The sequence below is a fragment of the Dasypus novemcinctus genome, chromosome 15, assembly GCF_030445035.2.
Source record: "Dasypus novemcinctus isolate mDasNov1 chromosome 15, mDasNov1.1.hap2, whole genome shotgun sequence".
Classification (NCBI taxonomy): Eukaryota; Metazoa; Chordata; class Mammalia; order Cingulata; family Dasypodidae; genus Dasypus; species Dasypus novemcinctus.
The window spans coordinates 62,134,287-62,261,658 of NC_080687.1; the positions used below are offsets into that span (position 1 = coordinate 62,134,287).

The window sequence follows — 127,372 nt, forward strand, 5'->3', positions numbered from 1 at the left end:
ATTTTTTTTTTCCTGCCCTGACTGGATGCCATTTCTCTAGACAAGGGTTCAGCAAACCACAACCCATAGTCCAAGCCTTGCTTGCTGCCTCTTATTGTAACTAGTTTTATTTGTATTCACTTTACAGTGGCATTGTTGAGCAGTTGTGCCAGAGACCATATGGCCCACAAATATCGACTAGCTGATCTTTTACAGAAAAAGTTTGCCATCCCTGCTCTCAGCTAATATGGCATCATGTGCACCCCTTTATTCTAGTATCCTCCAAACTGTATTGTTATAACTTGTTTACTTGTCCCACCAGTTGCATGGTGGGTTCTTGACAGTTAAGGACCACAGCTCTAAAAATTCCCATCCTATATTTGACACAGAAGTGCTACTCAATGAATATAACTTATTTTAAGCAGGAGGAATGAGAATTTGCAGACTTTAAGTAAAACACCTTAGCATAGCATGAAATAAAGCATGACATCAACTATACCAGTAGCAGTTGTACTCTTCCTCTCCATACTTTTATTTTTTCAGCCAGTTTCATTTAAGAATATCCTTGATGAAACAGTAAAGGTCATTAATTTTATTAAATATCAACTCTCAAGTACACAACTTTTAAATATTCCGTAATATACTATGCATGAAGCCCTTCTGATGGTTTGCTAGTGAGAATGGGCTTGGGCATGAAATACAAGGTATGAAATACAAGCTGAAGTAGCTTCTTTTTTTTAAGATTTATTTATTTATTTATTTAATCCCCCCCGCCCTCCCCTGGTTGTCTGTTCTGGTGTCTCTTTGCTGCGTCTTGTTTCTTTGTCCGCTTCTGTTGTCGTCAGCAGCATGGGAAGTGTGGGTGGTGCCATTCCTGGGCAGGCTGCACTTTCTTTCGCGCTGGGCGGCTCTCCTTACGGGGTGCATTCCTTGCACGTGGGGCTCCCCTATGCGGGGGACACCCCTGTGTGGCACGGCACTCCTTGCGCGCATCAGCACTGCGCATGGCCAGCTCCACACGGGTCAAGGAGGCCCGGGGTTTGAACCGCGGACCTCCCATGTGGTAGACGGACGCCCTAACTACTGGGCCAAGTCCGTTTCCCAGTAGCTTCTTTTTTGTTGTTTTATGAAGAATTGTTTTTATCTGAGTGAAGGAGTAACAAACTATAGTTGTTCAAACTTAAGTCCTTGGCAGATATGTTTTCTGAAAGTGAATTAAGTGACCATCTCTTGTCAATGAAAACAACTGGCAGTATTTTTGCTAATAGTTATATTCAAGCTTTCAAGAGAAAATTCCATTTTGGAAAACTTGTATCTGCGACTGTGAGTGTGACTGTTTTTTTTGTTTTTGTTTTTTGTTTTGTTGTTGTTGTTGTTTTAATTAGGAAGTACAGGGGATTGAACCCAGGACCTGGTACATAGGAAGCAGGTGCTCAACCCGAGTTACACCTGCTCCCTGAGAGCTTCTTAACACTTTTCTGATGAGATAGATGGTGATGTTAAGGAATTTTTTTCCTTCTGATATTGCATCATTTAATGTATCAACATTGGAAAGATCTGTTATTCAGTGAGCCAATATTTTCCAAACGATAATACAAAATTTTGCTTGGGTAGAAGATCAATTCAAAATACAAAATAGATGAATGGATTTTATTGTAAGAGAATACAAAAGCTCATGGATGAAGTTCCAATGTCCACATTCTAACCTTTGAGAAGCTACCACTTATTTAGTTTTTTGGTGCAGTATCAAAGAAGAATATCCTCCGTTATTGGAAAAAGATTAAAATATTCCTCCCTTTTCTAATAACATATTTGTATGAGGCTGGATTTTCTGTATATATGTCACTAAAACAGCATTTTGCAATATAGTAAATGCAGAAGCAGATAAGTGCATCTGCTTTATGTCAGGTATTAAATAGATTTTCAAAACTGTAGAACTGCTGCTCTTATTCATTTTTTAAGAAAAGTTATTTTTCTTTACAATGTTATATATATGAATATGTGATGGCTTTATTTTTGTTAATTTTAAATGAATTAATAATCTTAAAATTGTTTTAATTTCTAATGCTCAAAGATCGACAGATATTTAAAAATGCTCTCTGGGCACCTAATAATTTTTAAGGGTATAAGGGGATCTTGAGACCCCTGGATCCCCAATTTAAAACTAGGTTAGTTGCTCAAAATTCCCCAATTGCTATGAACTGTAGAACCAATACTGAGAAGGATAAGAGTAAACCAGCCTAAGCATTTCTCTCTTATGTTATTAATTTTAGCTACAGAAGTCACTTAATAGAGGCATTCCATGGACAGTTAAGAAAGTAGTAGATTGTCACTAGCTCCAGAAAGCTAAAAGCTTTCCCTGGAATACTTGTAGCAACTGAAGCACATGTTCTAGCCTACTGAAAATGCAAAAGAGCAAGACAATAACTAGGACAGTATGGTGAATACTTGGCTTTAAACATTCTTTCTGTAAAAGTTTATTTTGACCCTTTTCACAAAGATGGCCCCAAAAGCAAAGAAAGAAGCTCTTGCCCCTCCCAAAATTGGAGCCAAAACAAAGGCTTTTCTGGCAGCTTAAGACATGCTTCTCAGAAGACAGCTTCTCAGAAGAGTACCCCCAAAAGAAACAAGCTTGAGCACTATGCCCTCAAGTTCCCCCTGACCACTGGGGCAGCCAGTGGTCTTCAGAAGACTGAAGACAACAACATACTTGTGTTCATTTGTAGATATCAAGGCTAAAAGCACCAGATCAATCAGGCTGTGAAGAAGCTCTATGACATTGACATGGCCAAGGTCAACACCCTGATGGAAGAAGGTATATGTTCGGCTGGCTGCTGACTATGATGCTTTTTGGCTGTTGCCAACCAAATTGGGATCATCTAAACTGAGTCCAGCTGGCTTAATATAAGTTTGACCACTGTAGCAGTTTGATATGGTTATGAATTCCAAAAACAAATATTGGATTATGCTTGTAATCTGATCTGTACCTGGGCATGATTCAGTTAAAAGGCATTGCAAAGAACAGATTTGAAGGCTTCTGATGTTGGAGTTTTGATGTTGAAGTTTGATGCTGAAGACTTAAGCTGGAGCCCTGGGAAGTAAGCACACAGAGGAAAGAGAAGCTAGCCCCAGGAAGGAAGGAACCTTGAACCCAGAGAAAATCAAGCCCTAGGAATGTAGGAACCCAGGAAACCTGAACCCTTGCAGACATTGGCAGCCATCTTGCTCCAAATAGACTTTGATGATGGAAGTAACTTATGCTTTATGGCCTGGTATCTGTAAGCTCCTACCCCAAATAAATACCCTTTATAAAAACCAACCAGTTTCTGGTATTTTGCATCAGCACCCCTTTGGCTAATACAATCATTTTTTAAATTTATTTTGCTCACGAGCCAGTTTCCAAAGTTCTTAAAATAAAATTGGTAGGAGAGTGGATATAGATCAGTGGTTGAGAGCCCGCTTCCCATGTGAGGTCCCAGGTTCTATCCTCAGTACCTCCTTAAAAATAATAATAAATAAAACTGTTACTTATGTTCTATTGAGTACTTCATATGTACCTGATTATCAAGCCACACTAGAATGTAGCTATAAGAGCAAATATTTTTATTGTATTGAAATAAAGAAATATTTAAGGCATTTAGTTTATAATAGAAATCAATTCCTCATAAGACTCCATCTTGTAAATAATAACCAGTGAAATATCATGCTTTGGTATCAATGGTGAAAAACCATGATCAGTGATAACATTTCCATTAACTGTGTACTCTTATCAAAAGAGTGTGTATGTCTATAGTGGAGAGGGTAGGTAGATGTCTGACTCCAAATACTTAGTATTTGGGGCATAAAAAAGAAAAGTTCTATTCTCGGAAAAATGGCTTTTTACTGCTTAAGCCCTAAAGGAAAAGTTCAGTCACAGTTCTTTTGTCACATTGTACCACAAGCAGTTACATATTCAGTCAGCAATGCAACTTCTCAGCAGACAGGTTTTACTGCATTTTTAAAGCGTAGTCTAATTTATAACCTTTGCATGTGCTTCAAGTCTTTAATGTTTGGGATACAAATAAAGCCTCAAGCAAGTTCTTTTCATCTCATCATCACAGAACATGTTTGGGATACAGAGATCTTATCCTTTAGCTCTTACAGGACAGCTATTAAATATGACTCTATTTACTTTAATACCATCAATACTGCATTTTGATAAAGGGCATAGTTTAGAATTAAATAATCTTGTGTGTTATTAATAACATATTGAAATTTAGGATTTATTCTTGACCACTTGGAGTCTTAAATAATTCAATTTATACTCATATCTATCTTATAGATTACAAATTTCATTATATATTCCTAATTTTAAATAATTTACTTTGCAAAATAGCTTTTCATATAGGTTGTGTATATTTAATGCCTTTAAACCAAGAGTTCCCAATCAAACTATCAGAGAATCAGGAATTGCTCATAAACAACCTTTGTTGTCTATATATTGACATATAATGTCCACGTGTGGACTGAGGAAATGTCATATTTAGGACCCTCACCAATCAAGTAGGTCAAACACCAGAGGGTTGAGAACCACAAATGTAGCTAAACAAAGAAATCAAGAGAAAGATTTAGAATTACTTTTATTCAAAATCAAAACCAAGTAAGAATATACATGAAACTAAGGCATGGTGGATTGGTCTGATCTACTGGCACCATTGGCACCAAGAAAATAAATACCCTGAATGAGGCTGAATCACCTACTTCACAATTATAAATACACTTTAAAGAGGTCATATTTTGCAATCAGAAGCAGCAAAGGAAATGACAAAACTTATTTTCTGCTATCAAAAAAATAAGTATATCCTGCACTGTTTTTATTAGTAATTTTGTTGAGAGCACAAAAGAACTTATTTTAAAATCTTTGAGAATCTTAAAAGATAGAAACACTAACAAACTTTATGTATGTGTGGTATATGTGTACATATCCCTTTAGATTATCTTTAAAAAATCTTTCACGATGACTATACATTTTTCAAAGTGGTTTACTTTTAACTACCTAAGATTTAGAAGATAGACAAAATTTTAACCAGTTATATGCCCTTACAAGTTTGTGTGTGTGTATATTTATGTGTTTATGTGTACACACATATATATTTATGTGTATATGTAAGCTTATCCTAAAAGACATACATTTCTATAAATAGAAAAGTTCTAAAAAGTGATGAAAATATGCCTCTTTGCAATTTCCTATAAACACCTACATAGGAATATAAGCCTATAGATGCTTCCTTTGAAAGGTATGGTAGTAGATAATAATCTCTCTTACACTATATTATTTTCATTAAGTGAAATAAACAGATTTATATTATACAAATCCAATTATAAAGCTTACCTAATAAGCACTGTATACTAATGAAAGATGGAAAAAAATAAATTTAAATTTGATTTTTTTGTTTATACACTTTTTATAAACAAAGATGGTTTTAAGTTATTAAAGACATTCACACAGAATACAGATAACTTGTTTTAGTCATAAATTAACATGGAAAATATAAGAAGTTAAATCTTATAGAGTTCATAAAAGCTCCTGTTTTAATAATTTAAACCATTGCACCCAGTGAAAGATGTTAACTAGTTAAATTCCAAAAGTTCACTAAGCAGATATATAAAATTCCAGCTCTCAGTTCAATTCCACTTCCCCCACATGTATCATGGTCATAAAAGCAGTAAACAGAAATGACCTACAACTTGATCAGACTTTAGTATCTCTCTACTACAAATTTCCATACAAAGTTAAACATTAATCTTCTCTACAAAGTTTTAAGAAAGTGACTAAAAGTATTGTAAGAAAGAGTTGAGAAAAGACTAAAATTCTAGACACATAGCTAAGAAGGAAGAAGCAGGAAATTTCTTAAGTTGTATGTTCCACAAGGGAGTATCTCCCTGAGGTATGTTCAAAAGAATGCTAGTGAGAAATGTTGCTCCACAAAAAAAATTAGGAAGTGTTACTTATAATACATAGAATTTTAAACGGGCTCTGAAAAGTTCTTCAATGCTCCCCACCCAAAATATCTGTAATTTTTTTAAAGTTTAACTTTAACCTATTGCTTTTCAAAAGATATTGGACCTCAAAACTTTTCTTGCCCACTAACAGTCTATAAAGATAGTATTCCCTACTGCAAACTTTGAGACAGTCTATAAAGATTGTATTCCCTACTGTAAACTTTGAGAAACTACATAAGTTCTTGGTAATATGCCATTGCTTTGGCATCTATTATAAAATGATATAGTAAGAGAAATCGAGCAAAGAATAGGCAGAAAACTGTTTAGAAATATTTACAATTTAAAGATAGCATACTGAATTCAATACAAAATGCAAACGATGTAACAAGAGTAGAACACTTGATAGTTATGGCATGACAACAAAGCATTTTCTACATACAGTTTATGGAATTATTTCATATTATTTCTGTCTCTTCACCCAGTCCCTTCTCACTATCTAAAGATGGTAATTTTAAATATCTTCCAAAGCTATGTTCCTCAATAAGTCTTTTTTCTCTAATCCAGTACATTCCAAACTTAGGGTACATATGAATCACCTGGGGATCTTATTAAAAAGGCAGGTTCTGATTTAGTAGGTCTGGGTTGGGGTTGTCTAAAATTATTCATTCCTAACAAGCTTCTAGGTAACACTGAGGCAAACACTTTGAATAACAAAGACCTAATCCAGTCTACAAGCCACTGCCATATTATTTTTTCTAAAATACCATTTCTTTCATGTTATCTCCTTAGGAATCTACACTAAGTGAATCATGTATAAATTTATCTATCTGGTCTTTCTCCTAGCTGCTTTCCCATACCCAACCCTGGTTTATTTTGTTTGGTTTTAGGTAAAATGTTTACATTGTGAAGAACATATTTTAAATATCCAATTCAGTGAGTTTTGATAAATGTATATACCCAGAGAAACACCACTCCCCAAAAAAGATATAGACCATTGTCATCACACCAACCCTATGTTTTGTCACAACTCTATATATGCCTTTCCACCTTTCCAGTCTTCCACCTAACCTATAACACTCAAAATACACCCCAAATTCACTCACATTGTTCCATCTAAATTACTACTTTTAAGACCCAGCCATCAGTATTTATTGGGAATTGAATTATGTTCTCCACAAAAGACAGGTTTAAATCTAATCCGCATTCCTGTGATATGAAGCCATTTGTAAATAGGATCTTTGAAGATGCTGTTATTAACGTGTGGTCTCACTTATGACTAGGCTGTTGGAAGATCCTATTTTGGATGAGGCCAAACTGAATCTGGGCGTGCCTTAATCCCTATGACTCAAGGCCTTAAAAGGAGAAATTTAGATGCAGTTCAGACAGAAGTCAGAGAGGAGACAGAGATCACCATGTGATGGAGGTCTGGCATCACCAGAATGCCACTGACCCCAGGGGAAAGCATGGACTTGCCAACTCTTCATTTCTGACTTCTTGCCTTCAAAATCATGAGACAATAAATTCTTGTTAACCAACCAATTTTGTCGTATTTATCATAGTAGCCCAATGCAGTGGGCTCCCTGCAGTTCTCTCTATCTCTATTCTTGCCCCACCCCAATAATCCACAGAATAGCCAGAGTAATCTCTGAAAATCATAAATCAAAACAGGTCACTCCTCTGCTTAAAACCATCCAGTGTCTCGCCGTTACACTCGCAATAAATCCAAATACCTTTTCTTGTGTCGATAAGCCCCTATTTCTCTGACATATCTTGCTACTTTCCCCATTACTCTCTATGTTCTGGTCACACTAGCCTTCTCTCTGTTCCTCCAACCAAGGTAGTTTTCTCTACCTTAGGGACTCTTAATTATTCCTTCTGCTATTCTCCACCACCTCTATATGATCAGCTACTTTTTGTCATTCAGATCTCAACTTCAACGTCACCTCCTTACAGAAGCCTACTCTGACCATACAATCTAAAGTATCCACCCTGTCTTTCTCTAAAACAAATCCTACTTTAATTGTCTATATAGCATCAATCATTGTTATGTATAATTTCTATGTTTATTTGTCTCTTCTCACAAGAACATAAGCTCCAAAATTATGGAGCTTGTCTATAGTGTTCACTGCTGCAACTCCAGCACCTAGAACAGTGTACAGCTCATTAAAGTAGATGCCCAATAAATGTCTGTTAAATAAATGCTGATATAAAAACATAACATATATTCTTCCTGTGCAGATGGAATTTGTGCTTATATCCCAATACCTGATCTCCCATTAAAGACAATAACAAAGTTATTCCTAGTCATCAAACAAGATAAATCATTCACAAGAAAGAAAAAGAAGAAAACAACTACAGCTTTAACTTGGGGCAAAAGGAATATAAATCACAGATTAAGTCAAAGTTTAATTCACATAAATTTTAATCAGTCAGGTTAATGAAAATATCAAAAATTTTTAGTGTATGGCAGCAGAGAGTTAACTTTTGTTGCAAATAATACAGTATTTGGTGTTTCCATTATTGACAAGCTATGCTGCAGAAAGAGCAATCGCATTAAATCTTAATTCATCAGGGTCACGTTCCATAAACTTCTTGCAAACTTCTATGGCATCCTATAGGGAAAAAAACATGTATAATTTTTCAGTTTATCCTCATGTGTTTTACTTACAAATGACAAATAAGCATTTCATCTTTTTCTAATTCTTACCAATTTTATACAGAAGACTTTTTTTTTCAAATGAAAAATAATTTAGAGAGAAATAGATGAGTGACTGGTGGCCTAGAAGCATAAGAAATACTAAGCATTGTTTCATATAAAGCATCAATTTTAACTTGAAAATTATGTATTTCATTGGTTCTAAGCTACACAATTTTTCATATTTTAAAATATTTCTAAAATCAGGATCATCTTGCATTCGATATGGTACCTTGGATTCAGTAAAACATGGGATATAATGAACAATTTTTTCAATACTGTATAGCAAATGAATTTGGTATCCCTAAAGAGGCCTGGCTTTTGTCCAGTCTCCAGAGACTAACTTCTAAAACTTCGGAATTTCCCATGATAAGGAATGCTTTTTGTTGTTCGAGGTGGGCTGAGGACCATACCTAATAGTTCATATGCTAAGGAGGTGACAAGGCAGGATCAACCACACTTGTAGCATTAGGGTGCTAGGCTGGCCATATCAGAAAGACCAACCAGGTCTTTCTAAACCAGGTGATCAGGGGTTTGGGGCTTTGAATAAGGTCATGTCAGCCCAACCTCTCAACCTCTGAGGTAGGAGGGCTGGAGACTGAGTTCAACCACAAGGGCATAGATTCCATCAATAATGGCTACCTAATGAAACCCCATATAAACTCAAGACACTTGATGTTCCAGAGAGCTTCCATTTATAATACTTAATCTGGGCCAAGATTTTCTTACCTCTAATAAAGTTTCATCAGTAGTTTCTCCATGGTTAATTGGAAATGGTTTCCGTCCATCTGTGGAAACAGACAAACAGTTGAATGATTAGCTGTTTGTATGGGATAAATATACTTACAACTTCTATTTTCCTCTTCCCAGAGTTAGGCAAGTGAATTTAAAATGTTTGTAAAAAAAACAGAACCTAAAATATTTTAAAATGCTACCTATGGAATTTTTTATATTAAAAGTTATTAGAACTTTGCATCCATGTTTAAAAGATTAGATTATCTTTCTGAACAGAATTTATTAGAAATAAATATTGGCTTTAATTTCTTCAAAAGAAAAAGCAAAATTAGTAAGATTTGGTTTTTAAAAAGATACCACTCATTTTTTACCCTCAGAAATTTCTTTTAAAAGCTAAATTACAAGGCTTAAAAGTAAGAGTGAAAATGTTTACACCAACAGAAGGGAGCTGCAAGGATTATTTATTACTACTAGTAATTATATAATACCAACATAACAGCATTGAGCAGCAATCTAAATAACCTAGAATTATTTTGTTGACCACCAAATATAATTAACCAAAATTAAAATGACTTGAATAAACTAATATTTTTTCAATACTATGAAAAAATGAAAAAGCCAGAATTACATAAACACATGCTAACCTAAAGTTAATTGATTCTCTACATTCAAATGTATAATCTCAAATGCCTGATAAGCAGCACTTCATCAGAAACAAATTCAATTTCCATAAAACATAACTTCTTCCATAATGCCATGGTTTCTAAACATAATAAGAACTTTTGAATCAATATGTATATATATTGATAGACAAAGACTGGTAGATACTACTTTTAAAGAAAAATATGAGTAAAAATTAACAGTCAGAATATGTCTCCATGGTAAAAATATCTACATGCTAAACTGACAGTGATTTCTAAAAATTGTACCATCAGAATAAAGAAATATATCCTAAAGAAATATATCCTCAATTACAGTGCCTGGGTCTTAATTTCTAATGCTTGCAAGACCCATAAAGAAAATATTCTTTTAGGGAAAACGGACTTGTCCCCGTGGTTAGGGCGTCCGTCTACCACATGGGAGGCCCGCGGTTCAAACCCCGGGCCTCCTTGACCCGTGTGGAGCTGGCCCATGTGCAGTACTGATGCACGCAAAGAGTGCCCTGCCACGCAGGGGTGTCCCCTGCGTAGGGGAGCCCCACACGCAAGGAGTGCGCCCGTAAGGAGAGCCGCCCAGCATGAAAGAAAGTGCAGCCTGCCCAGGAATGGCGCCACCCACACTTCCTGTGCCGCAAAGAAATAAGGCGCAGCAAATAGACACAGAGAACAGACAACCGGTGGGGGGGTGGGGGGGATTAAATAAATAAATAAATAAGTCTTAAAAAAAAAAAGAAGATATTCTTTTATACCCAAATATTATGCAGGAATATTATACAGTCCATATTTCTATGAACATATTATTTTTCTAAACTACAATGTATATTTCTCAGTCATACATTTTAAAACATCCCCATACAGTATCCTTTTGTAGTAGATGCTCATTCCTCAGGGTTTTATTTATTCTGCATTTATAATAACCAATTATATTCATCATGTGCCTTATTTTGTACTGAATTCTTATATAAATCAAGAGTATAAATAATGTAGATTTTTACCTTCTTAACCAAATTCTAAAAATTTAATATATATTTTTTTCTGATTCCTATCATTAACTTTTTTATATCACTCATTAGATTCTGGTAGGCTAATAAAGAATCTATCATGAGTTTCCTTCATAAGTAGCTGTTGTTTAAAATAATATATAAAATATCTCAATAAAACTGCTTAATAAATAAATAATTTTACAAGAATAGGCAGAAACAGCGGTTATGTACAGCAGGGGAAACAGATTAACAGGTAATTTTGTTTTTTTGTCTTTTCATTATTATTATTGAAATAATGAAAATGTTCTAATAATGATTCAAGTGTTGAACACACAACTATGTGATTATACCAAATACCACTGATTGTACACTTTGGGTGAATTATATGCTTTATTAATATGTATCAATAAAATTGATTTGTTTAAAAATATATCTAATCTCAAGCAACATTATTACAGACATAACATTATTAGGCAGTCAATCTTGAAATGGTAAAAGGATCTAAACAAAATTAAGCTGTATGCTATTTGGTCCTAACAGCAGTTTAGAGCAAAGATGAATTGAGTAGGTATGATTTTATTGTTATTCTAATCCATGGGTTGGCTAACTACAGCACACAGACTGCATCACTCCTTCAGCCTATTTTTGTACCACCCTTAACAGAAAAAAAATTTTGCAAAAAGAGTAAGACCTGCAGATTGTTCTTATTCCAACAGCCACTACGACAAAAACATCAGTTTAAAAGAACTACAAAATTAAGTAAATGCATCTTCTGGAGAAGAATTCATGAAGCTCAGAGAGAGTTACACCTACAGAGGCAGTAAGTACTGCACCTTGTCCTAGATCATGACCCTGCAACCTAGTCATGATGGGCTGGACCATTTAAAGGCTGAACAGGAAAGATCGGAGCTTATGAAGTAGCCTGGCTCTTTGACAGTAATTAAGCAATTCATTCAGAGCTTGTCTTTTAGATAGTTTCATCACAAAACCCCAGGGAAAGCCAAAGGTAGCAGAGTTGTACAAAAGCCAAGAAATAAGACAAATAAAGCCTCTGTCAGCTTTTTGATACAGACAGCCAACAAACAAGTATCATCAACATATGAGCCAGTCTATAACATGAATGGTGGACTTTACAAAAGAGACCATAAAGAAATAAAAACAACAACAAGAGTTATTGATACTTCCCTTAGAAGCATAAAAGTCTGCATCCATGAAAAAAGAAAATGCTATTTTTAATGCTTTAAAATTTCAGAAAATAAGAGACATCTTGAAAGTTAAAAATATGATTGCTGAATTAAGAACTTGAAATTGGTTTGAATACAGTTAAAGAAAAATCCCAGAGAGAAAAGCAGAGTAATGAAAAATAGAAGAGAAAAGATAAGAAGTTCAACATCTAAATAGCAGTGCCAAAAGTGAGAATAAAGGAAAACAGAAAAGAGATCCAAAGAAAGATACAGATGAAGGAAAATCCCAAGATGACAAAAGTGAACCAGCTTAGAGCCTAGATTGGGACAGACAAGAAGGTACTGAGAGAAGTATCTCCAAGAAGATGAAGTTAACAGAATGCCAGATATTCCAACGTATTGAGAGGAGATTCAGATGAATGGAAAAAAATCTAGGAAAGAGTTAGTGTTAAGTGTGAACAGATAAATAACCATACAAATTCCAAACAGCAAAACAAGTCAATTACTAACTATGGAGACGTAAAAAAGCTAAAAATAAATAAATAATTATGATTAAACTGAGAGTAATATTTCTGTGATCATAAAACTATAAACAACTATAATAACATTCAGAAAACAGGAAAAAGGAAAGCATGTATGGTTGTGATTGGGAGGAAGAGGTGAGCTAAGAGTATAGCAAAAAGTGGCTAAATCTGGATCTGCTATTGTGAGAAGTGAAGAGAAAATACTTAGACAATATCTACCTCCAGTGATGATGGGCCAGTTGGTACTGGACTAGGCTTCCCACTATTAACAGCTGGAAAACTGAACAAGATACATGAAACAGCTGTTTTTAGATGTTGGGTAACAGACAGCCCAGGACCTTACAAAACCTTACATTAGCATCTGCTTTCTGCTTGGAGGCATTTACCAGACCTCCATGCAAAAAAGCAAACCAAAAGGGAGTACTACAGTCTCAATGAGCTGAGGAAACAGAGAACAGAGTTCAAGGAGACTGAAGCAGCTGGAGTTTGCAGGGCAAAATACCAGAAAGAAGACAGCTATTACATGCATTGGAGAACTGTTGCTCTTTGTCAGGAGTAGTAGGATTAGCAAGCCACATGGGAGCTGGGAGCACTGTCTAGGACTGAGCTTTGTGGCTGTGAGTTTGTTTAAATAATAGGAAGGGAATTGGAAGTGGCTCGAGCAATTGCGTTCCTGCCTACCACATGGGATGTCCATGGTTCGGTTCATGGTGCCTCCAAAAGAAGATAGCAAGCTGGTGTGGCAAGCTGACACAACAAGATGATACAACAAGAGACACAAGAAGAAAAACATGAGAGACACAACAAAAGCAGGGAGCAGAGGTTCCTGGTGCCTCCTATGGAGGATGAGCAAGACAACGAGCTGATGTGACAGGCAGGCAGGCAGTGAGCTGATGCAAAAAGATGATGCAACAAGAGACACAAAAAGAAAAGCATAATGAGGACACAACAGAGCATGGAATGGAGATGGTTCAAGCAATTAGGCACCTCCTCCCTACATCGGAGGTCCTGGGTTAAGTTCCTGGTGCTTCCTAAAGAAACAAGGAAGATAAACAGAAACAGCAAGTGGGGTGGAGAGAAGTAAATAAATAAAAATAAATATTTAAATAGTAGAACAGGTAAATAAGAAAATGAAATCATACCATAGTCCATGTAGGAGAGTGTCCACTGTTCTGAGGAAGTACATACTGAAGTATTAAAGGATAACGGGGTGTCGAGTCTGCAACTTATTTTTAAATGGTTCAAAATTATTATTTGGGTAATATGGATAAGGGGTATATGGGAGCTCTGTATACTATATCTTTTTTTTTTTTTAAGATTTATTTATTTATTTCTCTCCCCTTCCCCCGCTAGTTGTCTGCTCTCTGTGTCCATTCACTGTGTTCTTCTGTGACTGCTTCTATCCTTATCAGCGGCACCAGGAATCTGTGTTTCCTTTTGTTGTGTCATCTTGCTGTGTCAGCTCTCTGTGTGTGCAGCACCATTCTTGGGCAGGCTGCACTTTCTTCCACGCTGGGCGGCTCTCCTTACGGTGCACACTCCTTGCACGTGGGGCTCCTCTACGCGGACGGCATTCCTTGCGCACATCAGCACTGCACATGGGCCAGCTCCACACAGGTCAAGGAGGCCCAAGGTTTGAACCGCGGACCTCCCACGTGGTAGGTGGACACCCTATCCCAAGTCTGCTTCCCTCTGTATACTATTTCTGCAACTTTTAAGACAATTTAAAATTATTTCAAACTAAAATTTTTAAAGTATTCCTGTTATTTTAGGTAGACTATAATTCATTAGTTAACAGCTTTTTAATCTGATTTATCAGTTAGTTCTGAATTTACCTCCAAACCTGTTGCTCTAATTTATCTTTTTTTTTAAGATTAATTTATTTTTCATTTATTTCTCTCCTTTCCCCCCCACCCCCCCACCCACAGTTGTCTGCTCTCTGTGTCCATTCGCTGTGTGTTCTTCTGTGACGGCTTCTATCCTTATCAGCAGCACCGGGAATCTGTGTTTCTTTTCGTTGCATCATCTTGTGTCAGGTCCTCGTGTGTGCGGCGCCATTCTTGGGCAGGCTGCACTTTCTTTTGCACTGGGGGCTCTCCTTACAGGGCTCACTCCTTGCGTGTGGGGCTCCCCTATGCGGGGGACACCCCTGCGTGGCACGGCACTCCTTGTGTGCATCAGCACTACACATGGGCCAGCTCCACATGGGTCAAAGAGGCCTGGGGTTTGAACCGCAGACCTCCCATGTGGTAGGCAGACGCCCTATCCATTGGGCCAAGTCCACTTCCCTGCTCTAATTTATCTTAAGGATTAATTAAGTCTATTTTAAAATACGTTTTTCTCTCCTACATGTCAGGAACTACATGAAGCACTAAAGAAAAGGAAGGGGTGATAACAGAAAAATGATTAACTCAGTTCCTTCCATCAGTTAACCTTGTAGTCTGGTAGGAAATATTAAAAATTATTATTGTTTGTTAAATAATTGCCCTGTAGAAATTAATTTGTACCATGTCTACCAATCCATAAAGCCTTATTTTTTTAAAAAATGAGTTTGCTTTGAAATAATTTTTTCTTAAAAATCATATCCTCTTTTCTTAATTACTGTTTTCTACTTTACCACCTCAATATTCCTCTTGTTCAATATTCCCTTTGAATTATTCTAGGAATCTACATCAGGGTCACTGTCAGTTTCCCACACAATGAACAAGCAACTGCCCACTTTCATTTGTCCTATAACTATCCCTGTTCTCTGTAACATTTCAAAGGTTATAGCTATTCTTTAGAACTCTGAAATTCTTTAAACTCTTTTATAGATCTAATCCCAATAGGGCTCTAATTCTGTACCAGGAATACTGATCATTCTTCTTGCTAAAGTATATATAAACCAAATAAGACCTTACCAGTTCTGCCTTTCTTTTCTGATGATCTTACTTCAAACTAATTTTAAATCTTTTTGTGTTCATCATTACATTTCCAAAAGAGAACAATTCTTCATATATAATATACTTCTATAACATTCTTTTCATTTCAGTTTGATTACTACTCAAATCATTCTACTATTGTAAGCTATCCTTAGTGTTGTACATTTCTATAAATACCATGTTCTTTCCTTTTCTTATCCCCTTTAAAAAAGCCATTTCTTTTTATTTAAGTATCTGAATCTGCTGCCATAGTCCAATCATATAATCCACCTAAATTTTATGGGTCACATTTATAGTCGCAAGCTGAGTTCTTTCAGTATTCTTCTGCCTTTACAGAAGTTAAGGAAAATGAAAGTGGCATGTTAATGTATAGAAAGAAAAAGAGGAAAGAGAACTAAAAATCATGTTATCTAGAATTATTGAAAAGGACCCCTTTCCTGCTTATTTATTTGGTCTTTTATAACCCAATAAGGTCTCAGGGGAAAGACAAGAAGGACTCATAATAAGTACTGCATACCAATTATGAAAGAAATGTAAGAAGTTTTTTCTATCTGAATAAATCAGTTAAAATTATGTGGAATTCCTCCAATACTCCCTGAAATGTTCCACCTGCTGCTAAATTAAAAAAAAAAAAAAGTGTAGGCAGAAGCCAAAATACCAAGTAATTAATCATGAGTACTCTGACACATGCCTTAGGACTCTTGTTAGGAAATATGGGCTCCTGTAATGTCTTAAAAAATCAGATAGAATACATGGGGACATTATAAAAGCCTGAAAACCAGAGATACTCATTATTGAATACAAAAACTAACCAATATGAATATTAAGCTATATTTTAAACTCGTTTCAGAATCAAGCTGGTTCATCCAGATGTTAATGATAACTAACTCAGTAATTTAGTAAATCCTGCTGCAGTGATTCACAGGAGCTTGCTATAGTGGTTTTTACTTTCCTGTTTTCCTAGAATGCAAAGGTGGTATACAAAATTCTAGAATTATAAGATGCTTGAATATCACAAAAATTTTATTGTTCCTAGTAAAAAAAAATATTAAAAGGAAAAACTGTCATTATGCCAACTCAATTTTATATGGCAACCAATTAATTTAACACAATGAATAGCAAGAGCCCTGTTTATCACAGATACAGACGTTCCCATTTACCCTTTCTCTCCCCAGGATAAATTAAAATAGTTCTTACCTAATTCATAGAGATGCCCATCTACATGAACTAATGCAATAAAATGAAGATCTACTTTTTCATCTATATTTGGTGCCTGGAACAGGAGGGAAAAATACACATTATACATGTTAGTAGTCACACAAATCAATCAAGTACATAATAAACTTCTACAAATAAAATCAAATGACAGAACACTTATCCAATATAATGCAAGGCTTAATCTTTGACACAGTAGACAAAGAGTGACCATGCCTATGTTTTCAATCAGCAAGGAAAACACTGACTAAAGGCACACCATTTTTTTTGTGGTCTCAACTGATCTAAAAACCAAAACTCTTGTTTACACCTTGGAAGCCCCAGCACCAAGCACAACACCTGGCTCATAGTAGATGCATAATGCATACTTCTTGAATAAATGAATCAATGAAATGACTTGTTAATTTTTCAATTTGCAATAAGAAACTTAAGACATTTAATAAATAGAAAAAATAAAGAAACTCCTTTCAAGTTAAATTTTAAGACATTAAGAAATTGAGTTGTTCCCTTAATGACTTGAAATTTGACCACTTCATATCTAAATAATGGAATATAAATACCTTAGTGCATCTTTATTCATTCTAAATCCAAAAAGTTAAAAAAAAATGGATAGATGCAGGAAAATAGTCCAAAAAAATCAGAGGGTAAAATAAAGAACAAGAAAGGAAGTATAATGCACTATAACCTATGATTTTTTTTCCCTTGCTTTCTTTGACTCATAATGAACAACATGAAATTAAAATTATACCTAAGTTTCCATGGCTTACCAAATTCAATTTGCATGGGCAAGTTTTCTACATTTGTTTGACATTCAAATCAGTTAAACAGTCAATACAGGATTAACTGGTGCTTCCTATAATATGCTATAAATACTTAGTTAACACTAATATATAAAAACTATATATCACATCAAAATGGTTTGAAATGAAATACAATCACTGATAAAGGCAGGTAGAACACAAATTTTAGAGGTAAAGTTTTAAAAGCAAACATAAATCAAATTATATTTCATATTACTTAACATCTTTCCAGGACTGTCAATAGTACTTAAACTAAAAATTTTATACTTTTCACCTTCAAATAATTATAAAACTTTAAGCAGTTGTAATATGAAGTTTTCTAACTCAGAAATTGAAAGATATGTAATAAATGTTCCTATCTTGGATTTACAGAATGCATCTTCTAAAATATTTATAGATATAGTGATTCATCTAATTTCACATTATTCTTTCAAGATTATTTCCCTCAAATTATGAATGGAAAAAACTTAGTACAAATTGATTTGGCAAATCACTTCTTCTAAACTTCAACCTAGAACTAAATAATCCCAAAGTTGCTAGGAATCAAGGTTATCTAGTCCTACTGTTGCTCTAATATTAGTCTCCCCATCTTAACAGGGAATGGTCACAAGGTTTTGAGAGAGCCCATTCTATCTCTGGAATGTTTTGTTTCAGTTATCCCTCATACTGAGGCTAAAGTGTCTCCCTATATTTTCCATCATCTAAGAAAAAGTCTAATCTCTCTTGAATATGATATTCCCTCAAAAGCTTAAAGACAGTGGTAAGGAAGCAGACTTGGCCCAGTGGTTAGGGCATCCGTCTACAACATGGGAGGTCCGTGGTTCAAACCCCAGGCCTCCTGACCCGTGTGCAGCTGGCCCATGTGCAGTGCTGATGCGCGCAAGGTGTGCCCTGACACGCAGGGGTGTCCCCCGCATAGGGGAGTCCCATGCGCAAGGAGTGCAAGGAAAGCCGCCCAGCGCGAAAGAAAGTGCAGCCTGCCCAGAAATGGTGCCGCCCACATGGAGAGCTGACACAACAAGATGACGCAACAAAAAGAAACACAGATTCCCGTGCCGCTGACAACAACAGAAGCAGACAAACAAGACGACGCAGCAAATAGACACAGAGAACAGACAACTGGGCAGGGGGGGAAGGGGAGAGAAATAAAGAAATCTTTAAACATAAATAAATAAATAAAGACAGTGGTAATTGCCTGGATGAATTTTTGCTGCATGCCCACTGGTTATTTCTCATGACCTGATTTTGAGTTCCCTCACTTTCCTGATCCAAGGATCAAGGAATATTAATACTCAATCCTATATCTCATTTTACTAATGAACAGAAGAGAATCCAATTTTTCAAGGCCAACTTAGATAACTCTACAAAGTATAAATTCAATTCTATAACAAAAATGCTAGAAAGAATTCCTTGTTCACATAGGAGAAGGTCTTGTTTTACTCATTCTAAAAAATTCTCCACCAGGATACCAAGCATTTTAGATCTCTTGAGCGTTTGTTTCCATAAATTAAAATCTGCTTTAAAGATTTCCTAAGAAATGGAGTTATCTTGTAGCTTCTATTTTTCAATTTTGCCAGAAAGACAACTATGCTATAACTTATAGTATAATTGGAGTCTGAAAACCTGATCATACATCCCAAATCCTATGAGCTTCAAGTTTTTTATTGGTTTTGAGGTTTAAATGAGATGTGTGAAAGCAGTTTATAAACTGTAAATTGCTATATGAACATTATATATTATCACAATATTTATATCACATCATCACAAATGTGAACAATTACTACAACTAGTGACTCAAAATTATGAGTTATAGTACCTTGTATCTGAAAGTGCATACTAAAAATACAAACTCTTAAGACAGCATAGGGGAGTGGATGTGGCTCAAGTGGTTGAGTGCCCACTTCCCACATGGAAGGTCCCGGGTTCGGTTCCCGGTGCCTCCTAAAAACAAAAACAAACAACAAACAAAACAAACGAAAAAACCAACTCAGGGGAGCCAATGTGGCTCATTGGTTAAGCACCAGCTTCCCACATAAGAGGTCTCAGGGTTCAGTCCCTGGCCCTGGTCCCTAAAAAGACAGCATAAAATGACTTCAAACTATTATAAAAGATAAGTAAAGCTCAAGACCTCTAAGCTTCCATGAAACCTCAGTACCTATTAAGAACCTTCTAAGTTAGCCTGCGAGTCTAAAATCTGCAGTTACTCAAATACTTAAAATTCACTCCACTAAGAATAATAACAACAAATAAAAAGCAAATTCCAGTGTGTCTTATATTTCAAAAAATGACGGACAAATAACTATACAAAAGGCAAGAAAAAAACAAAACCAGAGGCTACAACTCTGCCTCCAAATATTTCTATTAGAGAAGTTGTGAAGCCTCCATTTTTATGTATTACGTTTTACAAAGTTCCTAATTTATAATAATGCATTTCTTAGTTATCTCAAAGAATAAAAAGGTGATACAACATATAGATTAGACAGGAATTAATTCAATAATAAATACTAATTTTACATTATAAAACAAAATACAATTTAAATTTAATTTATAATTGTATGATAATATGTCAGGCACTGATCTAAGTGTTTTATACATATTGACCAATTAATCCTCATATAAACCCTATAAGGTAGGTAAATAAGGTTATAATTATTTTACTCTCAAGAAAACCCAGCCACAGAGGCATTAAGTAACTTGCTGTAGGTCACACCGTTAGCAACAGATTGAATCTGATTTCAAGCTCAGATTGTGTGGTTTGGGATCCCATGTTCCTAGACACTATGCTATGAAAATATCTGAGGCTACATAGCAACGGAATAATAAGAGTAAAGACCAAATTATATAAACATGTAAAACTGGAAATGCCAAATTTTATGATGTGCTTATTTATATTTAGAATTTTTTCAAGTTAAAAAGGAATTTATTCATGTATAGAATAAAATCAATTATGCTCAGATCAAAATTTACAAAATTAGGGTTTTTTACTCTAATGCTCTAAATCACCTTCTATTCCCCACTGTGCCCAAATGTGTACAGTACAGTAGGGTGGCAATAAATATCAAATGGATGAATGAAAAAAAAAGACAAATGCATGTTGTGACCTAATGAAGGTAATGAAATAAAGAGAGAGAGAGACATCAGTCTTTTGCTACTCAGCACAAATGGAAGCTATTTTGATGACCATATTGATATTTGGTAGAAGCAGATGCTTAAAGAAAACTGCCAAGACTTCACAGTTTGAGCATAGTTTTAGAAGTTTAAATAATGGGAAGGAAAGAATGTTTGACACCAACTAATAATAATTTTTTTCAATCATTAAATATATGCATAATCAGACAATCTGGCTTCAAAAGTCATGATGATATATAAGAATATCAAGTTCCTTATAAATGTATGGCACAAACAAAAGTTTTCAGGAATAATATTTCTAGGTAGGCTCTGTCAAATCACAGTGATTGCCTTTAACATTCTACAACATCAGAATGACAGGAGCTGTGCTTATTTCATTCTGCTGTTTATTTAAATTATGAAAATTAGAATTCTGTCATCAGCCTCAACATCTAAGATAATTAGCAAGATTATATGAACAAATGTACTTTTTAATAGTTTGCTGATATTACTAATCTAAGAAAGAAAAATCATAATATATGTGGGATGTCTACAGCAATTCACAAGGAGAAAATCTTCACCTCCTACTTGGAAAAGATCTTTAGAAACTGAATAGGCAGGGAAGATTGGATCAAGATTAAACCAAGTACCTGAGCCACCTCAGGGAATAAAACAGCTAAGATGAAACACCCTACACCATGAAGGATTTAGATTGAGGATAGAATAAGTAAAGTGACCCCAGAGCATGGCAAGAGACTAAAGTCATGTTCAGAAACATGAAAAAAAATAAATAAATAAACAGATGACAAAGAACTCAGAAGTTACAAAGCATTTGTTGACCTGAGCCAACTAAATGAAATCAGAAAGATAAAGTATAAGAGAATACATATTCATTTTAATAACTGACAGAAACTTAAACATTATCATGAATGTTGATCAGTACTCTTCAAAAGGCAGGCACCCTTATGTTGGCAGCATATGGAGTGGAAAGATGGATGTGCACCAAGGGATTGGTGAAAGTTAAGCTAGACTGCAAAGCATGAGGTATGCTTGCAATCTTTTGGGGGAGAAAAAGCTAATGGTGAAGTGAACCAAGAGAAAAGCACTTTGAAGACAGAAGAAGTTTAAGGGGGAAAATGGACTGCCCTTGTCACTGGAAGAAGAGATGGAAGATTGACTACACTTACAACAGAATGGAGACCCAAAGATGGTAGGCGTAAGAAGGGTCGCCAGCGACGAAGACGGAGAGATGGACTGGTAGCCTTTGCAGGGCCTACATGGTTACGTTTGACCCAGGGCAGGGACGCATGGTGACACAATGATGAGGCCTTCGTTCTGCAGTGGCTAGAATGAGGCTGTGATGAGGATGGCGAGGAGGACTACATAATTGAAAAAGAGAACATTTTACTTAGACCACGTTACTGGGTGATCATTTATTTTTAAAAGCAACGTATGGTCACACTTGTATTCATATGGTCTAGCACTTTTAATCAACCATAATCTAGTAAAGGATTGTATATGAACATCAGTTAAAAGGGGATAAGTGGTAATAGATAACGAAGGTATCAGCTTGTATGTCATAGCTCTGTAAGTGCACATGTGAAATATTCATATACCTTCATTTGTACAGAGCGGACTCATGGAATTGAGTATTTAAAGTCACTAAAATGGAATTATCACATTAAATTGTTTAAATAATGTAACACAAAAAAAACATGTTACACATACAAAACACAGACTCATGAGTAGAAGAAAACTACACGGTGATAAGGCATAGTAAAATGAATTCCTTAGGAGTAATAAACTCTAAGGAAAAAAACTTTAAGATATAAGCAGAACTGAAATGAACCACTTTAAAGCTGATGACCTGCATACACAATTCTCTTGCTCAGGCTGATAAGTAAACTAGAAACTATCATGGCCTATTATTTGGTAAACAACATTATTAGGTAGAATACATTAAATGCTTTACATTTATTTCCCATTAACGCTTGAGGTTAAGTACTATAATTACTCATATTTTACAAATGAAAAGTCAGAACCCAAAGAGGTGAAGTAACTTAACCAAGATCATCTACTAGCAAATGGTAGGGGTGGGATTCAAACCCAGGCTATCTGGTTCTAGAGTCCAAAGATCTTAATCTCTAAGCTGTACAGTCTGAGTAAGAGAAAGATTTTAATGCTCAAACCACTTAGACCAGGCTCTTATGAAGAAATTAGTAATTCTCTTATGGTTATATATTTTTGGAATTACATTTTCAAACACAATTGTACCATAAAGGCCAGGTCTGGCCTAAGAGTTTTCTATAAAATACATATAATTATAATAACTTATTAATGGTAATCCAAATGATAATTTTATAATTGTCCCCTCCAATAACTAACACCAATATGTGAAATAAATGAAAATTTTAAAGCAATATGGCAAAATTATAACCACTATAACCATGGTGAAAAGAAGTATAAATAGTGACATAATTCCTTGCTTAGTAATAATAGATAACAGTAACCATGATTTCTTAAGAAAATGAGAAACTTTGTCCTGAATGATTTCTCAGAGTCTTTTAACCCTGAAAATCTATGCTGCTTCTTAATACTTTTGGTCTACTAGTACTTTTGGCCTATATAAACAATACACTGATCTAAAATTAGTTACCATTTTTATGGGGAATTTAAAAATAGGCTTATAAACTCTTTTGCTGCTTACAATAAAAATCAGGTCAATCAGAAATAAAGAATCCAATACGTGGATTCTATTATGGGAACAGAGATGGAAAGAATAAAAATGTCTGCTCTCATAGATATAACCTAATCAGAATTTTGTCACATTCAATTTGAAGATAAATAAGGAGGGGAGAAAGAAATAGAGGAAAGTGAGGCAGAGGGGAGGAAGGGGTAACTAAGAGTAGTAGAGGAAACAGAAACTTTCTAAGAATCTAAGGAGGGAGCTAATACTAAGAAGTATTAGCATTAAAATGTCATACAGTGAAAGAATATGTAAGGTTTGGACAGGCAAAATGGGAAGGGTATCCCTGGCAAAAAGTTCAGTGTAATAACAAAAAAAAAAAAGGAACAAGTAGGACATGTTCAGAGAACTAGACTGTCAAGGTCTAGGATTTGAGATTTGATTCTATTTACCTTCACATTTCATTTCTTTGTGTAGTTCCAAGTTTCTATCAAGTATACTGCTCTGCATGAAGAAAATTCCTTTACATTTCTTATAGTACAGGCCAACTGGTAATGAATCCTCTCAAAGTCTATTTCTCCCTTATTTTTGAAAGATCTTTTTGTTCCATTGACTTCTTTCAGGAATTAAAAAAATATTCCTATTGTCTTCTGGATTGTATGATTTCTGATGAGAAGTCTGTTTAAATCTTCCCTGTGTTCCTCGTTATCTAATATGTCTTTATCCTTTGGCTGCCTTGAATATTTTCTATTTATCTTTAGTTTTCATCAGTTTAAATATATCGAGATGTGTATGTGTGTGTGTGTGCGTATGTATGTTTTGCAGTGTGGGAATACTGATCCTACCTGGTGTTCTCTGAGCATCTTGAACCTGTGGTTTGATGTCTTTAATTATTTTTGGAAAATAGTTACCCATTAGCTCTTCAAATATTTTTTCTGCCTCATTCCCCACCTTCCCCTTCTTCTGGGATCCGTATTCATGTATTAGGTCAGGTGAATTTGCCCCACAGCTCTTGGATGTCTTTGGGGTTTTTAAATTTTTTTAATTTTTTTCTTTATATGGGTCAGTTTGGGTAGTTTCTAACGACTTATCTTCAAGTTCACTGATCCTTCCTCAGCTTGATCGAGTCTCTTGGTAAAACTGCTAGTAGGATTCTTCATCTCTAGTACCATGTTTTTCATTACTAGCCTTTCCATTTGATTCTTATAGTCTCCATTTGTCTCTTGATATTCCCCACCTATTGGTGCATTTTCCACTTTAGCCTTTAACATACTAATCATAGTTATTTTAAATTCTCTGTCTGATATTTCCAATATCTGGATCATATCTGGGTCTGATTCTGTTGATTGCTTTGTCTCTTGACCTTGTTTTGTTTTCATTGCGGCTGTGTCTTATAATTTTGGGTTAAAAGCCTAATATCTCATGTACATACATAGATGCTGAGATAAAGAGTATTCAGGCCTGGGAATGAGCATGCCTTTTCTGCTAGGCCTTTAGTGTGCAGGTTTGAGTTGATCTAGTCAAGGCTTTTTTGTTTTTTTAAAAAAGATTTATTCATTTCTCTCCCCTTCCCCCCCTCCCCACCCTGGTTGTCTGTTCTCTGTGTCTATTTGCTGCATCTTCTTCGTCCGCTTCTGTTGTCAGCAGCACAGGAATCTATTTCTTTTTGTTGCATGATCTTGCTGTGTCAGCTCTCCGTGTGTGCAGTGCTACTCCTGGGCAGGCTGCACTTTCTTTCGCGCTGGGCAGCTCTCCTTATGGGGTGCACTCCTTGTGCGTGGGGCTCCCGTATGCGGAGGATACCCCTGCATGGCACCGCACTCCTTGCACGCATCAGCACTGCGCATGGGCCAGCTCCACATGGGTCAAGGAGGCCCAGGGTTTGAACCGCGGGTCTCCCATGGGGTAGATGGACGCCCTAACCACTGGGCCAAGTCCCCCGCCCTAGTCAAAGCTTGAACTGTTTAGGTTTTGTTGTTGTTATGGTTACCGTCAGCAAGCCACCAGTTTAAAAGTCATTTATCATTTTCTTACACTTACAATGGAAGGTGAATTGCCGGCTGTTTTTTTTTCCTTTTTTCCTTTTTTTTCTTTTTTTTTTGCTTTAATGCTCTATTCACCTATAGCTTTAGGCTTTTGCTCAGAATCTGTGCTCCACAGATGGTTTCTTTCCATGATTTTATCACCTTTTCTTTTAAACTTTTTATTGTACAAAAGTACAACTGAAAATTTCCCATTTTAACTACTTTCTGGTGTAGTATTCAGTGATATTAAGCAATATTGTCCTTCTAACACCATTATCATCCATTACTAAACTTCATCATCTCAAACAGAAATTCTGTACCCATTAAGCAATAACTCCCTCATTCCCCTCACTCCCTGGCCCCTGGTAATCTTTAATCTACTTTCTGTGTCCACAGATTTACATATTATAGTATTTCATATAAGTGTGATTACACAACATTTGGCTTTTTGATTCTGGCTTATTTCATTCAACATGATGTCCTCAAGTTTCATCCATGTTATAGAATGTATCAGAACTTCATTGTTTTCATGATGAATAATATATATATAATTTTTATATATATATAATTTTGTTTATCCATTCATTTTTTGATAGAAACTTAAGTTGCTTCCACATTTTAGCTATTGTGAATAATGCTGCTATGAACCCTGGTGTATAAATACCTGTTTGAATCCTTGCTTTCAACATTTTTAACCCCACACTCTTGACACTTTTCTCCCTGATGCTTGCTAACCTAATGGTGGGGGATGTGGAAGCATTCTTTGTTGGTCTGGTTCACCTCAGTCATACACAGGCCCTATCTCCCTCCTTGCCAAGAAAGTGGCTTTCTCAGTGATCCTTCCTTCCTCCAAAGGTAGGAGGCCTCTACAAGGACAGTTTCCTGCCCCTCTCCCGAGGGAGTGGCTTTTTTCTGTTCCCATCCCCCAGGAATGGTTCCAATGTTTTTAGGCTTTGTTCTATAGGGGAGAAGGATCCAGGTGGACCTTTGTGCCTTTCCCACAGCAGCTGCTGCTCCCTTCCTGCTTTGTTTCCTAATTTTTTAATGAGTACCCAATGAGGTATATGGAGAATGGATGTTGAGTTCCCCTTTTCAGGTGGTATATTAGTCAAAAGGGATGCTGATACAAAATACCAGAAATTTGTTGGTCTTTGTAAAGGGCATTTATTTGGGGTAGGAATTTACAGTACCAGGACATAAGCATGAGTTACTTTCCTCACCAAAGTCTATTTTCACATGTTGGAACAAGATGGCTGTTGACATCTGCAAGGGTTCAGGTTTCCTGGGTTCCTCTCTTCCAGGGTCTTGCTTCTCTTTCCCCTGTGAGTTTACTTCCTGGGGCTCCAGCTTAAGGCTTCAGCATCAAACTCCAACATCAAAATTCCAATATCAAAAACCCTAACCCTGTCCTTTGCCATGCCTTTTATCTGTGAGTCCCCAACCACCAAGGGGCGGGGACTCAACACCCTAATAACGCAGCCCAATCAAAGCCCTAATCATAACTTAATCAGCCCAGGTACAGACCAGATTACAAACATAATCCAATATCTATTTTTGGAATTCATATCCATATCAAACTGCTCCAGGTGGCTTACAAGGACTTTATATTCTCATCTAGCCTATACTTGATCTTCATCAATTTATTAAAATGTTTATCTATTCTGTTGGTTATTTACAAAAGGTATCATACTCTACATCCTTCTTTTTTTCATTACTCATATATTGTGACATCTATCCACCTCAGTAAGTTATGTATCTACATATTTTTTCATGGCAACATATTATTCCTTAAATAGATGTATTATCAAAATGTTATTGCACCTTTTGTTTGTTTCTAGTTTTCTACATTTATATACAATGCTTTGGTGAACATGTCACACAAATAACTTTATAAGTTAATTAGTAAACAATAATAATAGCTAACATTGAGTATTTACTACTACAGACTAGATATTCTCAAATAAGGTGGCTTAATTTATAACATCCTCACAATAATCTCATAAGATATGTAATTATGATTATTCCTAAAGACAAATAAATTGATGCATAAAGGGGGCAAGTTTAAACCAAGCTATTCACCAAATGCAATGAATGTCTCATGATGACTGAAGAGGTTGTTGTTATGGGGGGAGGAGTGGGGTGAGGGGGATGGGGGATATATGGGGGCCTCATATTTTTTTAATGTAACATTAAAAAAACAAATAATGACAAAAAAATTAAAACGAAAAAGAAAAAAAAAATTGAACCAAGGTAATTTCTCTACAAAGCACACATACCTTTGTGCTATAATTGTTGCCCAAACATTATCAGTTTATCTCAGGGTGATTTCAGCCCATTTACATTTTCCAACATAAACTTATATAACAGGTAGAAATGAAAGTAGAAAGGATGATCTGTTATAGCTGATGGAAAAGTTTGGGTAATGGATGTTGTGAATATAACAATACCACTGAACTATACATTTGAAATTGGTTAAAATTGGGAAATTCTGAGTTGTATGTATGAGGAAGAAAGGAGGGAGGAAGGGAAGACTCAAAATACAGTCTATCGAGTGAGTTCCAAATATCAAGGATCCAGGCCTGTGTGTACGTGTTTCTTTTCGACTAATGTTCTACAATATTAAAAATAGGAGGGTATATTACTATAGCTCTTTTACTTATAACTACACTGTTTTACTGCAAGTTTTACTTGTAACTACAATGCAGGTAAATCATCTTATCCATTATCTTACTGCGCCAATGCCAGTAAAGTAAGTATTCTTTTAATAAGTAAATGAATAAGTTGCTCTGTTACGTATTAGCACCAATGATTCTAAATTTTCATTCTAGTAATATTAATTTCTATCTTCTAATGCTAAATGAACACAATATATTCATATTATCTCAAATTGTACAAATTTGAATATAATTTAATTCATGGTATAGATATAGCATTTTACAGCATATATATTTTTTCAAGTCTAATAAAAGTTTTTATCATAATTCAGGAAGAATGACTTTTGAGCAATTTTATTTTAAGAAATGAAAGGAATTTGATATGAAGCATGCTATTATGGAATCTTAAAATTCCTAGCCATTATTTTTAGAATGACAAGTTTTAAAGACATATATACCTACTTTTAAATCCTTGTAAGATTAGCCATCAATGCAATTGCTTAAGTAACCTAAATAAATTTAGCCCTGTTTCCAAAGATACCAGTTTAAACTGTGAGCTGAATCTTGAGACTACATAGCCAGTTTTTTACATTGTCTTCCATACTCTTTGCAAGAAAAGATAAAATACCTAGTTTATTCTTCAGTCTTTCAGAAGAGTCTGAATAAAAATCTCACTTTCTCAACTCGTATTTTGGGCCTGGTAAAGGAGTTCAAAATCACTAACAATTATTTATATCATTAAAACTATCAGGCGGTGGACTTGGCCCAGTGGTTAGGGCATCCTTCTACCACATGGGAGGTCCGCGGTTCAAACCCCGGGCCTTTTTGACCCGTGTGGAGCTGGCCCCTGTGCAGTGCTGATGTGTGCAAGGAGTGCCATGCCGTGCAAGGGTGTCCCCCGCGTAGGGAAGCCCCATGCGCAAGGAGAGCCGCCCAGCGCGAAAGAAAGTGCAGCCTGCCCAGGAATGGCGCAGCACACACAAAGAGCTGACACAGCAAGATGACACAACAAAAAGAAACACAGATTCCTGTCCTGCTGACAACAACAGAAGCGGATGAAGAAGACACAGCAAATAGACACAGAGAACAGACAACCAGGGTGGGGGGGGAAGGGGAGAGAAATAAATAAATAAATAAATATTTGGGAAAAAAAAAAAACGAAAAAAAATATCAGTGACATCAGTGTTTGCCAGGATATTAACAGTGAACTTGGGGGAATGGTCTTGGCCCGGTGGTTAGGGCGTCCGTCTACCACATGGGAGGTCCTCGGTTCAAACCCCGGGCCTCCCTGACCCGTGTGCAGCTGGCCCATGCGCAGTGCTGATGCGCGCAAGGAGTGCCCTGCCACACAGGGGTGTCCTCCGCGTGGGGGAGCTCCACGTGCAAGGAGTGCACCCCGTAAGGAGAGCCGCCTAGCGCGAAAGAAAGTGCAGCCTGCCCAGGAATGGTGCCGCCCACACAGAGAGCTAACACAACAAGATGATGCAACAAAAAGAGACACAGATTCCTGTGCCGCTAACAACAGAGGCGGACAAAGAAACAAGACGCAGTAAATAGACACAGAGAACAGACAACCAGGGTGGGGGGGAGAGGGGAGAGAAATAAATAAAAAAATCTTTAAAAACAAACAAAACAGTGAACTTGCACTCCCCTACTGTGTGTCTATTCCAACAGTATAATTTAACTTCAAATACACCATTCAACATGTAATGTATACTTTCTTCTTCATTATAGTTCCAAAAACCTAAAATATACTTTTCAGAAACCCCAGCAAGTTTTAAAAGATTAAATGTCTTTCTCTTCAGATAGAACTACAAGGAATATAATGATTCTTACATTCTTGCATGAAGGAATTTGGTGTGGACATTCATTTTAAGAGAGTTTTATTAAGCATTCTGATTTTCACTTAAATCTTCTCAATTAAAAATAGAGGGAACCAGATGTGGCTCAACATCTTGGGCACCTGCCTATCACACGGGAGGTCCCAGTGCCTCCTAAAAGAAGATTAAGCAGATGCTACCTTCTGCCGCAAGGAGCTTAGACATGGCCTCCTGCCAGGAAGAGCTAGACTCCTCCCCCGCCGCAATAAGCAGATGCCACAAGCCAGCAGATGCCACGGCCTATGGGGAGCAGATGTGGCTCAGACTGTTGGGCACTCCCCCCTCATGTGGGAGGTTCTGGGTTTGGTTCCCGGTGCCTCCTGGAGAAGGCAAGCAAACAATGAGCAGACAGACAAAAGAACAATCTGGGGGAGTGAGAGATAAATTTAAAAAATAAAAGTAAATAAAATAAATCTTAAAAAAAAAAAGGCACTGAGAAATCCTGGTGGATACAGTCCTTAGCATCATGACAGTGTGTTTTTTGTTTTGTTTTTTACTATTCAGAAGTAGGAGGAATTAGTTGATGTTTCCAAATTGATTCTAAATGGACTTCTGCAAATTTCAGAGTAAATTTCAGTACAGTCCATTGCATTATACTAAAATTAAGCCCCACATTTAAAATAGAGAGCAAATCAGAGTCATGCAAAAGGTGGAAACTCGCCTACAAAATACCCATATTCAGTTAGCCTAGTGAAAATAAAATATGGGCTCAATATCAAAATACCACTATAAATACCATGAAAAATCTGGATAATGGCAAATTATATTTTGTTCACATAGTAAATCAAGATGTCTACAAGTTTTAAAGATATTCTTGACTTTTTACCCCTACTAGTTTAACCACCGTGTTTTCTCACTTCTGTTTACAATTGCCCATGTTAAAAATCTCTACTAATATGATCTATAACTGTATGTTACATTCCAAACTTACCATTATTAAGCTAGTCAAACTAACTCAAAAAAAGTTCTTGCTTATTACAAATGAAAAAAATTAAAATCCATTGTCCTCTGTTCTAGAAAGTGTGCTTTAAAATAAAACAAACAGAAACACCTCAGCAAACCCAAAGATAACCCCATCTATTTGTGTTGCTGAAGTCACTTATAGATAGAAGAGTTACAGCTAGTAAGATCTGGAGGGGTAAACTGGTGAACTTAGTCAATGAATTTTCCTTTAAAATCAGTAAAGTTTAATTACTCCATTTCCAAAAGAGGGAAGGAGGGAGGGAGGAAGGAAGGAGAAATAGTATTTTGATCCACTTTAGGACAAAACACTGGTTAATCTAAGAAAAAAAAGTAAAGTATAGATAAGACAGAGTGGCCACTACATTCTTTACCCTTCCAACAACTACTTTTATCCATTTATACATCATTTATTTTTTCATGATATTAGCTAAAGAGGAGGAAAAGATTATGCTCATGGAGAAACAGTGTCAGTGCTTGAAAATAGGGGAAGAAAAAGAAACATTTCAATGTTTTTCCCAGTATGACCAATCCTATGTACTTCCTCCTTCAAACTCAGCTCTCCCATTCAACCCCACACATACTCCTAAAACATGCCTCTAATCAGAGAATAGACGAAAGAAGAAAAAAAAAAGGTGTGTGTGTGGAGGGGAGATACAGAGATAAAAATTTAAGGAGCTAGGTTACAGAGTATTTCTTAATTTTAAGAACGACATAAAATGAAATTGCCCAAAAAAGATTTATGTTGCTTCCTTCCAAAGTTCCTTTAAAGGGGGGGAAATAAGAAGCAAAATAAATACCTAAAGAATAGAAATAAATATGTGACCATTTTAATTTATGTGTGTATACATTGTTTCTCACTTACTGGAATGCTGTCTGCTCTTACCTTGTAATTCTAGCATGAGCAAAATAACTAAAAGCTATACTTCACAATAAAATGAAGCCATGCAAACTATACTTGTGCATCTAATAAAGATGAAACTTTCAACTATTTTCCCCAATTGATGCTCTGTACTGGTCAGGCCAAAGGATTTTCTTAAAAGAAAAAAAAAAAATACACACACACGAATGATTTATCTTTACTTATGTGTATATTTATGTAGACACACTTGAAATCAGAATTAACACACTGCCTAACCAATGGTCAAATAAACCTTATAAAGGTCAACAACACTAACCAAAATAGATTACATACTTGATTGTAAATTAATTACATTTCTTGATTTAAATTCATTCCATAAAATTTTATTAAAGACCATTGAATGACTGTTAGTAATAAAATATATTATTTTTCGATCAAACAAGTAAAAATTTTAAAATAGAACTCAACAATGAAAAGGGCTGTTTTGAAGCCACTATCTCCACCAAAGTAAAAGATTCTTGAATATACAACCTATGCCTCATTCATCTTTGTATATGCAGCTTCTAGCATAAGGTCTGGCATAGTAGGTGCTCAGACAGGTTGCTTGGTTGATCAAATGGAAGAAAGACAATTTTGCATTATGTAACAAAAACCTTAAAATGTTCATCCCTTTAACTCAGTGATTTCAACTAAAAGGAACCATCTCAAAAAAAGGACCTGAAATGAATACTTAAACAAAGATATTCAATGAAGTTATATTTTTAGCTTGAAATTAGAAAATATAAACATCAAAAGTTAAGGAAAGGGAAGCAGATGTGGCTCAATTAATAGAGCATCCGCCTACCATATAGGAGGTCAATAGGGTTCAATACCCAGGGTCTCCTGACCCATGTGGTAAGCTGGCCCATGTGCAGTGCTGCCACACACAAGGAGTGCTGCGCCACGCAGGGGTGGCCCCCACATAGGGGTGCCCCATGCGTAAGGTGTGCGACCACAAGGAGAGCCGCCCTGTGCAAAAAAAGCTCAGCCTGCCCAGGAGTGACACCGCACACATGGAGAGCTAACCAGGAAGATGACACAACAAAAAGAGATACAGATTCCCAGAGCAACCTGACGAGAATGCAAGGGGACACAGAAGAACACACAGCGAATGGACACAGAGAGCAGACAACAGGGGAGGGGAAGGAGAGAGAGAAAAAAAAATCTAAAAAAAAAAAGTTAAGGAAACTGGTACAGTAAATTATAGTTTATTCATATGGTGGTATATAGCCATGACGTATTATTTATGAAGGGGTTTTGATGAAATGAGAAAATGCTTATTATTGGTTGCAACAAGAAGAAAATCAAAGGAAACAGAAAAAAAACCTCTCTTCATCACTGATAATTTAATTTCCCCATTCTTTCCTCATATCCCAATTTGCTCTTTGATCTTTCCAATCTTAAGTGAAAAATGAGAGCAAGAACTTTCAGTCCAGGTTAATGGAGCATAAGTAAGGCAAGACAATCATGTTATGGTGGGATGGGAAAAAACACACCAGTAAATAAACAATTATTCTATAACAGGAGACAGCAAACTAGAGCCTATCTTATTAATAGATTACTACTGAGTTGTGTGGCTCAACTTAACGATTTCTTATTTAGTGTGAATCTCTGCATGCAATAAGGCTTCTACCTCCTTCATTCCCCTGAGGAGTACCAGTAATGTCAGCTAGAATTGCCATCCCTAGTACAATGTTTATACTGTTACTACTGGCTCCCCTTCCTCTATCACTCCTTTAACATCAAACATCCAGAGATTTACTCTTGGTCCACCACTATTCTCCTTCTATGGAATGCTCCAAGTTCTAACTAATACTCAGATATAAAAGACTCCAGATACCTCCTCTGAGTTTGGACTCCTATAAACAACTGTAAATAGGAACCATACAGATGACCCAATAAAATCACCTTAAACTCAGTGTGCGGAAAACTAAACACACCATCTTTGGTGACTCCCAGTTGCCTGTAAAATCCAAACCCTCCCTTGACCTAGTGTCATCCCATTACTTCAGCTTCATCCTCTGCCATTCACATTCATTTTTCTGAATAGTAGATGCCATTATCCCCATTCTAAAATGAGGGATATAAGCTAGTAAGTAGTGAAATCAGAATATATAAACATTGAGTCTGGGCTCCTTAACCTTTTTTTTTTTTTTCCAATTTCTTCAGCATATGTAGTTTAAAAAAAAAACAAAACAATTTTATTCACACACCATACAATCTATCCAAAATGTGCAATTAATGGCTTTCAATACAACCTCCTTATCTTTTTACTATGTAGTTTCTCACACATACCTAGTACATAACAGGAACTTTCCTGGGGATTCAATGATAAACATGAAAAAGAATACCTATGCCCCCTTGGAATTTATATTCTAGTTAGGAAGAAAAATAAATTTTAAAAAAGAAAAAAAAAACTTATTACAGATGATTAGAAAATGACAAGAAAAAAATGAACAATTTTTATTATAGAAAATAACAGATATGAACCTACTTAATAGTGATGAAAGAAGGTCTCTCTGAAAAATAACTTTTAAGATGAGACCTGAACGATGAGGTATCAGCTATGCAAAGAGGTGGAGTAGGAAGAGTAATGGGTCATTAGCACGAATGTGGGAAAGATCGAGATGTATTGCTGGAACTGACAAAAACCTGTGTACTAGACTAAAGAGAATGATGGAGATAATATGTCAAAGATGCTTAAGCCCATAAATGTTAGATGAACCTAAAATGGGATGATCATAAAAACAGTCCCTGGTACAGAAGTTGAAAGCTGAATGACACTGGGTTTGGAAATGTATAGATATAGTGTTTGGTTCTCTCAGTGTCTGGGAGTTTTTATAATACTAACATATAGTGATTAGAGGTCACTATAGTCTACCCTGGAATACACAGAACAGTCCCACACAACAAAGAGTTGAATCCTGCCCAAAATGTTAATAGCACCCTATTAAGGAACACTGGCTAAAGGGTATGCTTTGTTTACCCCACAAATACAGAAACTAAGATTTAGCCTTCTTTTGTAGTTCTTAAAACATTAAGGATAGTTCTGAGCTAAATCTAGCAAACGAATAAACACATATTGTACTTATGTGCAAGGAGCTATGCTGGATACTTTGGAGCATTCCCAAATAAGTCAAACACCAATCCTAGGCCTAAGAGCTTAACAGTATAGTAAAGGAGATACAATACAACATTCCATCATTATCTAAAGCATTATCAATTATAAGATGCATCATATTATACACCATTAAGAGGGAATAATAACAAGTAAAAAAACTATGTCACCAATTGTAAGAGATATCCTAATTTGAGAGATGTTAAAATGTAAAAAAAAAAATTAAGTTAATGAAAATAATATGAAAATAAATATCTAAAATGCAATTAGTAGTAAGACTCATTGAAGAGTTCATAGAATGGATAAATAATTAGGTCTAGTTATCAGAGAATGTTTCATGTAGAGGTAGTCCTTTAAGTCAAGACTTAAAGGACAAGTAGTAGTAGGAAATGCAGAGATTGCAAGAAGGAATATTTTAAAACAGGGAATGTAAGACATAAAGCATAGCAATAATAAAATGAAGGCTGGCTAGAGAGTAATATTTAAAGAGAAACACTTTTCAAAAGTTAGACAGGGATTTGGAAAATTATAATGCAGTTAAGCTAAAGAGGCCAAAATTTATTGCATATGCAAGGAGAATGGTTCTCAACATACTTGCATCTCAATACATATTTGGAGCTATAATATAAACCAATAAAATGACTCACTCTTGCCATGTTCTCAACTGTGAGAGATGTACTAAGGAGCAGAAGAGATTAATTCTTGTGGGAGCATACTTTGAAAACGCTCTCCAGAAAAACATAATCTATCTCCACTCCACTTTTGAGAATCATTACTATATGCACTAGAGAACCCCTAGAGAAATTTGAGTAGCCATACGATTTGGGTTACATTTAAAAAATGGTTATCCAGCAGAACTGTATAAAAATGAATGAGAATTAGGACCAAGAATAACGTCTGAGAATCTACATAAAAAGCTGATCTTCCAGGAAAGAAGTTACATAAATTTGGAACATTCCTTCACTATTAGGGGAACCATGAAATGGTACAACCTCTGTGGAAAATGATCTGGAGATTCCTCAGGAAACTAAATAAAGAATTGCCAGATGATCCAGCAATCCTGCTACTAGGAATATATTCAGAAGAACTGAAAGCAAGGATGCAAACATATATTTACACACCGATGTTCACAGCAGCATTATTCACAATTGCTAAAAGATGGAAACAACCTAAGTGTCTGTCACTGGAGTATTACTCAGCTGTAAGAAGAAGTCAATTGGGAAGCACAGGACAACATGGAGGAACACTAAAGATATAATGATGAATGAAATAAGCCAAAGGATGAACATTGTATGGTTTCACTGATATGAACTAAATACAATGAGTAGACTTATGGAATTGGACTATGAAGTGTAGGCTGGTGGGGAGATGGAATGTGGGATGAGGAGAGGGACAAGACACTAGATAGATGAAGAATGTTTAAATGTAAATATGTGATAATGTTGGACTTGATGGTAACATAATGGGAATATAACAAACATTGTTGATTTTTGGATAAGGCTATGGCTGAAACAAGTAGTCTAGGAAGATTAACGTTAGCTAGAGGACAGCTGGGAGATAATTTTGGGACTGTATAACAATGATTTTGGAAGTAGATAAGGACTGTGCTTAATAATGTAAATACAAGAATGTTCCTCTACAACATGTTGTTAAGAATGTGGTTACATGGGGAAACTATTACTAACATAATATATAGTTAAGAAAAACATTGTAATGTTTTTATAGCAAAACTAAAGTTGTACTATATTAATTCTAAAGGTTATAAAAAGATAATGAGTTTTGAGTTTGTGAGATTCGTATAAAATTAGTGATAATGGGGGAAAGAGATAGTGGAACTATTCAAGAAACAGGAAATATAAAGGAAAGAAAAGTGTAGGACATAAGATAAAAAGCTCAAATAAGGACAAGTATATTCCAAAATACTGATGGGTCATCCAGATGATGTCTAACTGGCATCCAAGATTGGAAAGAATGAGGACACTTAGATCTGGAAAAAGAGATGTGACCATTACTAAAAAGAGGTAGTTAAAGCCAAAATGTGCATGTGACTCCAAAAAGAGGACAAAAGATGGTATTCCAAAGATAAATATATTTTTTAAGTGAACATGTGTTAGAGTATTTAAACACTTCATTACAAATAATTGTTTTCATGTCTTATAATAAGCTCATGCTGATGATCATCATCATTGCTAATTTTATCACTATGATTTTACAAACTAAAAAGCAAAATAGAGTGAAGTTAAAGAGCAGGCTCAGGATCTTATAAAGCAACATAGAAAAAAATGGGCACATACTAGTTTCCAATTTGGTGTTAAAGCCAGTTAGGTCATTTTCATGTGTGTCTCTGTGTGTATATAAACTTAGCCAAAAAGCAATAGTCTATACCACTGAAAGCATCATCTGAGGCAACCAAGAAGATATGTTACAGTTACAGGGAAAATGCATGTGCTGATTCCTAAATGGTTTTAGAATAAGCATTCACAGTCATCATGCAGTTATTTCATAGTATCAAAGTATGTGAGTTTAAATACTTAAGATCAATAATTTTAAGATCAGATTTGTTTTTTCCAAGATTTTTGAAGAATAAAGATAATATCGTCTTTGTACGTGATGAAGTGTGGTTCCAGGTCAAACCTGGGATAAGAAAGAAGAAAATCTGTAATTTTCTGTTGTAAAACACAAATGGCTTTAATTAAATTCTATTTTTGAATAAAATACTATCCAACAAACCTCCCCCATGAGTAGGGGAGGGAGGGTTGGAAGAAAAAAAGAAAGGAAAGAAGAAATGGAAAGAGGGAAGGAGGAAACCGAACTGAATGAAAAAAGAGGAGAAAGGGGAAGAAAGTAACCCAGACTAAGAATTAGCTAATGGAGTAAAGAAGGTGATGATCATCACATTGCCCAATAACAGATTTGAGCAAAGAGAATGCTGTAGTTTTTGGTGGAAGCTGGGTGTGATGATGCCTCTTCAAATTCATACGAACTACCTACTTATAGCGCAGGTACTTTTCTCAAAACACTTGGAAGTCAAAGGAATGTGATAGCAAAGATGCAGGCCACTGTTTTGCTAAAGCAAACAAAACATAATCTGCAATCTGTCTACATTAACAGATAAACTGATACGGCAGGTATCAAAGTGACATGTTTTTTAAAAACATGTTCTTGTGCTATTTTAGGACTACTTTTGTCTAGGCAAATTCGCTCAAAGGGAAAAAAAATCCAAGTAATTTTCTAAAACTACATTCATACAATAACACTGTTGTTAAATTTACACATAGCAAGAAAAGTTTTAAAAAAATATGAAATACCTCAGTCTGACCTTCATGGGCACTGGACTCATGAGTAACTCGAATAGCCTGTAATAAGAGTACAAAGTATTTAAGGAAAATTCACTTATATCCAACTTCTTAAATGAAAAACAAACAAACAGCAAAGCCAAATTTTAACATCTAAAGCCTTATTAAGAAAAATAAATTGGGGGAAATGAAGAACAGTTTAAAACTAGATATTTAAAAATATCTGAGTAACCAAATAAACGGTTGTACTTTCCAACCCACAAATCTCCTATCACAAATTTAGGATATGAAAAGCTGGTTATTTGTTATTTACAGGCCTAAGTTGTAGTCATAACATATTTAATTGCTAGAATCAACACTTAACACTTTATTCAATCAAGACTAGAATAAAGTGGGCATATTACAGATGGAGACTGTATAAGCTTATCTCATCTGTCTCTTCATGTTACATGCTCCTCTGCAGCATTTTGCTTAATCATGCAGCTTCAGTAGGCAGTTTAGAAATGTGGAGCAAAAAGCATGCGATTATCAGAAGCTAGAGAATTTGGTTTCTTGAATTTAAAAAAATGCTTTTATAATATCCACTATTAGCAAGGCTGCAGAGAAATGGGCACACTAGTAAATAATAGGTAAAAGTTCAACTTTTATGAATGACAATTTGGCAATATGCATCAAAGTCTTAATGATGAAATTTTTTAAAATAGCAAAAAGAGGAAAATATTACAGTTTTGACAATTTATTGGTTAAGTAAAACACTATTCAATGGAAAGCTTTGCAGCCATTAAATGATGATGTCAGTATATACTTACTTAAGGCATGTAATATGTTTATGAAAAAGTAAATGAAAAAGCAAGTTATAAAACAGTATTACAGTGTGATCAAAATTCTGGCCAAAAATTTATGTATATACATATACACTCCCTATAAAAAATACTAATGGTAGCTACCTCTCATTGGTGGAATTACAAATAATTTTTATGCTGTTTATCTTAATTTCATGTAAAATAATGGTATTTTATAAAATCTGTGGGTTTGGTTTTGAAAGTAAAAATAATTTAAAATAATCATGAGTATATTGGAATGCTAAAACAAACATGATCAAATCACTTACTTTATTGGGAACAAAGACATTGTTCTAGCCAAATAATCTGTATAACATACTGCCATTAATTTCAAAGAATTTACAATCTACTTAATAATGTTAATAAAAGGGGGAAAAAAACCTTCTAAAGAAAAAGAGAATTCAAAGATAAAAAATCTTAATAACCATTTTAAAACAATTCTATGAGGTTGTATAATTATTTATTTAAAACTAGATTATGTGGTCTGTGACTTTACACATTCAAAAAAACCTTTAACACTGATAAAATAGCTAGAGTAGGGTCTAATGTCTACATTTGAACCTTTTGTTTTTCCATTCACCTTCAGCCTTTTCCAAATCCCCAGTGAAAGACACATAGGATATTATCAGGCAGATATTTACTACAGAGCAGGAATGGTAAGGAATACTCAGGCATAAGATGTTTTATGAATGTGTAAATCAAACTGCTTTTATTCTCTTATTCAGCTCTGGAATGTAGAAAAGATGTGGCACTTTGTCAACATTTACAGATATTTCAGATAAAATTACCTGAAAGGTATAAAAAGGCTCTTTTAAGAGATAAAACAGAATATATAATTGCTCAAAACTACAATTTCAAGACAAACATGCAAATAGAATCTACAATCCCACAAAACTTTGCCCCATATATGAGATCAAGACAGAATGAAGGTACTGACATCATAGTTCTCCAGGTATCTGGCTCTTTCTTCAGGGCTCATTGACAGAGATTCTTCTAGGAATTTTTTCAAGGTTGAACCTGATTCTGAAGATATTAAAGAAGACAAAATTGAAAACATTATAACACTTGATACCTCAAACAGATTGATACATGACAATGCTTAAAGCATGCTAACTATTTTTTAGGTAAAATCCTTTCATTGGTAGGTTGGGAATTATAATAAAAGATAAGGGTTTAATACAAACCTAATTTAAGTTATCATATAAACATCTTGTAAAGACCACAAAAAACTTTAAAGATTTGTGGTAATTATACCTCATATTTTGAAAATTAAAAAAAAAAACAAAACAGCAAAAAAGAGAAGTAACAATAGGTAACAATAGGGCAGAAGACAATGTACAATCAGTTTGTAAAAAAAAATTGAATCATGGGTAACTTACATGGCTTAAGTGATTTGTCTGCTAAACTATGGTTTATCAACAACATGAAAGAATGGGAAAGATTAATATTTCTTCTAACAGTAAACATATTCCCATTATAAAAAAAAAAAGGGAAATGCTTTATTTTCTACTTTGAAAGAATTAGAGCATCCCCTATTGCTCAATGAAATTAACTTATAGCTTAGAGAGAAAAATAGTAGTAATGAAAAATTATTTACCAAAGTGCATCTTATCTTTATTGTTAGCAATAGCATGGATCAGTCCAATTGTTCCACAGGCATTGCTGATTGTTTGCTTCATGAAATATACTGATGAGGTAACATCCTGTCCCTGAGATTTTATTTTTTCCTCTTCTTCTGTTCTGAAGACTTCATACTATCAAAACAAAACAAAACAAAACAATCCATATGTGAAAAATAACATATTGAAAAAGACTCAAATGGTTTGTAAAGAAGAAATACAAACGACTAATTGTATTTTTTTTAAAAAAGGTTTAAAGCCAAAGAATTAATTTGTCATGTACCAAACAGACAAAGATTGAAACAAGAGCAATAATACCCAGTGATAGTAAAGGTATGGGTGAAAAGAGATTATTCTATGCTATTATTAAAAGTATACATTTGGGCTCTCTCTACCCCAAGGAGCCTGCACCAAATCTTGGTGTGTATTTACGTCCTTCTCTCCCATTTCTCAGCAAGCTCTGTTCTTTCGCCCATTTCCCAAATAAATTATTTTTATTGGCCTAACTGAAAAAAAAAAAAAAAGTATACATTGTACAACCTTTCTACAGGATGTACAGCAATATGTATTAACATTTTAAACATTTGTATCTTCCAACCAGAAATTTTCTTCATGTTAGTTTGGGTGATGAGATAAGCTTAAAAATAAACACCAATATCTAAGAATATAAAGTGGAAAAATTCCAAATGGCCATCAATGGAGATTTGTTTAACTTATTATGGCACATTTAACAGAATACTGAAAAGCATTTAAAAAGGATAAAGTTGATTCATATGTTCTGACTTACAAATCCATCCATGATTATAAAGTGGTTAGAGGTTAGTAAATATTAATAGGATTCCCACTTGTGTTTTTAAAATATTTACTTTATAGATGCATTTAAAAGTCTGAAAGTGTACAGAGGTTATCTCCTAGGGCAAGAGATTAGTAGAGGTCTTTCACCTTCTATTTTTTACATTTCTCTTTTATCATTGACAAAAGTATTTTTCCTTTTTAAAAATCATACTATATTTATAACATTCCACTATATTTATAATCAAACTATATTCATAATAAATATTCACCATTATCTATAATAACTGGTTGCAAAAGCAATATGGTATAATATCAAAAGTGTGAGCTCTACAGCTCACTGCTTGGGCCCACTTCCTAGCTCTTCCATTATTAGCTGTGTTACTTTATAAAGTCATTTAATATCTCTGTGCCTCAGTTTGCTAATTGTAAAAGAACAGGTTAAAAATAATAAAGGAGTTTTAAAAAATGAGTGAGGAGAAGCAGGAGAAGGACAGTGAGGGGAAAGTCAAATGATGATTTTATTGTTTTCCTAAAATTTTCAGATTTCAATAAAGCAGGGGTTGGCAAACTATAGCCGGGGAGCCAAATCTGGCCTGTTTTTATAAGTAAAATCTTATTTATATATTGTTTATAACTATCTTCATGCTTCAAGATGATAATTAAGAAACTGCTTTCTAACAATAAATCTATCTATGCTTTATAAAGTGACTTTTATGCCTGTGCTTCTAAATCAAATTTTAAGTAACATTCCCAGAACAGATCAGCCTTAATTTATTCATATAACTTCATATGATAAAAATTGTAGAAAGGTCCACTATAGTAAGGGCTTATGCTGAAATGTTTATACAGTTTAGTTTGTTGTTGTTTAATATCAACAGTCCTTGTTGACAAGGCAAAATGATGTTTGACAACTTCTCAAATTTAATGTTTAGGGAAAAAGAATTCTAAAATGATTAAAAGCAAATATAAGGAAGAAAAGGAAAATCAATTATGACAGAGCAAAGAAAGAAAAATGCTGGGGACAAGTAGCATAAATATCAGAGAGAATAAATTGATATCCTTTTCAACTATGGACTTACTGGTTTGTAAGCACTACTATGAAACACACATTTAAAAACTCTATAATTAAATTTATTTAAAGGATAATGAGGTATCCATGACAGTACCTTTGCTATTAGCATACTCAAATCATTCACAACTACATATTCAGTTTCTAAATTAGAATATAAAAGATGGAAACATTTTGTATCTCCTAAAACATTCACTAAATATCCTTTATGTGACTTTGTAATATGTCACTTATGAGCTTATGGGATTTGTCACTTACGGGATTTATCAAATTACAAGAGGCATCAAAAAGTGTCACTTTCCACTTAAATTCTTTTCTTTATATAAGTACATACATACTTAAAGAACTATGTTCTTCTTAGCTATAGGCATGAGCCTTTTTAATACTGATAACCTACTAAATGAATGAGATCAAATCCAATTAAAAAACAATGATTTGAGTAATTTCCATAAACTTGCATGTGTCATACCAACTAAGAAAATCTAGCTTAAAGTTGCTGATTTTTTTCAGATCTATATTGCTCCTAAAAATTGGAGACCTGTGAGATAGTTATGTACTGCCTTATTTTAGTAATCAAAAAAGGTAAAATACTAGAATAAGAGAGCGTAGACGTAACTCTTCCACAAATTAGCTATGCAACTTTTGAATATTCAGAACCTCATCAATAAAATTAGGAGTTTGGTCTAATACTGGATAATCGCTAAAACATTTCTAACTCTAAAATTCTATGAATATTGTAAACAGCAAATATGAAGAAATATGTCATCTTTTATTAAATAATTTGTCTTGTTGAACCCTTAAATAGAAGATTTTCAATGTTACTTATTTTGAACTGAGGCTAACTAGTTGTAGGATGTTTTAGGAATTGAACCCAGGACCTCATACATAGGAAACAGGTGCTCAACCACTGAGCTACACCCACTCCCCAATGACACTTGATTTTTTTGTTTGTTTTGTTTTTGTTTTTAGGAGGCACTGGGGATCAAACCTGGGACCTCGTACATGGGAAACAGGAGCTCAACCACTTGTGCTACATCTACTCCCAGGCTAATTAGTTTTTGCACAAAGAAAATGACCCCTGAGTTAGGGTTAAGTAAAGCCTATTTCTTAATTTATACGAGATGTGGCTCCATTAAATCCTGAAGAATATGACAATCTGAGCATGTATATACCAAGTCATCATTACCTAATTTCTCACATCTTCCCAAACATTACCTACTTCATTTTAATTGTATTAATGGTCAGTTTCCTTTAATGACCCCCACCTCTCTGAAGGGGCAGTTAGGCAACTAGGCAATGGCAAGAAATGTTCATTTAAAGATCTTGTCCTGATTGAAGGCTTTGACCAAATGCTGAAAATCTCCTCCCAGGAAAAGTTCTCTTGGATCAGTATCTGGGTCTCCTCACTGGAAGGATGCAGTTTCCACCATGTCACCTCATGGCCCATCTGCCAACTGGACTAACAGAAAGGTAAGCTCCTGGTCTAGGAAGACTCACACTCCAGAAATGGAGCTGCTAATGTTGGTTCAAAAGAGGATGATGCTGGCAAAGGCATTTTTCGTCAGCTTGTCCAATCGCTGGAACATTCCAGTGATGAGGTTGTAGCTCCTGAAAGACTGGGTGGACTCTTCAGGGAAGTGGTACTCAGAAGACGACAGGGGCCAGCCATCCTTATCAAAGTGTTCCCAGAAATATGTCAGCACCACAGAAAGTGTATCCTCTTTGGAGTACTTACGCTTAAGTTCATCCAATGCAAAGGTACTCTTGGACAGGTGACAAAGGGGACTACTCACATTCATCCATTTCCTCTTCAGAGGTAGTCACCTTTTTCCTCTTCTTTCTGCTCAGTCTAGGGCTTCTGTCTCTCTTCTCATGGTCCTTTCTCTTTCCATGGGCTGTCCTTCTTAGGCTGGCTCTCTGCAAACTTTTTATCATCAAACAAGACCATCTTCTCACAGAGTTTTACCATCTTCTCACAGAATTTTACCTTCCCCAAATAGCCTGAAATAGGGACTGGTTAATGCAGGTGAGGAACCAGTAACTGGTATTGTAGAAGGCCTGGCAGAAAGAAGACTCTAGGACCTGTTTGTAGAGTCACAACAGGTTGCAGACAATGGTGATGTCAGCCAGTGTCATGTGTTGGCCCACAAGAAAAGTCCTCATCTTCAAGTGAGCATCCAGCAGCCCCCAGAATTTGCCTCACCTCCTCCTTCACATTCTCTGTGGCCTGCTTGTTGTGGTATATGATGTCCACGGTAGGAAACACCTAGTACTGGCCAGCAGGACTGTGTTATTGGCAGCAAAGTTCACCCACTGCATCACCAGGGTTGCTGCTCCTGGAGTACTTCCCCACAGCAACTCAGTGATCAATGCTAGGCAATGGCATTGCTTTCAAACATAGAGAATCCATCATTACTGTCACATGCTAGAAAATTACCAGCAGGAAATTTGCAGAGAAATTCAGGAGTACAGTTAGTTTAGTCAAAGTGGAAGTGGAAGTGGAGTGGTACAGAGAGACCTGAGGCCCACTGTTGTGGGCAGCAATGATACGTGTACAGGGTCCCAGTCACCATGGTGATTCCATAGAGAAAGGAAAACTATTTCATTTTTTACAACTACTAACTTTACCCTATTGTATCTAAGTTTACAAATAAAAATCAGAAAGATATAGACTCAAAAGTGATTTTTAAAATGAACTTAAAAATTCTGGCTCTGCTATATGTATATACATGATATCATTCTAAAAGTAAGGCTGAAACATAAGGAGGCTTGAATTTAATTTCTGAGATCCAAAATAGCTATTTATAATCCCCATTGCCTCCTAAATGTGCCAATTAAACCGTATTTAAGTTTAGTGATTCCCATCCATATCAGCTTTTTGTCTGAAAATAATAAAACTCATGTCATGTTTCCCCTGCCTCCTTAAAACAAGCAAAGGAGATTTTTTTTTTTACATATTAAAGAATACTTACATTCTTTAATCATTTTACGTACATAAAATTTGAATAGATCCTTAGGCATATATTTTCTAAAACACACTTAACATTGTTCTTGATCTTAACATTTCTATAGTATATAATTTATACATTAAAACACAGTTGACCACTGAATTGTGGTTAAAATGGCGTATATGTTACCACAATTTAAAAAACAACACAGATGAGGCAAATTAACCATATTTTAAAAATGAAAACTACCCAAGATTAAAAAGACTACAGGACTTCAATGGCAATCTATAAACTTGAATCTAGATATCTCTTTAATAAAACTAGATTTGAAGATTCCCCCCACTCCTACATTGTCTGATTTTATGCAAGATGGGAACCATTGTCCTAAAAGGACAGTGTGTTTTTAATTCAACAATAAAAGAGAACTTTGCATTTATCAGCAACTTTATACGTTACTTAAGAACAACTACCTTTTCTGTAATAGGGAAGAGAAGTAACACTGCACAGACTGGTCTTGGAACCATGCTAAGTAGTTCAGGATCCATTCCATATACATCAACAAATTGCCAGTTAGGATGTAGTCCTAATTGTTTGAGAAACTGGTAAAGAAAAAAAAAGTATAATGTTAACTGGTAAAAGAAAAACCAATATGACATTAGGGAAATAATCAACAAATATGTACCATTCATTAAATACATGAAAAGGGACACAAAGTACAAATATTACTGATGCTCAGTAATAATGAAATAATGCAGGTTTTCCATGAACAGGGTGGGAAGACACAGCAATTTATTTATATCAAGCAACACTTGAAATATATAAAACGTTAGGCAGGACCTCCTTTTTAAAAAACCCATTACTGTTGGATTAAATCTATAAAGCCAGGCAGGATACCAACAAATACATATAAAGTTGGCTTGGTTAATATGTTAAGTTCATTTTCCAGCACTTGATTTTTAAGGAGATGCATCTAAGTTCTAGTAAATAAAGGATTATTTTAGCAGAACACCAATATAGTTTATCCTGCTTGCCAAATATGTTATCTGGGATGGATAGATAGAGAGAAATAGATAGATAATATAGATCAATCAATAGATGACAGCTAGATATCAAGAATTATATCAATGAGCAAAGAGGGCATAAAGCCAAAAAAGTCCTAGTAACTTATGTAAACACCAGAAAATGCTTGATACAGGAAGTAAATAATGGGCTTCTCAACTTCTACCACACAATGAAACCCACTTGACTTCTGTACTGCTCTAAAATCTGGCAAAACAACAGTAACAAAAGATTAATGATTTTTTGAAATTCTATGACTTCACAGAAGAATAGAATGTCAGAGCTTAATCTACCACATACAGAAAAAAAAAATAAGAATGCTGCTAATTTCACAATAAATTCTTAATAAATGTTTCTTCTAAATGAAGTTGATTTAGAAAAAAGCATATCACAAAATATTTTAGATGGCAAGAAAAAAAAAAGGAAGCATGAATCATTAGAAATGTACCACTATATCTTACACCTCAAGAATATTTATATTATCTAATGATCTTAAATTATCTGAAATTTAAAAATAAAAATAGATGCCTTACGTATTTCTCCCTAAAGAACAATTGCATCACGTATACTTAGATTGTCAAATGAGGTCTTTCAAAACCAATGGAGACTATGCCATGTTACATAAACAGTTTTATTCATCTCACACACAGTTGGGGTTCTATAAGACAAGACCTCCCTGTTTAGAGAGCTACTCTCCAAATCCCTCCACTTCTCTCCCAGTAAAAGGGGCTCAAATTAGTGATAAAATCATTGGTCAAAAATAAGGTCTTGGATTTATTTTAATTTTCTTTTAGATTTTTAAATAAGAAATTCACTGAATTAAAAACCTCTCATGATAGCCAGAAATAGCAGCTATGTACAGCAGGGAAAGCAGAGAGATTGAGAGGTGAAGCATTTCCTTGTTTGTTGCCTGTTGTCTGTTTATTATCATTATTATTGAAATAATAAAAATGCTCTAATAATAACTGAAGTGATTATAACACTTCATTATGTGATTATAACAAATACCACTGTCTGCACACTTTGGATGAATTGTATGCTTTATTAATATGTATCAATAAAACTGATTTGTTATTTAAAAAAAAAAAAACCTCTCTTGGCAGAATATGCTCAACATAATTATTTTCTTTTCTTTCTTTCTTTATTTCTCTCCCTTCCCCCGCCCCCCCCAATCCCCCCCCAAGTTATCTGCTCTCAGTGTCCATTCGCTGTGTGTTCTTCTGTGACTGTTTCTATCCTTATCAGTGGCACCGGGAATCTGTGTTTCTTTTTGTTACATCATCTTGGTGTGTCAGCTCTTCGTGTGTGCGGCACCATTCCTGGGCAGGCTGCACTTTCTTTCATGCTGGGCGGCTCTCCTTACAGGGTGCACTCCTTGCGCATGGGGCTCCCTACGCGGGGGACACCCTTGCGCAGCAGGGCACTCCTTGCACGCATCAGCACTGTGCATGGGCCTCCACATGGGTCAAGGAGGCCCGGGGTTTGAACCGTGGACCTCCCGTGTAGTAGGCAGATGCCCTTATCCATTGGGCCAAGTCCACTTCCCAACATAATTATTTTCAAATTCATTTCATTCCTGTATTAAGTTACATGCCCTATAACAGTCTGGGGTCCTGAAGATGAATGGACTCCTCTGAACTATATCCACTCTTAATTTGATTCCTATTCATAACAGTTAAGATTTATAAAGTTCACCAAAGCACTCCAAACTACTTCCCTTTCCCTTTCCCACTTCCTCTAAAATTGTTAGTTTCTGCCCTTCTTTATATTTAGTTCTTTTTAGAAATCAAAGAGGGTTAAATTGAACCTTTTTGACAAGAAAGAAACTGTCTTATCTTTTTAATTCCATTGCCTGGCATTGTATCTGGCAAGCCTGCAAGGACCCTGCAGTAATAGTTGTTGTACTGAACTAAATATTATTAATATATCTCCATTTTAGATCATTTAGCCATCTGTATATGTACATATGTCAAGTAGGCCTTGTTTATAGTGAATATTTAATGTATATATTTGTGGGTTTTGTGACAGGTTAAAGAAAAATCCATAATCTAAAACCTAGGATTCATGGGAAGCAGATTTGGCTCAACTGATAGGGCATCAGCCTACCACATGGGAGGTCCAGGGTTCAAACCCAGGGCTTCCTGACCCATGTGATGAGCTGGCCTATGCACAGTGCTGATGCGTGCAAGGAGTGCTGTGCCAGGCAGGAGTGTCCCCCGCATAGGGGAGCCCCATGTGCAAGGAGTGTGCCCCATAAGGAGAGCTGCCCCACGAGAAAAAAAGTGCAGCCTCCCCAGGAGTGGTGCCACACACACGGAGAACTGATGCAGCAAGATAATGCAACAAAGAGAGACACAGATTCCCAGTGCCACTGACAAGAATACAAGCAGGGAAGCAGACTTGGCCCAATGGATAGGACGTCCGCCTACCACATGGGAGGTCAGCGGTTCAAACCCCAGGCCTCCTTGATCCATGCGGAGCTGGCCCATGCGCAGCACTGATGCGTGCAAGGAGTGCCCTGTCACGCAGGGGTGTTCCCTGTGCAGGGGAGTCCCACGTGCAAGGAGTGTGCCCCGTAAGGAGAGCTGCCCAGTGCAAAAGAAAGTGCAGCCTGCCCAAGAATGGCACTGCACACAAGGAGAGCTGACACAAGATGATGCAACAAAAAAGAAACACAGATTCCTGGTGCCATTGATAAGGACAGAAGCAGTCATTGAAGAACACACAGCGAATGGACACAGAGAGCAGACAACTGCAGTAGGGGAAGGGGAGAGAAATAAATAAAAAATAAAATATAAAAAAAAATACAAGCAGACACAGAAGAACACACAGTAAATGGACACAGAGAGCAGACAATGGGGTGGGGGAGGGAAGAGAGAAATAAATCTTTAAGAAAAAAACAAAATCATACGACTGTACAAAACAAATAGGGAACCCAATGTAAACCATGGACTAGAGTTAACAGTACAATTCTAAAAAAAAATAAAAACCTAGGATTCATTTAATCAATTCCCAATACCATCTACAGAGATCTAACAGCTCTAAAAAGACATACCTTCAAGGAAAAGCATCATATACCCTAAGTTACTACGAAGTAAAGGGCCCTCATTGTACATTACCAAAGTTAACAAGTATAAAAAGTACCAAGATCCAAAGGCATCAATGAGACTGATTACTATCAAACTGAAGATACAATGACTGACTAAACAGTAAAAGTTTTAACCAGAATCACACGTTTTCCTAACTCTTTACTCTTACCACCAATCAAAAGAAACAGATAAAATAATTTAAACTCAATCCACAGCTATTAAATATATTCTCTGACCCCAGACTGCTCTAAGGCAGACCTATGCTGGAAGTCTTCATATGAATAAAAAGAACAGTATCTGCCTCTAGAAGTAGGAAAAGGGTAGGGAAGAGGGACTTCAACTTTTACCTCTCTTTTTTTTTTTTAATTGTGAAGATGTCCTACTTTTATATATATATATTTTAAAGAATTGTGTTGAAAATTATCATTTGCAAGTGGAGAAAGAATAGTAGGAAATTTTCTAAAATGTTAATAGTGTGGATGGCATCAATCCAACTTTTTATTCTACAATATTTTAATGGATTACGTTTACAATAGTCATATGTAATTTGTAAGTTATAAATTTAGAGAACTGATACACTTTTTTTATTTAAATTTCTAAAACTGGAGGTAAACTCGACACGAAACTCGAGTTTATACCAAAAAAATCTCTCCAGACAACTCAAAAAGAAAATTATTCTATGTATGCATTTGCAAAGATCTTTATACATTTAACTAGAGGAATCCCATTTGCATCAAGCAAGCTAAAGGGTTTTAAAATCTTCTAATACCAGTCTTCTGTTTTTTCTAATTTATACACTGGGTAATAAAGTAACATAAAAAATTCTGACAGCTAGGATCTCTAATTTATTCACAATCAACATTACCTCTAAAATTTTAGACAATCAAGAAAAATAATGAAGAAATTAGAATATACAGCCATAAAAGATCCTTAGCTTATCATTTTTATTCTATGGTCCAATGGTAAATTGTTCCATTTGATAAAGAATATTTAAAATTGTTTATACATATTTTGAGAAAACTATGAGTCAGAAACCATGCTAGAAGCTTTAATATACTTCACCTCATTTAATCTTTATTGCAAATGGCAAGGTAGTTTTTATCATATCCTTATTACCAATGAGAAATTGAATTTGGAAGGTTGAGTGATTTTTCAAGGTCACAACACTAGAACTCACATGCAAAGGCTAGATGCTGTGGCACCTCTGACTTTTGCAGCCTCATCTCTCATCACTTGGAGTATTGTTTTCTTACCTTGCTCTCCAAATTTTGTCACAATTAACTGGTCCATTTCTTCTCTCCAGGTTTTTGTACACAAGCCAGACTCTCCATATGAAAAAATGTTAGCCCCTACTAGGGACTGAACCACGTACTTCACAAAAGGCATGTTCAGATTCTAACCTCTGATCCTGTAGGTGTGAACCTAGTTGTAAACTGGGCCTTTGAAAATGTTCTTAGTTAAGGGTTTTCTAATGGAAGGAGGGTGGGCCTTCATCCAATATAGCCAAAGTCCTTAAAAGCAAAGGAATTTGGACACAGAAAGGAAGCCATGGGGAACAGCCAGAAGCTGGAACTTAATAGAACCCAGAAGGAAAAAGACTAGATGCTGCCATGTGCATTGCCATGACAGAAAAAGCCAAAGACCTAAGGATCGCTGGCAGCCAACACCACAGTTTTCAGGAAGAAAGCATCACCTTGCTGGTGCCTTGACTCTGGACTTCTCCTTGCCTCAAAACCATGAGTCAGTCAGTGAATTCCCATTGTTTAAGCCAAACCACAGTATAGTATTTGTTATAGCAGCCAGAAAACTAAAACAGCCCCTGCACCTAACACCTAATTAACTTTTCCTCATTCTTTAGAAAACAATATTTAAAAAAAAAAAAAAGTATTTTATCCAAAAAAAGGAAAATGTGTTTTTCTTTCAAAGTATTATGAAGCCACTTTGTCTTTAATGGCTTGCTCAAGACAGTCACATATTCTGCCTTATGACTAATTTATTAATAACTTGAATTACAAAATCAAAATTATACTTATTGAATAATTGCTTGATATCACTACTAGTAAAAGTAAGCTAATAGTTATTACTTGATGCAAAACTAGGAGAATAGTTAAATGAGAAAATGTAAAGCCTGGAAACTAGCAAAATGAATTTTAATAGACTTAAAAAAATAAAACAAAAATTAAATTAAATTAATGGGAAAAGACTGACATTTTATGTGGGTATTAAAAAAAAGAATGAGTGTCAGAATGGGAGAAAACTTGGAAATCATATATCTGGTAGGGGTTTACTATCAAGAATACATAAAGAAGGAGTAGATGTAGCTCAGTGGTTGAGTGCCAGCTTCCCATGTACAAGGGCTTCCCTGGTACCTCCTAAAAAAAAAAAAACTACATAAAGAACTCTTATAAATCAACAACAACAAAAAAATTTAAAAATAGGCAAAGGACTTGAATAGACAGTTCTATAAAGAAGATATACAAATGACCAATAAGCACATAAAAAGAAGCTCAATATCCTTAGCCATTAGGGAAATGAAACTTAAAATCACAATGATGCTTCTTTTTAATTCAATGAGGAGTATAATTCAAAACAAGTTAGTAATAGCCCACTGTACTCAATACGGATTATTAAATGTGGAATATGGTATCAGTTTGGTAGTCAAATTTTATGAAACACAATAACAAACAGAAGCAGAAGCAAAGGAAGGTGACCAAAAATGATAATGTTTAAAAGACATCACAGCTGGAGAACCTGGTCATGGGCAGAAAGGACTTAAACTTAGGCTCACTGTCCCTAGATAATTTGCAGTAGCATCATGGAAGAGCAAATAGATTTACTCTATATGATTTCAATGGGAGGACTTACAGATAACTGGAAAAAGTCACAGGAAAGCAGATTTTATGTCAAAAATAAATAAATATAATTCTCACAATACTATATAGAATAATACAAATCAAACCACCTTTCAAGATAAAATACTGCTCATTGAAATATTCAAAGTATTCATGACCACTTAAAAGACAATTTTGAGAGAGGATTTTCTGGAACAGGAAAAGCAGTTGGATAAAATCTATTCATTTTTTTCATTCAATAAATAGGTGAGAGCCCTCTATTGGCCCAGCATCATTCTTGGTACTGCAAACAATGTCCCTGATTGCATGGAACTTGTCCCTGATTGCATGGAACTTACATTCTGGTGGTTGGAAAACACTAAATAAACACATGATAAACAAGTAAATACATAAACAAATGAGAATATTCCATAGGGTAATAAATACCATTAAGGAAATAAAACAAGACACGAAAGTACAGATTTAGAAGATACTTCAGAAGCAGTCAAGGAAAGACTCGTGAGGAAGTGACTTTGAATTGAGCCATAAATAACAAGAATCAGTCATGAAACAACCTGAAGCAGAATGATTCAGACAAAGGATGAGCAACTACAAAGACACTGAGGCAGGTACAGCTTTGGTATTTGAGGAATGTACAACAGCATGAGTAGGGCAGAGGTGGGTCAGAGACATGGGCAGTACCTCTGTTAAGGCCATGGTAAGAAGCTTGAATTCTATTCTGAGGACAAACAATGGAAGACCACTAGAGTTGTAAGCAGGGGAGTCACAAGATGTGAGTTACGTTTTTATAAGACCACTCTGGGTGTATATGGAGAATACATTTCAGAAAGGCAAAAAGAGAAGTACAAAAACTACTTAGGAAGTTACTGCATTTGTCGAAACTAAGAATGATAGTGACTTGAGCTGTGATAAGAGAAATGGAGAGAATGGCCAGATTTGGGATATACTTTGAAGGAAGAGTCTATAAGAGTTGAAGTTAAACTGGATATAAGGATTGAGGGAAAGAAAAGAATATTAAAAATAGTTATTCATGGAGTACAAACTTAACATATAGTAACTTATTTAAACCTCACAACAATTTTATGAGTTTGGAGGGATTATGAGAAATTAAGAAACATAGGCACAAAAATATTAGGTCTATGGTCTCAGAGTTGGCAGATGGTAGAGCAGGGATTCAAACCCAAGAAATCAAATCAATACACTATGGCTTCTCCAAAACAGCAAAGTGGAAAAAAGAGTCAGTGATATTGATTTGTGCTCTGGATAGATGGCCATGCCCTTAGAAGATTCAGGAAGAAATGGGGTTGGAGGATGTTAATATAGATTTCTGTTTTGTCCCTGCTAAATTTGAGGTATCTTCAAGACAGCCAGATGGAAATTTCAAAGAGGTAGTTGAATATACAGGTTTCCAATTAGGTAGAGAACTCAGGGCTTAGAGAAATGTGGAGCTCCTTCATATCACAATTGTTGGCAGTAAAGTTATACAACAGAAAACATCACTAGGGGGAGAATGCACATAGCAAAAAGAAGAAGTCTAGAAATGGGCTCTGGCAAGCTCCTTAAAAGTTGGAAAGAAGATGATCTAGCAAAAGGAATACAGGAAGTAGTCAGGGAAAATTGAGGAAAACCAGCATTATTACAGAAACTAAGAAAAGATGGTACTTCAGGAAGAATGGAGTGGGTTACTCTATCAAATGCTGCTGAGAGGTCAATAAATATGGTGACAGAGAAGTGACCGCTGGATTTGGCAAAATAGAATCATTAGTAAACTCAACAAGAGCAGCAATTGTGGAATGATGGAATAGAAACAAACTAGACAGGAATGAATATAAGCCAGATAGGTGTGAATACATCTAGACAGGGGTGAATTCAGAAGACACTGAGATGGGGAAGTAAGAAATGCAGCCATGGACAATCTTTGTGGAAAGTTTACAAAGAGAGGAAGCAAAGATGAGATGGAAGTTAGAGAAGGACATGGTTACAAGGATGTTTTTCTTAAGATGGGATCCACTAATTAGAGAATATTTGTCAGTTTATAATAATACAGTAGACTGCTTCTTTTTCCAATCGGAAGCATCCAGGCTAAGTAGAGTAGCTATGTTAAAGTGAATTTATTCTCCTCTGGACATTATGCTAGAAAATATTTTGCCTCCTCAATAAAATCATAGTTAGGATTATTTCAACAGTTTCTATTTAAAAAATAATTGATTCTAAAACATAACAATATTTAATATATATAGTGTTGCTGTGCTGGACTCAACTCACAAAAACCAATCGAGATGAAAATCTAACATAGTCATATAAGAAGTAATTCCCCTTTTAAAAAGTTATAATTCTTGGCACTAAATTATTTATAACTTTTCATGCTTCAAGCTGCTTTTACCCCCTCTAAATTCACATTTACCACTATATAAGACAGGGCTTAAATTTTTTAAATAATTTTTCCACCACTAAATTTATTTTATTCTGGATATGTCTTGCCCGTATCATGACAAAATATCCTTAGAAAAAAGGAGTTGACAGCATATTAGCCAATAAGAGAAATCATTGCTTACTATATCTACTGAGACACAGATTACTAATTAATGTCTAACAATTAATAATGACATACAGTAGACATGCATACAGTAGACATGTGTTAGCCATTCTTATATGTATAACACAGGGCATCATTAAAGCATAAAATAGTATTTGCTCAAACTAAGTACAATAATAACACACAAAACTACCAGATAGTGACAGAGTGAAGTCAAGATCAAATAAAAGGCTTATAATTCCATAGAGTTGAAGAAGTAAGGTAGGATGGGATGGATATTATGCTTGGGATTTATCTGTGGTTTAATTTATTAATTCTCCAAATATTATATCAGTTAATTTCTCATTTTTTATTCTTGGTTCTGCCATTAGTACATACAGAATAAAGAAAGGATCTCAAAAGTATTGGTTAAAACTAACCACTTCTTAGATACTTGCCTACTCTCTGAGTTTTTCAAAGTACATCATTAATAAATAAATTTAAACCAAACTAATCCTCCACTAAAGTATGCCAAACTATCAGATGCTAAATAACACCTTTTCTCAGTTTATACCACCTCACAAAGACTTCCTTGTTACCATCCAAACTATTAAGTTTTCTCTACTACTCTCCATCATAGCACCCTGTTGATTTTTTTATTGTACTTACAACAATCACTAATTCATTATTTGATTGCCTGTTTATTGTCTGTCTTCCCAACTGTATCGAAGAGCAGCAAACCATATATGTATTAGTCAACAATGTATCACCAGTTACTACTCAGACACAAGATATTATAAAAGGTATTAAAATATATTATTTAATTAATGTAAGTGACTAAATGTGTTTTATAGTCTATCATGATCACCTGGGAAGAAGATCCAAAGGCAGCGAAATTTCAGAAAACAAGTAACAAAATTTGTTATTAAAGATTAACCATAACATCTAAAAATTAGTATACTTTGGTCTGTTGATATGGTGAACTACAAATTGATTTTTGAATGGCATACCAGTCTTGCAATATCAGGATAAACTGCTCTCAGTCATGATATATTACCCTTCTTATATACTACAGGATTCTATTTGTCAAATATTCACAAGGGTTACTGGTCTGCAGTTTTTCTAATTATGTCTTTGTCTGGTTTTGCTATCAGGGTAAACTGGTCTCATAAATGAGTTGTGAAACATTCTCCTCTATCTTTTGGAAGAGTTTGTATAGATTCGGTATTATTTCTTCCCTAAATTACCTCAAGAAATGCAGAAAAAGCATTTAATAAAATTCAACATTGATTCATAATAAAATTTCACAGCAAACCAGGAAAAGAATGGAACATCCTTAGCCTGATAAATGGCACCTATCAAAAACTACAACTAACATCTTACTTAATAGTGAAAGAGCAAATGTTCTCCCCCTAAGATCAGGAACAAGACGAGGATGTTCTCTCTTACCACTCCTATTCAACCTTGTATTTGAAGTCTAACCTGTCCAATAAGTAAGAAAGAGAAATAAAAGACCAATTGAAAAAGAAGAAATAAAACTGTCTATTCACAGACAACATGACTGTCTATAGAGAAAATTGAAAGAATATTTAAAACAAATCAAAACAAAAGAAGGCCATGAGAACAAACAAGTAAATTCAACACGGCAGCAGGACATGAAGGCAATATACAAAACTCAACTGTATTTCTATGTATAGCAATAAACAATTAGAAATCAAAATGTAAAAACCAGTACCATTCACAATAATGCCAAAAATCATCAAATATTCAGGTTTAAATATAATAAAATATGTGTAAGATCTGCAGGCTGAAATGCTGAAACTACAAAACACTGATGAAAGAAACCCAAGAAGACATAATGGAGAAATGTACTATCTTCATGGATTACAAGACAATATTGTTAAGATGTCAATTTCCCTAAAGATTCAATGTATTCACCATCAAAATCACAGGAGGATTTTTTAGAGAAATCAACAAGTTGATTTTAAAATTCACATGGAAAGGCAAGTAGAAAAGTCTTTGATTTTTGAAGAACAAAGTTGGAGGATTCATACTATTTGATTTTAGGACTTGCTATAAAGCTACAGTCTGTGGTACTGGCAAAACAGACACACAGCTCAACAGAGCATAACAGAGTTTTGAAATAAACTTCCAGACATATAGTTGCATTTTCACAAAGGTGTAAAAATAGTTTTGCATCAGATCTGAGAGAAATATGCTTATGTCCTATGGCACTAAATATAAATCAGAAACTGTAAATAGTGATTCCTACTATCTGAACTACCTGAAGATTTCTCTCTTTCAAGAAAAAGGACAAAATGTATTAGGGGAAAAAAGAACAGTGAATTTCAAAGCAGGAAAAACAAAAGAAAGTTAATGTGATAGGAGAAGGCAGTGTAAGAATAATAAAAAAGATATATGTGGTGGCGGACTTGGCCCAGTGGTTAGGGCGTCCGTCTACCACCTGGGAGGTCCGCGGTTCAAACCCCAGGCCTCCTTGACCCGTGTGGAGCTGGCCCATGCACAGTGCTGATGCGTGCAAGGAGTGCCGTGCCACTCAGGGGTGTCCCCGCATAGGGGAGCCCCATGCGCAAGGAGTGTGCCCTGTAAGGAGAGCCGCCCAGCGCCATAGAAAGTGCAGCCTGCCCAGGAATGGCGCCGCACACACGGAGAGTCGACACAGCAAGATGACGCGACAAAAAAGAAACACAAATTCCTGTGCCGCTGACAACAAAAGAAGCGGACAAACAAGAAGACACAACAAAGAGACACAGAGAACAGACAACCGGGGTGGGGGGGGGAAGCAGTGAGAAATAAATAAATAAATAAATCTTTTTTTAAAAAGATATATATTACATATTAAACTTTCTACAGTTTTAGATCACTAAAGAGATAAGAGTTGGAAGAAACATAGTAATTTAATACTATTAACCAAATTTAAGAAAGGTGAATAAGAAAGTAAAAGGTATGCTGCTACCATTACGATAAAGTATTTCTATTTACTTTCCTTATATGTCATTTGTTACAAGCTTTAAAAGCAAAATTTAAGTTTTTAAGTACACGATGAATCTTTATTCCTTGGTGTGAAGGAGATTATGGAGTAAGGGGAAGGTAAGTATATCATAAAGAACGAAGAGAGTAGTAAAAAGTAAAGGAGCTATTTAGAATAGAAAATAGTATAAGGCAAGACACATCTGGGCAAATCAAAGGTTTATACCTGGGAGCATTTATTGTTCCTTTAATAGAGTGACTGGGAGATGTACCCTCTTTCCCTCCCCAAACCCCAACCTCTAATACCCAGGACGACCTTAAGGGTTTAAGTGATGAAAAATGGCATGGGAATTATTACACTGTGCTTTCTAAGGTAAAAAAGCAACTGAATTTCCAGTTTTAAAAGACTGGGAGGCAAAGGGGGCGTGGCAGGTAAGAGAAGTGACTTGATGGGGCAAGAAGAGATGATTGGAAGATGATTTCATTTTGCAGGGGGTGGATGAAATTACAAGGACTGTGTGGGCGAGTTTACAAAGGTTGGAGCCAGGAAGTGTAGGTAAATTAGTCATCCAGAAGGTAGAGGGGAAGGAAAAATATGGAATCTACACTAGCAGGAGGCAAAACAAAAAGGGAAGAGGAATAGTAATACAGGTTGAACGCTCCTCAAGCCTCAGACCCTGAGGCGCCAGGAACCGGCAGGACTGGGGCAGGCGACCAGAAGAGGGCTGAGGCAGCTGGGAGCATCCCCGGGAGCCCAGGGGGGAGGCAGACAGCCACTGAGAGGTGGACCCGCCCGAAACCCAGCAGTAGAAACCCTTACAGAATTAAATCTCAGACACCAAGGAAGCGTGAATCGGGAGGCGGGCAGGAAAGCCGACCGAGCAGGCAGAAAGGACTCCGGGGTCCCGAGCGACAGACACCTCACTCACCTGGTTGGTGACCTGAAAATGAAACAGAGAACGTGATTTAGAGACAAACTGCCACGATCTAGCTGTAGCAGCAGCCCAGATTCCTAAACCCCAACCCGCAGCTCTAGGCCCTGAACCGAATTTCGCTCACCTCAGGATTAGCTTCCAGCGGCAGCCAGCGCTGACCTTCCATGGCCGCTCTGTCCAGCCCCTACCCAGTTCTGACAGCCGCAGCCACCGCGGCCGCGCTTCCGCCCCCGCGCGCCTTGACCCGGCACCGTCCAACTCATCATCCCGAGAGGGGTGAGAAAAGACGAAAAAAGCCTAGCAGTCCTCTAATCTCTGTCTTACCCCTTGACCAGCCACATTTCAAGCGTTATAACTGCAATTAAAATGCAGTCGAGGAGGAAAAGAATAGGAGTAACTACCCTACTGCCGTAAGAAAGAGACTATGAAGCCACGCTCCGCACCCCTCACGCTTGGACTCTCCGTATCCAAACCGAGAGCTCGCCTCTAAGCATGCGCCACTCGCCGGCGGTGGACCGCGTGTTTCGTCCAACCTGCCCATTCATGCAGCGTCCGCCGAAGGCGCTAGGAGGCGTGCAGCAGAGTCGCATCCAGCGAGGGAAACACTGGGCCGGGTCGCTGCCCTCCCAGAGACTCCAAGGTCAGGGGGCGCCGAGGACGGAGTCGTATCCCAGTTGCTCTTCTGTCAGGGTGCAGAAGTGATGTGTTGACCTTGTCTGCTATTGCAGAGAGAGGCGCGTTATATATGTATTATATCTACTTAGTTCGGTTTGACCAAAAATGTGCACGTATTGTGAATCAGACTCTAATAAATCCCAAGCTTTGAGGGCACGAAGCTGAGTCCGCGGTAGAATAGAGGAGGCAAACAGAAGAACAGAGTATCACAATAATGCCTGCCTGATAAGTATGTAGCAGTGGTAAGCACGAGGTGTGGTAGAGCTATCAAGAAGTGTAGGTAAAGGAGGATGGGAATGTCCAAAAGGCTTCCTGGAGAAGGTACATACCTGTATTGAACCCTTAAGAGACAATAGAAGTTAGCAGAGAGGAGGATGCTTTAAAGAAGAGAAAGTATACATAGTGATTGCTGACGCTGCAGAAGTGAAGGGCAGTCAGTGGTTAGATGCTGGAGAAGTAAGCAGTGACAGGTGGGTCAAAGGCTTCATCCTGGAGACAGTAGGGAACCACTCGAGGATTTTAAACAGAATTTTCACATCTGTCCTCCACCAAACTGTAAATTGCATGCCACCACGAGCAATGTCTTTTCCCCTTCCCCCTCCACTTCACCTCATTCTTATTCTTCACATTGTTTCTCCAAGTCCTAATCAGTGTCTGATACATAGTAGGTGCTCAATAAATATGTGAAGAACAAATGGCATAATCAGATGTCCAGAAACATAATTTGCGAATGATGTGGAAAATTAGGAGAGACTTCATTAAGGCAGTGGCCATGGAGATAGAAAGCCTGGCACAGATTAAAGAGCTACTATTTTAGGAAAGTACCCCTTCCCAGTGAGTGGATTAAAGGAGCAGTAATGACTCCAGAAATTTGACCTAGGGAATCAATTTCATATTACTACTTTACACCCAGTAGAGGGAATTCAAGAAAGGAACAGTTAGGGAGAGGGCAAGAAAAATTTTATCTTGTGAGCTTGCCTTTCTTAGAGTTTCCAATCTTCCTACCCATGTTCTTTTGGATACTGTTCTTTGACTTTAGAGGGATTTCTAATCTCTTGAATTCTCTTTCTCTTTCTCTATTGGCTGACTCCTCTTTCTTTTCCACTTTTCATACTGAACATAGCCCAATACTTCACTTTCCTGCAAAATTCTTCAATTCCCTTGCACTTACAGTTTTTGAGGGACACTGTCAAATTACATTTAAATTTACACTCCTGATGAGGGTCCCTTTGACAACAATTTGTCCAGTAAAAGATATTTTAATACATCAGAAAAATTAATTTTTATATGTATGTTCCCTACATACACTGTCTTAAAAGTTTATAAGCGTACTTACCTGGCAGGGGAGATACTATGATCATGAAGGTAGTTTTCCCAGGGCGAGTCTTATCCATTACACTCCGGATGTGCTGACCCCTGTGATTTCCCCAAATGTGGGAAACTCGACTGCATAATTTGTGGTAGTGGGGCACTGCATTCGCACTCTCCCCTGAACAATAACAACAACAAAAAAGTTTATAAGATATAAATAATTTCGTTTGTTCTATAAAGTCACAACCTCTCTAATAAAAAAAGAAAAAAAAATAATCAGAACTGCAAGTAGATACCTGGGAAGTGATGATAAGAAGAACCAGTCCTACTTTTGGGGACTGAATCATTTCCTCCATAAAAGGCATGTTCAGGTCCTGTGGGTATGAACCCATCGTAAATAGGACGTTTGAACATGTCATTAGTTAAAGGGGGTCCATACTGAATGAGGGTGGGCCACCATAGCTGAAGTCCTCTAAGCAAAAGAAATTGGACACACAGAGAGGAAGCCACCAGGAACAGCCAGAAGCTGGAAACCAACATAAACCCAGAAAAGAAAGCAGAAGATGCTGCAATGTGCATTGCTACATGATGGGAAAGCCAAGGAACCCCAAATATTGCTGGCCTCCCGGAAGACACTGACCCTGGCAGGAAGCAAGCCAATAAATTCCTGTTGTTAAGCCAATCTATTGATTAGTTCTTGTTTTAGTAGCAAGGAAATTAAAAACCTTCCTCCAGCCCTTTGTTTCTGGACCTGCATATTCTTTTGAGAGCACAGTACTATACATATCAGCCATTGATTTGGCACATAGACCACCTCCTGTAGGACAGCATCACTAGCTCACAGAATATTGTACCCAAGTTGGCACCTTACCTGAGATTTTAAAGACCATTCCAGAGTTCTATCAGGTTAGCTGATTCTGGGTGGAAGATTATGTGGTATACCAGAGAATCAAATAATCATGTGCCCATTGTTGTACTTTTTTTTAAATGTCATTTATCACTTTTTTAAAAAAGATTTTATTTATTTCTCTCCCCTTCCCCCGCATTGTCTGCTCTCTGTGTCCATTCATTGTATGTTCTTCTGCATCGGCTTGCATTATCCGGTGGCACTGGGATACTGTCTCTTTTCTGTTGCGTCATCTTGCTGCATTAGCTCTCCATGTGTGCAGCACCACTCCTGGGCAGGCTGTGCTTTTTTCACGTGGGGTGGCTCTCCTTGCGTGTAGGGCATCCCCACACGGGGGCGCCCCTGTGTGGCACAGCACTCCTTGCACGCAGCAGCTCTGTGCGTGGGCCAGCTCACCACACGGGTCAGGAGGCCCTGGGTATCAAACCTTGGACCCTCCCATATGATAGGCAGATACTCTGTCAGTTGAGCCATGTCTTCTTCCCATTGTTGCAATTTTTAAACAATAAAATGGGCTCCTTGGCCTGAGACGATGTTATGTGGTATCCTAGATTGGTGCTTTAGTTTTCTAGACTGCTCAGAACAAATGTGATAAAATGTTTAGCTTAAACAAAGGTAATTTATTAGCTTACAATTTGAGACTGGGATGATGCCAAGTCAAGGCATCATCAAGGTGATCCTTTCTTCCCAAAGCCTGGCTGCCAGCGATCCTTGGCTCCTCTGCCACATGGATAGGCATGGCCTCTCCCTGCTCTTCTGATTTCCTTGAACTCAACTTCTTGCTTCTGTGGCTTTCTCTCTCTTTGTCTGAATTTAATTATTATAGAAAGGACTCCAGTAATAGGATTAAGAGCCATCCTGAATGAGGTGGGTCACACCTTAACTGAAATAGCCTCATCAAAAGGTCCTATTTAAAGTGGGTCCACACCCGCAGGAATGGATTAAATTTAAGAGCATGTTTTTCTGAAGTACATGCCGTTTCAAACCACCACAACTAGTAAATCTAGCTCTCTTTAAATTCTTGAAATGGTATCATATCAATAGTTCAATGTTGGTATCTGTTGCTGACAACTTGGGCTTTCAGCAGCTGCAGTAGCTAGATCAGCTTCTAGGAGGTAGCCTATGCAGTTAAACTCATGCATAGCTTCCATCCCTGTCACATAGTCAAGGGGACATTGCAGTAGCACTGTGTTGACCAAAGACAGAGGTTGACTGATATACCTTCTCTGTGGTAGATGCTCACTGTTGGACATTAATATGTGACACAAAGATCCACATGCTTTGTGTCCAAACCAAGTTAATTTGTTTCTCTCCCTGTTGCTAGGATACAAAGAAAAGAATGTATGTACATCAGAAAGTAATGAGATGCACCCCTGTCTTTGGGCCAAATTCCACTTTTGATGGTCAAGAATATCCTGTTGAAGCTATGAAGTATAAAAACCAGCTTCAACCAGTTGGCCGAACCTGTGCAGAAACAACCCCTTGCTGTCCTCACTTCAACTTGCTTAATTAACATAGTAAAATTCCCACCCAGGGGTGAGTTATCCGCCCCTTTCTTGATCATGCAATGTATGTGCAAGCATGATTTCCTGAACATACTAATCATGCAATTATATAAGCAGCTATGTGTGTTCATCCATATGCATAAAAACTAATGCATAACCAAAGCAAATGCTAAGTAGTAACTTGGGTATTTAAACAAGAGTGAAACTGCAGCAGAGGGAGTCAGGTCTGAGTCACTTTGGACTGGCCTTGGCTCCTTACCTCTGCAGATGTAATAAATGTGAATTTGCCCAACTCTCGTGTTACAGTTTTCTTCATGCCATCTCTGATTATCCATAAAGGCCTTGCTTTGAGGCCTAACAAACTGGTGACCATGAAGGGACTAAATAAATAAATAAAAATAATAGCCAGAGAATGCTTCCAAGGTGAGCTGTGGAGGTGGTTGTCTGCACAGAGTCATCCCTGACTCCAGCGGCCGCTCAGGATCTTCCAGAGGTCTCGGGGGTTACCCGGGCAGAGCCCCTTTCCAGCTGCCAAAGGAACCAAGGCTCACGAGGTTAGGACGGAGGACCGTGTCGTCTCCTTCCCCTGGCGGGTGAGTTCGTTCCTTTATTCATTACTCTTTTTCTTTTAGCTAACTGCAAGTTAGCATTTAGTTTACCTTCACTACGGTAGTGGAGGTTTGGTTACAGTGGGAGAGGTCTTGGTGGGTTTGAGTCCCACTCCCTCACTCCCTTAAAAGGGAAACCTACCGTTTGGCTTTGGCTAACTGCGAGTTAGTACTTGGTTTACCTTTGCTAAGGTAGCGAAGGTTTGGTGGTAGTAAGAGAGGTTTTGTGGGTTTGAGTCCCACTCCCTTATTCCCTTTAAGGGGAACCTTCTGCCTTTTGTGCCTTTACTTTTGGCTGTTCTCTCTCTCTCTTTCTGCCGCCATGGGGAATGAGGCTGTAGTACTTGAGTGCTCCCCACTAGGATGCACCTGAAAAATTGGTCTAAATTTGGGGGATCTGGGTTACAGAAAAATAAATTAATTACTTTTTGTAATGAAGCTTGGCCTAGATATAGATTAGATGACAGAGAAATTTGGCCAGAAAATGGGTCTTTGAATTTTAATACTGTACTGCAATTAGATTTGTTTTGTAAACAGCAAGAGAAATGGACAGAAATCCCGTATGCTCAAGTTTTCTTGGAGTTGTGGAAAGATAAGGAAACCAGAAGGAATTAATATTATGTGGGCACCCTTCAGCCCCGGTTACAAAAACAGTTGAGGTCCTGGGATCCCCTCTCTTAGAACCCACTGATGAACGCCTCAATTTAAGTACCTTACCCCCTCATTATTCTAGACCACCTCTGCCTCCTCCCCCACCAGGGCCACTGCCAAAACCCACTCTTCCCTTAGAGATATCAGGCCCCCCTTCCCTCCCACAATGGCCTTTCCTTCAATCTCCCTCCCATACTCGGAGTGGAGCTGTTTTCAGCCTGGATAGCACCCCTACCCAAAAGTTCTAAATGGAAGGGATGATCAAGGATGACCCTGAAGCTTTCTTTTTGTCCACACTCCTTTCACCACCTCTGATTTATTTAATTGGAAAAATAACAGTCCACCTTATTGTGCAGATCCTGAGAAAGTAACGACCCTGTTTGTTTCCATTTTTGCCACACAAAATGTGGCTAATATACAAGCCCTTATAAACATCCTCCTCACGCCCAAGGAAAGACTTATGGTCCTCGAAAAAGTGTGACAAGAAGCCAAGGCATTGAAGCAGGGGGCACCTCAAAACCTTATTTACACCTCCCCAAATGAGGCAGTCCCTGAAGCTGATCCTCATTGGAATCTGCATTTTGCTGGGCTGCGGAAAGGTGCTCCAAAGCAAAAATCAATCACTAAATTACAGGAGGTCCAACAAAAACCGCACACAGCTTTGGTTGGTGGGGACACAGAACCCCTCCAGTGGCCTCTGAATGTAAGCAAGCCTTTCACCAAGTGAATCTCAGAAAACCTTTTTATTTGTCCATGAAAAACAAGCTGTAACCCTTGGAGTATTAACCCAGAAATTGAGAAGTGAGCATTGTCTGGTAGTATACTTCTCAAAATTACTAAACAATACTGCAAAAAGGTGGCCGGCATGTTTAAGAGCTGTTACTTCAACCTGTCTTACTACAGGAAGCTAAAAAATTTACATTAGAACAGCCCCTTACCATTCAAGTCCCCCATCAAATACTCACACTGCTTGAAGGAGAAAGAACTCTTTAGCTAACCCAAGGGAGGCTTGGAAAATATCAAGCAGCACTCCTAAACAAACCAAAAGTTAAATTAAAAGTCTGTGCAACCTTAAATCCAGCTTCTTTACTCCCATCAAGTACTGAAGAAATACCTATTCATAACTGAACTTTTAAAAGCAGTAAAACTACCTGCAGAAGTAGCTGTAATGCACTGCCAGGGACATCATAAGGAAGACTCCTATGTAAGCCCTATGAACAGCAAGCAGAACAAGCAGCAAAAGAGGCTGCAAGAAAAGGCTACCCTCCTAATCAAGTACATGCACTCATTAAACCTCAGATTCCTCAGATTCCTCAACATATAGAGGCAGTTTTCTGTCTGGTCTATAATCCTGCAAACCTTGAAAACACAAGAGAATGAGGTTTTCAAGAAAATTCAGAAAAACCAGAAAAAGGGGTAAGTGGCTGAAAAACAGCCATGGACTGTTATTACCACCAAACCACACATTTGGGACAACAAGCACTACCGAGCCTTCTTCACCGACTGGTGGTGGGACCTCACCTTGCTCGAACTATGCAAAAAGTCTCTAACCAGTGTCTTTCTTGCCAGAAAAATAACCCAAAGGGAATATCGTGGACTTCTTTTGAGACACAAAGTCGAGGGCTTGCCCCCACCAAAGATTGGCAAGTAGATTTCACAGTAATGCCAAAAACTGCAGGAAATTTTAAATATCTTTTGGTATTTGTAAACACCTTTTCAGGGTGGGTGGAAGCCTTTCCCTGCTGCACAGAACAGCATTCCACTGAGGAGGTAACTAAATTCCTCCTCCAGGAAATCATCCCGAGGTTTGGACTGCCCCAAACAATTCAGTCAGATAATGGACCTGCTTTTATTTCAGCTGTGGTACAGGGTATCAATCAGTGTTTTGGAATTAAGTGGAAATTACATGCAGCCTAGAGAACTGAGTCATCAGGAAAGGTGGAAAGAATGAACTATACTTTGAAGAAAACCTTAAGTAAAATTTGTCAAGAAACACAGGTGAAATGGACAGAAGCACTTAACCTAGCTTTCCTTCGGGTTAGGGTGGCCCCTAGAAGAGGACTTGAAATAAGCCCTTTTAAACTTATGTACGGAAAGCCCTTTCTAAGCAACCCGAGGGAATAACCCATTTCACCAGTGACATTAAAGGGAGCCCTCCATAAGTAGGCTTTGCAGTTAGGAGAGCTCCTTACCACCATGCACGCATATGGAAATAGGCGCCTAAAATACCCCCCTCTCCAGCCTCTCCACCCCTTCTCAATTGGGGATCAGGTTCTTTTAAAAGTTTGGAAAAACAAACATCCTGAAGATCAGCTTAAACCCAAATGGGAGGGACCTTACACAGTACTATTAACCTCTCATTCTTCTCTTAAGTTTCAGGGAATCAAGTCCTGGGTTCATCATACCAGAGCAAAACCCTACTACTTATTGGAGCCAGCAGATAGAAGAGATCCTGAGTTGGAGATCACACCAGAGCATGAAGCAAAATATGAGATGGAGCTAGTTGAGAACCTGCGGTTCCTGTTCAAGAAGAAAAAAACTCCACCAAATACTAATCTTGTTCTTCCTACTACAGGAACCTGCCAGTAACTAGCCCTGAGGGAAGATATCACTCATCCTACACACATATTTTGCAAACCATCCAAAACCTCTACAATTAGAACCAAGTGTTGGTACTGTGTAAATTTGCACAATCAGTATCAAGTAATGCCTAAACCAGTTTACTATGAAATGTTTCAGTTAATCTACAACTTAAAAGCAATAGCCAGAATAACCTACTTAAATAAAATTCTACAGGCTTTTGTAAAAGCAAACCCCAAAACATGTAACACCACAAATACTTTTTTAACAGCCAATTAATCCCCTTGTTTACCTTTTTAGGAATCACAGCATTTGTTGGTACTGCAGCTGCATCCCTGTGCTTAGTCACCAACCTCTCCAAAGAAGTGAGAGCATTAAAAACTAAAACAAAACAAAACAAAAATCAAACAAAAAAACAAAGCCAATAATCTCATAATACAGGAAAATAATTTCTCCTCCTGAAACCCATCCAACTTCACCACGTGGCTGGTCCCCTTTGTTAATTATTAGCCTTATTCTTTTGACAATTGCAGCTGTACTCATACCATACATGCAATGCTTTAAATAAAAGCAACTCTAACTAACTTTTCCTCCTCAGACCACCCTCTTACTATAATTTTCTAAGAGCTCAATGCCCATACTGTCAGCAGGAAGTAGTTACAGTAGATCTGAGTTTCGTCCCTTTCCCCTGCGATAAGAATATCACCAAAAACTAGGAGGGAATTGATGGATGTAGGATGACTGAATACCAGAAAGTAACTTGTTTCTCTCCTTGTTGCTAGGATACAAAGAAAAGAATTGTATGTAAATCAGAAGGTAATGAGATGCACCCCTGTCTTTGCGCCAAATTCCACTTTTGGTGGTCAAGAATATCCTGTTGAAGCAATGAAGTATAAAAACCAGCTTCAACCAGTTGGCCAAACCTATGCAGAAACAGCCCCTTGCTGTTCTCACTCCAACTTACTTAATTAACATAGCAAAATTCCCACCCAGGGGTGGAGTTATCTGCCCCTTTCTTGATCATGCAATGTATGTGCAAGCATGATTTCCTGAACATACCAATCATACAATTATATAAGCAGCTATGTGTGTTCACCCATATGCATAAAAACTAATGCATAATCAAAGCAAATGCTAAATAGTAACTTGGGTATTTAAACAAGAGTGAAACTGCAGCAGAGGGAGTCAGGTCTGAGTCACTTTGGACTGGCTTTGGCTCCTTACCTCTGCAGATGTAATAAATGTGAATTTGCCTAACTCTTGTGTTACAGTTTTCTTCATGCCATCTCTGATTATCCATAAAGGCCTTGCTTTGAGTCCTAACATCAGGAGATCCATTTTATTTTTATTTCTTTGATCTCTGATGAGTTTGAATATTACTCAGGTAGTGTGTGGCAGATTGAGATTATTTTATGAATCCCCAAAAGAGAAAGACTTTGTTTGTAAACTAATCTATTCCTCTGAGTGTGATAATCTTTGCATTAAATTCAGTTGAGGGGCCTTTAATTAGATTACCCTTAAGATTGCTGTAGGGCTTTTTATTGGGCTATGTCAGTGAGGCGTGACACTGGTTAAGTCCCCACACCTTGCTGGGTCTGATATAAATGGATTCACACAGATTCATGAAACTAGAGCTCTGCCATTTTTTTATCCTGCCATATAAGGAAGCTCAAACAGCTGGGCCCCCAGGAGAGAGGGGCCATTTGCCTGAGAGCTTACAGCTTACAGCTTGGAAAGAGTACAGAACAGCAGAGACTGATGCAGGAGGCTGGGAATGAAGGCAGCCTTATGCAAAGAGAGAAAGGACTACAAGATCATTTAAGTATGAAGTCTCAAGAGGCTGGGCCCATGGAGCAACTCAAAAGGAAAGGGTGAGCCCGGAGGGGAAGGATGAAACATGGGCACAAATTGGTGGCCATCTTGTTTCATCATGTGGCAACACGCAGGATCAAGAGTAGCTGAGTTTGGTGAGAAAGCATCTACTTCAGTTGGGACTTTTCATAGCCTTGGAACTGTAAACTTTTATCCCAAATAAATCCCGTTTATAAAAGTCATCAGATTTCTGGCACTTTGCATTGGCAGCCCTTCGGCCAGCTAAGACAGGTAGTTATTAGCTATTTATTTGTCTTCTCAGCTTCAATCCACCCTACAATTTTTTTTCTCAAAACTCCTATAGCATTTATTATCTATTTTAGTGCTTCCCAAACTTTTTCACAACATGACACAGATAAATGTCTCAAATCTAAGATGTCATTACTCTTAAGATGCACAAATATTTAATTTTACCCTAAAGAAGAAAAATGACTTGCAATTAAAATATACAATATTTAAAGAATGAATAAAGACAAAAAATATGCAATATTTTCTATAAATTAGGATCTTTTAACTTTTGAAAGAGATGTTTAGAATACTTATATATATGAAAATATAAGTAAAATCAATTATATAAGATATTACTAAAGCATGTTCATATTAAGGTCTAACGATTCTGAATTATTTTCAACCCAGAGTCACCAGTAGCCATGTGTTTCCACACAAATCATCTCCTGGGCCTTCAAGAGCATTGAGAATCTCATACTTAGAAGGAGTGCTCCAATTTTGTCCCTGGAATTTTCTTCCATGCCTTTGACACCATTGAGTAAGTTTTGGTACTAGCCACGTTTTGATCTTATAAGAAGGCATCAACAGAAGTTTTGCTAAGAATTTCAAATACTACTTAAGTTGTTTTTGACTTAAGTGTTCAGGTTTGCACTAACTTCATGGTTTCTCAACATTTTTTTACTGTTCAACTGCATGCCCTTGAACTGTATCAGGAACTAGAATACGTGGTAGGATTTATAGGGTTCCTAAGAATCTATTCCAGATTATTTTGACATGCACATTATTTTGAACATGTTTGATGAAGATTTTATTCTTAGGTATTATATTTTACAGTTTTAAGTTAAATATGACATAAAAAGGAGGGGAGTGGATGTAGGTCAGTGACTGAGCATCTGCTTCCCATGTACAAGGTCCTGGGTGCAATCCCCAGTACCTCCTAAAAAATAAATATGAAAGCATGCTTATGCATTGCAACCTAGTGATATGCCATTTACTGTGTATAATTTATGCACTTTTAGCACTTTCAGCACTGACAGTATAATTTTTTTATTTTTGCCAAAGAATACCAGGGTTAGGCACAATTTCAGTGTGATTCAACTCATAGTTTCATTTTTTTAAGCAACTGAAAAATAACACATCTTTGGAAATTCAGTAATTTCTATTTCTGCTGTAATAAACTTCCACAAAGTTAGCAGTTTAAAAAACACACAAATATATTATATTTCTAGAGGTCAGAGATCCAAAATTGGTCTCATGGGGCTAAAATCAGGGGGTCAGCAGAACTATGTTCCTATCTGAAGGTTCCAGGGGAAAATCTGCTTCCTTTCTTTTTGCATCTTCTAGAGGTGATCTGCATTCCTTGGCTCTTGGCATCATGCTCCATCTTCAAAGCAAGCAATGGCCAGTTGAGTCTTTCTTAAATTGTATCACTTTAACACACTCTGTCCCTGATTCTAATTCTCTTACTCCTCGTTTCCACATTTAAGGACTACTGTGATTACATTAGGCCCACCTGGATAATTCAGGATACTCTCACTTTGAAGTTAGCTGATTAGTAACCCTATTTCCATCTACAACCTTAATTCCTCTTACCAAGTAACATCATATTCACAGATTCCAGGTGTTAGGATGGGGCCATTTTTTGGGAGGGTATTATTCTGCCTCCCACACCCACTGATTGGTACAGTATGGTATAATATGGTACAGTGTTTGTTTCTCCAGTGTGGTGGTTAGGCTAATGGGTCAACTTGGCCAGGTAATTGTGCCCAATTGTTTGGTCAAGCAAGCACTGGGCTAATCTAATACAAGGACATTTATGGACTTTAGTCAACAGTAAGTTTATTGCATGGATGGCTGATTACATCTACAATCAACCAAGGATATTGCCATCAGCAATGAGTGACATTTTACCCAATCAATCAATTGAATGCCTTGGAGGAAGTGATTTCAGCATTCAGAGAGAATTTTCCAGCCTGACTTCGGACAGCCAACTTCTCCTGGGAACTCATCGAAGACCTTTATTGGGCCCCTGGTTTGCTGTCTGCCTGTGGAATTTGGACTTGTGCATCCCCGTGATCACATGAGAGAATGTTATAAAAATCTTATACTATTTGCACATATCCCCTGTTGTTTCTGTTTCCCTAGAGAACCCTGACTAATACAGCTTAGTACCTGAAGTGGTTCTTGAGGAACAGAATCTTAAACATGGGATTTCTGAAGTGGTTCTGGGAGTTTTGCAATTGGCTGTCTATTCTAGTTGGACTCAAGGGTACTAATAACTCCCTTTCCAATAATCAGTCCATGGGGTAGGTCCATTAACAGTCCATGGGGTAGGTCGGCAATGTTCTCCAGGAGACAGTGTATGCTCTAAATCAGTGTCCATGCTATGGTGCTGTTTCTCCCATAGCCAGGATTCATGGTCCAGGAATCAAGGGATGGAAATGGGAGTGATATCACTCACTATTACTCCTAGTGATCCACTAGGAAAGTTTTTACTTCCTGTCCCTGCAACCTTAAGCTCTGTTTGTCTACAGAGTTAGTTCCAAAAGGAGGAGTGCTTCCACAAGGGAACACAGCAATGATTCCACTGAACTAGAAGTTAAGACTGCCACCTGGCACTTTGGGCTCCTGTTATCTCTGAATCAACAGGAAAAGGAGGGAATTACTGTACTGGCTGGGGTGATTGATCCTGACTATCAAGGGGAAATAGGACTACATCTACATAATGGGGGTAAAGAAGAGTTTGCCTGGAATACAGGAGATCCTTTAGAGTGTCTCTTATACTGCCATGCCCTGTGATTAAAGTCAATGGAAAATTGCAACAACAATCCAAGCAGGACTAACAATGACCCAGAATCTTCAGGAATGAAAGTTTGGGTCACCCCACCCAGGAAAGAACCATGGCCAGCTGCAGTACTTGCTGAGGGTAACAGAAACATAGAATGGGTTGTAGAGGCAGGTAGTGATAAATATGAACTTTGATCACATGTTATAGAAACACAGTTACAGAAGCAAGGAATGTAATGGTCATGAATCTTCCTTGTTTTGTTATGAGTAAGATTGTATATGTACCTAAAATGAATATCTTTATTTTCTTCCCTAACCTTTTTCCTTATCATATGACAAGTTGTATTAGTTTCATGTCATAATAGTTAAGGATGTCAAGTTTAAGAGTGAATATTACCCAAGGACTTGTACCCCATTCTGTAGGGAATTAATGTGTTTCCAGTTGTACACAGGACAGTTGAATATTGTTAGATAGAAATATATATATGTCTGTCTGTTAATGTTTTTATTTAGAGACATATATGGTTTAAGGTGATGTATGTGGTTGCCAAGTTGACTAGGGGTGGGCTATGATGTTTGGCAAATGTATGAACTCAGCCAGGTAATTGTGCCCAGTTGTTTGGTCAAGCAAGCACTGGGCTAATTGTAATACGAGGACATTTATGGACTTTAGTCATTGGTGAGTTTACTGTATTTACTGTATTACATCTACAATCTAACAAGAGATTGCTGCCAGCAATGAATGACATTTTACTCAATGAGTTGAATGCTTTAAAAGGGAAAGTGATTTCAGCACTCAGAATTTTCCAGCTTGACTTCGGACAGCCAACTTCTCCTGGGAACTCATCAAGGACCTTCATCAGAGCCCCTGGTTTGCATTCTGCCTGCAGAATTTGGACCTGTGCATCCCCACGATCACATGAGAGAATGTTAGAAAATCTTATACTATTTACGGATATCTCCTCCTGATTCTGTTTCCATAGAGGACACTGACTAATACAGCCAGATTATTTTCAAATAAGTTTTGTTGTATCATCCCACGTCTCGAACAAGTCATGTCTTCACCTCTTCCATTTGCTTCCATTTACAATTGTGTGACTTTTTGCCAAGCACACAATTGTGTCTTTTGTGGTCACAACATAGGACATTTGGGCAAAAATAGTAATGCATCATCGTGGACCCAGTATGGTTCCACAGTAGATGTATGATCCAAGCAGGCCAATCAGAGTCCTTTTCTGAGAATTGGGATGGAACTCTATTTCCCTATTTTCCATTGGGTCATGAGCCATAAGGCCGTGATCCAGGAGATGCTGGTGGTCATCTATATGCACACCTCCTTCCTGACCCTACAATGTGTCATGGAGCCTAAGAGAATGAAGACAAGAAACAGAAGCCCAGAAAATGTTCTTTCACTATTCAAATCTCACAATTTTGTTGACTTGCAACTGGCCCTATCCCTACACCTCATAGGCTGCTTTTGCAAGGCAAGAATTTCTGCTATTTTATTTAGGCTACTTGGAGTTGAATTTGTATCAATTGGGGCAAAAAAGTCCTACATCAAATGCTTAAATTGATGTATTACTTATATCATGTGTGTTAATTTTTCCCCCTCTATTTTATTGTAACCCTCATGACAATCAGAAGTCATGTCATAGTTCTGTGGGATTTTTCTTACACATATGAGAGTGCTATGTTTATTGTTATTTTCGATTTCTATGATCTACTTACATGCCATTAGGTGAAAATAATATAAATAAAATGTTATGTCCCTATATCTTTAAATTTAGCAGTTTTCTTTATTCTATTCATATCTGACTTTCCAAGCTTGAAACTTGCATAAATTCTTACCTCTTATAAGATGGCAGTCTTAGAAATAAACAGTTTATCATGTGTTGCTGGAGTACCAGGAGTACAAGAAGAAGAAGAATTTGCAGTTTGGTCTAAATACAACTGACATTTTATATTTTCAAATCAGATCGAGTTTGAAAGGAAGACTCATGTCAAATTAAAAAAAAAAGGTTTAAAAAAGAATGCATGAAAAATACAGAGAAATAATAAAAATTAAGTTTTATTTTTTCACCTATTTGGAAGCATGTTTACATAGTTCAGGTTTATATATACAAAAAGTTAAGATTTATCTCTATGTATCTATATAAATTTCTATGGTGCATATAACCTCATGGTGGCCAAGAGCTAAAGAGAAAGATTTCCTGATGAATGCAACTGATTATTGACCAATGGGATACACAGCATTGTCTTATCGTTTCATCAGGCTCCCATAGGAAAGAAATAATTTGGTTCATTCAGGGACAATGTTTCCAGGCTAAGTACTGTAAATCATATCCAACATACTTGAGTCAGTGGCTTGTGTGTGGGTGAGTGTGCACGCGTGCAGATTCAGTGTGCTACATGCCAGGCACAGTTTTAGTTGTTTTTTTGTACATTAACTAAAATAATTCTCCTAACAGTCCTATCAGAGGGATTTGTGGTAGGCAGAATTCTAAATACCCTAAACTCCACCCACTCTGTTATTCAAACACTAGGTACTGCTATTAAGCGATTTTTTTATCGCCCCCCCTCCCCACTACCTTGAAGCTTGCTTGCTGTCTGCTCTGCGTCCATTTGCTGCGCATTCTTCTGTGTCTGCTTGTCTCCCTTTTGTTGCATCATCTTGCTGTGCCAGTTCTCCTTGGGTGTGGGCCATCAGCTCTCCATGGGCGCAGGCCAGCTTCCCTTCACAAGGAGGCCCTGGGATGAGAACCCAGGGCCTTTCATATGATAGATGGAGCCCAATCGATTGAGCCACAGCCACTTTCCCTTGAAGGGATTTTGCAGATGTTACAGCAAAACCAGGAGTTCTGAACCGTAGAAACTCACAACCGGCACTCCAGAGGTGGATGAAGAGTTTTATTATACACAGGCCCAGAGGAGAGTCAATTTCCACAAACTCTGAGCCCTGTTTTTCAGTTTTCATAGGTTTATACGATTTCAGATGGGATTAGCATAACTTTTGTTCATTGGCTAACGGTTGCTAGGCAAAATTTTCCAAACGGGGTTTAGAGAGGCAGTTGCAAGGTTGCGGGCTGATTTACAGAAGCAGGTTGTGGGGGTGGAGGGGTAGGGGTAGGCGGGGTGAAGTCACTCCTTTGATATCTTTCTACTAGGCCATATTTTCACAGGCTGATTTACAGAAACAGGGACTGGAGTTATTTATTTGATATTTCCTGCAAGGTCATGCCCTCACAGGCCGATCCACAGAAGCAGGGCAGGAGTGACTTGTTAGATATTTTGCAAGGTTATGCTTTTTATTCCTCAACAATGTAATTAAGATGAAGTTATCCTGGAGTATTTGTTTAGGCTCAATCTGATCATTTGAACTCTTGAAAACAGAAAGCTTTCTCAGGTTGTGGTCAGAGCCATGGAGCACAAGAAGGAGGAAGAGGAGAGCAAAGGCAGAAGGGAAAACCAGAGAGTCCAAAGGGTGAGAAGGACCTGACCACCATTGCTGGCTTTGAAGACAGAGGAAGGGAGTCAGAAGTCAAAGAATATGGGCAGTCTCTAGAAACTGAGAACAGCTCCTGGCCAAAGCCAGCAAGGAGTTTCAGTTCAACAAATGCACAGAACTAAATTCTGCTAACAACCTAAATGAGTCTGGTGGCAGATTCTACCCCAGAGCCTCTAGTGAGAAATGCAGCTCTGCCAACACATTGATTTAAGCCAGTATACAGGGCTCAGAGATTAAATATTTGTGCTGTTTTAGGAAAATCTCCCCGGATGCTCTGTGTAGAGTGGATTTGAGGTATAGAGGAGCGAAGTGGGAAGATCGGTTGGGAAGATTTTGCTGTAGTCAAGACCACATTTGGTGTAAAAATGGCAAAGGGAATAAAGAAGATATTAATTTCTCCACTCCGACAGTGAACTAAATCCGAGTGGCGAAAGCACCTACAAAATTATAGTTCCCACAAGCATCTCCTTCCCATGACAAGCTTCCAAGGAGCAGGGGAGGTGAACGTTAAGCACCGTCTGGAGCTGGCAAATTTGCGTTTGCGCAAAGGCGCTGCTGCGGGCCCTAAACAGAAGAGTCCATCTTTACAGCATGAGAGGGGGGAGGTATCCAAAAGTTAAACTGTCCTCCTCTTACAAGGTATCTCCCAAATCTTAGGGACTTTTTATCACAATTATTTTTATTTTCAAAGTATCCCCCTAGCTGTGAAATTTAATTTAGACATGGGATAAGAGTTACACAAAGTTATTTATTTTGGCTCCCCCACGTCTCTGGCGTGCGCAACCCTCTAGGAAAGGGAGGTGGAAGCGGAAATGTTGGCTGCCGGGAAGGGTCTGTGCGAGTACTGTACTGCAGGTCTGGGAACCAATGGAGGCGTCTAGCGTTCCTTTGCTAGATGCTAAGTCTCAGGTAAGTCCGGGCTGGGAAGGAGCATGGGCAACTGTATTCTGGAGCCAGAAAAATCTTTCCCTGAATTGCGTTTTTTGCTTCCGTTTCAGGTCACCAACCAGGTGAGTGAGTAGCCGCCCGCGGTGTTCCCGGAGGGCTTCTGTTGGGCACGGGGCGGGCAGCTGCACCGAGCCCAGGTCCTGCAGGCGGAGGCAGATGCCACCGTGAGCTTTCCTTAGCTCTTCAGCAGTCCAGGCCCAGTGTCTCCAAGCCTGCAGCCTTACGCCGGCCTTCCTGCATTGCTTCTTCCTCTTTGCACAAACCTCCCCTTCAGACCAAATATTAGTCCTCTTTGATTAGACGACATTTATTCGAAACTGGGAACACAATATTTAGAACTCGATGAGTATAGAAGAAGTAATCGAAATGTAAAAAGCAGAAATTTCCTTAGTCTGTACAAAAATAAAAACATGTTTTGAAGGTGGACATGATAACTTTTAACCTTTCAGTGTATACTTTTTTTAAGCGCTAGGAACGAGAGTTTGAATTATAAGAATTTATATATAAAAATTTATTTAATTATACCTTAGTCCTGTTTCTTTATTCCAAGGGTCCCTTTCCTGTTTCAGTTAATAAGCTATATGTCGATAAATAATGTATAATGCCTTTCCCAGAAGAAGAGTCCTGAAACTAGAGTGTTTTAGGTCAGAAGTTGCCCAGATCCATACAAAATATAAGAAAGGACTGAGGTTAAAAAAAACAACAACAATAAACAGGGCCTGAGAGAAACATCCATTGATTGCTCTATCTTTTCTCAGGGTATCTTGCTGTTACTGTTGATTCCTGGAGGTAGAGGGGACCAGAGACATAGTAATCTACACCTCTGCTGACTTTGCTTAGAGTAACTTGAGTCAGTGTACTTTGATTCAGTCTCTCATAAATTGCTTTTTCCATTTACTTATATTAAATCATTTATTTGAGTAAGATACCCTGGAACTGAGTTATACTAGATTATATATGTATATATTTTAATTGAATATTCATAATTCATGATACAATGTTAGATATTATGCATATCAAGGGTATTATGGGGGAAAATACCTAATACCTAGCTCTAAGTCATTTATATTTGTAATAAATGCTTTTTATCTATCAGATAAGTCTAACATTTAGGGTTAATGTTAGTATGAATTCCTTGAGCTATGGTACCTTTTTTCTCTCTTTAAACATTTCTCTTCTGTGTATGAAGTAGCAAGATTGAGACCACACCTTCAATGAGAGTTCTAAGAAATGGCAAGTTAGCCATTTAAATTAATAATGTCAATACTACTAATAACAACAACTTATACTATGATTGATAACAACAGCTAACATTTGTTGTTTACTACATGCTAGCCACTACCTCCAGGCACTTGGTATATACTATTTAATCCACATTACACTCCAATAAAGGTAGGCACTCTACATCTATAGATGAGAAGAATGCAGAATTTCTGTAACTTGCCCAAAGTCACACAGATGGTAAGTGGTAGTTTAAAATGTGTACCTAGACAGTTTGACATCAAAAACAAGTGTGCTGTTTTTAGCAGTAATTCTTGGTGAGTAAAGATTGGAAGAATAATACCAAAATGAAAAATCTTTAATTGAAAATAAGTATCCCCTCCCCCCCCAGCCCCCAATAAGTGTTAATATAAGAAACTGGGAAACTGTTAATGAGAGTAAAATCCTTGAGAGGTTTTTAGGGCTTACATTGCCTGTTAGAAACAACTAAGTTGTATTCATAAAGAAAAGCAAGTCATAATTTTGGATCGGGATCTTTTTTCGAAGTTTGCTTTTGTCAATTATGATTTGTTTAAACTCAGCTCACTTATCTTCCTTGAAGTTATTGATGTTAGTAAATGATAGTCTTTACATTTTCCTAATATATTTGCAGTTTATGTCTTGTTTTTCATTCTGTTCCATAATATTTGACACTAAAATTGTTCTAAGAGTTCTACATATTATGTAATTGACATAATTCCATGGAGTAAATACACTTATCCTCATTTAATCACTCTTCAGCTCTCTTAGCCACTTATGTCTCAAACCTTGATTACTCTTCCTCACCTTCAGCTGATAATACTGCTTGCTGGTTGTATAATCGAGAAAATAGAATCAACAGAAAAGAATTTCATCATTTTCCTATCACCAAATTTAGCATTCTGCCTGCCTTTATATTCACTTTGACTTCCCTACTGTAATTTCGGAGGCATTGTTGACAAGCCTAAGTCCAAGCCCTCTACTTAATAAATTTGATCCTATCGTCACCAACTCGAGGACTAATTATAACTTTTTCCCTCCATGATTTACATTTCCTCTTTAATAAATCACTGCCAAATATGCATTAGTGACATCTTGGGGGGAAAAAACCTTTTTGCTTTCATCCCCTTCACAAACCCTTCTGTATCTCTTTGTTTACAGCAGAAGTCTGTACTTAACAGTCTCTATGTCCTCACCTTCCACTTAATCTTAAACCAACTCTACTAGGGTTTTTATACTCACTAGGTTGTCAGGGTCACCGTTGATCCCCAGGCTACCACATCCAATGGTCAGTTTTCAGTCCTCGTCTTATTTGACCTCTCAGCAATATTTGGCACACTTAACTGCTTTCTCTTCCTTGAAACACTTGCTTCATTTCACTTCTTCATACTCTTCTGGTTTTTCATCTATCTCACTGATTGTTTTTTCTCAGACTTCTTTGCTAGATCGTTTTCATAATCTCTGTTGACATCTTTCAGGACACAGTCCTCAGACCTTATTTTCCTCACTTCCTAAGTGTTTCTGTCCAATCCGGTGGCTTTATATATCATCATTGGTGATGATCCAAAATGTATATCTCAGGTCCTGATACCTCCTCTGAATATAAGGCTCAGTATCCAGTTGCTTGCTTTTCATCTCTTGGAAGCCAGGTGTTTGAAACTTAGTGCCACCCCCAACCTGTTTTCCCAATGTTCCTCATCTCAGTAAATGGCCCTGCCGTTTATCTAGTTGCTTAGGGCCCAAACTTTGGAGTTAAACTTTGGATAACTCATTCTCTCACACCCCACGTATAATCACTCAGAATATTGTTTCTTCTGCTTTCAAAAATATATTTGAAATTTATCTCTCCTTGCTGCCACCTGGATCCAAGCCATTCATCCTCTCATTTAGAGTGCTGTGAAAGCCTTCCATCTTGATTCTCTGCCTTCCCTCTTATAGTCAGTGGTGCCATCTCTCAGTTTTTATTTATTTTTTTAATTTATTTTTAAATTTCTCTCCCCCTCCCCCCCCCCCCCGTTGTATGCTTTCTGTGTCCATTCACTGTGTGTTCTTCTGTGCCTGCCTCCATTTTTGTCAGCGGCAGGAATCTGTGTCTCTTTTGTTGTGTCATCTTGCTGCATTAGCTCTCCATGTGTGTGGTGCCACTCCTGGGCAGGCTGCACTTTTTTTTGCATGGGGTGGCTCTCCTTGCAGGGTGCACTCCTTGTGCGTGGGGCTCCCCTACGCAGGGGACACCCCTATGTGGCATGGCACTCCTTGTGCGCATCAGCAGTGCGCATGGGCCAGCTCACCGCACGGGTCAGGAGGCCCTGGGTTTGAACCCTGGACCTCCCATATGGTAGATGGACGCTTTTCTATCAGTTGAGCCAAATCCGCTTCCCTCTCAGTTTTTGTAACCTATGTCTTCCCCCTGCTCTAAACCTCCCAAGAGATTCCTGTCAATGGTAGAAAAAAAAGTCTTAAACATTTACCTTGGCCTACAGGACCCTTCAAAAAACTGTTTTCTTTTTTTTAAATTTTATTTATTTTTCTCCTCTTCCCTGCCCCCCCCAGTTGTCTGCTCTCTGTGTCCCTTCACTGTGTGTTCTTCTGTGTCCACTTGTATTCTTGTCAGCAGCACTGGGAATCTGTCTTTTTGTTGTATCATCTTACTGCATCATCTCTCCGTGTGTGCAGAACCACTCCTGGGCAGGCTGCACTTTTTTTTTTCTGGGCGGCTCTCCTTACGGGGCACACTCCTTGTGTGTGGGGCTCCCCTACGTGGGGGACATCCCTGCATGGCACGGCACTCCTTGTGCCCGTGAGCAGTGCGCATGGGCCATCTCATCACACGGGTCAGGAGGCCCTGGGTTTGAACCCTAGGCCTTCCATATGGTAGGTGGATGCCCTATCCATTGAGCCAAATCCACTTCCCAAAAAACTGTTTTCTTATCTCTTACTACTTTCTCCTAGCTTATGCCACTCTAGCCACAAGTACCTCATCATTGTTCCCTAAACAAGAGAAGCATGCTTCTGCCTTTGTCCAGAATGCTCTGATTTCAAGACATCTATATGTCTTTTCCTTTACTTTATTCAGGTCTTTTTCTGCTCAAATGCTACTTCAAGGGGTCTCCCTGCCCCTGTATAAATAGCCTTCCTGGTCACTGTTTTCTTACCCTGTGTTTTAGTTTGCCACAGGGCTCCTGATGCAAGGTACCAGAAATGGGTTGGCTTTTATAAAGGGGATTTAAGATTTGATCTTTAAAATTAGATGGCTGCCAAACTCTGCTGAGGTCTCTGCCTTTCTCTCCAGAATCCACTATCCGCTGGAAATCAGCCGTGGGCAACCAAGCATAGGACTTGTCTCATTCTGGGCCTCCTCTGTCAGTCTCGGCTGCTCCACTTTCTTCTCGAGTTCTGCTGCAAGCCGTCAGGCTTATGGCTCATCTCTCCTTGGGCCTCAGCTCTTTGAGCTTCCCAGGAGCTTCTCTCCTTGCAGCTCAGCTATGAGCAAACCTGGAGTCTTTTTCTCTCTCATGGTAGAATCAAATATGTCGGCTTCCTTTCTCACATGGTTGGATCAAATATGGTAAAGCTTTCTTTTCCTGTGTGTGTGTCTGTTTATATCTGACTCAGCAAGAGGGTGGAGATGCAACCTGTTCCATCTAACTCACGTCCAGTTGAAAGGGTCTCATTTCAATTAGTTCAACATGATCTTTTTGGTATTTACAAAAGAACTTCAGCACACTGTGGTAAAGTGTTATCTTTTTACTACAATGTTGTTATATATTTATTGTCTTTCTTCCCCACTAGAATGTAAGTTCTTGAGATCAGGAACTTTGTTTTATTCTTTGTTACATCCCCAGTATGACAAAGTCTGTCATACAGTATCATTAAGCAGATAATTATTGAATACATTAATGGGGCATAGAGACTCAGTAACTGATTCAGAGCTACATGGCTAGAGAAGCAGGGCTGAGATTTACACTAAGGTCTGACTTCAGAATCTGGGCTTGTTAAATTTAACAGAACGTATTTCTATATCACCCAGCACCAGAGATGTAAGAGTATTCATTACTTCACATTACTTGAAATCATTGTTTTGAAGTAAATCATGATTCTTTTTTATAGTAGATGTCTAATTATAACTTATTTTATTGTTTTCCTTCCTAATAGTTTTAGGGTACTAATCAGAGGAATGGTGTTTTCTGTAAGCACAGTACCTAATACCATTTTCCCTCTTCTCATTTTTGAGAATGATTTGAAATTTTGTATAGTTCATATAGTAGTTCTTCAGTTATATAACTTTTTGAAGTCCTATAAAGATGCCTGAACTACCTTTTAAGAAATTTATAGTCTAGTGGATGTGGGGAAGGGAGGCAAGTACACAAGTGACTACTGTACAAAGCAGAATGTTGTAAATGCTAGGATATAAGAACTGCCATGAAGATTCAAAGATTTTTGTGTAAACTGTGTAAACACTCCACAGAGCAGGTAAAATTTGACAGGAATTTTGAATATTAGATGGAGAGTTGTATTCCAAAAGGAATGAACAGCATGAACAAAGGAATAAAGGCTGAAAGTTAATTTAAAGAAGGAATGCAGTTTGAATAGAGCAGGAAAGTTGTGTGGGACTATGTGTGTATAGCCTTGAGTCTCAGTGAATGGTTGGCACTTAGTTTTCATCAGGCAATGAAGACCCATTACAGGGTTTTGAGCTGTGATATTAGATTTGACTAAATTATAGGCAGTATTTAGGATGTATAGTCTGGATTGCCGCTGGGAAAGAGTATAGCCAAGAGGCCAGTTAGGTTCAGTAAAATTCAAGACAAGATTTTCAAAAGAAGGTCTCAAGTAGGTTTACAACAGTGAAGTTGGAAAGGAGGGAATAACTGTCAGTAGCATTGGCTGAATTAAAATCTTGAGAACCTAATAATTTATGTTTTTGTCTAAGGGAGAGAAAAAAAGTTTAAAGATTCAAATCTGAATCCCTAAGAGAATGGAGGTCATCAGTAGAAATGAAGTGAGGAGGAAAATCTCTCGAGGGAGGAAGATACGTATTGGGCGTTGTTGGACAGTTGTACTTCCTACTTACTGGTAGTGAATATGTTTAATGAAAAGACTTTATTTTTCTGTGTGATTTTTATTGGGGGTATTAACATCACAGAGGTAAATGGTTACACTAACCGAAAGTGAAATGTCTTTTGGTTATTTGTATTTGCTAAAATTTCCACAACTTAACATAGTTCAGATTATATAGTTATGAAAATACATTTTTGATAGATCATCCATTATATTGTTTATTGACAAAGCTATTTTAAGCTAATTTGCCCTCTTTTAGTTATCTATTGCTACATTAAAAACTACCTCAAAACCTAGTGACTTCAAACTGTTTTGTCTTCCTTGATTTTGTGGCTTAATTGGGCTTAGCTGGGTGGTGGTTTCTCTCCCCATTATGTTGTCTGTAGCTTCAATTATCTAGAGGCCTAATTGGGCTGGAAGTCCAAGAGGGCTCATTCATATGGTTAATAATGACTATTGGCTGGGAGCTCAGCTAGAGCTTATAACAGAAGTGGCTTGGTTCTACTTCACTTCTCACATCATTGTGGCTGAATTTCAAGAGGGAGAGTCCAAGAGCTAGTATTCCACAAAGAAGGAAGCAGATGCTTCTAGTACTCTGAAGGTCAAGACTCAGAAATTCCAAAAAGTCTCTTCTGCTTATTTTTTTGGTCAGTGCAAACAGAGAACCAGCTTAGAATCTTATAAGCAACACTTTGTGATGTGATGAGTGAAATGTGTAGTGTACAGGGAGAAGTGAAATTATGGGGCCTACCTTTGGAAACCATATTTCGCATACCCCAGAAGCTCTTAGCATATTAGTTCAACAGATAACTTATTTGAACATTTCACTCTGTATAAGATATTGTTCTAGTAGATTTAGCAAAGTAGATAATGCCCTTACTCTCATGGAGTTTGCATTTCCTTGGTGGGTCAGGCAATAAAATAAACAAACATGATAATTTCAGATAATGGTAAGTGCTATGAAGAAAAAATATTGTTGAGGGTGTGCCATTTAATAAGATAGTGAAGGCAAATGATTTAGCAAACATTGTACACTTAGGCTAGAGCTAATATGAGTTCTCAGGAGTTTGCTAATAATTCATGCTTTAATGAAAATGCTGGTTGGCTAAATTATTTTGTAAGTGGGAAAGAAGAAAAAAGGATGAATTTCTACATATACAAAGCACTTAGCACTTAGCATTAGTATTGTCCAGTATAGCTTTTTGAGGTGATGGAAATGTTTTATGTTGGCACTGTCTAGTAGAGTAGTATGGGCTACATGTGACTCTTGAGCTCTTGATATATGGCTAGCACAACTGAAAACCAAATTTTTTAAAACCTAATTTTAATTGATTAAATTTGAATAGTCACATGTTGCTAGTGGTACCAGATTGGACAGCTCAGGTATAGCATGTAGAAGATGCTAAATGTTATCCTATCCCAGACCTGTCCACTTTTTTGACCTTCTAGATCTTAGTTTATTTCCTAATAGTAACCAGATTGCAGTTAGATATAATGAAAAAGGCATGGAATTTGGAATCAGATAGTCTTGGGTTTGAACACCTACCTCTAATAGTTTTGTAGCCTTAGGTGAGTTGTTGCATCTCTGTCTTTTTCTCATAGCACTTTGGAGAGAATAAATGTATGCAGAACACTTAACATGCAAGTTTCCATTTGAGAAATTTAAAAAGAATCTAGACGTGTACATTGCATGGTTCTAGTTCTAAAATACATGTAGATAGAGACTAGAAGTGGGGACACAGGTATATAAAAATAGTTTTTAGGATGGTTGAGTTGTACATGATTATTTTTCTAATTTTCTTTTTTTATAAATTTATACCTCCTTTATTATTATTTTTTGTCTGCCCTGTCCCCTGCCCTGCTGTTTTTGCTGTCTGTGTCCATTTGGTAAATATTTCTTTTCTTGTCTTTTCTTCTCGTCTTTCTCCTCTAGAATTCACAGGGATTTGATCCTGGGGACCTCTGATGTAGAGAGAGGTTCTCTGTCATTTGCGCCATATCAGTTCCTGGTTTCTGTTGCACTTCACCTTGACTTTCCCCTTCGTCTTTTGTTGCATCATCATCTTGCTGCGTGACTCACTTGGGCGGGCACTGGCTCACTGCACGGACACTTGGCTTGCTGTGTCGGCACTCAGCTTGCCACACGGGCAATGGCTCACTATGTGGGCACTCACATAGGCACTTGGCTCACGGCGCGGGCACTGGCTCATTGCATGGACACTTGGCTTGCTGTGTGGGCACTCACATGGGCACTCGGCTCACCACGCGGGCACTGGCTCACTGTGTGGTACTGGCTTACCATGTGGGCACTCAGCTGGCTGCTCAGGCACTTGGTTCACTACATGGGCACTGGCTTGCTGTGCAGGTAGGCTTTCTCTTCTTTTTTACCAGTAGGCCCCACGATTGAACCCGGGTCCTCCCATGTGGTAGGCAGAGGCCTTATCACTTGAGCCACATCCACTTCCCTCTAATTTTCTTCTATGTTGTGTTTTGAAAAATAAAAACTAAATTTAAACTGAAATGGTCTTTATCAAGTTTTTTCTTTCTAGACAGTTTTGTTTTATTTTTTTGGTAATTGTACTTCTAACATTGTGTTCCTTAATTACTTTTCTGCTTGAAATATTTTAGATAATCCAGAATTTTATTTCTGTCTTTAAGAGTCAAATGGGCAATGTTTTACTCTACCGTTTTACTGTAGAAAGTGAAAACGGAAATTCTTCCATCAAGTAATTGTATAGACTGAATAAGTATAAAAAGTACCTAGGTAAATTTTTGGGTACTCATCCTTCATAGTACCAGCTTAATCCTACTCATCACCTATTTAGTTCAGGCACTTAGAACCTTTTACTTGGATTATTTTTGTACTCTTCTGCCATCATATTAAAAATTTTTAATGAGTTTATAACATTTCATTACTCAGAAACTTTCACTGTGCCCCATTGTCATCAGGAAAAGTCCAAATAACTTAACATGATATGTCTTCCCTAATGAAATGAAGTATATGAAAGTATTTTTGAAAACACCTGGAAGAGCATATAATTTGCAAGGAATTACCCCTTAATCACTTTGCCAGAACATTACACTTTTTTTTTTTAGAACATTACATTTTAAGACAGGTAAATGCTCAATTCTTTAAACAGACTTGGGTTATTTTCATCTTTAGGTGGTCTAGTGTAATATTTACCAAGTACTTACTATTTGCTAGAGATATAATAAGACATTTTCCTCTCAATTTAAGTTCTGTTTATTCAAAGTTGAGTTAAAGGCTTATCCCCTCTGTAAAATGTTCAATTGATTTTCTACTCTACAATAAAATTTCCCTCTCAACCAGAATAAGGAACTCACTGTCTTATCTCCCCCTTCCCCATCTATATTAGAAAGTACATAAAATATGGACAGTTTAATTAACAATTTTAAAGTGAACACCTGTGTAAACACAATCAAAAGTCAAGAAATAGAGCATTATCAGGTTCTCCAGAAACTCCCCACGTGCCCCTCCCCAGTCAAACCTCTCCCTTCCTTCCACCCTACAGGTGATAATTATCCTTTTGTCATGACCATATTCCTACTTGTCTTTATGGTTTTAGCATCTCTGTAGGCACCCCTAAACAATAAAATATAACCTATTTACCATCTGTCTATGCATTCCTAAACAATACGGTATTACATTTTCAAGTTTATGTGAATGGATTGACATAAATTTTATGTATTTCTTTAAACATCTTTGGTGTTAAGTGTAGCTGAAGTTAATTTTCACTGCTGAGTAGCATTTCATTATTTTATTATTAATGAACATTCGGGTTGTTCCCAGTTTGTGGCTATTTTTTTTTTAAGATTTTATTTATTATTTTTTAAAGATTTTATTTATTTCTCTCCCCTTCCCCCCCCCCGCCTCAGTTGTTTGTTCTCTGCATCTATTTGCTGTGTGTTTTTCCTTGTCCGCTTCTCTTGTCAGCGGCACAGGAATCTGTGTTACTTTTTGTTGCATCATCTTGTTGTGTTAGCTCTCCGTGTGTGTGCTGCCATTCCTGGGCAGGCTGCACTTTCTTTTGCACTGGGTGGCTCTCCTTATGGGGCACACTCCTTGCACGTGGGGCTCCCCCACGCGGGACACCCCTACGTGGCAGGGCTCTCCTTGTGTACATCAGCACTGCGCATGGGCCAGCCCATACGGGTCAAGAAGGCCAGGGTTTGAACCGCGGACCTCTTATGTAGTAGACGGACCCCCTAACCACTGGGCCAAGTCCTCTGCCCCATTACATCTTTTTACTTTTTAAAGATGTTAATCTTTTACCAGCACCAACCTGACCAGTGCTGTAGAAGATTGGTTCAGATCTTGTTAGAAATTTTGGTCTCCACACCCATCCCACCTTGTATTAAAAGAATTTGTTTTTAACAAGCAAAGCATTTTGCCCAGCAGCAGAAAAAATAAAATTAAAAAGTAGGAAAAGGTATTGAGGTGGCCACAGGTCACAAGCATATGTAATTTTTGGTGTCAAACAGACTTGGGTTTCAATTCTGATTGCAGAAATATGTGACTTTGTGGATATTTCCTAAGCTCTTTGAAATTTGAGTTTTCCATCTATAATGGTATGGTGACTCACTGAGCCATTTAATATATGTAAACTGCGTAGCTCATTTTCTGGCTTGTTTCCACATCTAAAGCCAGATGATAATCAGTATTTATGGTGATGTAGGGTTTGAGGGAAAAAAACGGGAATGGTCCCCAACATGTGCCTCTATAAATATGTAGATGCTGTTACCCATCTTTCATTTTAGGACTTTTGGGGTGTGGGAAAACATTAATGAACAGAAAGTAAGGTAAGAAAGACACAGAAAAGCATTTGGAGTCCCCTGAAGTGCAGGAACAAAATTAAAGCCTATTAAAAAAAACAAGCACTGCCACATCTTCCTTCTACTTCTATTACACATCCAGTGGAGATTTTTGTTTTCATTTTTTTACTTTTTTTATGTAATTATGACTATTATTTTCTAACTCTTTATATCCCTTATTGCCCCTTTCATTTTGATTTGATTATTGTTCCTTTAGCAATATTAAAATGAAGATATTTTATTTTACTATGACCAGCATTGAAACTACAAATTGTGTGAGAGCAGTAAAATTGAAAAAAATACCTGCATTCAAAGCAATGTAATTACTGATGTATTATTTTGTACTGTTTTATGAAAGCTTATAGATTTTCAGTGGAAACTGGGTATGGCTGTGAGCTCCGACAGTTGCAGATCTCTTAAATATCCTTATGTTGCAGTGATACTAAAATTGGCAGATCATTCTGGCCAAGTAAAGAACAAGTCCTTTGAAATGACAATACCACAGTTTCAGGTTTGTGATTTAACATTTTAGTTTCTGTAATTGCTGCTTAAGAAATGTATAAAATTTTTCTTACAGGACGATTTTAATTGTTTTTATAGTTAAAAAAATGGATGTTTTTCTATGGGAATTTGCTAAATTATGTTTTATGTAATAGGCTGAATTATTATAATAATATGGCCATTTTCATAGTACTCTTGTCTGTGAGTGTATTTAGTAAATTATCATCCTCTCCAGAAGGACATTTACTTTACATTTAACTGTTTTGTTTTTATTCCTTTTAGGCTTAATATTCAAGAATGTTAAACTAAATTAATTTATCTTTGAAGAGTGTTGACCCTGAATTTTCTGACTAATGATCTTTACAAAATACTGGATGACTCGTTTTATGGGCTAGAGATTTGAACAACTCAGTAGCTTATATTTAGAGTCATGTTATTATCATTCCACCTCTTTTCTGTAACCAGGAAAGATAAAATAGGGGAGTGGGCAATAATTCAGATTTTCTTTTCAATACACATATAGGTAAATGTCATTGACTAGTTTAATTGTCCTGTAGAATTTTGGTTTTGTTTGTTTGTTTAATCCATTTAGTAAGCAAACACACAAGTTTCCCCACAGTCAGGTCAAGTATTCTAAGAAAACCAACCATAATGAATTAAATGAAAATATAAAGGGAAATTCTCTGTGAAGCTAACTAAAAATATAGGCTTCTATTTTGAATAGCCTCCCATAGAATACTCTTTTTGATTTCTTTTATGAACTACATTTAAAGGATTTGTTTTCTTTCTTTTAAAACATATACTCTTGCTTTAGAACAAAAATAATGGTCATAAACTTAATATTATTAATCTTGTTAGTGTCTTAGAAAGAATAAGGTCTTGTTTAAAAGGAAATAAATGTAGTATATTGTGATATGTAATAGCCGTGAACTCTGAATATAAGGAACAAATCAATTTCGAAAAAGAATGTAGGGTTTTTTGTTGTTGTTTTGGGTTTTCTGTTTGTTTTGTTTTTGTCATTCACAATGATAGCCTACTTTGTATTTTTTCTAACTCTAGAAATTTTTTTTGTATATCTTTATTGGTTGCTGAAATTTGGCCAAGGATATATTTTTAAGGAAATAGTTTGTTTCATTCCATAACAAATTTAGATATAGCTTAAAACAAAATGTATATACTTAAGTAGCAAAATGGAAAATTAAGGTCAAATAAGAAGGAAATTACAAATATGTAAATTATTAAAGGGCTAGTCTAATTACCAAGGTTAAGTTTCAAATTTGCCTCTTACTTCCTGGCAGGTACAAGAGAAAAAAGTTAAACAGAAATTGTGTGATTCCGTCTTTTCTTAAAAAGATGCCTGTCACAAAGAGCCATCATACCAGTTCAAATTGTTATTTGAAGCAGAAATAAGCTTTTACCATATAAACCATTGTCAAAGTTGGGTCTCTTCCTGTAACTGAACCCATATTGTAAATAAATTGCAATTGCCCTGATATTGCCATCTTTTACTAGTTGAAAGTGGCTTGAAGCCAGGGAACAGACCTGTCATTTCTGTTTTTATCTTCAATTATCTAAGATAATACTGGGTATTTAATAAATCTTTCTGATATGATCTTTTTGTTTCTTTTTTTTTTGATAAGATCTTAAAAAAAACTTTCTTTTATACTCATTTGAAAATTTAGTCATGAGCTAATTTTCCAACTCTACAGTAGTATTTTTGTGTTCAATATCATATTGCACCTATTTGTTTTTTATAGTAATCTTCAATGATAGTTGAGGATATCGCATTAAAATTCAAAACCTAACATATCATATAGCTTTTAGTAGTCAAATATAATGACAAGAACTATGGAAATAGTCTCTAAAAGCAAAATTATTATTTTTCCCCTTTCTCTACAGAATTTCTACAGACAGTTCAAGGAAATCGCTGCAGTTATTGAAACAGTGTGAAACTGATCACTTTGTTGATAAGTTATTTTCATTCCGAAATCATGGACTTCACTTTTGCAGTAAAACCACATGAAGATCAAATGCTATTTAGTGAATGAGATTTGTATTTTTGTGTTTCTGTTAAAAAATAATTAAGAAATTAGACAAACAGGAATTAGTGATGATTAATTTATGAATATGCTAAAAACCACTGAATTGAACACTTTAAATAGGTGAACTTTATTGTATATGAATTTTATCTCAATAAAAACCAGACAACTGAATGATTAATACTGAAGACAACACAAGTTTACTTATTAAATTAAAAGTTTAAAATCTTCTTGGTAATAGAACTCATTTTATAAACAAAATCTTATATAAAGTGCAATGCATAAAGTATATAAAATGAAAAAAGTAGTAATTGATTAGGATAACTTGCTTTACAAATTCAATTTTATAACATTCACTTATTTTAAAGACAATCAGAAAGAGTGATACTGCTTTTCTCAGACTTTTGGGCTCAGATTATGATTGACCATTGCTGCCTTATATTAGCCTAATATTCAGTTGTTTCTATTAATATTTGTAGAAGGTTCAAATACATGCATAGAGATGGCAAGATAAATTTTATTCCAAGTTTTATATACAGCTGGTTTAGACTAGTAACAAGTTAATTTATTTATTTAAGATTTATTTTTGGGGAAACGGACTTTGGCCCAGTGGTTAGGGCGTCCGTCTACCATATGGGGGGTCCGCGGTTCAAACCCCGGGCCTCCTTGACCCATGTGGAGCTGGCCATGTGCAGTGCTGATGTGCGCAAGGAGTGCCATGCCACGCAAGGGTGTCCCCCGCGTGGGGGAGCCCCACGCGCAAGGAGTGCGCCCGTGAGGAGAGCCGCCCAGCGTGAAAAGAAAGTGCAGCCTGCCCAGGAATGGCGCCGCCCACACTTCCCATGCCGCTGACGACAACAGAAGCGGACAAAGAAACAAGACGCAGCAAATAGACACCAAGAACAGACAACCTGGGGACGGGGGGAAATTAAATAAATAAATAAATCTTTAAAAAAAAAAAAAGATTTATTTTATTTATTCCCCCCCCCCCCCGCCGTTGTCTGCTCTCTGTGTCCGCTTGCACCCTTGGCGGCACTGAGAAATTGTGTCTCCTTTTTGTTGCATCATCTTGCTGTGTCAGTTCTCTGTGTGTTCACGCCACTCGTGGGTAGGCTGCGCTTTTTTTTATGTGGGGCGGCTTTCCTTGTGGGGTGCACTCCTTGCTTGTGGGCTACCCCAACGTGGGGCACCCCTGTGTGGCACTGGCTTAGAAATAAACAAATAGATCACTGCAATGGAATAGGTGGTCTAGAAATAGACTGAGGTATTTGGGACAAAAATGGTATTTCACTTGGGTGGCAAAAGGGTAATTTATGATGCTAGCAGAAACAATGTACACAAAAGTAAGTTCTAGATCAATTAATGACTTAACTGTAAACTTTTTTTATAAGTTTTAAGAGAATATTTATGTAATCTAAAACTTGAGAAGACCCTTTAAACACCGACAGCTTCTCCATGAGCTATAATATAAAACATCAATATATTGAAAAGTAAAAGTTAAGAAAAATTACCTGTGAGGAAAAATGGGCCACAAAGAAGGACAATGCTAGATTGATGTATAAGTCCTAGGTTTGGAAAACAGAAATTGCTTTAGATATTAAAAGCAAGTAGGAGGGAAGTGGATGTGGCTCAAGTGGTAGAGCTTCTGCCTACCATATGGGAGGACCAGGGTTTGATTCCTGGGGCCTCCTGGTAAAAAAAGAAGAGAAAATATGCTCATGCAGTGAGCCAGTGCCCATGCAAGTGTCTGCGTGGTGAACCAGTGCCTGTGCAAGCGAGTCATGCAGCAAGATGATGATGCATCAAAAGAGAGACAAGGGGAGAGTCAAGGTGAAGTGCAGCAGAAATCAGGAACTGAGGTGGCACAATTGACAGGGAACCTCTCTCCACATCAGGGGTCTCCAGGATTAAATCTTGGTGAATCCTGGAGAGAAAATGAGGAGAGAGGACAACACAAACAGATAGAATCCTGGTGAATCCTTGAGGAGAGAAAATGAGAAGACAACACAGAGAGCAAAAACAGCAGGGCGGGAGGAGGGGAAGGGGAAAAATAAAACTTAAAAAAAAGCAAAAAGGGATTTTATACAAGACATTAGATGCTCACTAAACTGTCAGACTGAGGGAGCAAGAGTCAGGAAAAATCATAGCTAGCTTTCAGAAGACAGAGTGGTGTAGGAATTTCAGTGAAAGGCACTGCCATTAATACACTGCTTGTAGCACAAAGCAGACATCACCTGGAAGCCACTGCACATCAATGTCTTCCATCTGCTCATGCATCTCTCAAGCACGTATAACTGGAGAGAAAGACAGCTCGCTTTCTTGACTCTCCCTAATCCCAGATATGAGCCTCTCATTGGTGGAATCTAAATCAGGACCCTAATGACACAGGAATATAGTAAGTTGGGTTTCCATGATTTTAGTGGGAGACATAGAAGAGCAGGAGTGATGTTGAGTATCAACAAACAACAATCAACACAATTAGGGATAAAAAATTTGCTGTGCATAAGACAAAGAAAATACAAAGAACTTTTATAATTGATGATGAAAAAGATGCAATGCAAGAGGAAAAAGGACATGAGAATTCATGGAGAACCAAATCTGTGTGGCTGTTGTAGTGTGCTAAAGGCTCCCAAAGCAATAATGGGTTGGCTTTGACAATGGAGATTTAACTTACAAGCTAACAGTTCTGAGGCTGAGAAAAATGTCCAAATCAAGGCCTCAGGTGAAGCTCCCTCCCAGAAGGTTGGCTGCTGGCAATCCTGGATTCCTGCCACATGGCAGAGCACAATGGTGACTGGGTTCCTGCCTTCTGTGCTGTTATAGAATGAAAGTGCTCTGTCTGTGGCTTTCTCCCTCAGCTCCCAGGGACTTCTCTGTACCTCTGTGATTCCAGCCTCTGGCCTCCAGGACCGTCTCTCAGCTTCTGGGGTTTCTCTCTGCAGCTTTTTTTCTGTGTCTATAGGCTTTTATTCCTTCATGTATAAAGGACTCCAATAAGAGGATAAAGACCCACCCTGGGTCACGCAAGCTAATCAAAGGCCCTTAACTGAAGTAATTTAATCAAAAGGTCCCACCTACAATATGTTTTCACATACAGGAATGAATTAGTTTTAAGAACAGGATTATCTGGAGTCCATGAAAAGCTTCAAACTGCCACGATGGCCAATAAATAAGAAAATATGATCATCTTAACTAGTAGTCCAAATGTGCAGTTAATGTAAACAATACCATTTTATACCCATCAGATTGACAAAATTTATTTTTTGCTTTTTAAAAAAATTAATTTATTGAAGTATATCACTCATACATAAACATAATAAGTGTATAATAATAGTTGTGAACTTACAAACATATATAACAATACAGGACTCTCATAACTCACCCTACCACCAATGACTTGCATTGTTGTTAAACCTTTTTAACTAATGATTAAAGAGCATTGTCAAAATATTACTACTAACCAAAGTATTTTTCCCCCAACCAACCCTATTATTATTATCTATATATCATTTATGTATATACATACATAAACAATTAAGTGTATAGTAAAAGTTGTGAACTTACAAAGCAAACATGCATAACATTATACAGGGGTCACATATATCAACCCTCCACCAATACCTTGCATTGTTGTGAGACATTTGTTACAAATTATGAAAGAATATTGTCAAAATCTTACTATTAATCATAGTCCTTATCTTACATTTGGTGTGTTCTTCCCCCAACCCACCCTATTATTATCTTTAAAATAAATTTTTTATGACAGAAGTTGTAAACTTACAAAACAATCATGCACATGTGCAGAATTCCCAAACTACACCCCTCCATCAACACACCATACTGTGGTGGAACATTTGCAACAGATAAGATAATTTCATCTGATTATTACCATGTCCATAGTATACATGTGGCTCACATTTTCCATATTGCCTCATTATCAACACAGTACATCTTTCACATAGATGCAAGAATATTATATTATTACTACTAACCGCAGTCCATAGGTCACTCCAGCTGTATTTTTCACATGCTTCTCCACATTCCCAATACTGTGCAGTAGTGATATACATTTGCTCTAGCTCACAAAGGACACTTGCATCCGTACCATCAACCACAATTCTTATCCACCTCTTGGTTTACTGTGCTATTCAGTTCCTAGATTATTCTCTAGCATTCTGCCAATTGGCATTTATATACATAGACTACCATTTTTAGTCATATCCTCATTTATAAACTAACTGTTACAGTGTGTTACCATCTACTCTATACATTTCCACACTTTTACAGTAAAGCTAATTAAAACGTCCACATACATTAAACATCAGTAGTCCACTCAGTTCTCCTCTTATCTCCTTTAAGAATCCACCACCTCCCACCATGACTTGAAGATACTTTCCTACAATTACTTCTAGAAGTTCTTTTATTTTTAGTTTTTTTATCTATTTTGAGTTAATTTTCAGATAAAGTGTGAGATAGGGGTTCCTCGTTCCTTCTTTTGGCTATGGATATCCAATTCTTTCAGCACCATTTGTTGAATGGATTGTTCTGCCCAAGCTGTGTGAGTTTGACAGGTTAGTCAAAAATCACTTGACCATATATGTGAAGGTCTGTTTCTGAACCATTAATTTGGTTCCATTGGTCTATTGTATCTGTGTTTAGGCCAGTACCATGCTGTTTTTACCACTATAGGTAAGTAATATGATTTAAAGCCTGGAGGTGAGGGTTTGCTTTTCCATTTTATGATGTTTCTGGTTATTCAGGACCCCTTACCATTCCAAATAAATTTGATGATCATGTTTTCAATTTTTTCTTTAATGCTCATTTTTAAAATCATGATTGCATTGAATCTATATATCAATTTGAGTAGAACTGACATCCTAATGATATTTAGTATTCCAATCTATGAGCATGGAATATTCTTCCAGTTATTTAGGCCTTTTAAAATTTCTTTTAACATTGAGTTGCAGTTTTCTGAATACAAGTGCTTTACATTGTTGGTTAAGTTTATTCCTATTTGAGTTTTATCTGTTATATTTTATTTTCACCACTCTTTTGACACTTTTAGTTACTTTTATTGATATAATCTTCATTTCTAGACTCTCTTCCAGGCCTCTCTCTCCTGTCTCTTCTTTTCAGGCTCTAGCACACCCTTTAGTATTTCCTGAAAATCTGGTCTCTTATTTAGAAATTCTCTCATTTTCTGTTTATCTGTGAATATTCTAATCATGCCTTCATTTTTGAAAGACAGTCTTGCTGGATATAAGATTCTTGGCTGGAAGTTTTTCTCTTGTAGTATCTTAAATATATCTGACCACTGTCTTCTTGCTTCCATGGTTTCTGGTGAGAAATCAGCACTTAATCTTATTGAATATCCCTTATATGTTATGCATTGCTTTTCTCTTACAGTTCTTAGAATTCTCTCTTTGTCTTTGGCATTTGACATTCTGATGAGTATGTGTCTCGGAGTTGGTCTATTCGGATTTTTTTTTTGGATGGGAGTACATTATGCTTCTTAGACTTGGATACCTATGCCCTTCAATAGGGTTGGAAAATTTTCTACCATTATTTCTTCAGATATTCCTTCTGCCCCTTTTCCCTTCTCTTCTCCTTCTAGGACACCCATGACATGTATGTTTGCATACCTTTTGCTGTCATTTAGTTCCCTGAGACCTTGTTCAAATTTTTTCCATTCTTTTCTTCATCTGTTCTTTTGTATGTTCACTTTCAGAGGCCACTTTCTTCAAGCTCACCAATCCTTTCTTCTGCTCCTCAAATCTGCTATTATATGATTCCTATGGTTTTTTTAAATTGCATTTATTACACCTTTCATTCTCATAAGATCTGATATTTTTCTAGTATGCTTTCAAATTCTTCTTTGTGCTTATCCAGTGTCTTCTTAATAGTTTTAATCTCTTTAGCCATCTCATTGAATTTATTAAGGAGATTTGTTTGAACATCTATGATTAGTGGTCTCAACTCCTTTATGTCATCTGGAGCCTTCTCTTTTTCCTTTAACTGGGCAATAGCTTCCTGGTTTTTGGTGTGGATTGTAATATTTTTTTGGTGTCATCACATCTGGCTTACTAGAGATTTATTCTGGGTGCAGTTTTTCTCTTTAGTTTAGGGCTTCCTGCCCTTTATCCCTTGCTGGTTGTGTAGTAGGAGCCAAGGATGTAGTTGGTGCTATAAGCTGTGGAGGCTCAAGCTGCCCTCCACAGCTGCCCTGTGCCAGGGACCAATGAAGCTTCTTCCAACTTTCTCCTTTGCCAGGGGTAGGGACAGAGTCACAGCTGTGTGGAATAGTCCATGTCGTGCAGGCCTAGACTGTAGTTGCCCAGAGAGACTGATGAAGCTTCACACCCCTTTCTCCCCTGCCTGGGGCGGTGATGGAGCTACTGGGTGGGCAGCAGTCTACACAGTGCAAGTCCAAGATGACTGCAGTTGCCCCAGGAGACTTCAGATTTTCAGTCTGTGCCAGCCAAAGTTACCTGCAGTTACCTGGATAGGCTGATGTAGGGCCTGCTAGCCTCCTCCCTGCCAGAGGTGGGGTTGAAGCCTAGGCGAGGGATGCAAGGCAATCTGGGTGAAAGAAACTGGTTCCCACCATCACTGAGATTTTTGTTCCTGGCTTTCGCTCAGGCTGGGGGTGGAGTCAAAATGGAGGCCACCGGCCTCTTTCTGACTTGGGCAGATTCACACCCCAGCTGTTCCCAGGGTTATATCTTAGCCAGCCAAGTCTATCAATCAGTAGCTGAAATTGGCAGCCAACTGTCTCCTTCCTGTTTTTGGGAAATGGAGCTTCCAATCCAGCCACAGAATAGCTCCTGGGATGGGTTGTGTCGCCAGAGTAGGATAATCACCAGCCTCCATGGCTTGTCCGGTAATTTCCCCGAGAGGCTGTTGTAGGTCCCCACAGTTTCCTCCCTGCTGGAGGTGGTGCTGGGGTCTAGGCTAGAGCTGCAATCTGATCTGGATGGAAAGAAGCCGGTTCCCACCAGCACTGGGATTTTCAGTCCGCCCCGCTTCCCCTTGTGCCAGGGGTGGAGTTAAGATGGCAGTTCCCGGCCTCTTTCTGACTTGGACAGGCTCAAACTTTAGTTGTTCTCAGGATTATACTTTAGCCTGCTGAATATACTCATCAGTAGCTGAAGTTGGTGCCCAACTGTCCCTTCCTCCCCTGTTTTGGGGAAGTGGAGCTTTCAATTCCAACCACAGAACAGCTCCCAAGGTGGCTTGTGCCTTGAATGGAGAATGGGCACTGGCTTCTGTGGCTTAAGAGTGCTCTACTTATGAATCTGTCTGCAGATGGGCAGTCTCCTCCTTCCATTCCTTCAAGGATGTTGCAGGATGCTCTTCTGGCCTCCTGGAGTCCCTGAACAGGTACTTCAGTTAGCTCCAGATAGCTCTGGGTGTTTACTAACTGCCCTGTAGCAGGAGCTGACTCTAGGAGCCCCTTCTCTGCCACCATTTTGCTGGTTCTTCAGATGGGCAAAATTTAAAAAATTATAGCACCTATTGCTGATAGGAAAGCATATTCTTATATTATTGGTGGAAATAGGAATTACTTTGTCCTTTGCACACAGCAACTCTGATATGTATATAAAATACATATTTCTGTTCCAGAAATTTCAGTTTAGGAATATATCCTTAGAAACAAAGGCACCAATATGTAAAGATAACTGGCAAAATTTTGCTGAATGCTCATCCAATTCCTCTGGGCACACAAGAAGACTTAGATTTCCCAGTCTCCCTTAAGTTAGGTTGGGACTGAAAAACTGGGTTATAGCTAATGGGATATGGGCAGAAGTTTTGTGGTCATAAATCATTCTATGTCATTCTTCCAAACTTTCTTCCATCCTTGCTGCTGGAAATAAAGGACTCTAGCATAGCAGAACTCTAGGATGGATCTCTGAATCACTACTGGAGGCAAACTGCCCACAAGATAGCCTGTCTTGCATCAGTGATGTGAGCTAGAAATAAACTTTTATTGCAGTAAGCTGTTGAAAACTTTGGGTTGTTAAAACAGCAAATAAGCAAAAGTATGATTAACACAGGATAGATGTATGAAGATGTAGCAGTTATAGCAGCATGAAACAAAGATAGGAAAACAGTGAATACTTGTCAATAAGGAAACAGTCAAATAAATTTGATATATCTATACTATAATATGCAACTGCTAAAAATTTGCCTTTGAGATATTTCCAATACATTACTGCTATGTTTTTAAAAATGATGAATTAATAAACACTGAACATTTAAACAAAAATTACAAAAGGCATGGAAGGATGTGTATTAACAGGTTGTAAGCATTGGTGGGGAGGGTATCTGGAGAGAGAGGAAGAGCAGTTAAAAAAATTGCAGTTTAGCATTTCTAGGTTTAGGGTTATATCGAAAGAGGCCCAAAGTGAGCCACTGATTCAAACACTGAAGGTGATGGATTTGAATAGAATAAAATGAAATTGCATGTTTAAATTATATTTTGAATTTAAAAGGCAAGTTTTTATTTCATAATACAGTTTTACACTATTTTCATTGCAAATATCTGTTTTTGCCTCTTAGCTTAATCAGCTTCTCTAGGCTGGCCTGGGAATTAACCACTGTTTATGATAACATTTCTGTGGGAAATTGTTTTTCAAGTTTCAAATGCTTGATTTAAATGTAAATATTGCAAAACAACTCATTCTCTAGTTGGAATTGTATTAATAAGCTATTAATTTTCAAAAAATAAATATATTGTCCCCAACATCAACAAGCAAACACAAATATTTTCATATATTCTGCTACTGAGACAGGTTAACTTAAGCTTAGCTTTATGTGGAAAGTAAATCAAAACAGTCATTAATTTAAAGGGATTGAAACCTGGAACTTGCTGGTGCCTTGTTTTAAAAATGTGCTTAAGCAAAATTGTTTTTTCAAACATTTAAAAAATTAGTAGAGGAGTTCTAGGTTTATAGAAAAACATGAAGAAAGTACAGAATTCTCATATACTTCCCTTCCCCTATTATTAATATTTTGCATTGCTGTGGAAACTTTGTTAGAGTTGATGAACCATTATTATAATCATATTATTAATTATGGTAGTTTACATTAAGGTTTACTCTTTGAATTGTAACATTCTATAGTCTTAAAAAAGTTTTATTCTGGTAACATATATATAAACTAAAATTTCCCATTTTTATTCAATTTCAAGTATACAGTTTACTTGTGTTATTTATATTCATAATGTTGTAATACCATCACCACTATCCATTATCAAAACTTGCCATCACCCCAAACAGAAATTTTATGTCAGTTAAACCTCAAGTCCCCCTTTTCCTATTCAGACTTGCCCCTGTTAACCAGTATCATAATTTCTGTCTCTAAGAATTTGCATATTCTAATTATTTCATATAAGTGAGACACAATATTTGTTCTTTTGTGTCTGCTTATTTCACTCAACATGATATCTTCAAGGTTCATCTATGTTGTAGCATGTATCAGATCATCATTCTGTTTTACTGCTGAATGATACCATTGTATGGGTATAGCACACTGTTTATCCACTCATTTATCCAGGAACACTTGGGTTGCTTCCACCTTTTGGCAATTGAGAATAATACTACTATTAACATCCATGTGCAGATATCTGTTTCAGTTCCTGCTTTCAATTCTTTTGGTTATATACCTAGATGTGAGATTGCCAGGTCATATGATAATTCTATACTTAACTTTCTGAGGAACTGCAAAACTCTGCTCCACAATGGCTACACCATTTTTCATTCCCATGGCATCATCAAGCATACTCCAGATTTTAGTATATAGGCTTAGTCATGGTCTATGTGTTAGGCCTAGTCTTGGTTAATCATAGCACAGCTCATTCTGAATTATTTTCTAGTCATATCCTAGCAAAAAAATCCACCTAGACTTGAAGATATCAATTTATAGCTATATCTATATCTATCTGTCTATCTATATATATGTATCTTGAAGATATCTATATATATATATATGGATTTTTCACCTTAGAATGTTAAAGCATTAAAATCAGGAGGTCCTGTCCAGGAAATATCAACTATTTAGCAGAATTTACTTTTGCTTGCCAGAATTAGATTTTTAAAATACCCAGCACTGTTATAGACACCAAAGATAAAAGCAAAAGTGGCAGGTTCCCAGGCCTCAAACAAATTTAAATCTATTGAAAGATCGCAAATTGGAGGGGTAGGTGCTGTCTTAGTAATATGGGTTCAATTACTCTAAGAGAGAGACCTAACAATGACAATGGCTTATACTGCAGAAGTTTATTTCTCTTTTACTTAAAATTTTGAGCTGATACAGTGACCCTCCTCTGCAAGTCATCAGTGGCTCCAGGCTCCTTCTATGTAGTTGGCCTTCCATCTTCAACATGTGGCTTTTATCTTGTGAAGAATGTGATTTCTCCAGCTTCTGTCATCATGCCCACATACAGCCAGCAGAAGGGAGACGGGAAAGTGGAGGGCATACTTTTCCATTTAATTGTATGTCCTGGGTGTTTCACGCTTTATTATGGTCATGTACTATTGGCCGAAACCTATTCATGTGACCACATTTTAACCACATTTTACTGCAAAGGAGGCTGGAAAATGTGTGTGGTTGGGTAGTCATGTGTCCAGTTGAAAGTTCTAGTTCTGTGTTAGAAGGGAAATATGGATTCTAAGTAAAACTAGCAATCTTTGCTATAGTCTTCTTTATTAACCAACTATATGTAGGCACTCTTCTTTCCACTTGCAGAACATGCTCTCCCTTCCCAAGGAAGACAATCCTAATGCTAGAGTCTCTGCCTCTAGGTCGAAGTCCAGGCTCTTGGAATTTGTAATGTCCTTCACCAGGCTAGATGTTGCCTCATGGTCCCATAGTCTGTAAACTAAACGACAAGGCATTTGACATCTTCCCACTGAACTTTGACACTCAAGGCTTGTTGTCAAGACTTCTGGAAAGATTTTCAGAGCTTCCCATAAGTTTTTCAGTTTAGAGTACTGAAGGAGTCGACTCTTTCAATCTTGCAGAGGCCTCAAATTCCTGGATTCTGAGTAATTTAGATCACAGTTCACAGCAGAACTTACCTTCCAAAGCTGGGTTCTTTCCATCTCTGCATGTATACCTAGCCTGAGTTTTTCTCTCTTTTTTTTTAAGATTTATTTATTTATTTACTTAATCCCCCCCCTCCCCCGGCAGTCTGCTGCTCTGCGTCCCTTTGCTGCGCCTTGTCTCCCTGTCCACCTCTGTTGTCATCAGCGGTATGGGAAGTGTGGGCGGCGCCATTTCTGGGCAGCCTGCACTTTCTTTCGCGCTGGGCGGCTCTCCCCACGGGGCGCACTCCCCGTGCGTGGGGTTCCCCTACACGGGGGTCACCCCTGCGTGGCTCGGCACTCCCTGCACGCATCAGCACTGTGCATGGGCCAGCTCCACACATGGGGTTTGAACCGCGGACCTCCCATGTGGTAGACGGACGCCCTAACCACTGGGCCAAGTCCGTTTCCCAAGTTTTTCTCTCTTACAGGACTTGGCAAAGGTGGCAAGAAGCAGCCAATGTTCTGACATTATTCTAGCTACTTCCTCTAGGCCTGTGGTTCTTATTTGGGGTAAGTCCAGCTCCCCTAGAGGACATTAGAAAGTGTTTGGAAGTTTTTCATTGTTAATATTAGCATTTCATGGATGCGGATCAGGAATGCTGAATTTCCCAAAATACCCAGGACCCCAGACTTCTATCTTATAACTCTGCTATTCTCAATATACAGCTTCTTTAAGGAGTTCAAGATGGTTGCTCCAAGTCCTGGCTTCACATCTAAATTCTACAAGAAGGGAAGGACATGTTTTAAGGGAAGACTCAGGAGTTGCCCCTATCATTACTCACATCCCATTGGCCAAACTCAGTAATATGGCCATACCTACCTGTAAGGGAACATGGTAGCTGTAGTCTTTAGCTTAGCAACCCTGTGTCTATTAAAAGTTTTATTATTGTAAGAATAGATACTGAGGGACAAATAATATCTTCTTTAAGCATTATGATAAAGGTATGCACAGAGTACTATGTGAGTGTAGAAAAGACTGATATGTTGCTAAAGGCTTCTTAGAATCTCTAATCAACCCTAAGAAAGAAAAAAATAGGAAAAGAAGAAACTATACAGGAATAAAATTCTTCTAAGTGTTTCAGTGATAGTTATGTTAAAACAATGTCACATATATGAATGCAAAACTAATTATTGCAAACCCCAAAAATTGTTTGGTACTGTGTCCTTTATTTTTCTCTTTTAGTCTGGATATTCCAAAATGATGTGATAAATACATTCAAACATAGAGATACTTGCTAAATCAGTATTTCCAAGCAAATCACAATATAATCTCAAAGAAAACAAGTCAGATACCAGTAGAAATGTATACATTGCTAAGGGGAGCATAAATTAGTGTAACCACTTTGAAAAATGATTTGGCATTATCTTATGAAGTTGAATTATGTACGTCTTATGACTTAGCAAGTCTAGTCTTAAACAATTCTTACCCATTTATCTTCAAGAATGTTCATTGCTTCCTATTCACAATAATAGAAAACTGGCAACAACCCAAATGACCATGGATAGGAAATCTGATAAATAGTGGTATATTTTCACAATGGAATACTGTATTGCAGAGAAAATGAATGAGCTAACGATACACACAACATCATGAAGGGATCTTAGTGACATAATGCTGAATATATAGATATATGTAAAAAAGTATTAAAAAAAAAAAAAGAAAGAGAATGAAAAACAAAATTCAGGATACTGATTACCTCCAGGCTGCAGAATGAGGATAAATTAATGCCAGGGTAGAGAGGAGACCAGAAGTAGATGTAAATTAGTGGTAATGTTTAAGTCTTTAGGTTGAATGATAAATTTATGGTGTTTATTATAGTACTAAATAAATATATAAAATAAATTAAAATAAGAGTGCTATTTTAAACCAATGACGAAAATGTATGACAAACAAAGATCATGATTAAATTATTAATACAATATCCAATCCTGTGCTCTTGAAGGAAAAACAAGCAAACAAACAAGGAACAAAAACTGAGTTATATAGGATTTTGTGCTGAATGATGTATTGTTATATTTAAGAGAGTACAGTAGGACTACTAGTGATCCAGCACCTTGGCTTAGCTTTGTAAGGCAAGAAACTTGATCAGATTAGTGAGCTTGCCTCAGAAGAACTGATTCATGCTGACCAAATTCACTGAAGACTAGTTGTAGCAGTTTGATTTTATTGATGAATTTCAAAAAGAAATATTGGATTATGTTTGTAAACTGGTCTTGTCCTCCAGAAATATGAGATTATATTGGATTCAGAGCTTTCAGAGGTTTACTTGATTACTTAAGTAAACCCCTTGTGTCAGTAGGACATTGAGTCCCCGCCTCATGGTGGGTGGGGACTCGCAGATAAAAGGCATGGCAAAAGACAGTTGGAGGGTTCGTAATGTTGGAGTTTTGATGTTGGAGTTTGATGCTGAAGTCTTAAGCTGGAGCCCATTTGCCTGATAGTTTCCACAAGCTGACTTTGTGGAGAGAGGCAAAGTCTAGAGAGCCTTATAGTCTAAGGCTTACCTTGGGAGAAAACAGGAGCTGAGCCCAGAGGAACCCAGGAAGCCTGAACCCTCACAGATGTCAGCAGCCATCTTGCTCCAACACATGAAAATAGACTTTGGTGAGTGGAGTAGCTTATGCTTTATGGCCTGGTATCTGTAAGCTCCTACCCTAAATAAATACCCTTTTTAAAAACCAACCAATTTCTGGTATTTTGCATCAGCACCCCTTTGGCTGACTAATACACTAGTATATAACTAAAACTTTATATTTATTAATTCACACTGAAAAACATAATGACCAAATAGACTGTAATGGTTATGTCATTTTTCATTCAAAAAATATTTATTAAACATGTCCAATGCACCAGACACTTTGCTAATCACTTGGAATATAATGGTAGATAAGAAAATATTCATAAAACTTATAATTGAGAGGGGAAGTCAGGCATTTAATAACTCAAAATAATAAAATTAGCTGGTCAGTCCCTTAACTTGCTTTAGGCAGTATGGTAGGGTGGCACTCATAATAATAAAAATCAGCTGGTTAGTCTACTAACTTGCTTTAAGCTATATGGTAGGGTGAAAATTTATCCATTTTGGAGACTGAACAAATTGAGTTAGCTTTGGAGACTGACAAGAGGTCTTCACAATACCTGCCTGGTAAGATTTTATCATTGTGGTGGACTAGTGACTGCTGTGTTGCCCATTAATCCCTTTCCAAATGATAGTCTTGTGTTATTCTGTCTCTGCTCCATTAGTGTACACTGGGTGTATAGGAATGGGGCAGATATCTTGACTTTTGGTTTATAGGTTGCTGTACTACATGAATCTACATTTGGATATGATGGAAACAACTGAGCATCGGTGGATATCCTGCACTTTGGCCTGTTTTTAGTGTTTTCTTTGTGTGGGAAGAAGAGTGCATGTGGATAGTCAGGGGCCAGAGGGACAATCCCTGGCAGAAATGGCCAGCTATTTCCTTAGGTGTAAAATAGGGCTAACAACCCTTAGGATTACTGGGAAAATTAAATAACATATGTAAAACATAGGAAACACTGAAAAACATGTTAACACACCTTAAGGAAAGGAAATCAGAAGGATGCTCAATGAACATGAAATCAGAGAAAGAGGAATTATGCAAACCTAATATCACATTTTCCTTGTGAAGATATATCTGCTCAGGAAGCCCAAATGTCTTTGACAGATGATCAATCTAGTCTCACCTCTGTACAGTGCTAATGATACCTCCACTAATTCTGAGTCTTTGGATCTCATTTTCCTATGATATGTACTTGGGTTTTTTGCTTTGTTTTGTTTAGGATTTATCAGGGATTGAACCTGGGATCTTGTACATGGGTAGCAGGTGCTCAACCACTGAGCAACACCCACTCCCATCTACTTGTTTTTATTTGTTTTTTTAACAGACATACTAGAGATTAAACTCCTCCTTTTCTTCCCCTCTTCCTTCCTATTTGGCTCCTTTGAAAGACTTTAAGGTATCTGGCAATAATATGCACAATAAGAATGGTTGTAACCCTACAAGGAAATCAGCATATATTTAATGGGTAGACTCAGGTGTGGTTTCCCTACACGTGGCTCTTCTGCTCTTCTATTTTAACCTATAATTAGTACTAGACTTGATAGGTGTACATCCAAGAGATGTAAATCTTGGGGCTGTCCATGTACTAGCTGGGCCCCGAATCTCAATGGAGTTGCAACACCTACTCTCCAGTTCATTGATCTCACCCAGGACAACTAACAAGAAGGTGATAATGGACAACTACCATACCAAGGAAGTGAGAGAGTCTACAACGGCAAGCAAGAGAGTCCCATCCATCGGCCCTAATAGATCACAGCCCCCTCTCAATTAGAGGTGGAGTGAACATCACCATTCTAGGATCCTCAGGAATGAACTGTGGACTAAAGCAAACTTACTGGTATTCTACTATAGACTTATTGTGATTCTAGCAATGGAAGAAATTATATCATTGATGTGGAGGCAGTAGTCACTGGAGGTTCTGAAGGCAGGGAAAAGGAAAAACAGGTGTAATACAGGGGCATTTTCAGGACCTGGGAATCATCCTGAATGACATTGCAATGAGAGATACAGACCGTTACATAGCTTGCTATAACCTACAGAATTGGGTGCAAGAGAGTGTAAACTACAATGTAAACTTTAATCCATGCTTAGTGGCAAGGCTCCAAAATGTGTCATTCAATTGCAGTGAATGTACCACACTAATGAAGAATGTTAACATGGGAAAATGTGGGAGCTGTGGGTAGTAGGCATTTGGGAATCCCCTATATTTTTTTATGTAACATTTATATAACCTCAGTATCTTTGAAAAAAAAATAGGTGTAATATGGTGGCATTTTTGGAACATTGGAATTGTCTTGAATGATGTTGTAGTGACAGATACAGCCCATTATGCATATGTCATAATTTACAAAAACGTGCAGGAGAGAGTTTAAACTATGATGTAAACTATAATCCACACTTAATGGCAACGCTACAATATGTTTTCATCAATTGTAACAAATGTACCACACTAATGAAAAATGTTGTTAATGTGGAAAAGTGTGGGAGGGTTAGGGAGTGGGGCATATGAGAATCCCCTACAGTTTTTATGTAACATTTATGAAATCCCACTATCTTTTTAAAAGTAATATGTATATACAAAGAAATATCAATGAATTTTAACAAAAGGTTTAATTTTTATGATCAGATTAAAAAAAATAGAACAAGAAAATCAGAGTAAGGAAAAAGGGAAAGTGATTAAATCTTGAAGCATTCTCTAAGAAAAAATTAATTAAAAAAAAAAACTATGGGGAAACGGACTTTGGCCCAGTGGTTAGGGCGTCCGTCTACCATATGGGATGTCCGCGGTTCAAACCCCGGGCCTGCTTGACCCGTGTGGAGCTGGCCATGCGCAGTGCTGATGCGCGCAAGGAGTGCCGTGCCACGCAGGGGTGTCCCCCGCGTGGGGGAGCCCCACGCGCAAGGAGTGCGCCCGTGAGGAATGCCGCCCAGCGTGAAAAGAAAGTGCAGCCTGCCCAGGAATGGTGCCGCCCACACTTCCCGTGCCGCTGACGACAACAGAAGGGGACAAAGAAACAAGACGCAGCAAATAGACACCAAGAACAGACAACCAGGGGAGGGGGGGAAATTAAATAAATAAATAAATAAATCTTTAAAAAAAAAAAAAAAAACTATGGAGATAAATAGTAAAGCCAAGTTCAGTACAGAGAAATGTATAGGTTACCATATTGTATAGTGACTTAGATTATGTTGCAAATTTGACTGTGAATTTTTTCAAGTTAAAATAAAAAAGTTAAAAACACCACTTTAACCACTCATTAAAACCACATTAACCATAAAACACTAGCAAACATGTAGCTCAAGAGAAGTCTAATTTATTCAGGAAAGAAATCCAGGTTTCTCCCATGGCCCTTCCTAGAACAGAGGATATTTTATAATGGGTCAGCTGTCATCTTGGATAACATCCTGACTACAGGTAAAAGAGAGTTTCTAATCAATAGTTCATAAGATTGGTTACAGTATTGTAACCAAAGTCATAACAAATTACAGTATGATCAATTGTTAAATATTTCTTACAGTGTTTATGGAATCCCTAAATGTTCATTAGTAACAAATTTATAAATGCTTTCCTATTTTGGAGTGCAAACTACTAGTCATAAAATTAATGATATCTTAAAAATCAGATTGGAGGATTGTGTCCAGGGCCCTAAGACCAGCCTCGGGTTCAGAAATTCAGTAGGAGAACTCACAGGACTCAGCATATAGTCTATTTTAGGCTATGGTTTCTTACAACAAAAGAATACAGAGCATAATCAGAAGAGGGAAAAGGTGCATGGGAAAGTCCAGGGGAAACCAGGTGCAAGATTCCAATTGGGGAAGTGGATGTGGCTCAAGTGATTGAAAACCTGCCTACCATATGGGAGGTCCTGGGTTTGGTTCCTGTACCTCCTGGAGAAAATGAGCAAGACAGCAAGCTGCTATGGTGGGCAGACACGGTGAGCTGATGCAACAAAATGACACAACAAGGAGACAGAAAGAGGAAAAACAATGAGAGACACAACAAAGAAGGATGCTGAGGTGGCTCAAGTGATTGAGCACCTCTCTCCCACATGGGAGAACCCAGGGTCAGTTCCCGGTGCCTATAAAGAGAAAATGAGCAGACACAGAGAGCAAACAGCGAGGGCAAACAATGAGGGAGGGGCTGGGAATAAATAAATAAAATAAATAAATAAATAAAAAAGATTCCTCTGCTAGTAGACTTACATAGGATGCACTTAATTCTTCCAACAACAAATTGTGACCATACATATGAAATGCTGCCAACCAGGAGGTTTGTTAGAGACTCTGTACCTAGGGTTTTTATTGGGGACTGGTCATGCAGGCACCCCCTACTTGGAAGGTACCAACATTTCAAACTCTCTGAAGGAAAGCAGGTGTTTAGCATAAACTATATTGTGTGTACAAATAGTTTGGGCACAGTGAGTCTTTCATTAGTGGGAACCCTCCTAGAATCCAAGTTGCCAGGTGCCAACCAAGGGCCAACCTTGTAAGTAGGCCTTTTAAAGGACGGAAGTCAGGGCCTCTCTGTTAACTCTTTTCTGCACAGGGATAACTAAACATATCTACAAATTGTGGAGTCTCCTTGTTATATAGCTTTTATATATTGCCAAAGAAATACCCTACCTGCTTTCATGCTGAAAATTTCATTATTTTATTAATATTACTATTTCACTGATTCTAATGAGTGGTGATCATGTAAATTTAGTCTATGTACTCTCGTGATCAAGAACTTACTGATCAAGTCTGGAATATAATATTAAAAATATTTTTGTCTGCTAGGCTCTCAAAATACAGTATACCAGAATAGGTTGACTTTTACAATGGGGGTTTATTAGCTTACAAGTTTACATTTCTAAGGCTGTGAAAATGTCCAAATCAAGGCATTGTGCTCTTTCCCTGAAGACCAGCTACCAGCGATCCTGAACTCCTCTGTCACATGGCAAAGCGCATGGCGGCACCTGCTGGTCTCTCCCTTCTCCTCTGAATTTTGTTGCTTTCAGATTCTGGCTTGTATGGCTTCCTCTCTGTCTCTGCGGCTTTCTTTCTCTCTTTCTCTCTGTATTCATCCTGTTTATAAAGGATTCCAGTAAGAGGATTGGACCCATCCTGGGCCATGCCTTAATCGAAGTAACCTAATCAAAAAGTCCCACCCACAAATGGTTCAACTTACAGGAATGAACCAGCTTTCAGAACACAATTTTCTGGGCTTAATACAGTCTCAAATTACCACAAAAGTTTTCATATATGAATAATATTGGCTAAATGATATTTTACTCTTTCACATGTCATTCTCAAAAGCTTGCATGCTGATTTTACTAGGGTCTATATTTGATAAGGAAGATATTTCAGCTGCTGATGTAGCTCCATTTCATACCACATAGAAATACTAAATATAATGAATTACATAGCATGATTAACTTGATCCTGACTTATGTTTTTTTGAATTATAAATGCCCTAAAAGAAAGTAGCTATTAATCTTTGGTTAGTTACTATTTCAGCATATGAAGAACATTTGTTAAAGAAAGGAACTTTTTTGTGTCTATCAATTTCTGTGCCAAGGAAAAGGGCAAAGGAATAAATATTTAAGATTTGTCATTTAAGAACTGTTGTTATCAAGAAAATAACTGCAGCATGCAGGGAGACTTCTGATTCTAAGCCATGATGATTCAGGGAAAAGGTTTATGAAATTCAGACAGAAACGAACATTCTGACCCATAGAAGTTTCTAATGGAATGATAGGGGAAATGGGGAATTCTCAAAGAGCAGAACCTCTTTACTGCCTCCTTCCTACATATGCAAACTGTGTCACACCATAGAATTTGCTTAGTTCAGGGGATGAGAGAATGGGTATTGTTTCATTTCTAGCTAAAATGCCACTTGCTTTCTAGTATAGACATTTAATCATTCATCAATCATATGCTTGATGCCTATTCTATACCTGGCATATACCGAAGGACAAGGAAACTGAAGTGAACGAAACTGTCCATGCTCTTACAGATCTAAGATTTTGTGGTAGTGGTTTTCAAGCTATAGGGTGAGTGCAAATCACCTGGGAGATTACCCACACATTCTTATAAGATTCACTACCTGGCACACAATTAATATTGAATGTCCATTTTACAACATTAATTTTATCCTCATAATAGCACAATGAGTAGGTACTATCATCCTTGTATTTACAAAGAGAAAACCAAGGGACAAAAGTGCTAAGAAATGTGAGGAATGTGCCCAAGGTCACACAACATGTAGGTGGCAGAGCTGGATTCCAACCCAGATAGTCTGGCTCAGAAACACAGTTTTGTCTACTAAGTTAAACTTATAGAAAACTATTTATACTTCCAAAGAAATATAAAATCCAACCATACCAAGAAACTAACTAGGAGCTAGACTTCTGTGAGCATATGGAGAAATTAATATATTTATTACTTGAATCCATGAATGTGAAATCCATGACTGACAAACCAACTCTCTTTAAGTCTTAAAGCCCATGACGCAGTAACTATAAAATGGCACATGTAAAATAAGTTTCATCGAGTCCAGTCGGATTGCTCACAGCAACCCATGCAGCATCCAGGCCAAAATCTCTGTAATTAACTGGGACAGTCACTATTTTCCTTATGTTGTTGGCAACCACACCTGACTGTGACAGTAAGTTCCCTTGGTTAGTACATGGTTTTCGACTCCAGAAGATTTGGAAGTGAGCATTGACATATTTAAGTGAATCAAAATCATAGTACTGATCATTTTGTATATATTTGATATTTATTGTACTTTTTCTAATCAAAAATATTTATGAAGATTTAGTTGTAGAAATATCTTCTTTGGGGGGAAATTTTTTTTTTAAAGATTTATTTATTTAATTCCACCCCCACCCCTCCTTGTCTGTTCTCTGTGTCTATTTGCTGCGTCTTTTTTCTTTGTCCGCTTCTGTTGTTGTCAGCGGCACGGGAAGTGTGGGCGGCGCCATTCCTGGGCAGGCTACACTTTCTTTCACGCTGGGCGGCTCTCCTTATGGGGCGCACTCCTTGCATGTGGGGCTCCCCTACGTGGGGTACACCCCTACGTGGGGGACACCCCTGCATGGCAGGGCACTCCTTGTGCACATCAGCACTGCGCATGGGCCAGCTCGACACGGGTCAAGGAGGCCCGGGGTTTGAACTGCGGACCTCCCATGTGGTAGACGGTCACCCTAACCACTGAGCCAAGTCCGTTTCCATGGGGGGGAGGGTGGGATTCTTTATGATATACCTCAGCTGTTATAGAAAACAAACATTGAAACAATGATATGAAAAGTGTTAACAATTTCTCCTGAATATATTGTCCATTTATGTTATTTAGTGGTGAATATGAAAAATTTCTCTAGAAAATTCAATATCATAAAAAAACTTCTCTTTCTCAAAAAAACAATGTACTTCTTTGTATGGATGATAACCTGACCTTTTTATGCATTAGCTACCAGGAAACAGACCTAAATTTAACATTTAATCACTGTAACTATATTTGCTTCATTTGTTATTTACTACCTTCTAATGTGCTTTTTTAAAACTTTTTTTCTTTATTTCTAAAGAAGTTTTGGATTACAGAAAAGTTATATTCAAAATATAGGGGAGTCCTTATATTTTCCCTTCTCACATTTCCCCCTATTACTAACATCTTTCATTAGTGTGGTAGGTACATTTGTTACAATTGATGAACACATATTGAAGCATTGCTACTAACTATGGTCTATAGTTTACATTATGGTTTACACTTTGCACTGCACAATTTTATAGGTTTTGACAAAATGTATACTGGCCTGTATCTGTCATTGCAAGCATGCAGAACAATTCCAATTTCCCCAAAATGCCCCATGTTACACTTATTACCTCTCCCTCCCCTCAGAATCTCTGGTGACCACTATCTTTATATCAGTATTACAAGTTCTTCCATTACTAAAACAATAATGTCTACTTTGGTCCATAGTTGCACTCCCCCATAATGTTTGTTCATTCCTCAGTCTTGAGGATTTTGAGATGGTGATGCCCATTCTACTTCTGATTGAGAGGGAGTTTAGATCCCATGGGGCAGATGGATGGAATCATTTTGCTTGTAGTTATAGATACTCCCTGTGTTTTGGGATGGGCTTTGTCTATCGTCATCATTTTGTTGGTTTTCCTAGGTGAGTCCAATGAACTGCAGAGTAGGTATTGGCTGCAGCTCTGCTGAGATTCAGGGCTCAACCGGCATATGAACAGACAGAAGATTTAAGTCTCTGGGACATGGTATAGTGCTGATTCAAATAAAAGGGGCAGAAGAACCATGTGTAGAGAAATTATAAATGAGACTAACTCTTTTACACTGGGGGGATAGGTTAATTTATATTCCAAGGAACCCCAGGAAATCAGCACCCTGTTGGTGGGTCTTATCTTAGAATATAATGTACTTTTATAAGATATATATGCCAATAGAGGGACAGCCTTCTAACTCCAATTTAGGTTATGGAATTGAGTGGTTGATTTAGACTTGGAAGAAAAATGTGATAGCGTGCTAAATTTTTGCATGGTATTGAAACATTTAAGAAAATGTTAGGGGAAACGGACTTTGGCCCAGTGGTTAGGGCGTCCGTCTACCACATGGGAGGCCCGCGGTTCAAGCCCAGGGCCTCCTCGACCCGTGTGGAGCTGGCCATGCGCAGCGCTGATGCATGCAAGGAGTGCCGCCCCACGCAGGGGTGTCCCCCGCGTAGGGGAGCCCCACGCGCAAGGAGTGCACCCCATAAGGAGAGCCGCCCAGCGCGAAGGAGGGAGCAGCCTGCCGAGGAATGGCGCCGCCACACTTCCCGTGCGGCTGACGACAACAGAAGCGGACAGAGAAACAAGACGCAGCAAAAAGACACAGAAAACAGACAACCGGGGGAGGGGAGAGGAATTAAATAAATAAAAATAAATCTTTAAAAAAAAAAAAGAAAATGTTAGGTTTACCATATTTACATATTTAATCCCTTAGTTGTGTAGGTATTCTTAAAACCCATGGGAAGATTTTGTTTGTTAATTCAGATAAAACAACTGAAGCATTGAAAAATAAAACTCGACTAAATTAAGTTTATAAAATTAAGTGTTTGCAGGTTTTTATTAAAGGGCTTGAATATTATTCGAAGGCTTCATAGAAATGACTGGTAAAATCTTTAGACCCGGAAGTATAATATAATTTTAAGCTGATTTTAAAAAAGGAAGAAAGAGTCAGAGTTTTGAATTGAATTTTTAAAAATATTAATGGACTTTTTTTTTTTTTTGAGGTAATGGAGCCAGGGATTGAACTTGGGACCTTGTATGTCAGAGGCTGGTGCTCAACCACTGAGTCACATCAGCTCCCCTGAGTTGGTTTTTTCATTTGTTTCCTTGTTATTTGTTTTTTGTTTTTAGGAGGCTGTGGGGACTGAACCTGGGGTGTCCCATGTGGGAAGCCGGCACTCAACAACTTGAGCCACATCTACTCCCTTAAATAACAATTTTAAAAATAAAAATACACTTTTTGAATATCATCTATGAGGAAAATCACCTTTGAAAGAACCAAAAACCTCACATCAAAATGATGCCTAGCTACATCCCCGATGTAGAACATACCCGCTTCCCTTGCAGCTAGACCATCAGCATAGCCCAGTCTCTGCCAAGCAGATGCATTGGCCCTAGGCTTTGAATCACAAGCTAGTGACATGAATCATGGTTAGAATACCAGAAGAAAATGATTCCAGAATTTCAAGATTATTTTGCAAAATACAAAATGTCACGATTAATACTTTTTAAAATGAAAAAATGCCTAAAAATCAAACAATTATTAATAAAAATACAGCAGAGGGAGTGGATGTGGCTCAAGCAGTTGGGCGCCTGCCTCCCACACGGGAGGTCCTGGGTTCAGTTCCTGGTACCTTCTAAAGAAGACAAGCAGATGAATGAGTCTACACAACAAGCAGGGAGACGATATGATCCAAGTGGTTGGGCACCCACTTCCTACATGGGAGGTCCCGGGTTCAGTTCCTGGTACCTCCTAAAGAAGATGAGTAGACAGCGAGTGGACATAACGAGCAGACAGATGAGGTAGCCATCCCCTGGAGGGGTTATAGGAACTAAATATCTAATATATTTCAAATATAAAGATGTATAATCAAATTAAAGCATCAAAGGAGCATACATTTAAAAAATATGAGCATTAGACATCTATTGCCCCATTAACATAAATAATTTGCAGATTGAATTAATATTATAAAATATTTAAACTGCATGCTCTATGAAGTGAAGACAATTTAATTATTCATGATAAATTGAAATATTTATATTTTAAAAAAGAGAGCCTGCCATTGATTCTCAGCCAGTAAATAAATTCCATTCAATGAGTTTGTTTACAAACAGGAATTTATTGGCTTGAGGTTTCAGAGGTTAGAAGGCTTGCTTCCTCCTAAGGCTGGTATCTTTTGGTGTTCCTTGGCTTTTCTGTTATATGGCAATGCACATGGTAGTGTCTTCTGCCTTCTTTTACTGCTTCCATTGATTTCCTCTTCCATGTCCAATTTCCTTTTGTTATAAGGACTTCAGCCATATTGGATTAAGGCCCATTTTCATTCAGTTTAGTCATGACCTAACTAATAATATCTTCAAAGGTCATTTTTATAAATGGGATCACACCACAAGACCAGGTTTGGGACCTGAACTTGCCTTTTGTGGGGGAATGATTCAATACCCAACAGGGGCCCTAAAAAAAAAAATCATCAATAATGACATTATTGTGTTGTGATCAATTTAGAAAAAATATTCCACCTATATATTTTTTTTAGGTACCGGTGGCCAGGGACTGAACCCAGGACCTCATATGTGGGAGTCTGGCATGCAATCACTGAGCCTCACTGGCTTCCCTGAGTTGGTTTTTTCATTTGTTTTGCTTGTTGTCTGTTTTTGTTTTTTCAGGAGGCACCAGGAACTGAACCTGGGACTTCCCATGTGGAAGACGGGAGCTCAACTGCTTGAGCAGCATCTGCTCCCTCCATTTTGTTTTTACAAATTCTTTAAGATTTCCTACTAGTTAGTCAAATGGTATGGAGATACTTTAAATTCTTTTACCTTAAAATGATCTTCTCTTTATCAATATCTTTATGAAGCACTATCCTCCTTATTCCAACCCTTTTACATTATTTTGTTTATTTTGCTATAATTTCAAACTCATAGAAGGTCACAAGACAAATACAAAGTGTTCTTGTACATTCTTCACCACTTCACCCATTAGTCCTAAATATTTCAGTATGTGTTTCCTAAAAGCAAGGACATTCTCTAACATTACTGAAGTCAGAAAACTAATATTGGTGCAATATTTTTATCTAATCTTCAAATCTTATTCAATTTTGCCAATTGTTCCAATAGTACCCTTTATTGCAAAAGAAAATCCCATTTGATATGTTGCATTCAGTTGTCATGTCTCTCTCTCTTTTTTTAAAGATTTATTTTTCATTTATTTCTCTCCCCTTCCCCCCCCTGCCAAGTCATCTGCGTCCATTCTGTGTGTTCATTCTGCGTCCATTCTCTGTGTCCATTCGCTGTGTGTTCTTCTGTGACTATTTCTATCCTTATCAGTGGCACCGGGAATCTGTGTTTCTCTCTCTCTCTTTTTTTCAAAAGATTTATTTATTTATTTATTTCTCTCCCCTTCTCTCCCACCCCAGTTGTCTGTTCTCTGTGTCTATTTGCTGCATTTTCTTTGTCCGCTTCTGTTGTCGTCAGCGGCACAGGAATCTGTGTTTCTTTTTGTTGTGTCATCTTGCTGTGTCAGCTCTCCACGTGTGTGGCGCCATTCCTGGGCAGGCTGCACTTTCTTTTGCCCTGGGCAGCTCTTCCTAGGGGCACACTCCTTGTGCGTGGGGCTACCCTACGCGGGGGACACCCCTGCGTGGCACAGCACTCCCTGTGCGCATCAGCACTGTGCATGGGCCAGCTCCATACCGGTCAAGGAGGCCCGGGGTTTGAACTGCGGACCTCCCATGTGGTAGGCATACGCCCCACCCATTGGGTCACGTCTGCTTCCCTGTCATGTCTCTTTAACATACTTTAATCTGGAACATTTCCTCAGTCTTTTGTATCTTGTAGAATATTTCTTGGTTTAGGTTTGTGTGATATTACTTCATGACTAGATTCAGTTTTGCATATGTGGTAGGAATATTACAGAGGTGAAATTGTGTTCTTCTCAGGGCTTTTTATTGGGATTCACACAAAGAGATATTTTTGAAATGCCTTCTTTTATTTGTTTTGATTTTTTTTTTTTTGGGAGAACCAGAGATATCAGGTTTTTTTTGTTGTTACTATGGGAACTTTACTTATAAAAGATTTGCTTTTTACTTAAAGAAAGCATCTTGGTCTTATTTCCTCATATGTAACTGAATATTTTGATAAAGAATTACTTGAATCTCTTTTAGTACTTCCATGCTAATATTCCATTTGTTCAGAAAGTCTCTTAACTAGAATGAAAATTGTTTTTGCCAAAGATTCTATCACTTGTCATTTTCTTGCTCCTCTTGATTATTATGGTGGTTTAGAAAATTGTTTTCAAAACAAGTGAACCTTTATTCAATTTAAGATTTTAAAGTAGCATATAAATCTTTGAGTGGGGAAGCATTTTGTTCAAAAGTGTTTCATCATACATTGGATAATCAAGGCATTCACCTTGACCTCAAGACATAAATCATTCACATTTCAGATTTTAAAATTTGTTTAGTTTCCCAGCTGCTAAAACAAACACCATAGAATGTGTTTGCTTTGACAATCGGAATTAATTAGCTCATGGTTTTGAGGCAAGGAGAAGTCCAAAACCAAAGGGTCAGAAAGGCAATGCTTTCTCCCAGAAGTCTGTGGCATTCTGGGGCTGCCTGCTGGCAGTAGTTGTCCTTGGCTTTTCTGTCACAGAGAAATACACATGATGTTCTCTCCTGGCTTCTCTCAACATCTGACTTTCACTCTGCTTGTAAAGGACTTCAGTAATCCAGATAAACCTCAGCCTGATTCAATGGGGCTACACCTTAATTGACATAACAACATCTTGAAGAGATCTTATTTACATATCCAAACTGGGGTACACAATTCAGCCCACCACAGAGAGCAAAATAACCAGCCTGGGCTGGTCTCTCTGTCCATCATGAACTTTGTGGCTTTATTCAAGCTGTCTTCTACTAGCCAGCTCACAATAGTTGTGCTGCAGTTATAAACTCTTAACGCTTAGTGGCTTCAACAACAGATGTTTACTTCTCATTCATGTTAAGTGTCCTTCTCAGTTTTGACTCTGATCGGCATTATTTTTATTCAGGATATATGATGTAAGAGGAACTGCTATTATAGAAGTGCCAGTCTTGTGCAGATGAAAAAGAGGAGTGGTGATTCCACTGGAAGGCTCTTAGAGCTTGTGCAGGGAAGTGACATCCATCACTTCCACTCCCATTCGACTTGATCATAACTCGCTGAATGGACTGCGGGAGAGTGTAAACTACAATGTAAACTATAATCCATGGGGTGTAGCAGTGCTCCAAAATGTCTTCACCAAATGTAATGAATGCGCCACAATGATGAAAGAGGTTGTTGATGTGGGAGGAGTGGGGGATTGGGGTGTGGGGTATGTGGGAACCTCTTACATTGTTTAATGTACACATTTTTTTGTGATCTATGCATCTTTAAAAGAATTTAAATTTTTATAGAGAAAAAAAGAATTCACATTGCCAAGCCTGACCATAATGGGGCGGGAAAGTATACTACTTCCACAAGGAGGAGAAATCAGTTTTAAAAAAATACAATTTTCTCCAAAGCCCCGCTATCTATGGGCAACTTCAGAGCTATTACCTGTTTCTGTTGGCCTTAGGACTTCTTTGTCTTATTTACTTTGAGCAACTTCAGAGCTATTACCTGTTTCTATTGGCTTTCAGGACTTCTTTGTCTTATTTACTTTTTCTATTTGAGCTTTCAGGATCATGAATTCTCGGCAGCTGCTGGGCTTTGTTCTTTTTCTTGACTCTTCCTTTTCCCCTCCAGCCAATAGCCTTTTTAACTATAGAGAGGGATGGGGGAGCTGTGGGGGGTAAGTCATAAAGAGGTTTGAAGTTTATGAGGAAGATGGAGGGAAAGGAGGGGAAGATGAAAAAGAAGAGTGTAGAGATTACATGGAAGTATGAACAGAACTGCTATCAAGTTTATAAAATAATAGTATTACTACACCAACAAAATTTATATATATATATATTTCAGAACTTTAAAATATAACAGTAAAAAAAAATCACAGTACACTAGAATTCCCCAAAAACAGTACTGAGAGATTGCAATCATCCTAAGTGTGGCAGTTGTAAAGAGGAAGGGGCTCTGTGGAATCCTTTCTCACAGGGCTGACAGTTATTCCCAGCTTCCACAGGCAGCAGTGAGAACAGCTCTAGAGTGTTGCATCCAGTGATCAGCTGTTTATGGTTAATGGTGTTTCTCAAACAAGCTGTAGTGTCTGAAACTAGCAGCAGTAGCAGGAGCAATGGGGTCTGCCTGGAACTGGTGTGATCTCAGTAATTTTAGGCATTTTTGCCATACTGTAACTTTCAAACCTGACTGACTCTCTCTTTCATAATTTGTTAACTATCCAATAACTAATTATAAATTCATTTTTCCTTAAATGGCCAGAGTTTGTTTCTATTGCTTGCAAGTTAAAATACTAACTGATGGGGAGTGGATGTGGCTCAAGTGGTTGAGTGCCCGCCTCCCACATGGGAAGTCCGGGGCTCAGTTCTGGTCATCCTGAAAAATAAAAAAACTATCCATGTATAATAAGCTTGTAACAGTGGCTATTTCCTGAAAGAAAATGTGTAGTTTGGGAAAGGAGTAGAAAGGAGAATTACATTTTGTGTGTGTGTATATATATTTTTTAAATTTTGTATTGTGTACCATATGCATATATTACCTAGTCAAAACAATAACCAACTTAAAAATAATATATGTATATATGTTTATTTTAACCCCTATTAGATTAGTAGCTTGAACACTGCATTTAAAAATCAGCAAGAGGGCGTTGGCCCGTTCAGCAGAGAGGGCAGCAACATGGCGATTCTGGGCAGGCAGTATGGGCTTATTTTGCCAAAGAAAACACAGCAGTTGCACCCTGTTTTGCAATAACTATCAGTGTTTGGTAATGATTCTGAGGATGATGATGAGCCCTCTGTGAGTGAAAGGCTTCAGAGGGAAGCTTCTAAGAAGCACATGATGAAACAGACGACTCATTTGCTTGATAATGGATTGTTCGGCTTAATAATTCCTGATGGTGAGCTTACTGGCCAAAAATAGTCTTTTCACAACCAAAGTGACTTCAGAATTTTATAATTATTTTAAATTCATCTACCAAGAAAGGGGAATACCAGACCAAAGTGGAAATAGAGAAGGCCATTGCAGAAGATGCCACCATACATGAATATGTTAGTGTTTATGATGAAATGCAGGAAAAAAGGGAGGAAAGTAATCCCAAATTACTTTTGGGAAAAGACCGAAAGCCCAAGTGCATTCACAACTACAAAAAGCGGTTGAGGTCAGAAAAGAGGAGCAGGAAAAAAGAATGGAAAAGAAAATTCAGAGAGAAGGAGAAATGGAAAAGGGAGAATTTGATGATAAAGGGGCAATTGTGACATCTGCTTACAAGAAAAAACTGCAAGAGAGAGCTGAAGAGGAGGAAAAAAAAAAAAAAAAGAGGGCTGCTGCACTCGAAGCACGTTTGGATGTAACCAAGCAGAAATATCTCAGGGGATTTTATAGGCACCTATTAAATCAAGCAGTTGGTGAAGAGGAAGTCCCTAAATGCAGCTTTCATGAAGTGAGTTCTGGTATAAAGAAAGAGAAATCAAGAGGGTATTCTGATGAAGTAAGTTCAGAGAACAGAATGCCACATGAGAAATGCATTCTCCAGATTGGTACCAATATGGAATAAAACCCAGATGCAGACAGTGAATTTGATGCTAAGAGCAGTGAGGATGATGAACTGGAAGAAAATAATAAAGTGAACTGCAGAAGCGTTTTCAAAAAGAACAGAGACCTCCTGGAATGTCCCCAAGAGCAAGGAATCAAACTCCCTTACAGTCATCCAGTGAAGAAAGAGGACCACACAAAGAGCTCCTCGTTAAGAGGACATGAGAAAAGGGAAGATCAGCACCAAGAGAGGCAAGCCAGGCATCAGGAGAGGTATCAGGCTGACTGTGATTACCAAAAAGAAAAGAAGGATTGCCATAGACAGTGAGGCCAGTCATAGAGATTATCACTGGAAGAGACGTGAGCAAGAAGGTAAACCGAGAGGAATAGACCAAAGAGAAAGAGGAGGAAATGATAGAGAGTGGAAAAGGGAGAAAGAGTTGGAGAAATATCCCCTAAGAGAGCAAGAAAGAGATAGACAAGAAAATTACCATGACCAACACAGTGAGAAAGAAGGAGAGAAGGAAGAGAAAAACAAAGAAAAGAAAGAGCATATGAATGTTTGGAAGGGAAGATACAAGAACAATGATAAATACAAAGATAGAGAAAAGTGAGAAATAAATGTTGAATCTTCAGAAAGAAATCAAGACAGAAAGGAAAGCAGCCAAGTTCTAGAGCAAGGATAGGTTGTTTGACCAGGAAAAAAGCCAAGAAAATGAGAAACAGGGAAAAGGACAATGAAAGAAACCAAGAGAAATCCTCTAGTTCAGAAACATAATAGAGAGCAAAACAGAATAACAGAGAAAAAACTAGAAAAGTGCAAAGAACAAGAGCATCTACCTGAGGCAGAGAGCAAGTTTGCAAAGCAGAACAATGAAGTAACTGTAATGTCTGCTGGAGACAGACTCTTGGCCAGACAAATGACATGAGTTAATGCAAAGATTTATATTGAGAAAGAAGATGATTGATGGTGGCACCAATAGAAAGATCCATGGAAGCACAGAAAAGTATTACTTCTGGAAAATGCCATATAAAAGGAGTATGCTAACAGTGGTCTGGGAGAATATTTTTAAAATATGTTTTCAGAATTTATTTTTGGCTTGGTTAAAATCACAAGATAGTGGTTTTACTGTGAATATTTGAATTTTATAATCTCATTTACTTATCAGTAGTACATTCGTGCTTGCATTTAAGTAACTGTAAGAGTGTGTTAAATGCGGGTAGGTATTTAATGAGGATCATTGGCTCTACCACACCATTAAAAAATGATTTAAACAAGTACTATAATAATGCTGATTTTGATGCAGGAAGAGTTCTGTTTTAAAAATACTGAATTTCACATTATAATATGTGGAGTTTAACAGTGAAGTGTACTTTATGCTCTGAAATGTGTATTACAGTACAAAATGTGCATCATACATCTTGTCTATAAATAACTTTAGCCCATAGCATATTTGGGCTTAAGTGAAAATAAAAATAGTGATCTGCTTGTACCTTTTAAAAAAACAAAAACAAACAAAAATATCAGCAGGAAAGAACTTGTAATAATAGATTTATTTTAAACATTTTAAGAACCCACTAGAAATAGTACTTCAATAAAAAGCATTAAGACTGCTTTTTTTTGTTTAGGAGGTACAGACCTTGAATGTGGGATGCAGGCACTCAGTCATTAAGCTACATCCACCTCCCAAGGATTACGTTTTGTTGTTGTTGTTGTTCTTAGGAGGTACTGGGGATTGAACCTGGGGTCTGGTATATGGGAACCAGGTGCTCAAACCACTGAGATACACTCACTCCCCTTAATACTGCTTTTAGTTGCAAAAGGTTTTCATTAGGTTCAAGAGAGAATAATAGCAATAACATCAATTATTGTGGCAGTTTGAGATTATTTTAGTGAATCCAAACAGAGAAAGATTGTGTTTCTAAACTATTCTTCTCGATATGATACCCTTTGATTATACTGGATTCAGTTGAGGGGCCCTTGATTAAATTACCTGTAAGATTAGGGCTTTGATTCGACCATGTCAGTAAGGTGTGACTCAGGTTGAGTCCCTGCCACCTTGGTGAGCCAATATAAATGGACCCTCACTAAGAAGACACAGAAGAAGAGAGAACTTGGTCATTTTTTGATCCTGTGGCCCTGGGGAATGAAGAGCCATTCACCCGATAGTTTGCAACTGAGAGAGGGGAAGCCCTGAGAGACAAGTCCTATGCCAGCCTACAGCTGAGATCAGGAAGAAGCTGGGCCTGTGGAGCCTTAAGAGGAAGAGGAAGCCCAGGAAGGAGAGACCAGGCAGAGATCAGCAGCCATCTTGCTTCAACATGTGGCAACTGACTTTGGTGAGAAAGCAACCTTGAGTTGGACTCTTTACAGCCTTGTAACCATAAGCTCTTACCTCAAATAAATACCTTTTATAAAAGCCAAAATATTTCTGGTACTTTGCATTAGCACCCCTTTGGCAGACTAATACAATTAAGAAAAGCATAAATATAAGATTTCACTCAATGACAAAAGAGTATATAGCAGGGGAAATGTTTTTTTTCTGAACACTGATACCCTCATTCTAAAATACAGTATTTCATACCTTGTGGTTTATCTCATTTGTCTATTTGTTGTGGAGCTGTCTGGTCTGAAAGTATGTATTAAATAAATGATCATTTTTAACGTTATATTTTCTTTTACAATAGGTTTATGACAGCTTCCAGACCACCTGATTCACTTAGACCTCAACTAAATACACTTCTGAATTATGCAGTAAGACAAAAATGAATGTTGATATAATTATCCCAGCCTTATGGTGGGAGAAAGATATCTTTCTTCTACAGAAACTGTTTACTTCTAAAACTAACTGATTCTGTTCTTTGGCATTCAAGAATGCTCTAAAATTCATTCATTCATCAGATATCTATCAATTTCCTCTGTGTGCCAAGCCTTGTGCATTTGATTAGAAATAAATTTTTCTGTATTCCATTCATTCTCTACAATGTTACACTCATTATCCACTTACTTGGTGCTTCAGTTTCCTAATCTATAATACCTGCTGCCCATCTATCTGTCAGGAGCATTATGAATCAGCATCTATGTTTGGGGTATGGACTGAAGTAAATGTCGATCTAAAATTTTGTCAAGACACCTTACACAATGTCAAAAGACAAGATGAGAAAATTTCAATGACTATTGCAAGAGTGTATGAAAAAAACATCTGTATTCTGTTGGATGCAAGAAGGGTAATGATAAACTGAGAAAAAGATATGAAAATGATATGTTGGACAAAATGTTACCATCTACCATACAGATAAGTTCTATAATTTGACCTCAGCGAAATAGGAAAAAGATGTATATTGGATATATATACACACACATATGAATTCATGTTATTAAAATCTAAGCTTTTCTGAGAAGGATTTGCTAAAGTCTCCATCTGAAAATGTTATTGTAGGGTTGGGCTATCCATGGAACTGGTGGGAGGGCTAAAGGAAGGAACAGGTGTACTCTGAGGAGGTAGAGGCCTGTGGTTGAGAACACAAATGTGGTAATGTTCCTTTACAACTGTGGCAGAGGAGGGCCACTGGTGCAGGGTGTCATTGGTGAGGGGATGTGTGGGGAAGTGTGCACCTGGGGCATGCCTCTATGGAATATGAATGTATTCATGTGCTCATAGGGTGTTATCTCAGTGGATGGAGACCGACACAAGAAACAAGAAAATATTAAATTCCCATCCTGGGTAGTACTGTTACATTCTCCAATAGAGTGGCAAGAATCTCTAGAGTACATAGGCAGTGCCTAATAAAAGCCCTTGTTATTAATACTTGTACTTATGAACCTTATTCTTGTAAAATTGAAACTTAGCCTAATAATATCTATTGCCTAAGAGTTACCTCCTGAAATCTCCTTGTTACTCAAATGTGCCTTTCTCAAGCCAGACTCAGCAAATAAAATCACTACCTTCTCCCCACCATGGGACATGACTTCCAGGGATAAGCCTCCCTGACTGTCAGGGATTAATACCAAGCACCAACCAGTGATGCATTTGGAAAAAGAACTTGACCAAAAGGGGGGAACATTAAATAAAACAGATTTTTTGCTAAGAGATTTCAAAAATGAGCCAAGAGGTTCACTTATGCATATCTCAGGCAGATCTCATTGACTTTCACAGTAAACAAAGCCTTTTCCTTTCTCTTCCCCCCTCCCACACTTTTTTTCTTTTTCCCTTTCCATTGGATAGCACAAACATTTTTCTGTTGGTTGGAAAGTCATACATTTTAAAGCTGATTTTCTTGTGGTTGCCCCTTATTTACTAAGATCATACATATGTTTATTTCCCTATAAATTTCTTAAACTTATTAATCTCCATGGCATCTCTGAAAAAGACTAGAAATTTATCATGTGCTCACCTCACTGACTGTCTCCTTACTCTGTACCTGCTGTTATCCTTTAGAACCATGGTCCTCAAACTCTAAGGTATGTTTGATCAACTCATTATCTTATTAAAATACAGATCTTCTTTGAAGGCTGAGGCTTGGGTGTGTGGAGGGGTAGACCTAAAACTCTGCATTTCTAACAAGCTCCTGGGTGATATCAATGCTTTTGATCTGCAGACCACACTTTGCAAAAAAAAAAAAGAATTGAGAATTTTAGATCTGGATATTTTATTTATTTATTTGGTAGGGAGAGGGAGTCATCAGGATTTTCTTATTTAGACTACAAAAAGCCCTACTAAGTTTTTAAGCCTTCTTTTCCCTGTAACCATTTTCATAGTGTTGAAGTTAAAGAACTTCAAAAAATTTTTATACCCAGTTAAATTATATTTAACTGGTTTGTATGAATAAAGATATACTTAAGCATGCAAACCTTCAAAACTTTACCAAATGAAGGCCACTTTTGAAAACAGTCTTGGAGAAAGCACTCTAGAAAAGGAAGGAACTCCTAAAAATTTAAAATCTTGCATCCAATTTTAGACATCCCTCTGGGGTGTGTATCATTGACCTTAACCAATTCCAAATTAATATTCTTGCCAATATTTGAAATCATACCAGTCTTTGTGGTTTAGCCTTCCTAGTTGGCTGAGAATTGGCCAACACAATGGAAAGCAGAGCAGAGGTAAAGAGAAAGACTAGGTACCCTGGAGACTGGTTTGCAGACATGCCCAGAGAGACCTGTCTGTTTTCACTAGTTCAGTTCTGTTTTTGTTATTTTCTTAACTTCATTTTCTCTCACTATGTATAGAATGTTAATTCAGACTGTGTCTTGAGTGTGGTACATGGTGAAGTATTGATATTTCAGTTTCTTTAGGGTGGCATTTTCCACCCATGGCCTGATCACATGTTCAGATTCCTCCCTACTTCCCAAGGATGGCTGATGAAGTTTTTCTGCTCCTTGTTTTGGAGATGAGACAGCTGTTCAGGGGCTCCTGGCTCTAATCAGAGAATTCTAACTTCTATTAGACTGTAATGGAAATTAAAATATGGTCCCTAGCTACTAAGGCCTATTTCTTGTTCCAATATCGCCATGAACCATTGATTTCAGTTGCCACTTACCTTTCTGGTTTTGGCTTAATTCTTCACTTTTGGAAATTTCCCTTTTTTGTTTTCATAGCTATTTAAGATTTTTTCCCTATTTATCTATCTTTAAACCCCCCCTCCCCCACTGTTTTGCTGTCTGTGCCCATTTACTGTATGATCTTCTGTATCTATTTCTCTTTTTGTCTTCTCTTCTCATCTTTCTCCTCTAGGATTCACCAGGATTCGATCCTGGGGACCTCTGATGTAGGGAGAGGTTCCCTGTCAATTGTGCTGCACTTCACTTTGATTTCTGCTGCACTTCACTTTGACTCTCCCCTTCCTCTCTCTTTTGTTGCATCTTCATCTTGCTATGTGACTCATTTGTGCGGGCACTGGCTCACCACACAGGCACTCGGCTTGCTGTGCAGGCACTTGGCTCGCCACGTGGGCACTGGCTCACCATGTGGACACTCACATGGACACTCATCTCACTGTGTGGGCACTTGACTTGCTGCATGGGCACTTGGCTCACCATGTAGGTACTGGCTTGCCATGTGGGCACTGGCTCATCATGTGAGCACTCATGCGGGCACTCAGCTTACCACGCAGGTACTCGGCTCACCATGCAGGCACTGGCTCGCCATGTGAGCACTGGCTCACCATGCAGACACTCACATGGGCACTTGGCTTGCCACACGGGCACTCAGCTCACCATGTGGGCTCTTGGCTCGCCATGCAGGCACTGGCTCACCGTGCAGGCATGCTTTCTCTTCTTTTTCACCAGGAGGCCCAAGGGATTGAACCTGGGTCCTCTCATATGGTAGGCGGAGGTCTTTTCACTTGAGCCATATCTGCTTCTCTATCATTTTTATGTATTTGGACTGTGAGTCTAAATCTGGCCAACTTAAGAATTTAATTATATTATTTATTCTATGTCATTCCCCTTCTACCCTGCCTAAGAAAAAACACATACATTTAAAATTTTAATTTTCTTTTGGCGACTTCTGCCTTCTAGCTTCAGGCTGAATCACTAGACCTGTAGAGCTGTCATTCTGGACCTTCACTATATGTCCTAGTAGGTGCCAGTGCAGCAGCCAATATAGTCGAGTCCCTGTCCTCATCCTCATATCAAGACCTCTTCTGTTTGCTGACTCTGACTTGTCTGGACGCTCTTCTGACTGCATGGTACTTTCCAGGGGCAGTTTTAGGCCTGCTGTCTATACGTCCCTTTCCCTTCTGCTGTGTCTCCAAGAGGGACATGGGAAAATGCTGAGGTCTTGCAGCCTTCCTGGGCCATGCCTGGGAAAGGGTAGCAGAGGGCTTATCTTCTGCTCTGGGGTTCTATGGCTCCCTCCACTGACTCAGCTTAGGGAGACAGAGCCAAGATCCCCTTTCTGGAGATTCACAGGACCTAAAGTCTCTTATTCCTTTACTCCCCTGCATTTCTCCAGCTGGGAAAACTTCAGCGTTTCGAGTAAGAGAAACAGACTCTGAGATCATGTATTCTAAGACTTCTGTCTTTGCCAATCCTTAGCTTTTGAAGCATGGAAGCTAAGAACAGACTCTTTTGTAATATGCATTCTGCTGTGTCAACCTTTCCCTGAGCTGTGAAGATGGAATGCTCAGCTGCCTGGGCTGGGGGAAGGTCACAGGGGACAAGGAACAACTGGGGACAAGGACTCTGTAAATATTTCAAAATTTTATTCATCATGCTCTGTTAGCCATCTCTAGCCAGAACTCCAGCACATTTTTTAGGAGGTATCCTATTCTTTTTATTATTTTATAATTAGCTGGTCCAAATGTTTAGTATGTTTACCTGAAAGTAACTAATTCAATCATTTCACCCTTAAACTTTTTAAAAAAATTTATTTATTTTCCCTCCTTCCCCTCCTCCCGCCCTGTTTTGTTTTTTTTTTGTTTTTTTTTTTTTGCTGTCTATTTTGTCTTCTCTTCTCATTTTCTCTCATCTAAGATTCACCGGGATTTTATCCTGGAG

At 37.6% G+C, this 127,372-nt stretch overlaps 2 protein-coding genes, 1 non-coding gene and 2 pseudogenes across 9 annotated transcripts; 3 read left to right on the forward strand and 2 right to left on the reverse strand.

Annotated features, from left to right (window-relative positions):
- Window positions 1–4,581: 4,581 nt before the first annotated feature.
- UCHL3 (ubiquitin C-terminal hydrolase L3) lies at window positions 4,582–59,620 on the reverse strand. 6 transcript variants are annotated; one of them, XM_071208254.1, is made up of 10 exons: window positions 59,143–59,252; window positions 58,904–59,024; window positions 46,048–46,176; window positions 40,744–40,900; window positions 40,084–40,169; window positions 38,317–38,364; window positions 21,973–22,164; window positions 16,860–16,935; window positions 9,386–9,444; window positions 4,582–8,573 (listed from the first exon to the last, which is right to left on the reverse strand). In XM_071208254.1, the coding sequence occupies exons 3-10, from the start codon at window positions 46,120–46,122 to the stop codon at window positions 8,490–8,492; spliced, it is 777 nt and encodes a 258-aa protein (XP_071064355.1). In that variant the 5' UTR covers window positions 46,123–46,176; window positions 58,904–59,024; window positions 59,143–59,252; the 3' UTR covers window positions 4,582–8,489. The 6 variants fall into 6 exon arrangements, with proteins under 6 accessions (XP_071064355.1, XP_071064358.1, XP_071064356.1 ...); XM_071208257.1 differs by lacking the exon at window positions 21,973–22,164 and having other exon boundaries at window positions 59,143–59,459; XM_071208255.1 differs by lacking the exon at window positions 58,904–59,024 and having other exon boundaries at window positions 59,129–59,277.
- Window positions 43,940–45,202, reverse strand: LOC139436595 (elongation factor 1-gamma-like; annotated as a pseudogene).
- Window positions 59,621–61,021: 1,401 nt separating the features above from the next.
- On the forward strand, window positions 61,022–61,185 carry LOC111760841 (U1 spliceosomal RNA). The gene has a single exon (XR_002794421.1). It is a non-coding gene; the product is annotated as a U1 spliceosomal RNA (small nuclear RNA).
- A 15,257-nt stretch (window positions 61,186–76,442) lies between these two features.
- On the forward strand, window positions 76,443–90,498 carry COMMD6 (COMM domain containing 6). Of its 2 annotated transcripts, XM_012520066.4 has the most exons (4): window positions 76,443–76,556; window positions 76,646–76,657; window positions 88,087–88,239; window positions 90,129–90,498. In XM_012520066.4, the coding sequence occupies exons 1-4, from the start codon at window positions 76,515–76,517 to the stop codon at window positions 90,177–90,179; spliced, it is 258 nt and encodes an 85-aa protein (XP_012375520.1). In that variant the 5' UTR covers window positions 76,443–76,514; the 3' UTR covers window positions 90,180–90,498. The 2 variants fall into 2 exon arrangements, with proteins under 2 accessions (XP_012375520.1, XP_071064354.1); XM_071208253.1 differs by lacking the exon at window positions 76,646–76,657.
- Window positions 90,499–119,019: 28,521 nt separating this feature from the next.
- LOC101413356 (nuclear speckle splicing regulatory protein 1-like) lies at window positions 119,020–120,842 on the forward strand (annotated as a pseudogene).
- The last annotated feature ends 6,530 nt before the right edge of the window (window positions 120,843–127,372 follow it).

Excerpts from the sequence above, each read along its gene's own strand:
- UCHL3 (XM_058276578.2), bottom strand. The coding sequence starts at position 59,184 with ATGGAAGGTCAGCGCTGGCTGCCGCTGGAAGCTAATCCTGAG. Across the intron at positions 40,901-46,047 it reads TCTTCCCTATTACAGAAAAG|TATGAAGTCTTCAGAACAGA; the intron begins GTAGTTGTTCTT and ends TTGTTTTGATAG. Across the intron at positions 38,365-40,083 it reads GATACCTGGAGAACTATGAT|GCTATTCGAGTTACTCATGA; the intron begins GTCAGTACCTTC and ends CTCTTATTACAG.
- COMMD6 (XM_012520066.4), top strand. The coding sequence starts at position 76,515 with ATGGAGGCGTCTAGCGTTCCTTTGCTAGATGCTAAGTCTCAG. Across the intron at positions 88,240-90,128 it reads TGACAATACCACAGTTTCAG|AATTTCTACAGACAGTTCAA; the intron begins GTTTGTGATTTA and ends CTTTCTCTACAG.